This window comes from Plecotus auritus (genome assembly GCF_963455305.1).
Source record: "Plecotus auritus genome assembly, chromosome: 2".
NCBI classification, from domain to species: domain Eukaryota; kingdom Metazoa; phylum Chordata; class Mammalia; order Chiroptera; family Vespertilionidae; genus Plecotus; species Plecotus auritus.
The window spans coordinates 222821740-222929898 of record NC_137771.1 but is presented as its reverse complement, the minus strand read 5'-3'; the positions used below and the strand labels follow the sequence as shown (position 1 = coordinate 222929898).

The 108159-nt window shown below is 51.8% G+C and overlaps 2 protein-coding genes across 8 annotated transcripts; one reads left to right on the top strand and one right to left on the bottom strand.

Annotated features, from left to right (window-relative positions):
* Positions 1-12635: 12635 nt before the first annotated feature.
* Positions 12636-37676, top strand: MX1 (MX dynamin like GTPase 1). 4 transcript variants are annotated; one of them, XM_080657377.1, is made up of 15 exons: positions 12636-12888; positions 14603-14678; positions 15620-15744; positions 19044-19236; positions 20304-20441; positions 21178-21332; positions 21957-22095; positions 22783-22981; positions 24922-25000; positions 26539-26661; positions 27026-27167; positions 28582-28740; positions 32121-32197; positions 33424-33666; positions 37045-37676. In XM_080657377.1, exons 3-15 carry the CDS (start codon positions 15655-15657, stop codon positions 37273-37275), a joined length of 1968 nt encoding a protein of 655 aa, XP_080513503.1. In that variant the 5' UTR covers positions 12636-12888; positions 14603-14678; positions 15620-15654; the 3' UTR covers positions 37276-37676. The 4 variants fall into 4 exon arrangements, with proteins under 4 accessions (XP_080513503.1, XP_080513504.1, XP_080513505.1 ...); XM_080657378.1 differs by having other exon boundaries at positions 12730-12888; positions 15623-15744; XM_080657379.1 differs by lacking the exons at positions 12636-12888; positions 14603-14678 and adding an exon at positions 15188-15369 and having other exon boundaries at positions 15623-15744.
* Positions 37677-41322: 3646 nt separating this feature from the next.
* Positions 41323-75248, bottom strand: TMPRSS2 (transmembrane serine protease 2). Of its 4 annotated transcripts, XM_080656055.1 has the most exons (16): positions 74706-74798; positions 72689-72985; positions 72070-72133; positions 66501-66571; positions 63189-63411; positions 61337-61423; positions 59777-59896; positions 54387-54513; positions 52672-52782; positions 49342-49385; positions 48368-48539; positions 46788-46963; positions 45572-45667; positions 44824-44966; positions 44303-44455; positions 41323-42791 (listed from the first exon to the last, which is right to left on the bottom strand). In XM_080656055.1, exons 4-16 carry the CDS (start codon positions 66513-66515, stop codon positions 42780-42782), a joined length of 1479 nt encoding a protein of 492 aa, XP_080512181.1. In that variant the 5' UTR covers positions 66516-66571; positions 72070-72133; positions 72689-72985; positions 74706-74798; the 3' UTR covers positions 41323-42779. The 4 variants fall into 4 exon arrangements, with proteins under 4 accessions (XP_080512181.1, XP_080512180.1, XP_080512178.1 ...); XM_080656054.1 differs by lacking the exon at positions 72070-72133 and having other exon boundaries at positions 74706-74801; XM_080656052.1 differs by lacking the exons at positions 72070-72133; positions 72689-72985 and having other exon boundaries at positions 74760-75248.
* Positions 75249-108159: the final 32911 nt, after the last annotated feature.

The window sequence follows — 108159 nt, the reverse complement described above, 5'->3', positions numbered from 1 at the left end:
GGGGGCGTGCAGGAGGCAGTCAATCAATGATTCTCTCATCATCTCATCATCCTGTTTTCTCCCTCTCCTTTCCTAAAAAAAAAAAATCTCCACAACATAACACAGTGTTCCCCACTCACATCATGCAGTGTAAGGTGGGTTGACAGAGTCCTGAGGCCCTCAGGCACCAGCCTACCTCCATCTAGTGGCCCCACCATCATGGGGGCCTTGGAGCCTCCACCAGACCCTCTGTCTCAGGCAAGAGAGTAGAGGATTGCAAGGGAGGTTTCCAGCAGCCAGGCCTGGGAGCTGGGTACATTACTTCTACATTCTATGGGCAGAACTGGGGCCTGTGGCCACACCTAACTGCAAGGCAGGCTGGGAAATGTGGTCCAGCTAGCCAGACCAGAGGAAGAGGGAACGGGATTTGCACATTGCCACACTTGTCCCTCTAACACCGATGTGTTTCCTGCTCTTCTTATCCCAGGCTTGCTCGCTTACACACACACCCCGCACCCCGCGCACACACACACACACACATCTGATTCCTCCTCCAATGTTACTGTGGAACTGGGGTTTTGTACCTAACAAGTGTGGAAATAAAGGAAGACCACCCGGATGTGAACAAGCAAAGTTATTTATTCACAGCTGACTAGCAAGGAGTCAGCTCCCGTCACGTGTGCCCTGTGTGACTGGCTAGGGTGCATATTTACCTTTCTCTGGTTGGTCCTAAGTTGAAAGTGGGGACAAAAATGAGAGAAGCTATCAGTTATGAATCAAGCCCGGTACACGTTGGGCCAGTTGTTATGGGGGGTCAGCATTTGGCTTCTGAACTGGTTACTAGAGATAGCAGTCTGACTTCCTACATGTCTGACCCACAGCCGTTGGCTGCCTGGGCTGGTCACTGCAGATAACGGGCTGGTTTCCCCGGCAGGCTGCTGCGGGCTCAGAGTTCTGTTTTTACATATGGTTGGGCCATTGTCCGGGTGTACTATATCTTCAGGCTCTCACAGCTGACCTTACCCCGTGGGACCTTCCTCTCACCTCTGCCCTGGACACCGCAGACCAGCTCCTGCAGGTATATCTGCTTGGATCAATGTCTGGCAGTCTGCGTATGCACATGATCCATGCCCCTCCCCCTCATTAGGCTGCCCTGAGATTCCTCACAGGGCTGGAAGTTGTTATTTTGGGGTGGAGGTTTGGGGGGAAGGTGTGTTTTCTTTAATCAATGGTGTAGCGATACCACCACAGAGTATCCATGAAAAGGTAGCAACAGATGGGATAAACAAGTTTGAATTTCCTATCGTGTCCTGTGGGAAGCCACTGCTTGCCAATACTGTCATGAGCGTGCACCAAGGAAGGCGGGAGGGGCATGGACCTTGAGCGTTAGCAGGGCTGGCACCAAGCACCCATTGTTCGTGTTGAGATAGCGGTGGCTCGAAGCAATCTCCTGACCTGATAGCCTCCAAGTAAATGTTTACTGGACTTGACTGATCTTTACTGACCTTTGAGACTGTCTGTCTGCTACCTGTTTGCCGTGCTTTACTGAGGGCAGGATGTGTATCTAAAACTGAATAAAAAGGGGACTAGGCCCGCATGAAAGTGTGCCTCTTCAGGAAAGAGGTCCCACCTGGCCCCCCAATGCCTTCTAAATTCATATTTCTTGTATAGCATTTTCATTTGTGCATCGGCCCCTCCTTCAGATCTTGAACCTCACGTGGAAGGCCGTGGCAGTGTCCCTATCCCCTGAAACCCTAAAAAGCCCCTTTTGTCATGCATGGTGGCAGGGAGTGCTGGTTACCTATTGTTACATAACAAATTACCCCAACTTTTACCCCCGGAATTTCTTATCTGACAGTGGGGGGTGGGGGGGGGGGCGGTAACTTACAGCCAAGTCCTTTTCCTTGGAACCTGTGAATGTCACCTTACATGGAGAGCCAGTCTTTGCAGATCAGATCAAGTTAAAAATCCTGTCGTGGGGAGATGATCCTGGATCACCCAGATGGGTCGGGTCCTACATGGAAGCACATGTTCTCATAAGAGAGAGGCAGAGGGAACTCTAACTACAGAGGAGAAGTCAACATGAAGATGGAACAGAGAGGGAGATTTGAACACGCTAAGCTGCTGGCTGTGAAGACGAAAAAAGAGGCCACAGCCACGAAATGCAGGACAAGCAGCTCCAGACGCTGGAAAAGGCAAGGAAAGGCACTGTGGGAGAGCGCCAGAGGGGGTGCAGCGCTGTCAACACCAAGTCTTTTTTTTTTTTTAATATATTTTTATTGATTTCAGAGAGGAAGGGAGAGGGAGAGAGAGATAGAAACATCAATTGGTGAGAGAGAATCATTGATCGGCTGCCTCCTGCACGCCCCCTCCTGGAGATCGAGCCTGCAACCCAGGCATGTGCCTCTGACTGGAATCGAACCCCGGACCCTTCAGTCCGCAGGCCGATGCTCTATCCACTGAGCCAAACTGGCGAGGGCAACACCAGGTCTTGAGCCCAGCGAAACCCATCTCGGACTTCTGGCCTCCAGAACCTCAAGAGAATAAATTGCACCTGTTTTAAGCCACCGGGTTTGTGGTCATTTGTTACAGCTAATGCCTCCATGGCCTCCATGCTCACTCATCCGGCTGTTGACAGGCCTCAGGCCGTCACAGCTGGGGGCAGACATCAGATCCTTATCATCAGGCCACGGACTGGGACTGGGACGTGGCCACAACACTGCAGCCCAAATGAAAAGTCTATAGAATTACCGGGATGGCATTTTGTAAATGGATTTTATTTAATTTTTCTTAAAGCTGCCCAAGTGATTGTGATGACTGGCAGGTGCGGCAATGGCTCTTCAATGCAAAGGAAGTGGGCTCCTATGACGGTACATAGCACACAGCAGACCCGGTAGAAATCTTTTTTGGAGCAATGAGTGATGGCTGGCAGGTAACAGGAGAACAGGCCCGCATGAAAGTGTGAAAAGGACTGTGAAGATCGATAAACAGAAACCCCTGTGTATCAGCAGGTGAATGCCAGAGGAGCAGCTGGCCCTCTCTCCTCGCTGCAAAGCCGGGTCTGCCATTAGACCAGATGCAGAGCAGCAGCCTTGCAGGCGCCAGCCTTCTGCATTTGAATTGCAAACGAAACACCTGAGGATCCCCTTAAAATGAGGATTGAGCCTATGGTGGGGGGCGGGGGGCAGATCCTGAAGCCAATACTGCTGGTTTGAGAAGCTCTGGGCTAGGTCGCCAAGACGGAGGAGAAAACCAGACGGGGCAAGTGACAACTGACCCTGGACTGGTGCTCGGGGCAGGACAGAGGGGGCTCTGGGCGGGGCGCGCTGCTCTGCGGGTAGCCAGAGGCCTCCGACGTGGGCGCGTTATTCCGATGCTTAAGGGCAGCCCCGCAGACCCGCATCCCCCTCCCGCACGCACCACTGGCAGAACCCTGTCCAGGCTCCTCCAGAAGTCTGAGCAGCGGCGTTAGCAGACTACTTCCCCCAGCCCCGCCCCCGGGCCCCGCCCCTAACCCCGGGCCCCGCCCCTACCCCTCCCCGGCCCCGCCCCCACCCCTCCCGCCCCGCCCCGCCCCTACCCCTACCCGGCCCCGCCCCCTTCCCGGGCCCCGCCCCTTCCCGGGCACCAACCCCGCTGCGTCATCCTCCCCCGCACCAGGTTTTAGGAATCCAAGGAAGAGAGGGGAAACTGAAACAGAATCTGAGATCCTTAGGAAACGCCAGACGGTGGAGGAGGGGCCGGCAGGAGACTATGAAGGAAACGGAGAGGCTTAGGGAAACTCCCTTCTGCGGGACCAGAGGCAGTCCTCTCATTCATTCATTCATTCATTCTAGAACATTTATTGAATCCCTATGCCAGGAACTACACTGGATTCCAAGTGCCACAGCCTAGTGGCAGAATGGACGTTCGCAGAGTCACAGAGGCCAAGGCTGTGTGGTGTGGCCTTGCTTCCTGGGTTGGGGATGGGGAGGGAGCATGGGGCTCCGTGGAGAAGGGTGGAGAGGGGCTGCGTTCTGCACAGGAGCCAGTGTGCAGGGTGAGGAGCAGACCTGGCCACAGCAAAGCAGGGCAGGGCTGGGCAGAGCTGTCTGGCCAGAGGGGGGCCTAGCGCCGGGACCATGTCACCCCATGTCCCCCAGCAGTGCTGCTTCACACGTGAGCTGTGCTGTTCTGCTTACACTGAATCAAGTGTCCTTCTTCACCACACCCCCAACTGGGAACTTCCTGGTGGCATTGAATTGGCACCAACAATCATTGGCTGACACCTATTCCTGTATTATTACTGAATCACACCCGACACTCCCCCTGGCTCTTGAGGAACTACCATGTAATGGGCATGTCAGAAACAGCGAGGTGCCAAAGGCCTGGGAGGCACAGATTTTAGGAGGCGTTTGCACCTACGGAGAGTGAGTGGCTTCTTAAATGTGGTTTCTCGGGCACCTCACTCACCTGCTCCTGAAGCATCCATCTTATATAAATACTGCTGTTTGAAATTTTAGCCCTGCTATTTGGCTTCTGTAAATTCTTGCTTGCTAAGACTACTCCCACTTCAGAGAGGCCATTAAACCTTCCCCAGACAAGGTTATCAGTGCTGGCACCAGGCCTGGCCTCTGGTTGAGGTCTCAAGGCCCAGCACATACGGGTTCTTTAAGAACTTGCAAAAGGGGCTGGAAACACCCCATATTTGGGAGACAAAGAAGGTAAAAACATATAAATAGGGAAAATTCCTGCATGTCGGGGCCCAGAATTTGAGAGACATTCTCCTCTGGACCCGCCTGTAATAAATGTAACTCCATCTCTCTTGGTATTGCTTTGTTCTTCTTCGGTTTTCTGTAACATTATTGGTTCCCTGAACCGAGGAACAACTGTGCTTGGCCTTTTTGGCCTCCGGTGAATGGGCCGGGTTTGGGGCCGGGGGAGTCAGATAGGCCTCCGGGAGGTGCCGCTCTGCTGATTTAGCAGAATTGAACCTGGGGACTCCGGGCACTCCCGGACCTCAGCCCAGGACCCGGCCGGCATCTGGAGAGAGTGGACGGACACTTCTGGACCTGTCGACAGAATCAGTAAGGTAGGGGCCCCGTCAGTTCAGCCCACTCCAAGTGAGTGGAAGGGGGAGCTTGATCACCTCCCCGGAAGCCATATGGCTTCCTCAGGCAAATTAATCAGGAGTCAGGAATCAGGTGACTATGTAAACTCTGGGTAAATATCTGGTAGAAGTCAAAAACTCGGACTAGCTAGTATATAAATGTGGGACTCTGGAGGTGAATGAAGGAATTATGAGTTCACTTTGCTGTTTGTTTGTGTGGGACTAGCCAATTTGCTACTGAGAAGGGGGACTGGACGCAGTCTTAACTCCTCTGGTAGGTTCTCACCAAGACGTTGGTGGAGAATTCTGTTCTGGGGCATGGGTGCCGGGAGTGCCCCCAAGCCCGTCTGGGAAGTTGGGCATTGTTTCGTTTATCTGCTCAGCTCCAGTTCGGGCTAGTCTACTGAGAGAGTGTGAGTATGGATGTTTGTCTGTCTTGGCATAATTATCTGCTCATTAACTGGTCTGTGTGAAGCAAAAGCCACTTTGTGCATTCTGGCTGTACACAGGAGAGTATTTGTTATCTCTTTCTATTGTTTAATTTGTTTAAAGATAGGGCGGACCTGTTGTGATGGTCTGCAAACGCCTTAAGCAGCGCTGCTGAGTTATTTTTCTCAGAGATGTTTGCTCTCTATCACAGTGGGAGGGAATCAGCCCACTTAGCTAATAAAAATTTCTCTCTAATTTTGTATAAGTAAGGGCTTCAGTTTGCTCTGATTTGTGAAATTGCTGTATTAAATTGAAATTTTAAAGTCCTAGGGTTAATTTAAAGGTATAAATTTGTGACATTTCAAAGAACAAAGAACTTTTATTTATGGCTTTCTTATCTCTTTTGGTGGTTGGAGACTTCCAGGGGCAGGGCTTACAGCTCCGCAGGCGGAGAGATTTACAGGCCCTGTCCCTGCCTGTGACATCATAGTCCAACATTTGTTTGACTTGCTGTTTTCAGTTATCAGGATCCTCATAGAGGACATAACCTGGGTTTCCCTTCCTCTCTCATCCTGACTCTAATAGCATCTGTAACTGGATTAAAGATCTTTTCTTTCAGGAGGCCATCCAGGCTTTCAGTTCGCAAGAAATCTCCCTACACACCCTTATCTTCCTCCTCCCTATCTTTCCAGGCTGACTAAGAGTCATTTTTCTCCACAGCTCGGACCTCAGCCTTCAAAGGGAGGACTACTACAGTGGTAGTCTGTAGTTTTCTCTGAAACTCCCACTGTTTCTATTTCTCCCCTCTGTAAGAATTGTCTTCCTCTGACTCACAATCAGAAAGAGAGACAAGCAACTGGACTGGGGGACGGGATGGGGGAAGGAGGGGTTGTCCACAGTTAATTATGAAGCAGGGAGAGATAGGTTTTTGTTGATTTTACTGGCTGCAGACCGCTCTGCTGGCGTAGGGGTCTGGTCCAGGTGTCTTATCAGAACTTCACTAGATTTAAGGTCGCAAGTTTTCTGCAAGCATAATGAATACATTAAAAAACTAAACTCCCAGGAGCCAAGCGGAGGAGAAACGGAGCTGAAGTCCGCAGCTGCCCTGGTGATTTAAAACTGGTTGCTAGGCAGACTCAGCCCCCAAGAGCCAGGTGAAAGAAGGGGGGCTGGATGCCTGAGCTGCCTGCAGTGGCCCTGGGATCCACAGCAGCGAGAAAAGCGGGGGACAGCAGACAATTACCTGACACTAGAGCTGCCCCGCTGCTGCCCAGTGAGTAATGAGTGTTTTACAACAAGCAATACAAGACTTAGGCCTTTGGCTTGCTGGCTGCAGCAGTTAAACCAGAAGCCAGTGACTGCTGCTAGTCTCCCTGAAGCCCCAGGAATAGAGCAGCAGGCCCGGGAGCTGTGAAAGCAGCAGATAGAGCTAGTGAAAGCTCCCTGTTTGCAAATGTACTGAAAGGGCTCAGTACCTGTTGCTGCTGGAAGAGGAGGGGCTGAGAGCCCCTTCCAGTGCACTCTCTTGGGAGAGGCCTGGTCGCTGCTCTGCCGCAAAGGGGACTGGCGGGAAGACAAGGGGCCAAAAACCCAAGCCACTGCCACAGAAGCGCTTTGCAGTATGCAAAGCTGTTTCTAACTGCAACTCTGGCTGTTTTGGACTGGCAGCTTAAAGTCAAAGAGCAAAGGGAAGGCACTCTCCCTGGACTGGGGAGCTTTCAGGTCTTTGAGATTCTCCAAAAGAGGAGGAGTCTGACTGAAGGATGGCAGAGACCCTGTTGGGTTGGAAGGACCTAAGGCCGCATGTTAAACTTATAAATTACGGCTTTCTAGGCAGATGTCCAAGCCCAGATATGTAGGGGTTAAGCTGCCTGTTTACAGCAAAACAACTTTCTCCCGTGCCAGTATAAAATTTAGGGAAATTAGACAGGCTGTGTTTGTGGCTAGAAAGAAGAACTGGCCACCACGCACAGCCCTGACAGTGACCTGCAGAAAGCTGTATAATAGATTTAGATGATACCTGCGACTTCATGGACATGACGCCAGAAAGACAAGGACAATTTTGCTTTCTGTAGGAAGGTCAAGAATAGACTTTAGTCACCTCCCTAAGATATCTGTATAGCCCTACCATATGTCATATATGGTAGCAGAAGATTTGGCTACCTAAGGTGGCCACAGTGCCACCATGCCCATGTCAGGGGTGGCACAAACCTCAACTTTAGGAAACTGGGGAAGGCCTATTTGGAACAGAGGGAAGTGGTGAGTACCAGTCCTTTGTTACAGGAATTACAGACCCCGTGAGGTCCTGTGACATGTGAGACCCTATAAAGGAATAAAGCTCCCTTAGTCCTTTCTGAGAGGGCATGTCACCCGCCCCCCCCCCCCGCCCCGCCCAGAGACCATATGAAATTTTAAGGACAAGTCAAGTAGGGGAACCCTACTACAAGGACAGCTATAATTGTCTACTTGAATATAGACACATTTTGAATTTCTCCTTGTCATTTGAAGTCAGTTATATTACTCTGAAGAATCCATAGAAAGGAATGACAAGGAAAATCAGAAGATCTTAAAGCAGGTCAGTATATTTTTCTCCTTATATAATTCCTCTGAAATTTGGCAATGCTTAATAAATCATGGCAATACATTTCTCTGCATAAATTCAATAAGACCGGTTTCTAATAGTGGTTTTATTGACCGGAAACTTTGACTGGAGTGTCATGTTTTAAAGAGCCCTGTCTGAACTCTGAAGACTTGAAGCCAATAAGAGTGCCAAGGAAAAGCCTGTTATCCTGCTTCGTAGCCCTGAAAATACCTGGTGCTAGAGCATCAGGCCCATGCCCTACCATCACTGGCGGTTGGTCAGAGTACAAGGGGAGCAATAAGGGCGCCTCTGCGTCCCTGTGGGACCCCCACCACTCTGAGCCGCGATGAGTAGGAGAGCTGAGATGGGCCTTGAAGCCTAGAGCATGGGCCCGGGTAGAGCCACTACAGGTGAGGACTTCACCTAACTCAGCAGATACTACAGGCAGGCCTGACGGTAGCTGGATGGCTTGGCTTCCTGGCCCTACGGGGCACACTAAGATTCAATCATGAAATTCCGGCAACGGTAGTCAGTTACCATTCTTGTTGTGTTTATGCAAACAATCAGGCCAAATTAAATACAATAGGTAAATTGGTCTTGATTTGGCTCTTTTAATAAACAGAGAGGTAATTTTGAGGAGAAAAATTCTATTTCAATAGAGGTCATTAAAACTGAAATGTTTTCTTTCCCTTCCACTGGACCATTTGTTACAGTTTGTCTCTGCCAGGTCACAAGCCCACCTCCTTCTGGGCCCAGGCCTCATCGTCCCTCTGACAGACAGCAAGGATCTCTTGGCTCTGAGAGAAAACTCTGTCCCTCCTCAGCACGAAGCAGCTACAGAAGAAATTCAACGTCCATTTTCCCTGAAAGAATTCAGAGCCAGGATCCTTGAGGTAATATATTAGGCAGTTAGACAGACATGAGCAGAGCAGGGACGATGGGCCAACTAGTGCTACAAGATGTAACTAAGTCTTTCTACCTCTATGTATGTGAGGCAAGGAGCATAGGCAAAGAGGTACTCACCAAAGTCTCAGCCCCTAGAAAAGGCTGGTAGCCTATTTGTCCAAAAAACTTGACCCCTTTGCATTTGGGTGACCTACTTGCCTCTGGGCGGTAGCAGCCACAGCTATGCTTATTGAAAAAGCAAATAAGTTAACCCTAGGGCAGTAACTAATCCTAACTGCCCCACATGAGGTCGAAGTTTTACTCCAGAACACACTAGAGCACTGGATGTCAAACACTCGAGTCACCCAGTTTTAGGCTTTCTGGTAGACAAAAGAAAAATCAGTAACAATTTATACTGATAGCAGGTACGCATTTACAACAAGGTAAGGGTTCTCCACAGAAGCAAGAGGGAACTGGGCCACAGATGAAGCTGCCCAGGAGGCTGCCCTAAAACCAGTGGGGCCTCTACAGATTCTAGTGACTCTTCCAGAACCTGACCTACCCAATCTAGAAAAGCTAAAATCCATAACCAGTCTTTATTCAAGTTCTTACAGGCTTTACAGTCTACCCAGGAAGCAATCCAGAAGCACATCTGAGATGCTCTGCCTGTACCAACTTCTGATCTGGTTCATACCTTCCACCCTGGTGACTCTGTTTGGGTAAAGAAATTTGCCACCCAAGGACTGACTCCTACCTGGAAAGGACCACCTCCACGGCAGTCAAGGTCAACGGAATCCCAACGTGGCTTCATTACACCTGGCTTAAAACAGCCCAGGAAAAATTGAGAGTCCAGGACTCTTCGGACTCTCTAAAGATTACTCCTGGCCCTAATTCTGGGCTCTTATCTTATAAGCAGGCCCACTAACTTTATTAGGCAGAAAATTAAGATTATAGTCCTCAGGGGTAAATATAACTACAATGACTAAGAGTCAATGATTTGACTCATGTACATAAAACCAGTGGGGAATGAAGCATCCATCTTCTATAAATACTGCTGTTTGAAATTTTAGCCCTGCTATTTGGCTTCTGTAAATTCTTGCTTGCTAAGACTACTCCCACTTCAGAGAGGCCATGAAACCTTCCCCAGACAAGGTTATCAGTGCTGGCGCCAGGCCAGGCCTCTGGTTGAGGTCTCAAGGCCCCAGCACATACGGGTTCTTTAAGAACTTGCAAAAGGGGCCGGAAACACCCCATATTTGGGAGACAAAGAAGGTAAAAACATATAAATAGGGAAAATTCCTGCATGTCGGGGCCCAGAATTTGAGAGACATTCTCCTCTGGACCCGCGCGTAATAAATGTAACTCCATCTCTCTAGGTATTGCTTTGTTCTTCTTCGGTTTTCTGTAACACTCCTAGCCCTCACTCTGGGCTGGCTGTGGCTCCTTCTGAACTCATTCCCTGACGGGAGGCATTGGGGAGAGCCTCCTGCAGTTTGAAGACGCAGTGTCGTTCCTCAGAGTGAAGCCCTCAGTCCATGCCTGCCTTGCTCCCCGTAACCTTGCATTTCAGCAGCACTCACCCCTTCAGGAGCCCCAGGGCCTCCTGCTCCAGCCTGCCAGGAAATGCTGTCACTCTCCTTTGTAACTAGGTGTGAAGGGGACCAAGGCCTTGCCACCCTGGTGCTGCCTTTTGGAATATTGCTTGTAAGCTGGTTATTAAAAAACAAAAAGCTCAGAAAGAACCTTTGACCTTCCCCCTTCCTACCTGGTAGATTCAGCTAAAAGGCCACCTCCCGGAAGGGAATCTTAGGACGTTCTGTTCACCTGTGTCTGATGTGAATTAGCTAGACACCCTGTGCCCCGTTGTTTCTGCGTTTCCCACAAGAATCTGTCCTGCTCTCCCTCAACCACCCGTAAACCCCCCATTTTCACTTCTGAAATCTAAGACGCTATTCCACCCCTTTTCTCCTTTTCCCAAAATGTCATATATTACCCAATTTTGCCTGGCTGCCTGGAATTTTCCTGCTTATGTGAATTCAGCATGCCCACGTATTAGAATTCGATTTTTCTCTTGTGAATCCGTCTTAGCCAGATTAAAACATAAAAGGTGGGAGGAAATGTATTGCTTTTTTTCAGCCCCCACAGGTGAGTGGTCCAATAAAGGCTTCTTGTTAATTACTGGGAGAGCAAGTGTTTCCCCAACAAGCCGCCCTGGGTGGCACTGCCCAGACCGAGCAATGACCCCTGCGGAGCAAGGCAGACCTCGGGCTGCACTGTGGGGCATCTCCCAGACTCTCAAGGGTGGCCATATTGCATTTGGTTCCATCCAGGCTTTTCCTGACCCCAAGACTTGGACTTTGTGCCTTTGGGTGAGGTGGGGCAACCCTTCCTAGTCACAGTGATTACAGAAAACCGGAGAAGAACCAAGCAGTACTTAGAGAGATGGAGTTACATTTATTACAGGCGGGTCCAGAGGAAAATGTCTCTCAAATTCTGGGCCCTATAATGGAGGAACTTTCTCTATTTATATGTTTTCACCTTCTTTGTCTCCCAAATATGGAGTGTTTCTGGCCCCCTTTACAAGTTCTTAAAGAGCCTCTATGTGCTGGGGCCTTGAGACCTCAACCAAAGGCTTGGCCTGGTGCCAGCACTGATAACTTCATCTGGGGAAGGTTTAATGGCCTCTCTGAAGTGGGAGTAGTCTTATTTTCCTTATTATTTAAGCAAGCAAGCATCTACAGAAGCCAAATAGCAGGGTTAAAATTTCAAACAGCAGTTTTTATATAAGATGGATGCTTCAATAGGAGTATTTGTGTGTGTGTGTGTGTGTGTGTGTGTCCGGGTTGGGGAGGGGGGGCGGGCTTGTTGTCCAGGACTCTGAGCTGAGCTAAGGAGAATGTAGGTAGAGGATGCTCTTTGCAAAGAGAATGTTGCTCTTCACTCCCAGAGGATGACATGGGGGCAGTCTTGGCTTGACCTCAGTCCCCATTTTCCACCCATATCTGCCCCAGAGAAATCAGACGTGCCAGGGAGGCTTGGAGGTGGACCGGGAGAAGTGGGGGAGGGGGAAGCTGATGCGGGTCTGCAGGGGTAGGGGGAGATGGGGAAGCTGGCATTGGAATAAAAATGGTTAAGAAGCCCTGCTGATGCTGAAGGATCCCTGAGACCCTCCGGCAGGAAGACCCCAATTATTGTCAGTGCCTCTGTTCAGAGACCAGGGTTTAAGGGACCCTCTGGGTTCAAGGCTAGTTCAGCTTTGCAGGACTCAGGGCATATCTATCTAATCTATCTATTATCTATCTATCTATCTATCTATCTATCTATCTATCTATCTATCTATCTGGGACTCAGGCTTTTAGGCAGCAGTTCTCAAACAGCACCCAGAAACATCTGCAGTGCCTGATGCAACTCAGGATGTGCCCTGGCCCGTGCTGCTCATTGGTTGAGCATCCTCCGGTGCACCCAAAGGTCGCCGGTGGCATTCCCGGTCAGAGCACATACCCAAGTTGAGGGTCCCATCCCCAGTCGGGGTGCATGCGTGCGGGAGGCAAACCATCCTTGTTTCTCTCTCCTCCTCCTCCCTTCCCCTCTAAAAAAAAATAAAAAAATCACTACAAACATCCTTAAAACAAACAAAAAACTCTCAGGTTTCTGGGCCCAGCCGGCGTTTACGCACTCGAAGAGCCTGGGAGGCTGCAGCGGAACGCACGGCGCAGGGGAGGCGCCTCGGTTTCGTTTCCGGGCACTCCCGCTCGCCAGCCCTTCCAGAGCCCGGAGTTTCGTTTCTTCGGGAAACCCGGGGTGGGGTGGGGTGGGGTGGGGTGCGGGGGGGGGAGGTGGGGGGGTGAGTGAGCGAGGGGCGGAGCACGGGCTGCATAAAGCGGAAAAGCCGGCAGGACGCACACACATCGCGGCGAGGAGGCAGGTGAGTGTCGCGCTCCGGGGTCCACGGCCCTCCCGCCACCGGGCTCGGAGCGGGGCATCTGGGCGGCGGGGGGGCACCAGCGCTCCTGGGTGTGGGCACTGCGGGGCTGGAAATAACGAGAATAGTCGTCATGGTAATGACGTTGTTGGCTGGGCCCAGAGCACACTTGGTTCTCCCTCAGGCTGCTGGGGCTCCTGGGAGACCCATCTAAAGCAGCCCCGCCAGCCGGCGGCTTTTCTGCAAAAACTTTGCACCACCTAGTTTCTCCTTCTTGTCCTGGCGTGTTTGCGCGGCGCAGTCATGGCTGGCAGCGAGACACTCCCCGCCCGGCCCGCGGGCTCGGTGGCTGAGCGCAGACCTCTGAACCAGGAGGTCACCGGTGAGATCCCGGGCACAGCACACGCCCGGGTTGCAGTGTGCGGCTTGCAGGAGGCAGCCAATCAATGACAGTGATTCTTTCTGGTCATTGATATTTCTACCGGTTTCCCTCTCTCTTCTCTGAAATCAGTAAAATATATGTTGAGAGAGAGACAGACAGACAGACAGACACACACACACACACACACACAGACACACTCCTTGAGGGGAGGGACTGTGCTGCCTTTGATTCATGGATGCAGAAGCCATTGAGCACCTTTCCCGTGCCGGCCCTAGCCGCTGGGAGCCCACGATGCTGAGAAAAAGACACAAAGTCACAGTGTGGGTGAGAAGCAGGACGGCCACGGGGCAGCTGTGTCTGGAGTTCAGGGCTGTCGGTCCTCAGTGGGGAAAACAGCCTCTAGGGAAGGGAAACCAAGGAAGCACCACCACGCCATTGAAAGGGAAATGCGTGGGAGGCCGGAAGTAACTCTGACCCGCCATGGCTGGGGCTCTTTCCCTGACTGGGAATTTTTTTTTCCAATGGTGAGAGAGAATCGCTGATAGGCTGCCTCCTGCGCGCCCCCTATAGGGATTGAGCCTGCAATCCAGGCATGTGCCCTTGACTGGACTCGAACCCGGGACCCTTCAGTCTGCAGGCTGATGCTCTATCCACTGAGCCAAACCAGCTAGGGCGAATTTTTTTTTAATTGTAATACCTTCTGGCATCTGTAACGCTACAAATAAATAGTTGTGGTTCCTGAACGGAACAATTGTCCATAGAGGACCTTAGCACTCAGACAAGACATACATAGCCAGAGAGAATCATGACAAGAAAAAAACCATGAAGGGAATGTATTTATAAATACAATTCCTGAGACCCTCCTGAGCACAGAAGTCTCTCCAAAGGCATGGGGTTAGGGGGTACACCTACAGATTGCAAAAGCCCGTAGTCCTCTAAAATTGATCACCTTTCCCCCACTTTTCCATAAAAGGAATGCATCCCAGTCTCCCTTTTGTGGGTGTGTGTTTTTTAACCTTCCCTTTCAACTGTACCAATATTGAGAAAGACTGCATTGCTCTTGGGAGATCAGACAGAAAGCACAGAGTATCAGAAAACTATTTTTATTCAGGCAGTAAATTTACAGCAAGGTTCTGTGCCTTATCCCTCCGTCTCAGAATTAAAACATTCAGGATTTACAAGAAGGGTTCCGGGAACCATGAAGTGGCCTCAAAGGGGGTCCCTCTGGCCCCTCTGTGTCTGCACCATGGGCAGCGATGGGAAGGGACCTAGATGAGTTCTGTCACCTATTTGCCAGGGTTTTGGTCTAATTTGAATGTTTTCCATGATTTGAAGGCGGTGTAGAACAGCTTTGCATTTCTGTCTAACTTGTCAACTTTACATCGTCAAGAAAAAGGAAGTTACATTGGATGTAAGTAGGTGCTTTATACTTTTTATAACATTTATTTTAAATCAAAGGAGAATATGTTTATTTACTTTTATCCAAAGTTATTGGATGTGTAAAATTTAATGTTTGGAGACTTGTGGTCTCAGAAAATTTTTCAAATGAATTTCAAATATATGTGTGTATATTTCCTATGTGCAGGCAAGTATAAATAAAGTGGTCAATTAAATACTTTCAAAAATAAAATGAATAACATTGAGATACACTTCTGTGGAAGAAATGGAATGAAAATTTGAAATCAAGGATCAGGAATAAATGACTTGGAGTTATATTTTTTTAAACGATAGGTTTGGGTATCAAATTACCATAGATTCCTTCAGCTGCACTAGAATGAGTTCTATTTTTTTTAGAATGAGTTCTACAATAATTTTGTTTTCAAATGTAAACTTAAAAAATACATCATAAATGTCATTTTTGCCACTATCTAAATTTATGGTGAGAAAAAAATTTTAAAATATGTTTTTATTAAATTTTAGAGAGAGGAGTAAAGGAGAGGAAGAGAGAACCATCAATGATGATGAGAATCATTGATTGGCTGCACACGCCCCCTGTTGGGGATTGAGCCAAAACCCTGGTATGTGCCCCGACTGGGAATCAAACCTATGACCTCTGGTGCATAGGTCAACACTCAACCAGTGTGCCACACCAGCCGGGCATGGTGAGAAAAATGTTTGATGTTCAACCTAAAATTATGACAGGAAATATCTAGTTTGAAAACATCTTTCGGGGTCTAGAAGCATATTCTGTAGGCCACCGAGCTGGGAGGCAGCCTCGGTCATCATCGGACATTTGCTTCCTTGGGCTCCTCCTGTCGTTTCTTTTTCAGTCAGTAGAGGGGGGCGCTTGGCTCCATGATTGAATGTACCCAGCTTCTGACTTGTGTTCATCCTGCTCTGCTTGGTTTTAAGCAGAACTGATAAGGGAGAAGACAGTTCATTCTAACATGGAAGCAGCAACTCCTGACTCCACCTCTGCACCCAGTCAGCCCTTACCCAATGGAGATGCTGTTGCGCCGGAGATAAATCTGGAGACAGTAAGTTGCTGCCTGAATATCACTATCCGTGTGGATGGGAGCCGTGTCCATTTCAGAGCTACCCCGTGCGTGGCGATGCCACTGCGGCCGGAGAGGCTCGCTCCCTCACGTCTCTCGGAGCAGAACAAGGGTGTGGATCCTACGGCTTGAGCCCTTCTTGCAACTGAATGTAGCCTTTTTGCCTTAGCTGATGCTGCTCGGGGTGCACTTTTGGCCTGGGCCCTGGGCGCTGGGAACCCTGTGTTACCCGGTGCTATGTCGTGATTCAGTCTCAAACTGCAACCCTCTGAGGTGTTGTCATGACATTCCCTCACAGGGCAGCCACGTGGTGTCTTTTTTCCCAGAATCAAGACACATTTTTGTTGGGAACCAAATTCAGCTTCTGGAATCAGTCGGCCTGCCTTTGATCCCAACACTGACGCTTTCAGCTGCATGATCTTGGGGTTATTCCTCCCCCTGTGTGCCTGGTTTTCCATCTTTAAAGGGCATAAACATAGTATTTACTTCAGGTGGCTGTGGAGAGGAGTGAATGTAGGTAGTTTGGGCACTTAGGAAAACGCTCCTTTTCTTGCTATTACATGTTTTCAAGCCACGGATCAGCTCCTTTCAAGCTGACTCCATTTTCATGATCAATGTTATCAGTATCTTAAACAGTATTAAAAACCATGTTGAAGGACATAGGATAATAAAAAGGTCCACCCATCTTTCCACCCTAATACAGTCCTCGGGTTATGTCAGATTCGATGTACATTGTTTCATGGTTCCGTCGCCATCTCCCATTTTTTCATAAAAAAAAAAAGTTCCGTCATTTCAATGTATGTACATATGTACTTTATGTTTTTTACTATTTATTTACCACAAGTAAAGGTCAGGGATTGTTATCTTTCTTTTAAATTTTTAATTTAAAAAACTTTTAATTTCTTTTTTTTAAAATATATTTTATTGATATTTTACAGAGAGGAAGGGAGAGGGATAGAGAACTAGAAACATCGATGAGAGAGAAACATCGATCAGCTGCCTCCTGCACACCTCCCACTGGGGATGTGCCCGCAACCAAGGTACATGCCCTTGACCGGAATCGAACCCGGGACCCCTCAATCTGCAGGCCGACGCTCTATCCACTGAGCCAAACCGGTTTCGGCAAAAAATTTTTAATTTCTTTTAATTTTTTTTTTTACTGTTTCACTTCATTACTGCTGTGTACGTGCTCCATGTGAGTGACAGGTGCTTATGTAGGTGGGTTCCGACTTATGGTGAAAATCGCGTTACGTTGTGCCATAGGAATAGGAACAGATCTCCAATGTAACCTGAGGACCTACTGTATAACTGTCCCTGGCCTGGCTGTAACTGGTAGTGTATGGGGCAGTAAGAATTCACACAGCTCACACCCACTTGCTTGGAAGTAGCCTGACCGCTTCCAGGCAAGTTGAACAGTGTGTCTTGTGATCTGGCAATTCTACTTCTGGGTGTAGATCTTGGTTCTCAAAGTGTGGTCCCCAAATCAGTGATTTCAGCATTGCCTGGGGTGCTACTATGCAGATGATATTTGAAATGCAAATGATCACACCCCCACACACTCCTTCCCTGGACCTAGAAAACCAAAACTCCAGGAGGGGGCCTTTAACAAGCCCTCCAGATGATTCTACTTCAGGTTTAAGTTTGAAAACCACTATGCAAACTCTTGCCCATCCCCCCTGGGAGCCCTGCTTCTAACAGCATTGTTTATAAATAGCAAAACCCAGAACCAACACAAGTGCCCATGTGTGATTGTGGTATGCTTATGCAGCAGAATTCTACTAGTATATAGCGGTGAAAATGAATGAACTGGGTGTCCAGGCATCCAGATAGCTGAGTCTAAAAAACAGTGGTGAGCCAAAGAATCAATAGAAGAAACGTACAGTGTGATCTCATTTATGTAAAGTTCCAAAACAAGCAACAGTAAGCAATGTATTGTTTAGGGAAAGATGGTTCGGTGGTACAACGATGAAGAAGAGGAAATATATAGTTATCACAAGCCTCGGGGTAGAAGGACCTTCTGAGTGGTGAAGGAGCAATAGGAGGCAGGTGACTGGGGAGGGGTGTACGGAGTGTCTTAGGTACTGAGAATATGTGCTTTCTTAACCCAGGTGGTTGGCACATGTGCATTTGCTAATTATTCATCTTTTTTTTAAAAAATATATTTTATTGCTTTTTTACAGAGAGGAAGAGAGAGGGATAGAGAGTTAGAAACATCGATGAGAGAGAAACATCGATCAGCTGCCTCCTGCACACCTCCCACTGGGGATGTGCCCACAACCAAGGTACATGCCCTTGACTGGAATCAAACCCAAGACCCTTGAGTCCGCAGGCCAACGCTCTATCCACTGAGCCAAACTGGTTTCGGCTTCATTTCTTCTTTTTCTGCCTTCTTTTTAAGTTCATCAAGTATTTTTTATGATTCTATTTTACCTTCTTTGTTGGCTTATTACGTAGAACTGCCTGAGTGTCTCTATTAAACATTATTAACTTAACAAGTCTACAGGAATATTATACTATTTCATGTCTGATATAAGAACCTGATGATAGTATGCTCTCATGTCTCCCCTCCTGGCCTTCATGCTATTTTTGTCCTGAATTTTAGCTTTACGTATATCATAAACCCCACAATACATTGTTATTTTTGTTCAAATAGTCAAATATCTTTTAAATGTATTTAAGTAATTAAAAAAGTATAGTAGTTACCATTTCTAGTGTAGATTCCTTTGTGTAGATGAAGATTCTCATCAGTGCCATTTTCCTTCTGCTGGAAGGAATTTAACATTTCCTGTGGTGCAGGTCTGCTTGTGACAAATTTGTTCCCCTGTGGTATGTCTGAAAGAGTCTATTTCACTTTCATTTTTAAATGGTATATTCAGTATTTTAAAAGTGCGGCTCCACTGTCTTCTCACTTGCATGATTTCTGACGAGAAGTCTGCTGAAATCTCACCTGTGTTCCTCTATATGTAACATGTCATTCTCTGACTGCCTTAACCATTTTCTCAATATCATTGTGTTTGAGCAATTGGACTAGATTGATATAGTTCACAATAGTTTTTTTGTGCTTGAGGTTCATTGAGTTTCTTGGACCTTTGGGTTAATAGTTTTCATCAACTTTGGGAAAATGTTAATCTATCCATTTTTTCACTTTTTTTTTCCTGTTCCTCTCCCACTCACTTTTGGTAACTCGAATAACCTGTATATTAGGCAAGTTGAAGTTATCCATCTTTGATGGAACATGACCTGCAAGTCATGACAAAATTCTCTGATTCTGCTTTTGCTAGACGTTGGAGACTACCCTGTGCAGCCAGTACGAGGAGAAGGTGCGCCCCTGCATCGACCTCATCGACTCCCTGCGGGCCCTGGGCGTGGAGCAGGACCTGGCCCTGCCCGCCATCGCCGTCATCGGGGACCAGAGCTCGGGCAAGAGCTCCGTGCTGGAGGCGCTGTCGGGCGTCGCCCTCCCCAGAGGCAGCGGTAAACTTGCCCTCTCTATCAGTCGGCTGCAGCTGCCGTAACAAGCTACCATAGACTGAGTGGATTAAACAATAGAAATTTGTTTCTCACAGTTCTGGAGGCTAGAAGTTCAAGATCAAGGTGTCGACAGGCTTGGTTTCTCCCAAGGCCTCTCTCGTGCGATTGACCATCTTCTCGTTGAGTCCTCACATGGCCTTTTCTCTGTGTGTACACATGTGTGGTGTCCCTTCCTCTTTAGAAGGATGCCAGTCATTGGTTAGTGACCCACCCTTATGACCTTATTTAACCTTAATCACCTCTTTAAAGGAGGGTCCTATCTTCGAATACAGTCACATTGGAGGTTGGGGTTTCAACATGTAAATTTTGAGGGGGGCACCCTTCAGTCCATAATACCCACTCATTGCACCATTCTGTGTGGTTTATACATAACCTGCACTGAGTGCAAGGTCTTGAGTAAGTGCATATGGGTCTCCAGCCCTGAATTCTGTGCATGTGGGCGTCTCTCCTGAGCCCCTTCCCCAGAGCTGACCCTCCATCTGAGAGGCAAAGATTGGTTCTCCGATCATTGGTGCTGTTTGAGCTACAAGACCAAGGATATCAGCAAGGGCTCATGGACACAGACAGACCTGAAATGGGTCTTGACGTGCTCTGGATGTGGAAGATGGATAGATGGGGTTTGGAAGGAGTTTACAGTAAGGTGGCCTGGTAGGAGCAGGATGCCTTTCTGACAGGAGTAGTGTGTATATTAGGGGATAATGGAGGATGTTTGCATAAGTTTGTTGTTTACCACCTGAGGTGGGGACAAAACATTGGGATGAAGCAAGATACTTAAAATAGTGGCTTTCAAGCATTAGGGAGCCCAAGATCACCTCAGATGTGTATTCTAAGAGCATATTTCTGAGGCTACCACAGATGTCATGCATCAGAGTATCAGAGGGTGAGACCAGAACGTTAGCAGTGTGAACAGTCTCCAAGATTATATGAAACTTTGAGAGCCAGTGATCTAAGGCCACCATATAGGACTTTTAAAAGCCGAGTATGGAACTGATATGCACCTGGCCTCCTAGGTATTGTTACAAGATGTCCCCTGGTGCTGAAACTGAGAAAACTTAGGCATGATGATGAGTGGAAAGGCAAAGTCACCTACCGGGACATGGAGATTGATCTTTCAGCCGCTTCGGAGGTAGAACAGGAAATCAGGAAAGGTACGTACCCCGTATTCATTCATCCTCACCTATTTGGATGTCAGGTCAAACCATGTGAAGTGCGTGGGGTCTGCCTGTCAACGTTCCCACTCTCTCCTTTTGGGGCCCGCCCGGCACCCTTGGGAATCATCCATCCCTCTCTCTCCCTCCTGCTCATCAGGCCCCAGCTCTCTCCTATTTTATCTTCTTTTCCCTCATTAAGATCAGTGCTTTTGAACAGATTCTGACCTCAGTAATGTATTGCTTAGTGTATAAGTTAAGTATCTGAGGATGATGTGAATTTTAAAATGTAAAGCTTGTCTCCAAATATTGAGTCTTTTTTATTCAAGGGCTTCCCTACTCCACAGACCAAAATAAAAGGCCCCTGGGTGGGCCTTTTCCTCCAGGAGCAGAATAGATTTGTTTACAGAATCCTTGTTTAGACTGATTTATGGAAGGTCTCGGTAAATGTAAATCACAGAGACCATTTGACCAATTTGAAACATCCAAAGGGAGAAATCAGACTTAAACTTGATAAAGACAAAGGAGTAACACAGTTAGTTGCTACTAACTGTGATTGAGATGAATAGATAACTTTTCCTTATTGACTTTAATTTCTTCCATGTCACATACTTAAGTTTCAGTCATTTTGGGAAGGCACAAAAGTGACTGGTAGGTGTTGCCTTCAGAGGATTCGCTGTAATGGGTACTTTCATCCTAAGTGCTATTGGGTTTTTCTTTTTTTCTTCTTCTCTAGCCCAGAATGTCATTGCTGGGGAAGGTGTGGGAATCAGTCATGAGCTAATTAGTCTGGAGGTCAGCTCCCCTCACGTGCCAGATCTGACCCTGATAGACCTTCCTGGCATCACCAGGGTGGCTGTGGGCAATCAGCCAGCTGACATCGGACGTCAGGTGAAACTTCAGGCTCCATCTTGGTCTTGGTCTTGCGGGGGAGGGAGGCTGCATTAGAGCAATAGTGAATCCAGGGCTGAGGTTGAGGGGTGGATATTAGGAGGTATGAGTAGGGAATTTAGAGAACATGATGGCTGCAGTTTCCTCCATCAAGTCAGGTAGAGGCTTCTCTGGAGAGAGTGAGGCAAACAGGCAAAATTGGAAATAGGTTTTCTATGTTTTGTGTTCTTTACAGTGATGCATTTTTAGGTAGAGTCACATTTTGTGGCATATCTAAACTGGCATGTATTAGAGAAGGATCTTACATGGGAAGAGAGAGCACTAGAAACAATATAATGATATTTCCCTATCAATGACTCTCACCCTGTGGATTAATGATTTAGGCAAGACTCGAGCAATTCTTGTAGCATCTTGTTTTTTGTGACCATCAGATTTGATGTTTTAGGAGATGGTTAATGAGTGGAAACCTTGGTTTTCCCTGGCCCCAGAGCTCTTTCTGCCACAGAGAACTTAGTTTCTCATAACTCTGGCTCGGGAAGAGCTACTAGGCTTGTGTTGAGGGGAGGATACCCCTGGGACTCTAAGGACCTATCTCGGCTCTCACATCCTCTCATTTTCTTACAGATTACAGCACTCATCAAGAAGTACATCCTGAGGCAGCAGACCATCATATTGGTGGTGGTGCCCAGTAACGTGGACATCGCCACCACAGAGGCGCTGAGCATGGCTCAGGAGGTGGACCCCGAAGGAGACAGGACCATAGGTAAGAAGAGGGACGAACCTACAAGTGGTAGGTGGTCTGATAGTGGGAAAGCATCTCTTGAATCCAAATGGGTGTTTGTTGGCACCCATGCAGGGTGGGGAGGGGGGGCTGCACCCAGCAGATGAGACTGCTGAGGTGTCAGGTTTGGTGCCCACTTGAGTCCCGATGGCATGGGCCACGTGGATTCTTGTTGGCCACGAGTTGGCTCATAACGCTTGTCTGCCTGCTTACAAAAGGCATGGTGAGTTCAGGGAGTGGGGCAAAACCTGAAAGCAATTAGGTCAGTTAACAATGAATTGGAGGGTGGGAAGAAAGGAAGGACATGTGACACATGCCACAACATGGATGAATTTTGAAAATATTTTGCCAGGTGAAATAAGCCAAATAACACATATATTGGGTCCCTAGAGGAGTCAAATTCATAGAAATACAAAGCAGAATGGAGGGTGCCAGGGGCTGGGAGGGGGGAATGGGAAGTTAGTGTTTCATGGGGACAGAGTGTCAGATGGGGAAGATGGAAAGTTCCGTGCATTGCACCTGGGCTCTGCAAGCCCTATTGTCTGCCCTCAAGCAAGGTTGGGAGGAAGCGGGTGGCCAGGAGACTCTCCTCCCCCAGGTGGTGAGCTGACCACTCCTCGCTCCAACGGAGCTGTGAGTATCCCCTAATTGAAAGTCTCCGGTTCACAGGGATCCTGACAAAGCCCGACCTGGTGGACAGAGGCACCGAAGACAAAGTCGTTGACGTGGTGCGAAACCTCATCTACCACCTGAAGAAGGGCTACATGATCGTCAAGTGTCGGGGCCAACAGGACATCCAGTACCAGATGAGTCTGTCCAAGGCTCTGCAGAGAGAGAGGGCCTTCTTCGAGGACCATCCATATTTCAGGTACGCCCGGCTCTGCTTTCCCAAGGTCAAACCCTAACCATGGACCTCTGTCCTCCCCGGGGAAAACTGCCACTTCCAAAAGTGGATATTGGGGTATATGTGTGAGTGTTTGATCCTTGAGAGTGACTGTGGGATTTCCCTGGAAGAAAGATAGAGGAATTCACATGCATGGCAAAATAATAATAATAATAATATAACTTGTAAAAAATCAAATTAAGGAATGAACTTGCTACAATAATTTAAATAGTATGGTGCTGGAACCAGAATAAAAGCATAAATACACCAAATAGGAAAAAAGTAGAAAATCCAGAAATAGACCCAGATACATGTATGATAAATGACAAATGTGGCATTTCAGATCCATGGGCCATGTCATTTTGATGATTCATGAGTGGCACTGAAAAAAATCATTTAATGTTTGGGAGGAAAAGTTAAACTTCGTGCCCTGAACATTCACATTACACCAAAATAAATACCAGTTGAAGCTTATAGATGGAGAGTTTCGAATCCCATGATAGAGATCTTTCTAACTCTTAAGGCGAAAGACAAAATTTTTTAAAAAAGGAAAAGACTGATAAATTGCTCAGATTTAAAAGACTGAGAAGATGCAGAGCTGGCGGGAAAGGAGGAGCCTGCCTCTGTGCCCGTGGCAGGGAGCCTTCCGGCACACCCTCTGCAGGGCGCTTCGGTACCAGGCCAAAAAGATGTCAATGAAAAGGTGCTTATAGGATGTGGAGGCCCTTGTGTGCACACCTGCACATTGTCAATATCATTACAATCAATTCTCCCAGAAGCCCGTGGAGAGGTCTTGTTCAGAATTGACAGGTGTGTAAACAGATATTCACACACCTCTGAGCACAACAGCCCTCGTCACAAAAGCCGAAAGGTGAAACAACTCAAGTATCTATTGATGGATGAATGGATAAACAAATTGTGATCTATTCATACGATGGAATATTAGCCTTAACAAAGAAGGACATTCTGACACCTGCTACAACATGGATGAACCTTGAGAACATTATACTAAGTGAAATGAGCTGGTCATAGAAAGACAGTACTGTATGATTTACGTAAGGTCCCAAGAGTGATCGTAGTCATAGCGACAGTGTGTAGGATGGTGGGATCCAGGGCCTGGAGCAGCGGGACGGGGCGTTAGTGTTCAATGGGGACAGAGTTTCAGTTTGAGAAGATGGAACATTCAGGAGCTGGATGGTGGAGATGGTTGCACAACAGCGTCAATGTGCTTAATACCCCTGAACTGTGTACTTAACAGGGGTTAAAACGGTACATTTGATGAGATGTGTATTTTACGACAGTTACACAAGTTGACAGGAGTGGAAAGAGAACTTAAGTTTGTGTGTAATCTCACTAATAGGTATGTCAACTCAAGCTTTCCTGCCTTTTAACCTAGAAAGCTTTGTGCAATGTCAGAACCCTGTCATAACTCACCCTGGGAACTCAGAGCTGGACTGAGTGAGAAGAGGGCGTGGCTTCCTTCGCCCAAGCAGCCATGGTTTCAGTCCCCGTCTCGGGGAAGCCGTGTCCCCTGGTTCCATGTCCACCCTCACACCTATGTAAATACAGGTCAATATATTTTTATGAAGTCCTCTACCGATTTGCACTATATTTACATGTGTGGTACACACAGAAGTGTGTGTGTGTGATGAAAACATACGTGAAGGTGACTGTATTTTTGTAAAGACACATTTCATACATCAACTGGAAGGGGTCATTCAATACTACTTTTGAATGATCTGAATTTACTAAAATGCAGGCATCCTTCTCTACGATCCAATTCTGAACATTGGCGGGGCGCCTGCCAACAGCAGGGCACTCCCTCCAGTTGGAAGCTACTGGGTTTGCCGTGACTCCCGCAGGCAGCCGCACAAAGCCTTCTGTGGCTACACTAAGATGGGTGTGTGTGTCCTCTTCTCTTGCAGGGATCTCCTGGAGGAGGGAAAGGCCACCATCCCCTGCCTGGCAGAAAGACTGACCCATGAGCTCATTGCACACATCAGTGTAAGCACAGGGAGGGCTGTCTGTTCTCTGGGTAGAATCCTACAAACAGCAAGCTGAACCGTGGCTTGGCGACGCTGAACCATCAGCGAGCACACGGAACTCCTGGGCGTCTGAAGACGCAGGCCCAGGCTCAGCGGGTGTGGAATGTGACCTGAAAGCCCCCGTTTCTAGAGAGGGCCCGGGTCGTGCATGGCGCTTGTCAGAGGACTACACAGTGAGTGGGATGCTGAAAGACTGTCCACTTGGCCAAATTAAAAATCAAGACCTTCTGAGCACTGTTCTGACTCTTCCTTTTTCACTGTCTACCGCTGTCAGCATGTCTTGGCAATTGTAATGATCGTATTTCGTTTCTTATATGTCTCTGCTGCTTTTCCAATCTGTCCGCAGAGTCTGGTGCTCTTCCCCATTTTCGATCCTTTTAAGAGATGCCTTTGCATGTACTTCTGTTGTGCCTTGAACTCGATGGTTCCAGCATCAGAAGCTGGGTGTGCTGAGTTCTGCCGGCCGTCCCCACAGGGACTTGGGCCGGAATTTTGACTGGGAGCCTGCGTTTCTTGGAACTTGGTCTGTGGGGATTTGCAGAAGCCTGGGTTCAATGGGGCTCTTGGGAGAGAGGTAGCGTTTGCTTCTAGCTCGAACCATGTTAGCTTAGCTGGAGGTTTGGGGACCCCTCAGCAAGTGTGAAGTTGGGGAGCAAACCTGTCTGAGGGCTGGCTGTGGGTACAGACTCTCCATGGAGATTTTCTCTTCCCCGCCTCTCGGCACAGAGTCCAGGCGTGGCACGCAGTCCCGTAGGAATGAGCTGGCGGGCAGGCTGTGCCTCCTGCTATGATGAGGGCATCGTGTTGGGGTCCCAGGTTTATGCAGAAAAAAGGTGCTCATCCCTTAGATTCCTGCCTGGCGCAAGCCCCCGGGGATTTCTCCTTCGCCTCAACATCAAGTCAGACAAGTTTACACTTTCTCTCCCACAAATGCCCTTGAGGCCAAATCGAGCCTCACTGCGGCTCCCCTCTGGCATCCGTGGGCGCCCACTGTCAGCTGGCTTTGGCTGCTGGGTGTCTGAACACCTGCCAGCTCACGGATGCGTTTAAAGGCTGCTTGTGACGTGTTAGCCAGTGTCTTTAGACGCTCGCCGTGGAAGGCTGAGCCGGCACGTGCGCGCCTCCATATGATTGTGATGAGAGACGCCAGTGCCTGATCACTTTCCGTCTTGAACAGCAGCATGAAAGTTGCTAAATCTCACATTGTTGCAACTGCACTTTTTCCGAACCCACTAGACAGGTTGCTTTTCCAGGGCCCAGGAGGCATGCCAAGGGGTCGCCTGGCGTTGCCGAGGCTGTTTGCATGGGAGCGGGAGGGCGGGCAGGCCCGGAGGGGGGAAGCAGTGCCCTCTCTCCAGGCAGGAGAGTCCTTCTGGAGGAAGCCAGGAAGTCAGAGGCACTGCTCGGCTGCCCCGCACGTCGCAGAGGGAGGCCCGGGCCCTTCTTTCTATTCCCAGTTCACATTCCTGTATTTCCATGACTTTCTATTTTCCCCAGAAATCTCTGCCCCTGTTAGAAAGTCAAATAAAGGAGAACCAGCAGAGTATCACAGAGCAGTTGCAGAAGTTTGGCATGGACATCCCGGAAGAAGAAACTGAGAAAATGTTCTTTCTGATTGACGTGAGTAGCGCCGTGGCATCGTGCTGGAGAATCACACCCTGAATATATGAAAGGGGCCGCGTGCCTTATGCGCTTCTTTCTCTTCTGTCCACTGAGCACCAGAAAGGGGCCGGGGTTGAGGGACGGGGCAGGGAGGGTGGGGTGTGGAGGGTGAAGGGTCACATTACTCCTTGGTTCTTCATCATGGGACTCACCCGAGACCCTGAAGGCCTTAAGGGAAGAGTCGGGGGCGGGGGGTCTGGTGACCATTCCCCAACGTGGCCCACAGGCAGCAGGAATGCCTTGCCCCCTCAGCACGCAAACGATCTCCAGATCCCACGACGCTGGCATCTGAAATAACTCCATTTGTGTTTCCTCTTCACAGAAAATTAATATGTTTAATCAGGACATCCACACTTTAGTAGAGGGGGAGGAAACTGTGGTGGGCGATGACAGTCGGCTGTTCACCAAAATCCGGATGGAGTTCTACAAGTGGAGCATTGAGATCGAAAAGAATTTCCAGAGAGGTGGGTCCGAGGCACCGCCACACACAGCTTCATTCCCTCTTTAAACGCCCTCCCTGCAAACACAGCCACGTTCTGAGGCATTAGTGGCTAGGGCTTCGACGTGTTCATTTGGGGGAGACAGAATTCAGACTGTAACACCACATGATGGACTATGACTCGGCCATCACGAGGCAGGGAGTGCTGGCACGGCCTACCGCGTGGCTGAAGCTGGAAGGCTCACGCTCGGTGAAAGAAGTGAGACACAAAACACCACGTGTCCTGTGATTCCTTTCACAGGAGATGTCCACAGTAGGCAGATCCACGGAGACCAAAGGTAGATCTGCGGTTTCCAAGGGCTGAGGAAGGAGGGTGGGAGCGACCCCTGATGGGCACCGGGTTCCTGGGGGCGATGGGAATGCTTGAGGGTTAGATAGGAGTGATGGCTGCACAGCTTTGTGAATATACCCCAGATCACCAACTTGTACACTCTGATAGGGTGAATTTTACAATACACGGTTGTATCGCCATTTAAAGAATTTCTATGAGAAAGTTTCTCCTGTCCCAGAAAGGGAACCCAGGCTACTACCCCTGGTTGGTTCTCCCCAGAGAGGAGCCAGTCCTGCCGAATCTCCCCCAGTGGGGTGTTTTCCTTCACAGCTAGTGTGTGGAGAATAAAAAGAATTCCAGCCCGGCCAGTGTGGCTCAGTGGTTGAGCATCAACCTGTGAACCAGGAGGTCATGATTCGATTCCCGGTCAGGGCACATGCCCAGGTTGCGGGCTCGGTCCCCAGTGTGGGCATGGAGGAGGTAGCTGATCCATGATTCTCATCATTGATGTTTCTATCTCCTTCTCCCTTCCTCTCTGAAATCAATAAAAATATATATATTTTTAAAAAAAGAATTCCAAACATATGAAGAAAAAGCCAAGTGATTTTTATATAGTAAACATATCACACTAATACGATCCTATGTGCTGGGTATTGTATGATCCCACTTGATCTGCGCAATCTTCCTACTCATGCGACAGTACATGAATCAGGGATGCCGAGGGAATTCCAGGTGGTGGTCACGGTCAATCCCACTTTAAGGACCTACAAGTCATAACGTTCTCTTAGGATGCAATTGCTTTGGTAAAATTCCAGATGGATGGACAAACTTTCATACTCAAGTACCTTTTAAAGAATACCAGTAGGTCTGCAGTCACTGCTCGCTGGCATTGTGCCCTGGCTCTCTCCTTGCCCTCTCGATGACCAAGAGTGAGTACTCTAAGGGCTGTTTTGTTATTGCAACCCCTGATGGTTTTTTGATTTGTAAATCAGATGTGATTTTTTTTTTCGTGTCACTGTGCTTTCAGAGTCCAGGATGGCGCTGTGTTTAGAAAAGCCTGCGACATTGTTTTTGTGAAATAATTCAGAGCGCTTCCTTCCCATGGTAGGTTATGAAGATATTTTTAGGCAGATCAGGAAATTTGAAAATCAGTATCGCGGCAGAGAGCTGCCAGGGTTCGTGAATTACAAGACGTTTGAGACGATCATAAAGAAGCAGGTGAAGCTGCTGGAGGACCCGGCGGTGGAAATGCTGCACAAGATCACCGGTGAGTCCTCCCTCCCGGGGTTGCCTTCAGGCCGGTGCCAGGCCGCAGGGCTCTCCCCTGGGTGTCCCAGCACCAGCCACCAGCCACCAGTCACCTAGAAATAAAAGGCCAAAGTAGGGCAGCGCAGTTCTTTGAGATCAATAAGAAGAGCTGCTCGGGAAACACTGATCCAGGCAGAAGCCCAAGTGGTGTTCCGCTGAGGAGGCCAAAGCCCGGGGCGGGGTGGGGGTCGATGAGAAAGGGAAGGGGACAGGTGCCTCCATAGAAGGCAGGCATTGCTGTTGGTGCTGATAAGCTGATTCAGTGACGCTAATTCTAAACAGTTTTTAATTTCCAGTCCAGTTGAGATCCTCTCTGCTTTCTTGTTATCCTTGCAGTCAGTTCTTGGGGACACAGTGTTACCCTCGGCCCAGATCAAAGGCAATTTTGCCTGTTCTAACATCCCAACAGTTTGAGGGATAAGATGAGCAAGGCAGTTTCTCCATTTTAAAGTGGCTCTGTTTACCCTATATAATAAAGAGCTAATGTGCTAATTAGACCAGACAACCGAACGTCCTTCCGGACATCCTTCCGGATGACCTTATGGGCGAAGCATGAGCTGCGAGGGCTGAGGCAAGAACGACTTTCCTGAACAACCAGTGGGCGGGGCCAGTGAGCCTGTGCTGCCAGGCCAGCCATTGTGGTCCCAGCTCTGCAGAGGCGGCCGGAGAGAGGGCTGCGCGGTCCCGGTGTCTCCATAGAGGCGGAATGGGGCACGACCATGGCACATGGCACCTCAACCTCCCACGGCCCTCCCTCCAGCTAGCCTGGCCACTCCCCGCCCCCCCCCCCCCCCCGCCACCAGTGGGGGTGGATGGGGCCAGCGCTTAGGAGCAGCAAGCCAGCTTCTGATTGAGCGGCACTCTCTCCACTGCCCCCCTGCTCAGCCAGAAGCCAGGCTCAAGGCTAGCGAGTGCAGCAGCAGTGGTGGAAGCCTCTCCTGCCTCCGCGGCTGGTGGGCCGTAAGGAACAAGGGGTCCTGGACTGTGAAAGCCCGGGACTGTGAGAGGGATGTCTGAGTGCCAGCTTAGGTCCAAGGGGGATCGGGCCTAAGCCGGCAATTGGACATCCCCCAAGGGGTCCCAGACTGCGAGAGGGCACAGGCCGAGCTGAGGGACACCCCTCCCCCCCGCCCCAGTGCACCAGTTCTCTGGACATCAACTGGGTGTTCAGCTGTTCAACTCAGTTCCGATTCTAACTACCCAGAGTTAGGTGGCACAGCTCAAGGGCACCGTGCCACAAGACGCCGGCTTCAGGTGCAGTCACCAGCTGTCTGTACATCCAGTTGCCACAGCTCCCTCCTCAGGCTAGGTAATTTGCTGAACAGCTCGCAGAACTCAGGAACACTCTTACTTACCGTTACTGATGTAGCATAAAGGACTGATTATTACAAAGGAAGCAAATGAAAGTGATACATAAGGCCAGGTCTGGGGGTACCCCAAGAGCAGGTCCCCCAGAGTTGGGAGCACTGCCCTCTTGGCAGGTATTTGTGTCACTAACCTAGAAGCTCTTCGAACCCTGTCACTTAGGAGTTTCTATGGAGATATAATCAATTACCACACACGTAGGCATAAACAGTTATTAACTCAGTCCCCATCCCTCTTCCCTGCCCTTCTCCCCAGATGCTGGGAATTTGGGGGAGGGTGGGCTGAAAGTTCCAGGCTTCCAATCAAGCCTTGGGCTTCCTGGCAACCAGCCTCCATCCTGGGCTACCCAGGGCCACCCAGAGTCCCCTCATTAGGACAGAAGATGCTCCTACCCCCAGAAAGGCCTAAGGAATGGGAGAGCTGTGTGTCAGGAACCAAGGGCAAAGACCAAATGCACGTTTCTTATGACCCAACACCTCCACTCCGCCCACTGCTGTGGCTACCTCACAGTCTCATTAAGGGGTATATTTCTAATTGAATTTTACTTTAGGCTTAATAAAATCTGTTCTTGTGTTGTGTTGACCAGTTGTGCTCTTCTAACTCACTCTGGAAGAAAATATATTGTGTTTAGAGACTTATAGTTATAGAAGTATCTATACTAATAAAAGGGTAATATGCTAATTAGACTGGGTCAACCGGACGTCCGACTTCCTTCCAGACAGTTAGGGGGCGATCAGGCTGGAAGGTAGAGGGGATAGGGGCGATCAGGCCAGCAGGTAGGTGAGCGGTTAGGAGCCAGCAGTCCTGGATTGCGAGAGGGATGTCCGACTGCCAGTTTAGGCCCTATTCCGCAGGGATCAGGCCTAAACCAGCAGTCGGACATCCCCCGAGGGGTTCTGGATTGGAAAGGGTGCAGGCCAAGCTGAGGGGGACCCCCCCTCCCGTGCACGAATTTCGTGCACTGGGCCTCTATACTAATAAAAGGGTAATATGCTAATTAGACTGGTCGTCTTCCGGACATTATTCCAAACGTTCTTCCTGAGGAAGCTGGGAGCTGGGGCGAAGCCAGCCGGGGTTCTCGGTGCCTGTGGGCGGCTGGGGCGAAGCCAGCTGGGGTCCCGAGTGCCAGAGGGAAGCCGGTGCTGGCAGCCGGGGGAAGGGAGGCATACTCTTGCACGAATTTTTGTGCATTTGGGCCTCTAGTGTATATATAAACTTCTGTTTTAGAAAGATGTGGAGTCAGTAAAAGATTTTCATGCATAAAGATACTGTTAGGATAAATTCTGTGAGGAAGTCGAATGGAAATACAGGTTTCAGAAATGAAAATAATGTACATTTTCTGATTAAGTAAGAGCTTATTTGTGTATTTCTTTTAAAATAGATAATGTGGACGTTTAGATCTCATTGATGTATTTAAAAGAATGATGTGAGGTTTGGCTATTAAAAGTTGATATATATATATACATATATATATATCATATATAGATCATATTCTTTGCAACGGTTTAAACTTAGGATGAAAACTTTAAATGTTAAATAAGGATGCTGGGGGACATTAGGTTTAAAATTCTTCTAGGACCCAGCCAGTGTGGCTCAGTGGTTGAGTATCGACCTATGAACCAGGAGGTCATGGGTTTGATTTCCCGTTAGGGCACATGCCCCTGTTTTGGGCTCGGTCCCCAGTAGGATGCATACAGGAGGCAGCCAATCAATGATTCTCTCTCATCATTGATGTTTCTATCTCTCCCTTCCTCTCTGAAATCAATAAAAAATATATTTAAAATTCTTTTAGGGAGCTCTTTAAGCCAAAAAGCACGCCTCCTTCCTTTAGTGAAAAGAAGAGAGGGAGGTGAGGGAGGAGGTAGGGACGGAGGGCACTTTCGTTCTTGTCATTTTATCCTCTTATTTTCTGCAATCTATTAAGATGATGAATGATCCCACCAATACTGGGCTTTTTTGTTTTTCTTTCATCAGATATGGTCCGGCTTGCCTTCACAGATGTTTCCAAGAAAAATTACGAGGAGTTTTTCAACCTTTTCAGAACCTGCAAGGTAAAACCAAACATTGGTTTAAAAAGAAAATAATTAACCCTGATGCTAGAAAATAGGTTTCCTGGATTTAAGACCGTTGCAACTTTACTGTTATATTTGGAGAATCAAATTATGCAGTTTATTAGTGAATCATACTAATTATATGACCAGTGAAGTCTGGTTAAAAGCAATAAAAGAGAGAGAAAGAGAGAGACGGGGGGAGGGGGAGACCTCTGGTGTCTCTTTTTGCAAAGGCACTAATCAATCCCATTCTGAGGACTCCACTCTCCTGACCTAGACCTCGCGAAGGCCCTCCCTCCAAAACCAGCACATTGGAATTAGAATTTCAATATATGAATTTGGGGGAACACAGACATTCAGCCCGATCACGCAGCACAGACGGGAAGGCCGGCCCTGCTGTGCAGGAGCTGGAGGTCTCGGCGGCTGCTTAGCCTGCCTGGCCTGCAGCGCCTTCTCCACAGCACAGGGCCGAGGGCAGCCTCCTCAGAAGGTTGTGGTGGACACAGGAGAAAACCGTGAGGCAGCACCTGGCAGGGTGCGTCCCACTTCCTGGCGCTCCGTGAGGTGGGGGTCCAGGTGCTCTCTGTGTGAGGATGTCCCAGCTTCCAGGTAGCCAGTTTCTCTAAATCCCAGGAGAGAGGATTTGACTGACTTCAATTCATCCCTCTTATCCCGGGGGCTCTCTGATGGGTATCCAGGGGTCCTCAAACTTTTTAAACAGGGGGCCAGTTCACTGTCCCTCAGACCGTTGGAGGGCCGGACTATAGTTTAAAAAAAAAACTATGAACAAATTCCTATGCGCACTGTGGGCCCGGGACGAGTCAGCTGCTAAGCAGGACAGGCAGCGGCACCTGGCGGGCCGGATAAATGTCCTCAGCGGGCCACATGTGGCCCGTGGGCCGTAGTTTGAGGACCCCTGGCACACTTACCACATGGAAAGGCCAGGAAAAGAGAAACAAAAGAGGCTGAGTCCTCAGGCTCTGGGGACGAGGGGTCTGGTCACGTGTGCGGTTCAGGCTTTTCAGGAATTCTGAGCCTCTGTGGAGGGTGGGAACCCCATCTTAGGTAAGCCAAGGTGGGGCGCAGAAGTCTGTCCCGAAGCAGCGTGATGTTTTAATTCCAGTTGGAGAACCTGCCAGCTGGGGGCTTTGTGTATAACCCAGTTTCCTATGACCCAGGGGTTGGTTTCTGGAGGGAAGTCATGTTGTGTTTCTCTTGTGCATTAGTCCAAAATTGAAGACATTAAGTCAGAACAAGAAAAAGAAGCGGAGAAGTCCATCCGACTGCACTTCCAAATGGAGCAGATTGTCTACTGCCAAGACCAAGCGTACCGGGCTTCGCTGCAGAAGATCCGAGAGAAGGAATCGGAAGAGAAGAAGACTAGTTCGCGCGAGCAAAAGTCCTCTCAAGAGGATTCTTTGACTTGCTCCCTCACTGAAATCCTCCAACACCTGATGGCCTACCGCCAGGTGAGTCTGCGCATGTCTCCGAAAGATGCTTTTTGTCTCATTTCCTGACTTACTGTCTCAGTAAGGTACCCACCAGCCAGCTCCATCCTTCAGCCCTTCGTTCGCCTCCATAGAAGCAACTCAGCCTCCGATGACGAGAAGAGGCTGTGACTTAGAGCCACTCACACCCGGTGTTGACTGGCTGTGTGGCCCTGGCCAAGTTCCTTAACCCCTCTGAGCCTCAGCTTTCTTCTCTGTGAAATGGTGCCTCCTCGTAGGTTTCCAGTGACTATTCCGGGGGATGGGTGGGTGTAACTCCCTTAGTGTATCCCATACAGTGACGGCTCCACAAACAGAAGCTGCTCACAGAGACGCGTGCTTTGATTGCTTCTCTATGTGTTTCGCGTGACACGAAGGGGGACCTGATTCATCCTGGGAAGGCTACACACGGCAGCTGAGCCACCTTAGTTAGAATCGCTGGGACATGTAAAAACCTGGACACCTAAAGCACATAATCATCCTCCGCTTTCCCGGGTGTCTCCATCCTTCATCGTTCCTGTGCTTGAGGCCCTGCTTCTCAAACTTGACCTCCCGAGGTCTTGTTGAAATGCAGGGGTGGATCGCAGGTCTGAGCTGGGCCCAGATTCCGCATTCCTAACGCGCCCCCAGCAGCCGGACTCTAACCCCGGGGTGGAACTCCGTGTCCGCAAACACTGGGAGGTGCACACATGTGAGCGGAGCCGGTGAAGGGCAAGACAGAAGGACGCCTGTGCACCTTGGCTTCTCCTGCAGCGAAACTTACCCTCTTGTCTGCTCACCTGCCTCACAGAACCTGTTAGAATAGGCCATGCATGCACACGCACAAAATCCAAAAATGAGAGTGACATGGAGAGTGGGTCTCCCACCCACCCCGCCCGGAGCCATGCCATCCCCTCCCCAGCAGCAGCAGACGTAGACCTCCAGGTCCTCGATGTCCTCCAAGGGACAGTGTACATGTGTGTGCGTGCGCGTGTGTGTGTGTGTGCACAGTGTATGTATACCTTCAAATGGTTTTTACACCGAGGTTAGCAGAGTGTGCTGCTTGGCATCTTGCTTCCTTTACTGCGCCTTGGAGATGGTTCCATTCCCGCTCATGTGGTGCTGCCTTGTTCTTTGTCATGGCAGCAGGTCTCCCGTTTTATGGACGTGTGCTGTTGCAGGCGTAGTGTGCGCTTCCAGTCTTTTGCTAACACAGGGATGTTGCAGTGCTTGGAATTATTCATGCATCGTATATTTGGAGGATAAATGAGATTTCTGGTGTCAGGGTTGTACCAGGGAAACAGAACCAATAGGATAGATGTAGGTAAAGAAATGTGTTTCTAGCCCTGGCTGGTGTTGCTCAGTGGATAGAGCATCGGCCTATGGACCGAAGGGTCCCGGATTCAATGCCAGTCAAGGGCATGTACCTTGGTTGCAGGCTCCTCCCCGGCTCGGGCCCTGGTCAGGACTCCTGCAGGAGGCAACCAATCTACGTGTTTCTCTCACATCGATATTCCTCTCTGTCTTTCCCTCTCTCTTCCATTCTCTCTAAAAATCAATGGAAAAATATCCTCAGGTGAGGATTAACAAAAACAAACTAACAACAAATTAAAAAAAAAAAAAGTGTTTCTAAGACAGCCTTGGGCAAACTACGGCCCGCGGGCCGGATCCGGCTGTTCTATCCGGTTCTCTTGCTCTCCCCTCCACTCCTTTACTTTGAATTTATATTAGTTCACACAAACACTGCATCCATGCTTTTGTTCCGGCCCTCCGGTCCAGTTTAAGAACCCATTGTGGCCCTCGAGTCAAAAAGTTTGCTCACCCCTGTTCTAGGAGCTGGCTGATGGGTTGTGGGGGCTGGCAGGGCAAGTCCAGGGTTCGTAGGAAGGCCATCAGGCGAGGTAAGCTGGAGGTTCTTGGGCAGGAGTCAAAACTGCTGTGTACAGGCAATTTCTTTCTCACAAGGCCTTCAGCTGATTGGACAGGCCCACCCACATGATCAAGGATAACCTCCTTTATTAAAGCCAGCTGATTGTAGATGTTAACCACATCTACAGAACACCTCAGTTCGTGTTTGACTGAATACCTGGGAACTATTGCCTGGCCAAGCTGACACATGAACGTGACCATCAGACCTGCGGCAGGCCTAGCACTTGCTTTAGATTGATCAGTATTACCTGTAGGAAGCTGCTTCGGGGTCCAACATCAGACCTCAGTGCCGGTGGCCCCCAGCATCCCGCCTGCATGCCTCTGGCCAGCCTGTCCCTTTTCTTCTTTCCTCCATCTCTGTCTGGGGACAGGCCGCCTTCCTGGCTCACGCCCCCTCTAGAACACGTAGTGTGTGTACCATCTCCACGTCACTGACCCTCTAGACTAGTGGTTCTCAACCTTTTTAATGCCGCGACCCTTTAATACAGTTCCTCATGTGGTGGTGACCCCCAACCATAAAATTATTTTTGTTGCTACTTTGTAACTGTAATTTTGCTACTGTTATGAATCGTAATGTAAATATCTGTGTTTTCCGATGGTCTTAGGCTCTATAGCAGTGGTTCTCAACCTGTGGGTCACAACCTACAGGTTGAGAACTGCTAGCAGAGTCGCCTAAGACCATCGGAAAACACAGATATTTACATTACGATTCATAACAGTAGCAAAATTACAGTTACGAAGTAGCAACAAAAATAATTTTATGGTTGGGGGTCACCACCACATGAGGAACTGTATTAAAGGGTCGCGGCATTAAGAAGCTTGAGAACCACTGCTCTAGACTCATTCCACGCCTGGCATCTTTCCAACTGTCACCTCCTAGCCATCCCGGGAGGCCGGTGCTGGTATTTTTATAAAGAAGGAACCCGAGAGGTCACAGCCCTTGCTCAGTGTGAGTCTCTCTGAGCTGCCGGAGCGATCGCCTGTCTCGGGAAAGAGAAACTTTGCACTCACAGGCGGATGGGGATGGCGGTGGGGAGCAGGCTTGGAACCACCTGCCTAGAACTCGGCCCTCCTGTGGCTTTTGGTAGCACAGCCTCTGTTCTGCTTCAGATCTTAGTGTTGACTTAAAAGAAACAATATAAAGTCTTCGGGGCCGAGTTGTCAATAATGTGAACGTGTCCCCCGTTTCCCTTTCTGGAGCACATCTGACCGTCTCCCGTCAGAAGAGACCCTTTTATCGTCAGGACTAGCCAGCGGGAGCCCAGCTGGCCCCTGACCCCAGCCGCGCCCTCTGCACCGCAGGGACGTGTGTGGTCCCTCGCTGCCCGTAGCACAGAGGTCTGAGACCTGCTGTTTCCGGTCCCGCCCAGCAGGGTGCTCGTGTGGCAAAAGTCACGAGGGGGGACTTTCCTTCAGGGTCGCCTCAACCCCTCTGTGAACCGTCCCTTGCAGGAGGCCAGCAACCGCCTGTCCAGCCACATCCCTCTGATCGTCCAGTTCTTCATCCTCCAGTCGTACGGGCAGCAGCTGCAGAAGGCCATGCTCCAGCTGCTGCAGGACAAGGAGAAGTACGACTGGCTCCTCAAGGAGCGCAGCGACACCAGCGACAAGCGGAAGTTCCTGAAGGAGCGGCTGGCGCGGCTGACCAAGGCCCGGCGCCGGCTGGCCCAGTTCCCGGGCTAAGGGCTCTGTCCCCGAGCCTCGCCTCCCGGGTCCTCTTGGTTAGTCACCCGTGCTCATCCCCGTAGAGGGAAGGGACCAGGAGGAAGCTGCGGTGAGCGATGTGGTTTCCAGATGTGGTTTCCAGCCTGAGACTTGAGACCTGCCCTCGCGAAGGATGTGGTTTGGGTTGGGCGGCTGGCACCGTCTTCCTGGTTAGGAACATGATCTTCCCATTGGCCCGCTTCTCCGGCTCTCTCCCCGTCTTCCTCAGGGACCCGCGCCCCTGAGCACCGTAGCAGGGCTGGTGCCTGGTTTCTCCCATGACCGTTCACGCACCCGATGCCTTAGGACCCTGAGTCCCCGATGCATGAAGCTGTAGAAGTCATACCTCATCTGCTTGTAATAAACTCTTTTCTAACAGACATGTCGCTGACACTCCTCATTTGGGGGGAGAGCCTGGAAATGACAGGTGGGAACCCGGGGAGCTGGGCCTGGTGTCGGAAGGAGGAAGTTGAGTAAAAGCTCGTGGTCTGGTTATTTATAAGAGGTGGAGGGGAAATGGGGAAGTAAAACAGGGTAGAGCTAGCAGCCTTAGCTGTTTATAATGTGCCATGGTCAAGGGTCCGACTATTAAGTCCCTGGGCATCCGCTTGGAGTTCAAGATAAAGGCCGAGTCGGGAGGTAGCCCAGCAGGCGGAGGCGCTGGCTGGCCGTGGTCGGGAGCAGAGGCGGGACTGCTGACCACGAATCGCCTGGAGCAGCACCGCTCCTGCTGTCTGGTCTCGCCAGGGGTGGGGACGCTCGCAGACGCCCAGCCACGGCAGCTCAGGGCAGGACACTGGGCAACGGGCTGGAGCTGGAGGCAGGCAGGTTCCACAAGGACCGCACCGTGTCCTCTGAAGTGAGCTGAAGCCTCGCAGGCCTAGAGGAGGGAAGGCCAGGGGACAGGCAGAGCGACGAGGTGTGAGCCAGCTGCCAGACAGGAGGACTCGAGCGAAAGCCCTTCGGGGAGACCCACTCCGCACAACCAGCATGAGCGGCAGGAGCACCTTCTACCAACGTGTCCAGAAAGGAGGGGCGTCCGGCCCAGCTGGGCAACCACTGGTCAGGGCCGGAGATGGGCTGGTTATGCTGCCCCCTCCCGTCACTCCAGACACTCCAAGCTCCTCAATGCTTTGGGACAATTTGGGAATTTATGCACAAGAGGGAATGCCAAGACGATGGGCAGGCAGCACCTTTGGGCCTCGCTCAGGGCAAACACCTGCCTGCAGGCTGATGCAGGATAAAGCGCTCCCAGGAGCCAGCGTGACTCATATTTAAAGACGACGCTATACCAGTACGCTATTACAGACTTTTGTAAGAACGAGGGTAAGCGGGCCGGGCAGGGCACACATTCCCAGTCCAGTTCTAGGCACGTGTCCCTTTAGGACAGCAGTTGAGCCAAATATCAACAGTACAACGATTGAAATTTCTTTGGAGAGCCAAATTTTTTAAACTACTTCTAACGCCACTTCTTCAATATAGACTCTCCCAGGCCGTGGTATTTTGTGGAAGAGCCACACTCAAGGGGCCAAAGAGCCGCATGTGGCTCGCGACCCGCAGTTTGCCGACCACTGTGTAGGAGACTAGGCCAGCTTCTCACCTTGGAGCTGGGGAGCGGGTGCCTCCTTGTGGCCGACCTGGGTAACTGCTCCAGTACCAGGTATTCTTGCCACTGAGCAAAGACACCTGGGGACCAGGGGCACAGGTGGCAGCGTTGCCCAGGGTGCTTTGCTGTTGTAATTTCCCTGGTAGTCCCAGAGAGGGCGGAGGAAGAAAGCTGATAGTATGTGCTCCAGAGGGGGAGTCTACCCAGCAGGATGGGGGAGGAGGGGAAATCTGATGAGGACTCACGGTCTCTTTCCTTTTGGCCAAAAAGAGCAGGTGTCCAGGGATCTCAGCAGGGGAGGAGTGCACTGTCCCTCCCCGCTGGAGTCCATGTGGGGGGTCCTTCAGAGAGCAGAAGGGCTCAGGCAAGGGGCTGAGCCGCCCCGGAGGTCCCCCAGGCCTGCCCCACCCCCCTGAGGGACATCCCCAGATTCTGCTGCCCACGCTGTAGCACCGGCCTGAAGGCCCATCAGCCATGCAGAATGTGCTCAAACAGCAATGATGCCCACACGTGGGCCCTCACTCCAAGCACGTCGGGGCTCCGTTCTGTGGGATGGGGCTGAGTTTGGAGCAGAGCAAGCTGAAGGGCTGGAGAGAATGGAACTGACCAAAAGGCTTGAGCTGAGTGGACGCACGGTCTGGCCCGCCACAGGTGCTCAGTGATGCTGTGGGAGGGAGGGCAGCGTGGAAGGCACTGGCGCTTATCCAGAGGACTTCCTGGGTGTGTGGTTGTCCTCTAAGATGCCATGCGGGGCACCTGCCTTCATCACTACCCTTCCCAAGCAAGGCCAAGCCAGAAGCACCCAGCAGGCTGGAAGTCCCCCGGGTCCCTGTGCGTTTGGGAGGAGAGGACCCAATCCGAGCGGCAAGTCCTCCACCAGCAGCAGCAGGAGCAGCAAAGGGGAAGCCGGGGGATGCCTTGGCCTCCGGTGGTCAGATCCCACCTCACTTTTCCTTCCAGGGAAAAGGGTAAGATCAGGCTCCTCGGCCCCAGCAAAGCGACGGCTCAAACACCACTAGTTACGGAGCTGATTCGTTTACAATGAGGTCGCTGGCAGGTGGGTGAATTTCGTAAATGTTTCTGTAGACGTCGCATTAATTCCAGCCTTTCCTTAACACCCTGGGAGCCTGGGAGAGGGCGCTCAGGGCTCGCATCGCCCCCTCTGCATCCAAAGCAGCCGAGGGCTGCGGTGCTGGGATCTGTGTCTGCTGACGAAGTGGGGCTCCCGATGCAGGGCTGGGCCGAAGGGAAAAGGCTCGGAAACTGGGCAGGACCAGCGGACTGCAAAACAGAGAGAGCTGGGATCCGACCAGACCCGAGCGTAAAGCCGGACTGGCCCTGCGACAAGGCAGCGGGAGGGGGATCCATGCAGGGCCCTTACCTGCTGACCCAGCTGCAAGAAGCAACAAAAGGATGGGCACAGATTAAGCACTCTCATTAATGCTCACGTTTTCCTAAGTATTTTGGGTCATTTTATATTAAGCAAATTAACTTCTCTGTTTTTTTTCCCAATGATTTTTTTTTTAAGAGAGAGTGCAAGACTGGAAGGGGGGTGAGGGCATGTGCCGAGGGGTCGGGGAGGCTGGGGGAAGGTCAATGGGAAAAAAAATAAAGGGACATATGTACTACTACTTGTAATACTTGAAACAATTTTAAAAAAAGAATAATAGCACAAATGCAAAAAAGAGAGAGAGAGGGAGTGGAAGAGAGAGGGAGAGAAACATCGATGTGAGAGAGACACATTGAATGGTTGTCTCCCTCATGTGCCCCGACCAGGGCCGGGGGTCGAGCCTGTAACTGAGGTACATGCCCTTGACCGGAATCAGACCTGGGACCGATGCGCTGACCGCTGAGCAAACTGGCTAGGGCTTAACTTCTCTTTGTGAGAGTATGAATACAAGCATATCTGTATGTCCCTGGTCCCAGCACTCCGGCTACATCTTGAAGTGGAGTCAGCCTCATCCCAAGGAAAACCTTTCACAAGGTGAATCCAAAATGAAAACGAACGGAAAAGGTTGGCACTGCCCACGTGGACACTTTGGGGCGTAGACTCAGTCATCAGACCGACCCCTTCTTTGTGAATTGGCCTACCCGCTAAAACCTGGTGTAGCCGGAACCGGTTTGGCTCAGTGGATAGAGCGTCGGCCTGCGGACTGAAGGGTCCCAGGTTCGATTCCGGTCAGAGGCATGTACCTTGGTTGCGGGCACATCCCCAGTAGGAGGTGTGCAGGAGGCAGCTGATCGATGTTTCTAGCTCTCTATCCCTCTCCTCTCTCTTCCTCTCTGTAAAAAATTAATAAAATATAAAAAATAAATAAATAAATAAAACCTGGTGTAACCCCAACTCAGAACTAGCAGCGCTTTTGTGAACGAAGCAGAAAACCCTCAGCCGAGCGGGAATGGGACGCCGAAGACTCAATACGTATTTGGAAAAAGAGTATAATTTATTTGTACAATATTTCACAGTTCAATTTACAGTTAAAAAAAAAAAAAAGATACAAAACAAGACGAACGGGTCACATAAATAAAAGGAAGCGGGAAAGGAGGAACGCGCGCCCACCAAGGCGAGCCGGGTGACCTCCGGCGTGGGGAGCGGGCGCCTCAGTGCCGTGGGCCTGGGAGACCTCGGGGACGCCGCTGCCACGGAGGCCCGTGGAGCGAGCATCCTGAGAAGGCGGTCGCACAACCTTCCACTCCAAGGTCAAGTCCTAGCAGGAGAATCATTCCATTCCTGGAACCCAGCGTCCTGGCTGAGCACTGACCTCCCCCGGCAGTTCCAGCGTGGCCCCTCCTTCCAGGGGACACGCAGGGGCCCGAAGGGGCCACGCATGCAGAGTCCACCTTTCTCTTCTTCGCCGCAAGCACGGTGCTGCTGCTCTTCAGCAAACGCCTTTCCGGAACATGAAACCAGGCGCCGGTCACGGAGAGAGCAGCTCCACCTGGCCGCGGCTCACCCTTGGCAAGGACCACAGTTCCAAAGAAGCCAGTGTGACGACTGCTTGGAGCATCACAGCCGGGACGCCATGAGCACTGAGGTAGCGGTAACACGTGGAAACGGTGCAGGCAGACAGTGTTGCTGAATCACACCTCCCTGATTTCCCCAGGAACCTCAATTTCCAGTGATCAGCAGGCCGAAGGGCGCAGCCTGGCAGCGCGCCTGGCCCTCCATGAGGTGCCCATCACCAAGGGGCCGGGCTCGGGAGTCAGGCTGGTCTCTCCGGGGGGAGTCTCACCCCATGTTTGGTGGCCACGCCGAGCGCACTCAGGAGTGAACCCGTCTTAATGGCTGCATGCTCCAAGGGCTCTGTCTACACTCTCACCCACAAGAAGAAAAAAGGTTTCTAAGCCGCTTCAGGTGACAATCAAGTCACCCCCCCCCCCATGAAGGGCGGGTCCCTGCGTTTCCAGCCACCACCCGGGGCTGCTCAGAAGTCGGTCAGACCTGATGAGTGAGAACTCCTGTGGGGAGACAGGCCCCGGGGCTCCCCAGTGGCCTCCCTAGCAGAGGCCCAGAGCGAAGCACCCTTCCCATCTCTAACCCACAGCTGAGAGGTCACCAGTCCCATGGGCACCCCCTGGATGGGCTCAGAGGAAGATGCGGGTGGGCAGACTCCAGCCCTCTGCCCCGCGTTGGCCCGAGACACCCACACCCAGCCCTGGCGGTCACCCCTTTTGGACAGAAGCTCGGGGAGCAGGGCCCGGGGAGTAGCCACCGTGGCCTGCGCAGAACTGTGGAGACTGCCAAAGACAGACAAGTTCATGGTTTAATCAAAATGAAGGGACCTCTGGATCATCTCTAACATACACCAGGCACAGGGAATGAAGAACCAGCCCCTCTTTGTCTTGTTGACCGGCGTCGAGGACGAGGCCGGACGGATCAGCTGTTTGCCTGTTCAAAAGGGAAACGAAAGGGTGTTATTTCCTTAAGATAAACACAGGTAGAAAACTTTTTTCTCGCTCTAGGTCAGGCGTCCTCAAACTACGGCCCGCGGGCCACATGCGGCCCGCCGAGGACATGTATCCGGCCCGCCGGGTGCCGCTGCCTGTCCTGCTTAGCAGCCGACTCGTCCCGGGCCCGCAGTGCGTATAGGAATTTGTTCATAGTGTTTTTATTTAAACTATAGTCCGGCCCTCCAACGGTCTGAGGGACAGTGAACTGGCCCCCTGTTTAAAAAGTTTGAGGACCCCTGCTCTAGGTTGACAAGGCATGGATACACCAGCTGAGCAAGCCTCAGAGGACAAAGGGATGTGGTTTTCCCACAGCACGAAGGTCAAGGAGTGAGGCTGACCGTGGTGGCGGGCAGCTGGGCTGAGGACCTCGTGTGCCCAGGCCTGGAGGGAGAGGGGAGCAGGGTGTGTGCGGAAGCAAACCGCTTAGCAGGGCCAGGACGCAGGCCTCGGCTGGGAAACCTCGCTCCACACGGCCACTGAAAGACATCAGTGTCCAACCGCCTGGCTCCCTGCCCGTGGCCTCTCCTGCACCCAGCCTTCCACCTGATGCTCCGGGGCTGAGCCCTGGCCATGCCCTGAACACCCGCGCAGTTTGCTGTCTCACAGACGGGGCACACAGTCCACCCCTAGGCTTGGCTCCCCGCCGAGCCCCACCTGCTTCCCTCCACCGGGCAGCCCCCAACAGGACACCCGGGTACCTATTCCAGCACTTGGCCCTCTGCTGGGTGCGGACTGGCCAGCCGCTGTGGCCACTAGAAGGTATGAGGCCTCTGGTTTTATTGGGGGACCATGTCAGACAATGCCCTTGGGTCCTGTCCCCCTCCCCAGACTGGAGACTTGAGAGGACACAACGTGAAAATACTTCTCTCACCGGCAGCCCCGCCCTGGCAGGGGCCCTGGGATGGAGAGGGACCTGGCTCTCACCCGGGATCCGGGCAGCGCCAGGGAAGAGGTCTCCGCTGAGCAGCGTGGTCAGGCCCGGAGTCCCGAGGGCAGGATGGCAGGGAGCCCCTGGGACCTCCCGTCTTCACCACCTCTGTGTGCACCAGGGAGCCCCAGCTGCTCCCCCACCCCGGACTTTGGGACCTGCCCGGGGTGCACTCGATGGCCCAGAAAAGGACAGGGCACCATCCCGACGCCACCGGCTAATTTGTGTCTCTGTGCTCTCTGCCAGCACCAAAGTCTGGGTGGAGCCGGCTGAGCCGGGACTGTGGTCAGCAGAGCACAGCCCTGTGTGAAGTCAGCCCTGCCGCGCTGACCCCGGCTGCTTCATCCACACCCACTGGGCGGCGTGCAAGTGAGGCCCCCAGCAGTGACAGGTGGACACAGGGAAGGGGGGGCGCAGGGCCATGCGGGCGGCCCTCAGCTCCCAGCAGCGGGACCACGGCTCAGAGACACCTGGGCTGTGACACGTGTCCGAGCTCTGAGCCAGGAGGACGGGAAAATCACCTTCATTTGTCGGTAGATCCAGTCTGTAAACATCGTCACATTTCCGTACACGCCTGGCCTGTTCGCCTTGGCGCAGCCGGACCCCCAGCTCGTGTCCCCAATCAGCCACCAGATGCTGCTTTTCAACGTGACCAGAGGGCCGCCACTGTCGCCCTGGGGGACAAGCACGCAACAGAGCGGGCGTCAGGCCACAGCCGCCCACGCCATGACCTTGCACAGAGGGCGGGGGTCTCAGTGGGACTTCCCAGTGGGTGTGTGGGTGTCATATCTCCTCCAATGGGTAAGAGTAATAGGATCCCCAAGAGAGACTGTACCAGCGATGAATTTCAGTCTAGATGAGCTAAGAGTTACTAAGTCGATTGGTGTCTGCATTTTAAAACAGTCCCATACTTATTTCTGTTCCGTGGACACTTAGCGAATATAAGACCCTGTATCCCAGGGACATGGAACCTTCTGTCTGAGCGGGGAGAACGGGGCTCATGGACTCAGTGGGGTAGGCAAGAGCAGGAAGCGGCAAACACCTGGCAGGAGTCGACGCTGCCCCGCAGGTACCCAGCGCAGACCATGGCAGGCGTGACCAGGTTGTTGTAGACGTATCTGCTGTTACACTGCCCGGGCTCGATGAGGGGCACCATCGCGGCGTTCAGCATGTCCGACGTTTTCCCTGAGACAGACCAGGTCATCGCGCCATCCGTGCAGCCCGCGGCTCCCACGGGAGGGGTGGACCCCTCCCGGAGACAGGCCACTGCGGACAGACAGGTGGCCCTGCCCCCGCCCCTCCCTCCTTCCACCTCCCAAGCCATCTCCCGGGGAACCTGGGTCACCCCTGCAGCTGGCGGGTCTGCCCTTCGTGCAGCTCTAGGTTTTGGTTTCAGGGGGAAGACTTCCTGGCCCTGGAGCCAGGGAACCGCCCCTTCCGCCTCTACCCCCTCCCCCATGTTCCAGACTCGCCCTCGCCATCCATCACTCAGCGGCTCGGTTCTGGGGGCTCACCTTGCCCCAGTCATCGCTCCCTCTTCTCCGATGACCCCCCCCCCCCCCCGCCCCACCGCCGGCCAGGAGCTTCTGTCTCCCTCCGTAAACAAACCGGCTTTTCTCCATCCCACACCCTCCTCCGTACACTCGTCTAACGGAGGCACAAAGCCTGCGAGAACGGCCCACAGTCACCCGTCCCTCGGGAGCAGACCCAGGACTGAAACCCGGGTCTCCCGCTTGCAAACCCAGGGCCGCGCTCACGGGATTGCAGACTCGCGTGCCCAGGAGCCTCACCTTTCTCGTAGGTGGCCCCCCACCCGGAAATCCAGCAGGCCTGTCTCGGCTCCAGCATCATGCCTGGGTTGGGCAGACACACCGGTTTCACATTGTCTGTTTTAAGAAGAAAAAGCACCGTGAGCTCGTCTGGTCTGGCGAAGGCGGTGGCCTTCCGCTGGACCTTCCCCGTGTGCACACGGCGGGGCCATCCTGCCCGAGGAAAGTCCGGGTGCCAGCGGGTCCTGGCACCCCGCCTTCTGCCCCTGCCGGAGCCCTCCTTCCCACAGGCAGGACGCTCGCCTCCGGAAGTTGTGTGACTTACAAATGGAATGATTGGCTAACTCTGTTTCAAAACACACACAATTAACTTTTCTTCAAACGAAATCTTCAAGAAACAGAAATGAAAAATACACAATGTCTCCAAGTGACAGACAATAAGACAGACAGACAGACCCGTGGCAGTGGCCAGTGGCCAGGAGGCTGGCGGGACTTCTAGCTCCTGGGGGCCGTGCTGGACCCGCCTCCACCTGCGCTGTTTCCTGACTTGCAGGCAAGCCCCTGGAGGGCAGGGATGTGGTTTTGTATCTTCTTCCCCGGGAAAGGGGAAAGGGGGAAGGGGGAGCGGGGAGGGGGCGCTAGAGGGCTCTGGAACCTTGGATGGACTAGATTGGGGCCCAACTAAGAAGCGCGGGGAATGCATGTTTGTTTTCATATCCTTTTAAGTTGTTACGTTAAAGTATTTTATTTCCAGAATAACGTGGAGCACGAACGCATCTTTACACGTCAGAGAGCAGATGGCCTCACTGGCAGTGACGCTGCCCCAAGGAGCATCTGACAACGTCTGGAGACACCTTTGCCTGCACAACCGAGGCAGCTCCTGGCATCTAGGGGGCAGGGGCAGGGGGTGGGGTGCTGCTGAGGGCCCCACAGTGCACACCCCCCCCCAAAGAACCTGCCGGCCCCCGATGCCCACGGTGCTGGGGTGGAACCCCTTCCACACGCTGCCGTATTGGTCAAATTGCCCCCCTACGTGGAGTAAAGTGTGGTGGTCACTGCTTCCCTCAACACACACGGCACGTTTCCAGGTGACCTGGCTTCCGCCGAGCACGTTCCTATCAGCCACCCGTCCGCATGCCACCCCTGCCTTCCATGGACCACAGCCCAGGTTTTATTTCCAGCCAGCCTCTCCAGCCGTGGTCAGAAGGGCTCACGCGCCCCGTGGAGAGGTGTGTACCGTTAAAGGTCAGCGGTGTCTGCAGCTTCATAAGAGCGATGTCATTGTTCTTGGTCTTGGAATCGTAGTGCGGATGGGAAATCACTTTGCCCACTCGGTATGCGTTTCCGTAGAACATGGCAGATTGCCTCAAAATTCCCGCAAAGGCCATCCAGTACCGGGGGTTGTTCAGAGGCCTGGGGGGCAAAGGTGAATACCACTCAGCATCTCAGAGCCGCAAACGTGAAACACTCATTCGATGAGCAGAACTCAGGTGCTGGAGCCAAGTGTCCCAGGGGGTGACAGGACCCACCAACGCCAGCGAGACGGGCGAGCAGGTGTCGGGCCTCCCCAGTCCCCGCCTCGGCCCGGCCCCACCTGCACACCTTCCTGCCTTCTAGCGCCCGCTCTGCCTCCTGGCTGAGTCCTGTGCCCCGGGGGCTCCGGCAGCAGCCCGCGGACCCTCGCAATTCCGAGAACACTGTTTCTTGGACCTACCTGCCTCTCTGAGGTTTTAAACTTCGTTTCTGGCAGGACCGGGTCTTACCTATCCTGATGTGCTAGGGATTTCCTGACACTCAGTAGGTGCTTTAGGAATGTGCAGTGACGAAGAGGCTCGGGGTCTCTAGCCCTCACCTTTATCTAGGCGTTTCCCGCTAAGAGCATCCGGTGGAGGGAAGGCAGGAACAGCCTGGGTAATAAACACGGCTTCCTTCCACTGCCACCACAGCCCTGGGAGCGGCCCACACACCTGTCATGTGTAGACACCTTGCGTGCACCGCCCGAGGCCACACAGCCAAGCCAGGCCCAGCCTCACGCTAAACTAGAAAATAGCTCTGATGAATGAGTTTTTCTCCAAAACCGACATGTGAGCAAAAAACTCCATGTTTAAGCCCTAGCCGGTGTGGCTCAGTGGATAGAGGGTTGGCCTGCAGACTGAAGGGTCCCAGGTTCAATTCTGGTCAAGAACACATGCCCGGGTTGTGGGCTCGATCCCCAGTAGGAGGCGTGTAGGAGGCAGCTGATCAATGGTTCTCTCTCATCACTGATGTTTCTCTCTCTCGCTCTCCCTCTCCCTTCCTCTCTGAAATCAATACAAATATATTTTATAAAAAACAACTCTATGTTTAAGAAAAAAAAGGGGGGGTGGGGACAGTATCTTCCACAAAAACTAATGCTATAAATTATGCCTTCTCCTTGCCCCTCCCAACCGGCTGTGTGGGGCCACAGGGAACCTTCCGGCAAGGCAGTGTGCGATCCCTAAGTGTGTCTGAGTGTGGCTTCTCCCAGGACGATCGTCCAGAGACCAGAGCTCCCACGAGGGCAGGAAAGGCCAGTGACACCCCAGCCTGACCCTGTGTCCTTGCTCCCAGAATCCTGCCTTCAGTGGACGCCCGATGCACGGTGCTGAGGGATGGGCGTGGCCACAGGCAGCACGTGCAGTGGCTCATCTGACCCTCCCAGGGATGGAGGGGGCGCCATTACAGCCCCAGTTAGACACAAGGAAACTGGAGCTTGAAGAGGTCAAAAGACGTTGTGTAAGGTCACGTGGCCACAGAGCCACCTCCCCACCCGGGAGCCCGCTTCCCCCGTGAACATACTCTTCCACGCAGTGGGCGGCCGTCACAATCCACTCGGGGGTGATAATGGAGCCTCCACAGACGTGGACGCCCTGCACATGCAGGCTGACCTGCCAGGGCCAGTCCCCCAGGGCAGCACTCGATCCGCCCACGATCCGACTCTGGCGGCCCATCTTCGAGTTCACCCCACACTCTGGAAGCGACAAGCACAACAGAGCAGGCCAGTGAGCAGGATCCGGGCCACCCTGCACCCCGATACCCACCCGTGCAGCGTGTGCCTGGACCACACCCGGACCGTGCCCGTCCCCAAGGCCCCGCCAGGCTGGTGGACAACTATTCCCACCTCTCATTCCAGGTTGTTTGGGATCTGACTTATGGAGAACAGGACCTGGTCTCTTCTAGGTTGGAGGGATGAGGGACACTCCAGTCACCCTGAGATCCCCCCACACCCTTCCACTGCCACTGTGATTCCAGACACCCAGCGTGGGTCCTGGGTGACAAAGGCCCTGGATCTCCTGAGCCCTAGAGGGATTGAATGCCCAGGGGCCCAAGATCATAGAACAAAGTGAAGGAGGGATTCCGCCTGTGTGCTGGTCACCTGCCCACCCAGTGCTGGCGGGGTCGGAGGGCGGGGCAGGCACCTTGCTCCCTTGGTACCTAAAGAAGCTTGAGCCCAGGGGGGCTGGGAAGCTACTGCCAGGACCCCTGGGAGCATCTGCTAGTCTCGCCCCTTCGATCAGAGAAGCTGAGCTCCAGGACCGAGAGCCGGTAAAGGAACAGGACGGAGCGTCCCTGAGCGGAGCGCAGGGCAGAGCCTTCCCTGCTGCTAAGAGGTTTGCAAGCAGAAGTAATCCAGACACAGCAGGGGCAGCCACAGGCCTCCCACTCCACCTCGGGGTGGCTCAAGAGGGGCCCCCTTCTCTCTCCACCTTCCCAGACACAGGGGATCTGTGTCCGAAAATACAGGGCCAAAAGGGAAACCAAGGCTCACTTACCTATACAGCGTAAAGAAACCACTGTTTTTGAAGAACAGACATCACTACAAAAGAAGAAAGACAATGGTGGTCACCATCGATGAGCCATTTGACTCTCAAAATACCTAGAATGTTTTCCAACGTTCTCACTCCCCTGCCTCCCCAGACGTAGAGGGGTCCGTGACTGAAGGCTTGAATCACGAAAGTAAATCCATTTAGAGGACAGTGGTGAAGAGCAGACACCGAGAGTGGGTCAAACCCCAGCTGTGTGACCTTGAGCAAGTTACTTGACCTCTGTGCCTCAGTTTCCCCATCTGCAGAATGGGCTAATAACAGCACCAACTCATAGGATGGCTTTGAGGGTAAGCATGCAGCAACATCAGCCATTATGTTTATTCTGGGATTTTAAATCGGTCTCTACTTTTCTAAGGGGGCCATTTGTAAACTTTGGTTTTCTATGACTGCTCACATTCATCACACAGAAAACAATACAAGCAATTATTTGTCTGGGAGCAGAAGAAAAAAAAACAAGCGTTACTGGTTTGGAAGGTAAACATTTGAGGTTACAGACGTAAAAGAGGTAACCGATGCATCCTGGTGTATAGCGAATGTTCCTCCTAAATGCGGAGGAGGAGAGAAGTGGCCTCGACATCCGGGCATTCACAGCCGGCCACGGCCCACGACACACACACAACCACAGAGACCAACACGGGGCCAGCCCACTGCTCCTGGACAGCACACAAGCCCACCGCACAGTCCTGTCTGAGCAGACACCACCAGCCTGGTCCCCTTCAGGAACCCTCTACTGTGAGTGACAGCAGCTTCTATGCCCACCCTGGGGTAGCCTGGCTTCATGCCACCCATCTTCTAGGAAAAACGTGCTGCGATGCCAATCCAAGAATCACCCTCGGCTCCTGCCAGCATCCAATCCAGAGCAAACCCCTGCTTCTTCGAATCTTCCCCAAAATGACCCAACACAAGCCCAAACCCTGTAAGCCGCTTACAACACCTTCCTGCCCACACAACCCACGTTCCAAGGACTACGGCGTGTCCCGGTGGTCCTGGCTGAGGGACACTGGCAACGCCGAGAAGCACATCCCCAGGGAAAGATGTTTTCTAAGAATCGAACCCGGCTGTGCAGCCATCAGCTTCCGGGCTCGCTGCGGCCACTCCGGGCCCCACTAGCGGCTCAGACTAAGACCGACAACGTAAGAAATGCCCAAACCTGTACGGACTTTTTTATGAGTTCATTGGAGCCAAACGGGCGACAATTGCCGGGAAGCAAAATCGCCATGGATTTTGCTTATTTTATACATTACAATCAAAGGAGGAGATATAAGCGGGTTACATGAAATCCATTGGTGATAGATTAGGGAGGCGGGAGAAAGCAAAGCCGGAAAACCTCTGGGATTGGATAAAAAGTGAAATGATAGACACATGCTTCTTCTACAGAGGTGGGTACAGGCTAGTTAACAGTTAGCCATTAACATGATAATAACAGTGAGGGGGTCTGTGGTTTCCACTCCGACTGTGCTTTGAGGGGGGTGGGGAGGGGAAATCACTTTGATATTCCAAAGGTATGTTATCAATTATGTAATTGTAGATGCCAAAAAAGACAACAGACAGGCTCCGTGAAGGCCAAGACTGACCTTCGTTAAAGAATACCGGCCTAGGACGTGACTCCCGCCATGGCTCACTTCTGGTTAGGAAGTTTTCACTCCCGACATCCTATGTGGTCACTTCCAGTCTGAGTTTGCAAGGCCGCCACGCAGACCTCCCCTGAGCTCCTGGGGTTTAGTATGCGGCCCCTCTTTCGTCCACAGTAACGAAGGGCAGCTTCTGAGAGCAAAAGGGAAGTCTTCCCACCCCCGCCACGTAGAGACACCGCGAGCCAGGCCAGGGCCTTCTCTCTCCCCTCCAAGGCCGCGGTCCTCCGGAGCGCCCAAGGCTCACAGAGGTGAGGTGGCAACTTCCGCCCCTGCTCAGCCCCATCAGCCCCACCCTCGGGTCACCCAGGGCACAAGGCAGCACTCAGCGTGTACAAAGGGCCCGGGCAGCTGTGTTTGGCTTCCCTGGCGGGCAGACCGCAACCCCGCTGTTTTGATGGGCACACCTGGCCGGGCACAGCCCGCCTCCTGGGCGCACCCTGTCACATTCCCAGGGACAGCCAGGCCCGAGAGGAAGTCGGCCCCCCAGACACCTCAGCCAGAGGCCACCAGGAATGCAAACCTGCTTCCGGCCTCCCACTCATGGGAAGGAGGGACAGCGTGATTCATCCATCCTTCCCTGCAACAGCACCTGGCCTGCGGGAGGTGGTGGCTGGCTAACACCTGGGAGGAGGGATGGGACCTGGCAGCTGGGGGAGGCTTCTGCACAAAGGACACTGTGTCTCACATTAAAGAGCATTCAGACAATGACCAGCCTGGGGAGACTGTCAACATTTTAAATACACGCAAAGCCAATCGCATAGCTCTGCCCACCCCTCCCCCACCTTCCTAACCAGCTAAGCCAGTGGTCAGCAAACTCATTAGTCAACAGAGCCAAATATCAACAGTACAACGATTGAAATTTCTTTTGAGAACCAAATTTTTTAAACTTAAACTTCTTCTAACGCCACTTCTTCAAAATAGACTCGCCCAGGCCGTGGTATTTTGTGGAAGAGCCACACTCAAGGGGCCAAAGAGCCGCACGTGGCTCGCGAGCCGCGGTTTGCCGACCACTGAGCTAAGCTGTCGATCATGTGACGTGGGATCATGTGACCTGGCGCTTGGGTTCATTACCACCCATAGGGCACACTGTGACCCACCCAGGGCTGCAAGTCAGCCTGGCGGTACAGGAAATGATGGCTGAAGTCGCCCTCCCAGGGCATCCTGTGACCCCAGGCTTGGGGCCGGGGACCAACCACCAGGCTGCCTGAGGCTGCGGGGATTCCTGGAAGCAGGATGTCAGCGCTAAAACCAGCCAAGTGCCAGGCAAGCAGGGTTGGTCACCCTGCAGGGACGGACCCAAGGCGCTCTCTTCGTTTCTAGAGACCTCCCCTGACGCGCACAGGAGGGTCAGCTCTAATACCCAGAGAGTGAAGAAACGAGTGTGGGCTCTCAGCTTTGCAATGTCATCTAAAAGCGCAGAGGTCACAGGGCACAACGCCACGGCACATAAACCTTCCCCGGAAGGAACCCAGAGCTGCTCGGGCAGGTGGTCCTGCCCAGCGCCCATGCCCCCTGCAACGAGAATCAGCCCAACCCCCAATCGCAGCTCAGAAGGGAGACTCGGGCCGGTGTTGCCCCGTGACGTCCCCTGCCATTGTTCTCATTCTAAATGTTTCAAAGGGGAGCGGCAGCCGCCGAATACCTGTGGTAGAGCTTTTTATAGAGATCGGTGTTGCCGGCACTGATGTTCAGCTTCATGAAGCTGGTGGCCCCGCTGTCATCCGCTATTCCTTGGCTAGAATAAAAACTATTCCTGAAAAAGACAGAACATCGCATTCACCATGATGGTTAAGTGCAAGCGATTACAAACCCTGTGCTAACACTCCCCTTGCATGAAATTTAGATGACGAAGAATGCTTCAGCCCGTTGGAAAACAGCATCACAAACTATGCATAAGGGACCGGTATAAGCATTTTTGGACCCGATAACCTGAAGGTCAGGCAAAGTCCCCACCGGTGGTGTTTCTAATCTAGTTCCAGGGGTCCTCAAACTACGGCCCGCAGGCCACATGTGGCCCACCGAGGACATTGATCCGGCCCGCCGGGTGCCACCGCCTGTCCTGTTTAGCAGCTGGCTCGTCCCGGGCCCGCAGTGCGCATAGGAATTTGTTCATAGTTTTTTTTTGTTTTTTTTTAATTTTTTTTTAAAAATATATTTTATTGATATTTCACAGAGAGGAAGGAAGAGGGATAGAGAGCTAGAAACATCGATGAGAGAGAAACATTGATCAGCTGCCTCCTGCACACCTCCCACTGGGGATGTGTCCGCAACCAAGGTACATGCCCCTGACCGGAATCGAACCTGGGACCCTTCAGTCCGCAGGCCGACGCTCTATCCACCGAGCCAAACCGGTTTCGGCCATAGTTTTTTTTTTAAACTATAGTCCGGCCCTCCAACGGTCTGAGGGACAGTGAACTGGCCCCTGTTTAAAAAGTTTGAGAACCCCTGGTAGGCCAAGGAAATGAGAAGGGGGATGCGTACGTACATCCGGCCTAACAAAATTTACGGAAGTTAAAATGCCCCGGTTAGAAATACATTCAGGCCCCGGGCCGTGACGGGGGGCTTCGCTATGCCCTTCAACCTTGCAGTAGGGGTGGCACTGAAGTATTTCATTAGCTAAGCTGCCAATGTTTCTATCAAGTGGTGGTTCATTTTGAAACCTGGCACATAGAGAACCCCCTGGAATTCCATAGAAGCCACCCAGGGACACCCCAAGCAAGGGCCGGTGGTAATCAAATCACACAGCCTTGCCTCGTGGAGGCAGGGGACTGCCCAGCGTTTCCCGGGGGTGCTCTGGGAGCCCTGGCTGGGACTCGCTGGGCGGGGACACCTGCTTCTCCTCTCCCTCCTTCCCTGTGGCCGCGTGCGGGAAGGAATTCTCTCTCGTATATATCTGATGATCAATGCTCCCACATTCAGCGGCCTGCACTGCCTCCTACGTACATGCCGTGAAGGTCGGGCAGGGTCTGCTCCTGCTGACCTTCCCTATCCAGCCCTCCCCATGCACCCCAACCCCAGCCCCCCACCAGGGTGGCCCTCTGTCCGCATCCTGAGCCCTGGTGACCTCAGCTCAGGATGGTCCTGAGTAACCAGCAGTGGGTGGAGGTCAAAGCAGGGCTGGGTGGCCGGAGACAGACAGGGGAGGGAGCAGGGGTGCTGTGGTGGGCTGCAGTGCCACCCGCTGGCTTCCCAGAGCAGCCCTGGGAAGGAGACACGAGCGGGGGTGGGGGTGGGGGGGCGGGTGGTGTTCGTGGGCTGGCACGTCCAGGGAGGGGCGGCGAGAACCACTGGTCTTTCTGCCTGTCTCTGTCACCATGGTGCCCAGCTCCAGCCGCGAGGCCAGGGGCCCGAACTCACCTGTAGCCCATGTCCTGGCACGCTGCCCTCCCGTAGCTCTCGCTCCAGTCGTCTCGGCACACGGGGTGCCAGGACTTCCTCTGGGACGAGTACACCTGCAGGATGAAGTTGGGTCCGTAGAGACGCACTGCAGAGGAGAGAGGACGCCCTGAGTCTCAGACAATCGTCCCAGCTGCGCATGGCCCCACCCTCTCCCGACTCGGAGACTCGAGGAGGAATCGGGATCCGCTGTCTCTCTTCCCTGCTAAGAAGTGCTCTTAACCCAACAGAATTGAAAGCAGGGGCTCAGACAAAACCTATGCACAGACGTTCCCTGGGGGCACTATTCCCAACAGCAGAGGCGGGGCAACCCAAGTGTCCGTCAGCCGATGGAGGCACCATAGAGGGTCCTCGGCCACCAAAGGAAGGAAGCACCCACACACGGTCAGCATGAGCCCTGTCACTGCTGAGTGACAGAAGCCAGACGCCAGGGCCCCCGCACCGTCTGGATCCATGTCTAGGAAACGTCCAGAGGAAATCAGCAAAGCCCGGAGGGAGATAGAGGCCGCTGAGGGCTTGGGGGGTGGAGGAGGGGTAAGGGGTGGGGCTTGCTTCTGAAGTGACAGAAATACCCCACAATCGATGCGGCGATGGATGGCTGTGCATCTCTGAATACGTAAAACCACCGGATTGTATGCTTTAAAGGGCAAAGGTTATGGTCTGTGAGTTAGATCGCAAAACAACTACTTTTGAGAATTGCTCTTTCAATCATCACTTTGAGCAGCACGTGACCATCTCTGGCCCAAACCCTGGGCCCGGGCAGAGCACCCAGGGATGTGCCAGTTCCTGGTGTAAGGCTCTGCCCCTAAATTCATCCATGTTTTACCAAAACCGCAGCTCTTTTGTTTACAGAGACAAAGCTTTATAAATACAGTGTGAGCCACTCCCAGTTCCATTCTTTTCTCTCTCTCCCTAGAAGGGAGCACAATTCAGAATTCTGAGAACAGCCCTAGCCAATTTGGCTTAGTGGATAGAGCATTGGCCTGTGGCCTGAAGGGTCCGGGTTCGATTCTGGCCAAGGGTTGCGGCTTGATCCCCAGTGGGGGGTGTGCAGGAGGCAGCCAATCAGTGATTCTCTCTCATCATTGATGTTTCTATCTCTCTCTTCCTCTCCCTTCCTCTCTAAAATCAATAAAGAAATATATTTGAAAAACAACCAAAAAAAAGAATTCCAAGAACACTTGTGTGGAGAGAAGTCGGGTGGCGATGCCATGTAAAACGGCACTCTGTGGTTTGGGGGTATGTCTGTGAGCCCAAAGTGTAAAATGACGGACTCGCTATTCTCAGGCCTCACTCTCGCCTCCCATCTGTGGCCCCTGACTCGCTGGACACGCTGACTGACATTCCCCCGTGAAACTCCAGCCTTGGTCTGATTATTGCCCAATGTTTCCGTGATGAGTGGTTCCACGTGCCAGGTGGTGGGTGAGTGGACTGCATCCAGACAGTGGAAGATTATTCCGAGCTAAAAAGAAATGCGCTATCAAGCCATGAAGACATGGAGGCAACTCCAATGCGTGTTGCTAAGGGACAGAAGCCGGTCCGGAAAGGCCGCATACTGTGTGATTCCAACTATAGGACATTCTGGAAAAGGCAAAACCACGGAGACAGTGAAAGGACCCGTGGCTGCCTGGCGCTGGGGGCGGGATGAGCAGGTGGGGCCGAGAGGGTGTGTAGGCAGTGAAATTGCTGGGTATGACTCTTCAAAAATGGGGACGCGTCATTATACATCTGTCCAAACCCACTGTCCAAATGTAAATACATTACACATTTGTCCATAATATCGAGAGCAAACCCGACTGTAATCTCAGGACTGTAGTTAAGAATAATGTATGGGTATTGGCTCATCAACTGTAACGCATGTACCACCCTAACGCGGGACATTACAAACGGGGACAGCTGTGAGGGGGAGGGGACCCTGTACTCTCTGTTCCATTTCTGTACACCTAACACTGCTCCAAAAAATAAAGCCTACCAATTTTTAGAAAGTAACCAGAATTAAAACTACTCCCAAAATTAAAGTAAAACGGACACTGACGTGGTTGAAAGTAAGGGAGACAGTCCGCCTTGCTTTGTGGATAATGTGGGGGATTTGTTTTCCCTTCCAACCATCTGCGTTCAAGGGCTAACTCGGAAAAGCGGACGGGGTGCACCCGAGGGCCCACCGAGCCGGTCGCAAGCAGGTGTGTGCTTTTTTGGTATGGTGACATTTGTTTGAGCTTTACTGAGGTAGAACGGACAAATAAAATTGTGTATATTTAAGGTGTACAATCTATAATAATAAAAGCGTAATATGATAATTAGACTGGACAGCCAGATGTCCTTCCCGACAAAGCTGCTGTGGCTGGGGTTGAGGCAGAGGTGATTAGGGGTGATCAGTCAGGCAGGTGAGCAGTTAGGGGCGATCAGGCAGGCAGGCAAGTGGTTAGGGGCAATGAGGCAGGCAGAGGGGTTAGGGGCAATTAGGCAGGCAGGCAGAGGGGTTAGGGGTGATCAGGCAGGCAGGCAGAGGGGTTAGGGGCAATGAGGCAGGCAGGCAGAGGGGTTAGGGGTGATCAGGCAGGCAGGCAGGTGAGCGGTTAGGAGCCAGTGGTCCCGGATTGCAAGAGGGATGTCCGACTGCCGGTTTGGGCCCGATCCCGCAGGGATCCCTGTGGGATCGGGCCCAAACTGGCAGTTAGACAACCCCTGAGGGGTCCCGGATTGTGAGAGAGTGCAGGCCAGGCTGAGGGACAACACCCCCATGCACGAATTTCGTGCACCAGACCTCTAGTTGTATATATTTATGTTTTTCTGATATGCGTATGCATTGTGAAATAATCGCTGCAATCAAGCTGATTAACATCTCCAGCACCTGGACCTGATTTTTCCTGCCCTCCTTTGGTGGTGAGACCACTTCGCCTGCCCTCTTAGCAACTCTCAGGTGTCCAAGCCAGCATGGTGACCGCAGCACCTCGAGTGGCTCTCCCGTTTCTCTCCCGAGAGTTTAATGCTCACAGAAAGCACAGCAATGGACGTAGAAAGTGAACTAACGTGGAAAGAAAGCTCCACTCGTTACTCATTCTCCATGAGCGGCTGGTGGTCTTCATGTCCGGAGCCGTGCGTCTTGAGGAAAATTACCTCCTCTCCAGGGAGGACGGATTCAAAGCGCATCGCATGCCTGTTCTGCTATAGTACGGACCACACACGTCGCGTCCATCTACTTTGTTTCATGTGAATAACTGATAAGAAAATTAGGTCATAGCACAACCACATTGAGGGGGACCTAGCAGATTACACACGCACACCCTCCAACCCAGCAGTCTACTTCTGGGACGGTAGGAAACAGTCCCCGATGTGCGCACGTGCTTGGCGCATGTGTGTGACAACACATGGGGGGCAGACTAACTGTCCCCAGGAGGAGACTGGGACGGAGGGCGCGGCCACACGCAGGGACTCTGGGCAGCAGAGGGGACGGGGAGGAGCCGAGTCCCAATTCCAGGCTGCGTGCTGTGGAGCCGGCTGGATGGCAGCCACAGGGAAATGGCCTTAACATGCAAACAATATGTGTTTGTTTATGCAAAATCTCTCCTGAAGGAGAAGCAAGAAACTCATATTAGTTGCACCTGAAAAACACCATGATTGGCTGGTGAACAGGCATATGTGTGTGTGTACATGAGAGTGTGTCTATGTGGTGTGTCTATGTGAGAGTGTGTGCGTATACATGTATGCTTGTACAGTGGTGTGCATACATGAGAGTGTGTGTGGTGTGTGAGTTGGTGTATGAGTGTGTGTGTGTGTAAGCAGAGTCGGGGGATAAAATCTCTCACTGCATACCCTTTGGTACTTCCTGAATTCTGATCCACTTGAGTATATTAATTCTGCAAGTATTTAAATACATACAACTTATATGTTAAAGGAGAGCGAGGAAGAGACTGTCCAGGTTAACACGAGTCTGTCTCGCACATGCACATGGGAAATATCAAACTCCATTCTACCCGGAATCTCCACCGCCCTCCACTCAGCCTCACAAACACCCCAGTTTACGTAAGAAACTGCTGACAAACATCGGCGCTAACGCAGAGGCAGGCACTCTGTCCCAAGTTTGAAGCGTGCGTGAGCCACTTGCCAGTGCAAATGCTCCCCGACCGGGAGCTCCCGGCAGAGAGGCCTTCGCCTGCGGACACAGGTGACCATGCGGCGGCTGAGGCCAGCCCAGGGCCCAGGCATGTGTGTGTATGTGTACATACATGGTGTGTCTACATGGAAGCGAGGACGAGCAGGAGGGGAAGCTTGCGAGGAGGCCACGGCGCAGGGGGATGACCAGGATGCAGTCTTTCCCGGCAGGCACTGCATGACGCGTGACCAGCTCAGAGGACCGGCCTTTTACTCTGGGTTGGGTACCAGCGACGTTAGCCCAGCTCCGCTAGCCAGCCTCACTGCCCCCTGCCAGCCACAAAAACACCGTGCGCTCAACTTCACATTGTGCGCGGTTGCTCACCTTTACTGCCGTGTGGGACATCTGTGGGATGGGAGTGGGCATGGCCCCTGTCATGGGGACTGGCCCTGTCATGTCCCCCCCACCGCTGTGCGATGCAGAGTGAGGAGCACACCCCCTCTGAGCCTGTCTCCTCATCTGAAAATCGGGGTTAACCCAAGGCTACAGGTAGGGACTCATGATGTAATGGACATGGCCTGCAACCATCATGCCCCGGACATAGTGGACCCCGGACACAGTGGACCCCGGACACTGTGGACCCCAGACACGGTGGACCCCGGACACGGTGGACCTTGGACACGGGGGATCCGGGACACGGTGGACCCCGGACACGGTGGACCCTGGGCAGAGTGGACCCCGGGCAGAGTGGACCCTGGACACGGTGGACCCTGGACACGGTGGACCCGGGACACGGTGGACCCCGGGCAGAGTGGACCCTGGACACGGTGGACCCCGGACACAGTGGACCCCGGACACTGTGGACCCCAGACACGGTGGACCCGGGACACGGTGGACCCGGGACATGGGGGACCCGGGACACGGTGGACCCCGGACACGGTGGACCCCGGACATGGTGGACCCCGGGCAGAGTGGACCCTGGACACGGTGGACCCCGGACACGGTGGACCCTGGGCAGAGTGGACCCCGGACACGGTGGACCCTGGGCAGAGTGGACCCCGGACACGGTGGACCCCGGACATGGTGGGCCCCGGGCAGAGTGGACCCTGGACATGGTGGACCCCGGGCAGAGTGGACCCCGGACACGGTGGACCCCGGACACGGTGGACCCCGGGCAGAGTGGACCCCGGGCAGAGTGGACCCCGGACACGGTGGACCCCGGCGCCCAGTCCCTGGCCACGTGCAGCTTCCCACTCACCGCACTGGTTCTCGTCCTCCCCGCTGGGACAGTGCAGGATCCCGTCGCACCAGAGAGAGGCGCTGACACAGGTCCCCGAGGAGCCACACTCCATCCCCGACACCAGGCACCTGTTCTCCACTTGCAGAGAGATGGGAGGGAGACACCCGTCAGGCTCAGGAACCAAGGAACCTGCCTCTCGCCCACCACGGAGTGTCATCCACCCCACGCAGCAAAGGGGAAGAACCTGTCCCCCTTCTTTTAATAAGGAGGGGATGTGTCCTAGCTGCAACACAGCAAAGAACACAGGCTGCAGCTGAGGCCGGATAGCTCAGTAGGGGAGAGCGTCGTCCCGATAAGCCAAGGATGCAGGTTCGGTCCCCAGTCAGGGCACATGCAGGAATCAAGCAATGAATGCATAAATGAGTGGAACAACAACTTGATATTTCTTTTCCTCTCTCAAATCAATGGATAAAACTTTAAAAAACACAACAAAAATCCTTAAAACAAAAGAAAAGGAAACAGGGCTGCAGGACAGCAAGGCAGAACCCTAGGCACGCTCCTCTCAGGCCAGAGGAATGGCTCCCGGCCTTGGACTTGGGCAGGCTCCACGCCCTCTCTGCCCCACAGGTGACTCCCAGGGCCCTCGGCTGCTGGGAAAGGCCTGGTGGCAGGAGGAGGGCAGGCTGGCCTGCAGCCACCACTGTGTCACAGGGCACCAGGTGGGCCCCAAGGCGGGGAGCCTGTGCGCAGAGTGCCAGGTGGCACCTAGTGCCCCGAACCACTGGGTAAACTTGGAATGTCAACACCACAGAAATGGCACGGGGCTGTGACCACCCTCAGATTAGGAGGAAGCACGCAACCCAGACAAGGAGGCTGCCTGCTTCCAAGAGTGGTTATTGGTGCATCGCCACGGCTAAACGGAAGCAAAGAGAAGCAGCTCGCTAGGTAAGAGGGAAACTTCAGGAAGGGCTGAGGGAGGGAGCCCCGGCCCACAGAGCAGGGCCACGAATGCTTAGCACCCAGCGCCAGCCGAGCACCCAGTGCCAGCCCGAGCACCCAGTGCCAGCCCGAGCACCCAGCACCAGCCCCAGCACTCAGGGCCAGTCCCCAGCACCCAGGGCCAGCCCCCAGCACCCAGGCCCCGCCCCAGCACCTAGGGCCAGCCCCACACCCAGTGCCAGCCCCAGCACCCAGCGCTAGCCCCCAGCACCCAGCGCCAGCCCCAGCACCCAGTGCCAGCCCGAGCACCCAGCACCAGCCCCAGCACTCAGGGCCAGTCCCCAGCACCCAGGGCCAGCCCCCAGCACCCAGGCCCCGCCCCAGCACCTAGGGCCAGCCCCACACCCAGTGCCAGCCCCAGCACCCAGGGCCAGCCCCCAGCACCCAGCGCCAGCCCCAGCACTCAGGGCCAGTCCCAGCACCCAGTGCCAGCCCGAGCACCCAGCGCCAGCCCCAGCACCCAGCACTAGCCCCAGCACCCAGCCCCAGCACCCAGCGCCCAGCCCCAGAGCCAGCCGAGCACCCAGCGCCTGGCCTCAATCGCGCCCTCTCCGGCGTCAGGGGCTGCTCCCCACTTACTGAACTTCCAGAGCAGGAGAGCGGCCGCCACTGCTCCGGCGAGGACGGCCACCAGGGCCACGGTGATGCACAGCACCTTCTTCGTCTCTGAGAAAAAGAAACAAGCGCACCATTCATTGCGGAGGGCTTGAAGTCACACTCTCAGACGTTATCCATTCCTTTATAACATCGCATGTCGAGAAATGATTCCTTAGGCACTTAAAAATGTGACCTTTAAAAGCATATCCTGGGAGGTCATCCTTGTTCCATGTACTAAACATATGCTAGAGCAGCAAGCCATGATGTGAAGCAGGGGTGGGGGATGTCCGCCCACGGGCCGTATAAGACCCACAAAACCATTTGGTCTGGCCCTGCCAAGGCAACCCCCGGGACTCGAAATTCAATAAACCTAGAAGCTTTTCTCACAGGAGGAGGCAGCCGATCAATGATTCTCTCTCCTCACTGATGTTTCTGTCTCTCTCCTTCTCCCTCTCTGGAATCAATAAAATATATTAAAAAAAAAAAAAAAAAAAAAGACTTTGGAAAAGGAAACCAATGCTCTCTAGTCAAAACGAACGGACGTGCCATCGTAGGTCAGGGCGAAAGCCAGAAGTGGTACAGAGGTTCCGAGGACGGGGCCACACCCCCAACCCCACAATTCCTACGGGGAACTTTCGTTGGAAGGAAGGTGGAGGTGGAGGGGAGGGTAACAGACCCTCCGACCCCCTTAGTTTATTCAGGAGGACATCGGGCTGGGGAGGGAGCGGCGTGGGGAGACCCGGTGCACCCAGAGGTACACCCAGAGGTACACATCAGCGCTTCTGGAAGTCAGTCAGGCAAGTGGAGGCCCATCCGACTTGGGCTCAAAGCCACGCCTCTTGCTTTTTGTTTTGTTATCACATTCTGCGAATTCCACAGTCTGCTCTCAAGCTTGTGAACTGTGACCGGCTGAGGATCACCTGGGGAGCCTGGTAACCACCCGAGATCTCCATGCAGATGGGGAGAGGGAGGCCTGACTGTGCAGGCTCCCAGGTGAGGTCAAGGTCACTGGTCCAGAGGCGCCAAGTGCCACCCTGCCACCTTATCACAACTCGGCCGACAGGGATTACGTCTTGGGCAGGCAGAGCGGAGTGAAAGAGGCCGCTCTCTCTGGGGAAATTCCAAATAGCCAGTCCTACCCATTGGCCAAGGATAATCATTTCCCTTGGGTGACTTCCATGTGTGTCGTTTTATCTAAGAAAAACACCGCTTGCCTGGCGAGTTGCGGAATATTAAATTGGGTAGGCTTGACCTCTCGAGTGTGCGGCGGGCACTCTGCCCAGCTCTCGCTAGGAGCATGCGGGCAAGGCAGCCCTGGTCTTACCTTTGGTGGACAAGTGCTTTGGAATCAGTGTCTGCTCGGTCCAGAGTGCTGTTTGCAACTGTACCTGCTGTTGAGTTTAATTATAACTTACTGTCCCTTTACCTTCATCGTCATCCACTTAGTCTATGGTTGATACAGCCCTACTGTGTCTGGTGTCAACTGTTTGCACCACAGGCTTGTTGACCCTCATTCTCCAAAACCTAAACGGTCAGATGTGTACACATTGTGCTTCAATGTGAAATACCACCGATGGCTGTTGCTCAAGCAAACAGAGTCATTGAGTTCAAGAATATCCCTTGTACTCTGAGAGGCCTGGGGCCAGAAGGTGACACCTGGCAGCTGACACCGGGAAGGGCAGGGCGAAGGGTGAGGGGAAAGGCATGTTACACAGCCCAGCCCCACGCCGAGGAGAGATGGCCACAGAGCTGATGGGAGCACAGAGCCCACTAGAGAAGGCCGACCCCAAACGTGGGTTCCTGTATGGGAAATACATGCAAAACAGGTTCCTACTTGAGGTGCACAGTGTCCTCGATGGGGACTTGGGCTGCGTGCGGACGGCGGGTGTCGAGGTGTGCGTCAGAACCCTGGGGGCGTACTGGGGCACCGTGGGCGGGTAGTAGGGAGCTGGATACACCGCGTAGGCACTGGGGTCCACAGAGGGCCGTGGCGGGTACAGGTTTTCGGGCTGGTACCCATGGTTTTCGTAGTAAGGTCCAACACCTGGTGGTAATCCCTAAACAATAAAAAAGAAGATGTATAATATGCAACCCTAATGACCCTAATTATGCCAAAAGTCAAACTTACCTAGGATAAAGGCTAACCAAGTTTTCAATTAATATTCATTTCTTTATTGAGGTACTAGAGGCCTGGTGCATGAAATTCGTGCACGGGGGGCGGGGAGGGGTCTCTCAGCCTGGCCTGCACCCTCTCCAATCTGGGACCCCTCGAGGGATGTCCGACTGCCAGTTTAGGACCCATCCCGCAGGGGCCTAAACTGACAGTCGGACATCCCCCTCGCAATCCGGGACTGCTGGCTCCTAACCACTCACCTGCCTGCCTGCCTGATCACCCCTAACTGGTCCCCTGCCAGCCTGGCTGCCGCCTAACTGGTCCCCTGCCAACCTAATCACCCCCTAACTGCTCACCTGCCAGCCTGGTCACCTCCTAACTGTTCCCTTGCTGGCCTGGTCACCTCCTAACTGCTCCCCTGCTGGCCTGGTTGCCCCCTAACTCTCCCCTGCCGACCTGATCGCCCCCTAACTGCACCCCTGCTGGCCTGATCACCCCCTAACTGCACCCCTGCTGGCCTGGATGCCCCCTAACTGCTCCCCTGCCGGCCTGATTGCCTCGGCCCCCGCCACTATGGCTTTGTCCGGAAGGAAGTCGGATGTCTGGAAGATGTCCAGTCAACCCGGTCTAATTAGCATATTACCCTTTTATTAGTATAGTTAATTGACATGTAATATTATATTAGTTTCAGGTGTACAACATAATTTGATATTTGTACAAATTGTGAAATGTTTACCAAAGTCTAGTTAACTTCCATCACCATACATGGTTAAAAAACTTTTTCTTATGAGAACTTTTAAGATGTATTTTTTTAAGAGCTTTCAAATACGCAGTACAGTATCGTTCACTTCAGTCAACGTGCTACCCATTGCCTGGGGCTTATTTATCTTCTAGCTGGAAGTTCGCACTTTTTTGACCTCCTTCCCCCATTCCACACATTCCCTTTTTAAGAAAACGTGTGGACGTTTGGGAATGAGTCAATACCTTGAGAATGGGGTATAAAGTTATCCACTAGCAATACCAGATTTATAAATATACCCATTTTACAGAGAGACACGTGAGTGACAGAGGTTACCAAATTTACCTGTGCATGTTACTTGCAAATTCCTTTTGTAGCTCCTCTTCTCTTACAAAAGCATATCACGTGTACTCGCCATCTCTTATTAAAGGGCATGTACCTGCTTTACAATTGGGGGCTGCTTAGCAGTTCTGCCTAAAACAATAACTTCCTTATGCAGCACGTGCATTTTGTGGAGAGTGTGTGGAATTTCTGGGTCCCAAAGTGGACGGTACGGCCCCAGCCATTGAATTTTATTCTCCGCTGCGGCCTTGGGCTGGTTTGTGTTCTTAGAAAGCCCTTCTTCTCTTCCTACTTAAAAATTGCCTCTCCAGGCCCAGCCAGGCATGGTTCAGCAGTTGAGTATCAACCCAAGCACCAAGAGGTCACTGGTTTGATTCCTGGTCAGGGCACATGCCCAAGTTGCAGGCCTGATCCCCAGTAGGGGGCATGCAGGAGGCAGCTGATCAATGATTCTCTCTCATCATGGATGTTTCTATCTTTCTTTCCCTCTTCCTTCCTCTCTGAAGTCAATAAAAATATATATTTTTTAAATTGCCTCTCCAGGCCTACCCTTCAAGGCACCCCACCCCCCCAAGCAGGCCACTCTAGATCCTCTCAGCCTTCCACCTGTCAGCACTTCAGTCACCCACTGGCTGGGAGGTCCCCAGGCAACCTTTCTTCCCCCTGGTTAATTTCTCCCCTCCTGTCTTGTTGATTGCGATCTCAGAGAGGACAGGTACTCTGAGCAGAGGCAACTCAATGCTTGGAATTTTAAACGGAGCCTTCAGGGAAGCGTGATTATGAAGAAGTGAGCCAAATGCAGGCTCCCGGAGTCCACCTTCACTTAATAACTCACCGATGCTCTCCTTCTAAGGTCTAAAGAGTACGAGTCTAAATGCAGCCGCAGACAGAAAGAGAAAACGAGATGTAATCTCCCGCCTAAATGGGCACAGAGCTAAAACAAGCGGCACGTGTGTTCGGCCCTATCGGAAGCATCTGAGAACATGCCGTCCACCCGGAAAGGCTGCAGCAAGCACGGGCGTTTGTCCTGCAGGTTCCCGTGCCGCGGGCTTGAAGTTTAAAATGGACCAGGAATATATAACCCGTAACAAATGAGGGCGCGGGAGCAAGGGCTATTCTCCAGATACAGGACCTAGAAAACTGTTAGTAACTACAACTCTTCATAAAGAGTTATTCCAGGAACAAGATGAACCTGGGCGATATGATGGTGAGTGAGGAAAGTGCATCTGTCTCCAGTGGGGGGTTCCAGGGAGAGAGAGCCGGCCTGGTGCCCCAGTCAGTGAGGACCTGTCCCAGTGTATCAGGGGCAAGACTACATTGCCGAAACCGGTTTGGCTCAGTGGATAGAGCGTCGGCCTGCGGACTGAAGGGTCCCGGGTTCGATTCCGGTCAAGGGCATGTACCTTGGTTGCGGGCACATCCTCAGTAGGGGGTGTGCAGGAGGCAGCTGATCGATGTTTCTCTCTCATCGATGTTTCTAACTCTCTATCCCTCTCCCTTCCTCTCTGTAAAAAATCAATAAAATATATTAAAAAAAAAAAAAAAGACTACATGACAGTCTGCTGGCCCATGTACCCTACACACTTTCTTCCTGGGACTTACCCCTCTTAGCACCATCCTGCCCCCATCTGTACCCACACCACCCCGGCCCTGCCCCACCCCCACCCTTAGGGCAGGAAGAGCAGAGGCCAAGGTGAGAACCCACCTCTCCCACACCCCCCCCCCCCAACAGCTTCGGGACTCTCCTCTGAGCAGCTGCTCTGTGGCCACACCCTGCCTCCTGCTCACCTGTAATGTACAGAAGGCCTCGACCAACCTCCACGGAGCACACACAGTCCCAACAAACAGCTCCTAACGTGCTGACCACCCTCCCCCACCCCCACCCCCCGGGAACTACCAGGAGGAATGAGAGAACAAGGAAAAGCGCAGGCGCGTGGCAGTCCACCACTCACTGAGTTTAAAGCCATCCCGACTTGGCCAGCAGCATCAGGTAACGGGAGGTATCTGGAACGTTCAAGAGGACCTAGAAGGAAGGATGACAAGACTGTGATCTTTCCATACCAGTTCGTGTCCAGAAGATCAGCTGAGAAAGAACTAGAAAACTGTCCAAGTGAGAGCTACCTCTCTCCAGAACAGACCGCCGAGTCCTCCCCGCGGCTGCCCACGGAGGAGTCCAGGGCTGCGGCTCTCACCAGCCGGGAGGCCACGCCCGCTCGAGGTTACCTCCACCCAAAGGAGAATCCAGGGACCAGAAACACACACGGTGACTCGGCCTCAAGGTCAGCAGAAGCACCTGGCGTCAACTCCCGGCAGGGCCACTTCCTGGAAGTATCCCTGGGCCCAAACGAACCCTCTCTAAACCTCAGGCGGAGTGCACATCGTCACCACACTCCCTCGTTCAGTTGAGGATTCAATGAGCGGGTGCAGGCAGTGCCGGGCACCGAGTGACAGCGGGCACCCGTCTGTCAGACGCGACCCGGCTCGCACCTGCAGAGAGCGCACCCAGCGGCACGAGGAAGCAGCCCCACACCTGCAGGTGGCCTAGGACTTAGTACAGCCGTGGGCAAACTACGGCCCGCGGGCCGGATCTGGCTGTTCTATCCGGTTCTCTTGCTCTCCCCTCCGCTCCTTTACTTTGAATTTATATTAGTTCACACAAACACTCCATCCATGCTTTTGTTCCGGCCCTCCGGTCCAGTTTAAGAACCCATTGTGGCCCTCGAGTCAAAAAGTTTGCCCACCCCTGACTTAGTACCAAGTAGAGGCCACACCTGGCTTTTTAACTAAGCCATATGGAATCTTCCATTTTTCAGTAAACACACACGTAAAAAAAAAAATCTGTGAAACACATCCACACCCACCCACGCCTCCACTGACCAGCCTAAACGCAGGAAAGAAATTCAGAAGTCATCTTCGGGATGGTTCCTAATGAAGAGGAAGCTTTGGGTCATTTGCTTGCTGTCTGCGAAGCGCTCACAGTAATATCTAGAAAGACCGTCAACACAGAAAGCTCGGTGGGAAAGGCCCATCTGTCCTCCCTCTCCCTCTTGTGGCAAATGAGGGCTTTTTCCCTGCTTCCTGGCAAGGACCAAAGAATGCTTCGAGGAATGGCCTTTGCCATCGTGCGTACACAAGACTGTGTTCCCAGCGAGAAAGCTCTGGGCTTCAAGGCTGGGACCAGGTCCGGAGCGTTTCCGTCGGTACCGTGCGTGGCACACAGTAGGTGCTCAAACAGCAGCAGGCAGCACGGCATGTGGTGAAGCCCAGGACCTCTGACTCCAGCTATGACCTGGGACAGGTCAGTTAACGTTTCTGTGCCTCCGTTTCCTCATTTGCAAAAGGAGGTACAGTAACACCCACTCCAGGGTCGTCGGGGAATGAGATGAGTTGATGCTAGTGACACTCTCAGTGCCTGGCACATAGTAAGTGCCACATACATTTCTGTTTTAAATAAAAGCGATTGTAAGGCTGGTAAATGTTGAGCAGCCAGTTGGGCAGGGCCGGGGCTAAGCTTGGCATGTGCAGGTTTGCCTCTGGTGAGCTACGGGCAGGAAATCCACCAGCTCAGAAAACGCAGCGAGGCGGGAGGCAGCAGAGACTGCTCCAGCACACCGCCGCCCTGCTGTCTCCTGAGCGGAATTACCGTCTGATTCATGAATCTAACGACAACAACACGCTATGAATAAAGAAGGAGGATGGCTTTTTAATCTTGGGAAACCTCGTTGATGACGTCCCCCCAAATGCACCAGATCATTTATTTACTCTTTATGTCAGGATAAAAGATAAGAACCAGTTCATGTTGATAGCGCTGAGGCTTTTTTACGATTAAAAAGAAGTCAACAGCTTTCCAGGTAAGAGAAAAGAGAACTGATCTATATACGGGGGGAGGGATCCCCATTTAGGGTACATATAACATTTACCGGTAAGCCTTTAAATGGCGAGATGATCACCTATTCATATACCTTCCCTGCCTCTGCCCCGTGAGGCAACAACCTTCTAAAACTTGACATCCGCTCAGTGAACTCAACTCCCCTCTAGTCTAAGCTGGAATAAACTCATCACCTTCCTGAGATTCATTTGAACAGAGTCTGGCTGAGCAGCGTTCTCACCCCTCCGGTCGCTCTGCTTCCTGCTGTGACTGCCGGGGGTGGGGGGCTGGGGGGAGCCTCTGAGCCAGCTCACCAGTTACAGGTGTGGATGAAGTTTCAGGAAATGAACATTCGATCCACTGGCGGCTTTCCCAGTTGAGGAGCCTTCTGAAAGGAGCGAGGCATCGATGCTCAAAATCCAGGCTTCCTATTCATTCCAGATCCCTAACAGCGAGACGAGGAAGCCGGAGAGGAAGGCGCAGGGAGCCACGGCCATGAATGGTCCACTGAAAGCCCAGGGACCCAGAGCTAATGGCAGCGTGTCCCGTCTCATCCAGCCATCTATGGCCCACAGGACCTCAGAACCAAAAGCACCCAGCGTGCCCGGATCAGCTCCCCGTCTTTGGAGTAGAAGACGAGAGTCGCAATGCCTAGGATTTCCCCTGGCCCAGAAGAAGGGACATGGAAATTTCCCCAATGGAACGAACGGGGTCTGAAAGGAAACCCGGAGATCACCTTGGGTCCCGCTCCTCTTCACACGGCGTGTCCGCGCGCGCCCATGCAGGACAGCGAATCTCTGTTTTCTGAACGGAGCCAGGTAACCTAGAGACGGCACTGTGCCACAAACGTTCTCTCATGCCCTTTAAAGGCCACCGAAGACTGTTCTCCCTTCTGAACACCAGCCACAACGAAGCACTTTTCCTTTAAGTAGCAAAAAAGCAAATACGCCTCGAAGCTCCTAACCCCGCCTTGTCCACTACACACAACAGAACCTGGTCGTTTCGGTCCACTGTGGGCCTTCCTTTCAGGGAGCTGAGTCACGCCTGAGTCACCTTCGGTCCTGCGGTAAAATTCTAGCTGCACCCCATAACATAATAAGGCTGGCCCCAAACAAGAATCGTGTCTTCTCGGGGTGTCTCTCCTCTGGACATCTCGGCCTACGTTAGCTAGAGGCCAATTTGAAAAACCACCGAACTAATGCACATGAGCTCAGTCTCAGAGATGCATCCGGGGGGTCAGGGGTGTTCCCTACAATGAAGGATCCACTGACTTCACCTCACACTCCCATTCAGGCATGTGCTGTGGTGCAGCCCCCCCCCACACACACACCGGGCGCCTTCCAGGGATCACCGGTGTGATGCACCGATGGGGCCCAGCTTCCTGGACCTCAGAATCTGTGTCCCTTCATCAAATGCCAAAAAAAGCAACCGCAGTAGACATTCCCTATGTAATGAACAAATGGCCCCCTTATGCCTCAACCACTGCACAAAATCACATTGTACAAAAGGATGCTCTCAGGCCTGTTGGGGACAGCACACACTGTTAAAGGTAACAGAGTAGATTTAAATAGCTGTTCAACACAAACAGTACAAGGCAATCTGACAAATGGCATATACAGTGATGAGAGAGAGAGAGAGAGAGGGAGAGAGAGAGAGAGAGAGAGAGAGATAATACCTCAGGAGAGGCACTGCCTGCAGCATCCACGTTTCTTTTTCAATGAATGCCTCATTGTCCTGAACAAACTTTTTAGGGCAGGAATTGGGTGTGGTCCTTTATTAATATTTTTCAAATCTAGCTTGTATCATACCAAGAAATGGTTCCGATATATTTTGAGTTCCCAAGGCCAAATGAGTAAGAGGCAACGTAAGAGTGAGAGAGCTGGAGAGCCTGCACCTGGACAAACCCCACAGGTCCAGGTGTGCGGAGCCACGCCTAACAGGACAGACGGGTCCAGGTCTCTCCAGGAGGGAGTGGCGAAGGCCACTGGCTAAGCGTTCAGGAACTGGCCCCCGTCGGCCTGTGAAATGGGGATAATTCATGAGCAGGGTTGCGGCCAGGATGAAGTGTGTAAGTTCCCAGCACCAGGCTCAGCCGTGATGAGCACTCTGTGATAACAGGATTTCCCTGCCGGTATCGAAGGGGCTGTTACGTGGAAAGGGACTCCATTTGTGTAAATCCAAAGGACAAAACCAGGACCAAAAATAGTCAGAAATATCAGAAAGCCAGGTTTCACGCAACCCAGGGAAACCATGTTCAAATGTCAACTGGGTCATCTTGGAAAGAGCAGAGTTCTCACACTTAAACCTGTTGGATCCAATACTGGAAGATCATTACTCAAGAATATTCTAGAACAGAACCGGGCTTTAGCTGGGAGGCCAGACATGATGATCGTTTATGCTGTGTGGTCAGAAGCTCGAAGAAGGAACACTAAACTCGTCCCTAGAAAACCCAGCTCCAGGGCTGGAATGAGGTCAGGTGCGGCGTCCTGCCAGGAAGGCCCCTTGGAAGGCAATGACCTTAAAGGGAACCTGACACTGGGGCTCAAGCCACACACAGACCAACAATAATAAAGACCGGGCTTTGTTTCATCTTCCAATTCGGCTCCCGCTTGGAAATATTTATCTCACAAACGTCCACTGGCCCGCCATCGCCATGCCCTCTCCTCTCGGCCCTTCTCAAGTACTCACTCTCCCGGCTCTTCTGTCCTGGCGTGAACTTCCAGACATCAGCAGCCACCACCGCGAGCTCGGAGAGCCCTCCAAACATTTTTCTTTCTGATCACATTTCTGCACTACACCCCCTCGTGCACACCTCCCCGCCCCCCACCCCCCCATTGATGCCTGATGGTCGTCTGTACACACAGACAAAAGGCCTGGAGATGGACACCTGAAGCGAGTCCTTTCCTCCTCCTCCCTGGCTCACCTCTAAGAAGAGCGAAGCCTGTCTTTGAGCCACTTCCCTTCTTCACACGCCAGTTTACAATCCAAGGGACTGCCCACACGGTCCCCAGAAAACACTGTCTGCCTTTCTCCCGAGGTGCTTCTACGGCTGCCTGTGACATTTCCCCCGTGTTCCAGTTCCTCTTCTAACCACTGTCCAGGGGCGGGACAAACCAGGTCCCAGGCTGCCTGAGCTCAGATTCCTCCTCTAGACGGTCTCCCAAAACTGCTTGTGTGATCAGCCGGGCCGCTGCTAGTCTCGGGGATGGTACATGTAGTTGGATGTCACCTCCCTTATACCAGGGCCCGTTGCCCTGGGGACTTGCAAGCCAGAGCTCCCCAAGATGGCCTGTGATGCTCCCCTACCCCGAGCCGAAGGGGCTCACCAAGCCCAGCCTGGGGCAGATCTCAGCTCTTAGGTCCTGACACCTTTGCACCCCAATCCCCGAGGCCACCTGATGTTCTGGGGCAGACCCAGCCTCAGGGCAGGTACCCTGGAGAGTAAGGAGGGGCCAGGAAGAGCAGCAATGCCCAGCGAGTGTGGGAAGGTGGGACCCCTCTGGGGATCCAGAGCAGTGGGAGAGAACAGAGGTGGGGAAGCCCTGAGGGCCTTGAATGCCCCTCCAGACCCTCCTCTCCCCTTCTCCCCAGCAGGCACGGCTTCCAATCCTTAAGTAACCCAAACCGACCAGTCGGTAAATTGACCTGCTCACCTTCCCTTTCTGCTTCCAGGCCCAAGGCTTAGACTTGAGAGGCAATTCCCAAACCTCGAATTTTCTGGAGGGTTTAGAAAAATAGATTAGCTGCTCCCAGAGTCTAATGCAGAAACTGAACCAAGGCAATGACCCCAAACTGTTACAAAGCTCCCCCGGGACTCCCGTCACCAGCCCGGGGCCTGGTCAACGCTTCCTGATGGACCGCCTCCCGCCCCTCCAGGCTGGACCCAGAGGAGCAAACAGTCAGTGCGCTCGGAAGAGGACGATTATCACTGGCAGGCTGTCCTGTGCGTGTGACCAGGCTGCACCATCTACAGGACATTTCACCAGCGTCTTGTCCCTCGATGCCTCATCACCCAAGGAGGCCAGCCCCACTGAGGAGTCCCTCTCCGATCACTCTGGAAGGTCAGCACACAGCCCAGGGGGGACATTAGCCTGGCCCTTCCACACGAGGCCCCCAGGCCTGTCCTCAGCTCCCCTTCCTCCTCTCTCCTCTGGCTTTCACACATTCAAACCCCCTGGAGGAAGGCAAGGGAAGTGACACGTGTCAGCCCAGAGCCAGAGAGCCTGCCCTCATCCCCAGTTCTCCCCACGGGCCTTGGACGAGTTACCTCACCTCCCTGCCTCAGCTTCCTTCCACTTGCTGTAAAGAGGTAAGGAAGGACGTCTCGCCAGAAGGAAGTGCCACATCCACGTTTGATTTGCTGTTCCTCTAAGACCAGTGTGGCCAAATTTGCTCCTACAGTTCCGGTGACTGGCCCAGGGCGGGGCAGCCAGGGTGTGGGTGCCAAGCTCCAAGGCACTCACAAGCCTGTTGCTAGAAGGTTGACCTTGGGGGCATCCATGAGAAGGAAGTCACTGGGGACCAAACCAATGGCCAGCCTAAAACAAAGGCCCGTGCTGTCACCAGTTGCTATTTTTGAAAGACAGAAACAGAGGTGTGAATGACCAATCAGGAGGGGTCCCAGCCCAAAGGACCCACCTCCTGCCCGGAGTATTTGCTCGCTCAGCTGGAGCCCTGGCCTCATCTGCCCAGCAGGGTCTGCTGGGGTGCAGGATGGAGGCAGGCCCCGCCTCTGGTAAAGTTGGGGGAGCAGCGAGCAACCCTCTTGAGGGGAATCCCGGTCACTTGACCCACCAGAGCCCTCCAACTCACTCAGCAGCAGGACCCTGGGACCCTGGCTCCCTCAGTGCCTGCGCCCCCAGGTCCCTTGGCCTTGGTCAGCTCAGCCCCACTCCCTGACCCCACCCTTCATCGCCCTTTTCTCACTCCCGGAGAGCCTTCCCACCTCCCAGGCAAAGTCAACAACCCTCCCTCACTTGGGGTTTTCTAAACACCTAGAACTCGCCCTGCTGCCTTTGTAACTTTCCATTCTCTGAGTGACTCTCCACAGATGGGCGCCAGGAGCACAAGGATCCATGCGCCTGTGCCCCCCCTTATTTTAGCGCTGGGACTACCCAGCGTGTTTGAATTGAGGGGTACACAGCCTTGAGGGTGGGCCCTGCAGAACCCGGCTGACCAGGTCGACCTCGGACGCTGTGCCATCATTTCCCTCCCAAAGGAGCCACTAGAATTCCCCCGTAGCCTGATGCCTGTGCACCCCGAAAAGACATTCGGGGCCACCGCGCTGTGCCCTGGGGCAGGGCGGCCCTGGGCGACATTGGCATGAGACCACCGGCCTGGGCCTGAGCCAGGGCCGGCGGCCACCTGCAAGCAGACGGCTGCGATGTGGACGCACAGACTCTGAGGCCGTAAAGCAATTCTCCCGCAGGACCCGGGGCCGCGGGCAAGGCGCCCACTGCCCGGCTGGTGCGCTTGGCTGCCCGGCCACTGTCCCGGGTCCGGCAGGCGGTGGACCGAAGCGCCCGGGTGCCGGATTCTCCTGCGGGGAGCGCGCGCCCAAGGTCCAGGACAGCTCCGCCCGACCGGTTCCTGCGGGGGCCCGGGGAGCCGGCTCTCGTCGCTGCTACCGGGGCGCCGCGGTAGGGCTGGGGCGGCGGGCAGTCCCTCCCCCGTCCGTGCCTCGCGCGGGGACCCTCCGGCAGCCTTTCCGCACCGTCCCCGCCGCGCCGGCCGTATCGCTCCGGGCATCTGAGCGAGTTTCCAGTTTCTCCCGACCCCGGGAGGGAAGCGAGAAGCAGAAGGAGTTCAGGTAACACTCCGGGGCTGCAGAGATTTTCCCGAAACAAAGAAACGGGCCGTCGTCACACCCGCTTCTTCCTCGTTCCCCAAGGAAAAAGGCGCACCCTGGTCCCCAGCTCAGGCCCAGAGGACAGGTGGAGCGGGGCCGGTTCCGACCGAGGGGACCCACCCGAGGGACCCCGAGGCACCCTCTTCCCCGACCAACTGTCCAGGGACCCACAGACAGTCTGCTCCAGCCCCCCAGCCGCGTGATGCCGGGGGTCTCCAAGCGGCGCGCCCCGGAGTGCCCGGCACGTGGCACCCTCCCAGCCCCCGCGGAGAGCGCGTTGCCCCGCTCAACCCCGCGCGTCCCGCACCGGCCACGCTCGCCCTGCGCACACCTGGCTCCACCTGCCGCCACCTCCACCGCGCACGGGGTCGCCCTCGTCGCCCAGGTTCTCCCTCCTGCTCCCGGGATCCCGCGCCACGCACCCCGCACAGGGACGCTCACCTGCCGCACCCTGGGCCCGGCGCCCCCGCCCCTCGCCCTTCCTCCCGCTCTCGCCTCCCACGGAGCTCGTGTCCTCCTCGATCCCGCGCGGGAATCTCCGATCCTCCCGGGCTCTCGCTTTAATCCTGGGAGGCGGCGTCCGAGTGCCCAGGGCAACACCCCCAAGTGCAGGTCCCAGTCATCCGGGCTGGGGGCGGGGCGGGGCGGCCGGAGCGGCGGCTCCCGCGGGCAGATCCGGGAGGGGGCGGGGAAGTGGCGGGGAGGCGTGCCCCGAGGGAAGGACCGGGACGCGCTCCAGACCCGGCCCGGGGCGGGACCCAGAGGGAACTTGGGGACGCGCCCCGAGCCCCGTCTCCCTCCGGCACGTTAGGGCTGGGGAGGAGAGCGTCTCCCTCCCCGAGTCCGTTGGACCTCGTCTGTCCCGGGCACCTCCAGCCCGAGGACTCGATTTTAATTAAGGAGCGGGATTCCCGGGAACGCCGATCGGGACCCCAAGTAATCCCGGGAGCTGCTGCTTCGCGAGCTGCTGAGGACGGCTGGCCCGAGCCCTGCCCCAGCCCTGCCCCGAGCCCTGCCTGACCTGTACCCTCGGCGAGGCCCCTGGGACCGCTGACCCGGGCACGAGCGCCCGAGGACGCCCAGGACCCTCCCTGGCCCTCCTGAGCCGCCCGTCTCTCCCTCAGGCCCCAAGTCCCTCCCCCGTCCTCGGGACGTCCCAGCAGGGGCGCCAGGAGTCCCCGCCCACCCAAGGCAGGGGACAGGGGATGAGGAAAGGGAGTGAGATAAACTTTGGTCCAGAAGGCAGGCTTCCACCCCCACCACTCCCTCCTTAAGTGGCTCTTTTCAATGCTGTTTGCAATACACCGTGTGGATTGCTTAGGATGAGGGGGGAGGCCCAGAAAACCCGTCACCTGCCGCCTTGGCTCCCCCTGGGCAGGTGTCCCGGGAGCTGGTCTTCCCTGGTAATCCTCCCACCCTCTCCTGTGGCCCTCTCCCTTAGATCCACCCCAGGGGACTGTGCTGCCTACGCCCCAGTCCTGCCCTCTCTCCTACTTCCCTGTGTCCAGGTTGTTCTAAGCAGACCCTCCGAGACCATCTTTAGCAAATAGGTCAGGGCTGTTCTCTTCTGGTGGCAATTCACTAATTTGTTGTGAATGGTGTGCCTGGAGCCCACGAGGAATGACACCATTGTTCCCCAAACCCCAAAGGCCACTGCACATCAGAGAGTTGTGAGTCTCTACGTTCAGCCCTCCTGGGGTGCTTTTTCTCAACATTCATTCCCTCCTCTTTGGGCAACATTCTGGAATTTTTGTTGGGGTATGCGCACCTCCACCACCTTGGGGAGCCAACCCCACCCAGTGCAGGGGGTGGGCATACAGTCAGCTGGCTTAGAGCTGAATCCTGTTCTCTGCCAGATCCCTGCCTCAGAGATTAACACACCCCACTCTGGCCAGTGAGATGTGGAAGAGAGGGCTCCTGGGGCTTGGGGGAGAAGGGGAATATTCCCACTCTTCTCGGGGAGTTTCCAGAACCCCTCTTCCTTGTGCTGGGTGGAAGAAGCAGCAAGTAGTCTCTGAATTGTTGGTTGCCATCTTTCCATCGTGCGGAGCTGGTTCCAGGATAAAGATAGCTTCTCCGTCAAAAACACCGCATAGAGCTGGCAGGCGTGGCTCAGTGGTTGAGCGTTGACCTATGAACCAGAAGGTCACAGTTTGATCCCCAATGTGGGGCATGCAGGAGGCAGACAATGATTCCCTCTCATCATTGATGTTTCTATCTCTCTATCCCTCTCCTTCCACTCTGGAATCAATAAAAATATATTTTAAAAAAGAAAAAAGCATAGAGATGACCAGAAACCCAATTCTTCCTGGCATCATGGAATCACTGAGCCAAACCAGGTCTGCAGTTAAGCCCCCTTTATGTCTTCTTTCATGAACAGAAATGGAATAGAAATAGAATTGTTTGCCAAGGGGAATAGCTGTGATACAACGAAAACAAAATAATATGATTATATATTAAAAACAAGCAACAGAGTTCTGTTCATAGCTGTATGGCAGCCTAGATATCCTGAAATAAGGCTCACACTGCAAATCAGCAAAAATAGCTGGGTAGAATATATAGTTAATATCCTTTAAAATTAAAGCCGAATTTGCAAGAAAACTTAGGAAATCCTCCAACACAAAAGTTAAATTGGAAATGCAGAAGGAATCCTAGTGGCAAGGCATCTGAAATCATCTTACCACCTCAAACAAGGTGGCAAGGCCTCTGCAAACTGGGAAGTTGGCTAGGATAGCACCACATCAAGTCAACATCTCTCAGAGAAAGGATAATTTAAAAAAAAAAAATTTATATTGCTCAGCAGGCATGGCTCGGTGGTTGAGCATCCACCTATGAACCAGGAGGTCACGGTTTGATTCCCGGTCAGGGCACTTGCCCGAGTTGCAGGCTCAATCCTCAGTGTGGGCCTTGCAGGAGGCAGCCAATCAATGATTCTCTCTCATCATTGATGTTTCTATCTCTCTCTCTCCCCCCACTCTCCCTTCCTCTCTGAAATTAGTTTAAAAATCTATATATATAAAAGCCTAATATGCAAAGTGTCCCCTCAGGAGTTGGATCGCTCGCTATGATGTGCACTGACCACCAGGGGGTGGCATGGAATGAAGGAACACCCCGGCTGGCAGCCAGCAGCTGCTAGGGACCCTACCTGTGCATGAATTTCATGCACTGGACCTCTAGCAAAAAAAATGAATAAAAAAGAAAATAAATTTTATATCTACCTCACTGGAGGGTGATGATCAATAAACTTGTCTATATCTTAGTCTTAGCTCTCAGTAGAGAAAGAATAATAGTCTCCTGAGACTTTATAATTACAAGCAAGCCCTCACATGAGAATTTAGATTTTAGACCCAAATTTCCACTAGCTTTGTGGTCAGAAAAATGTCAAGCCACCAATTTAAAGTGGTCCTAGGTTGATAATACCCCAGGCACATGGCAGAAGCAAACTCATATCCTCTCTAGGGGAATGCTGCTTGTGATGGTTAATTTCATGTGCCAACTCAACTGCACTAAGGAACACCCAGTTAGCTGGTAAAATGTTATTTCTGGGTGTGTCTGTGAGGTTGTTTCCGGGAGGGGTTAACCTTTGAATCGGTGGGCTGAGTAAAGAAAATCTGTCCTCCCCAATGTGGTGGGCGTCACCCAATCCTTTGAGAAGCCGCATAGAACAAAAAGGCAGAGGAAGGGTGAATTTGTTCTCTCTGCCTGAGCTGGGACGAATGCTTCGTCATCAGCATTCCTGGTTCTCAGACCTTTGGATTCACCCTGAATTATACCACCGGCTTTCCTGGTCCTCCAGCTCCCAGATAGCAGATCATGGGACTTCTTGGCCTCAATAATCATGTGAGCCAATTCCTATAATAAACACACACACACACACACACACACACACACACACACACAACACACGCACCCCATATCAGTTGTGTTTCCTTTGGAGAACCCTGACTAATACACTGCTTAACCCAGGAAAAATTCCCACATAGTCACAATTATAATAAGATTTTATTAAAAACAGTTCAAATAAGACCTAAAAGTAGACAGAAACAACAAGCAATATAATCAGACCATAGATACTGCCATTATTAGACACAAATGAGAAAATAAGCATGTTTATGATTTTAAAAAATAAGAAAGAGAATCCAAAAATGAATAAGAAGCAAAGATTGTTTAAAATTACCTGGCAGAAATAAGGAGAAAATACTAAAGAGAACTTCTAGAAATTTTTTAAAAAAATGTAAATTTTCATTAGCTGAAGAGGGAATCAGTGACATGGAATATAGATCTGAAGAAATTCACATAGAGATACTAAGTTATTTTTTAATTATATAAAAAAGAAGCTAAGTGGTATGTAAAACAGAGTATGACAATCTAAAATATGTCTAATTAGATCTCCAAATGTAATAATAGAGAGAAAAAGGTACTATAATATTTGAAGTAATAATGATTGAGAATTTTCCAAAACTGATGAAAGTCATGAATCTTCAGATTATTAAAGCAAAACAAATCCCAAGCAGAAAAAAGGAGGAATCCATAGTTAAATTGTAATATAGTAATATAGTGAAATTGTGGAACCCCCAAATAAAAACAAGATCTAAAAAGCATCCTGAAATAAAATGTTCCCAAATGGAAGGCAGACTATAATAGAGTAAAATATTTAAAGTGTTGGGAAAAAGTGATTGTCAACCTAGAATTTCATATCCTGTAAAAGTATCCTTCAAGAAAGAGGGGAAAGACATTTCCAGACAAATCAAGATAGTCTCAGAAGGAAATGCAAAAAGAAATGGTAAGCCAAATATTGACAACATAAAATAATACTACTGGAAATGTTTAATTTGTAAAAGTAGGAAGTAACAACAGCAACAAAAGTAGAACTAAAGTATTGGATAATAATAGCATGAAAACCCAATATTATCCCTAGTGGAAAGAACAAAATTAAAGTATTTCAATTATTGTATTATTCTGGAGGAGAATAAACATACTGAATAACTTTAGACTTTGTTGACTATGTTTGTTAAAAAGAGAATTACAAAAGCATAAAAATGGAGTACATATTGATTGTGTCTAAATAATGTCACAATGTCTGCAACTTAATTTCAAATGGTTCATTTAAAGTAGAAACAATCAAAAAAATAAAATAAAACAAAATGGAAACAATCAGATAATGGGGAAAAGTCAATAAAACCAAGTGAAATAAAGCAAAGAAGAAGGATGAGGCAGGAAAAGGAGTAAAGTTGAACCCAGAAAAAAAACATGACAAGCCAAAACCGGTTTGGCTCAGTGGATAGAGCGTCAGCCTGCGGACTGAAAGGTCCCAGGTTTGATTCCGGTCAAGGGCATGTAACTTGGTTGCGGGCACATCCCCAGTAGGAGGTGTGCAAGAGGCAGCTGATCGATGTTTCTCTCTCATCGATGTTTCTGACTATCTATCCCTCTTCCTTCCTCCCTGTAAAAAAATCAATAAAATATATTTAAAAAAAAAACATGACAAATATAAATATAGAAATATATACAAATACACCAGTAACCATAATGCATCTAAGTGCCCCAAAAGATTTTGTTTATATGAATAGACTTTTTTAAAGATATAAATTATCAGATTATTTCATTTTTAAGACAATTGTGTGTTATTTATGAAACATGTAGAATGGGCATATACAAAAGAAAGCTGGCTTGACTATATTAATAATGGACAAGATAAACTTTAGAATAAAAAGTTGTATTAAGAATAAGGAGAGTCACTTAATAATGATAAGGAAAAAAAAGATAAGTAGATCACTTGGAAAATATAACAGTTGTGAACTTATGTATACCTAACAACATAGTCTCCAAAAATGTATAAAGAAAATATTTCTAAAACTACAAGATCTTCACAAATTCACCATCTTCTCTCTTAGTCAACAGAGGTTCAAGCGAACCAACCAACTAACCAAAAACAAACAAAAACAGTAAAAATATAGAAGGTTTGAACAACACAATGAAGCAGCTTTATTAATGGGCATATGTAGAAACCTATTCCAAATAATTGGCCTGGTGGTTTTCCAGGTTAATTCTTAGAGACAGTTATAACAAACATACTATTCCAATCTTTCAAAAATTCTTCAAAGAAATAGAAATATAGAAAATACTGTCCAACTTATCAGTGCCTATGCCTGGGAAAATAGTTCAAGGAAAATTACAATCCAATCTTATTCATGAATATAAATATAAACATCCCAAACAAATAGTAGGAAAATTAATCTAATAATGTCTAAAAAGATTATGACCAAGTTGGGTTTATCCTAGGAATGTAATATTGTTTTAACATTAGAAAAGCAGCGTTCGGTATAGTTCAACACAGTAACACATTAAAATAAAAAATCATGATGCCTTTTAACATATTTAGAATGAGCATTCAACAAACTTCAACATGCATTCATGAGAACTTGGCAAAAAAGTCCTTTGCAAAGACGAAGTAAAAAGAAACTTTCTTACGTGATATATAAAAATCTCCCCAAATACCCTTAATGATAAAATAAAAAAGATTACTTCTAGCACCACTCTGCTCATCATCATACTGAATATTTTGGCCTAGGTAGTCAACGAGGGAAAAGAAATTACACTGAAAGAAGAGACGATTCTGTCAGTATTTGAAGATATGATTGTATACCTACAAAACCTCAAAGAACTAAGAGACAATCATAAGAATGAAGAAAGTTTAGCTACCTATATTTGATAAATATAGAGGGAATACACACAAATAACTGCATTCTTCTGTACCACCCACTAAGCATCGGAAATGCACATTTTAAAAATTGTTTTATTTATTTTTATTTTTTAAATTTCATTTTTATAGTTGAAACTTATTACAGATGTCCCCACTCCTCCTCACTCCCTTTCCCTCCCACTAATGTCTGTGCCCATGGGCTATGCATATATGCATGTAAGTTCTTCGGTTGATCTCTCCCCCACCCCTTTCCCTTCCCTCAGAGGATCCTCAGTCTGTTGCTTGCTTCCATGTCTCTGGATCTATTTTGTTAGTCAGTTTGGAAATGCACATTTTAAATGTACCACCTCCTGTGATAATGGCAGTGAGATTTTGTAGGAGAATGCCATTCTTGAAGAGGCATGTCACAATGTCTGCAACTTAATTTCAAATGGTTCATCAAGGAAAAGCCACATATGGAAAAATGTTAAGAATTGTTGGGTGTAGGAGGACAATGTATTCATTGTACTAATCTTTCATATTTTCTGTGTCTTTGAAAGTGTGGTCATACAAAGCTGAGAAAAACTACAAAGGTATACCACTTAAATGGCGACAAAAAATTAGTTACCTTGAATAGATCTACCAACATATGTAAAAACTGTTATGGAGAAAATGATAAGACTTTACTGAAAGGTAGTAAAGACTGAATAAATGGAGGGATAGCAATTCATATATAGAAGATACAATGTCATAGAAGCTACCATGTTATATCAATTATCTCTTTAAATTGACAGAATGGATTTAATACAATTGCAACCAACATTTTAATACATGTCGTTAGGTCTTATCAAATAATTGAATCAACACCGCCTCCCGGGAACTGACCTTTAGATCACTTCACAACGGACATTCCCTTTTGCTTAGACCACATTCCGCTTGCTAAGACCATTATCTTTCCCCTCAGGACCCGCCCAGAGAATTCTCCACCCAGAAAAAGCCCACCTAGGGTCCTTAAAAACATCTGACGCCCTCTCTCTGGGGGCTGGCACCATTTGGGGGCTCAGCCCATCTGGTTTTCCAGATAACCTAATGAACTCATAATTCTTTACCCCTTTTGGCCTCGTGCGTTCTCCCTTCAGCGACCCTAACACATGGGTATTGGAGTTCATTGATGAGTTTAGTCTAAAATAAATATGCAAGAGCATGAGAGAATAAAGGACCAAGAATCACCAAGACACAGCTGGAGAAGAGCAAAGACACGGCAGGGTTGTTCCCAAATAAACTGTCCCGTTCAGAGGACCGACTGTCAGAGATGGAGTCTGTTAACGTCACTGTCGGAAGCTGTACGATGGCATTGGCGTAGCGAAAAGAAGAAACAGTGAGTGGGAAAGAAAGGCGAGCACAGAAACAGCATACGAGGAGACATGAAGGCTCCAGGTGGGCATGCAGGTCAGGGCAGAAGTCTAATGGGAAAACCCATTATCCACATGGAAAAAGATGGCGTTAGCATCCTACATCACATCATCCATGTGACTCAGCACGGGTGGATTAAAGACCACACGTGAAAGTAAAGTGTTAGGACTTTCAGAAGATGCAGTGGCTTTGTGCTGTGACAGCTTCGCCAGAGTGTGTTTCTGGGGAGGTTGGACCCTGAGAGATCTTGGAGATTTCGGGGGGGCAGAAATGAAGCAGGGCCAGTTTCTGCTCCCACACCTTGGTGCTGGTCTGCAGACTCACCTCCTTGCACGAGGCAGTGGCCAGGCCTGCAAACACTCCCCTTTCCCCCAGATCCTCCAGTTTGTCCAGCTCCTGGACTGGGCATGTGTTTAGCTCTGCAATGAGGAGCCTGATCCTGACTTCTGCAGGAAACCCTCCTCGGGGTCAGGGCTACAGTCTGGCCTTGTGGGCTTCAGCTCATGCCTATGGGTCCCCGCTTGTCCTGGTCTCCCCCACTTTACATCTGCTGTGGATTAAATAATGACCCCTCCCCCCAATGCATACCCCTAATGTAACTCGATTTGGTGATAGGGCTGTTAGGTAACTAAGGTTAAATAAGGCCCTAGAGTGGATTGGTGGAGTGATAGGATTGATGTGCACACCACGAGGAAAGGCCATGTGAGGATGCAGCAAGAAGGCTGCCTTCTGCCAGCCAGGAAGGGAGCCCCCACCAGGCACCGAACAGGCTGGCACCCTGACCTCGGACTTGCAACCTCCAGAACCGAGAGAAAATAAATGTGTGCTGTTTAAGCCCCCACCCTGTGGTATTTTGTCATGGCAGCCCAAGCAGGCTCAGACAACATCTCTCCCTGCCCCATGGTCTTCAAGCTACAGCCCCAGAGGCAAAGACCAGGGTCAGGCAGAGACTGGTTAGGCAGCAATCCTCTAACCAACCCCTTCTACAAACACCCAGACACACGTCATTGTAGTATGTGGAGCACAGATCAAAACCCGTGGGGTCTCTGATGCGGAGGAACCTGAGGACACTGGGCTGAGAGAAATCAGCCAGACCCCAAAGGACAAACTCTGTGTGGTTCCACTTACAGGAGGCTCCTGGAGCAAAAAGTGGAAGAGCGGGTGCCCAGGGCTGGGGAGGGGAAGGGAGAGTTAGTGTTGAATGGGGGCAGAGCTTGTTTGGGAAGATGGAAAGTTCTGGAGAGAGATATGGGTGATGGCTGCACAACAATGTGAATATACTTAACTAGAGGCCCGATGCATGAAATTCGTGTGAGAGTAGGCCTTCCTTCCCCTGGCTGCTGGCACCGGTTTCCCTCTGGCACCCAGGACCCAGACTTCCCTTGCAGCCCCAGCTTCGTCCATAAGGTTGTCCGGAAGGACATCCAGTCTAACTAGCATATTATGCTTTTATTATTATAGACTAGAGGCCCGGTGCATGAAATTTGTGCATGGGAGGGGTCCCTCAGCCCGACCTGCACCCTCTCCAATCTGGGACCCCCAATTGGACATACCTCTCACAATCTGGGACCTCTGGCTCCTAACTGCTCACCTGCCTGCCTGCCCTAACCACTCTGCCTGCCTGCCTGATCCCCCTAACTGCCCTCCCCTGCTGGCCTGGTTGCCCCTAACTGCCCTCCCCTGCTGGCCTGGTTGCCCCTAACTGCCCTCCCCTGCTGGCCCGGTTGCCCCTAACTGCCTCTGCCTCAGCCCGCGCCACTGTGGTTTTGTCCGGAAGGACATCCAAATGGTTGTCCGGAAGATGTCTGGTCTAATTAGCATATTACCCTTTTATTAGTTATAGATAACACTGAACTGTACAACTGAAAAATGGTTACCATAGTACATTTTATGTAATGTGTATTTCATCACAAAAACACCCAAATGCTAAATTGGCAAAATAATAAAGTTACTCAATACCATGTATGGCCAAAATGTAGTCGGGTGGAGGGCAGGCGAGGAGAAAGGAGGAGGGTCTAACGTGGGACAGCCACTCTGAAAAGTCTTCAGTATTCTGCAGCAATGTTGAAGATACGCAGACTTCCACCCAGAAACCCCACTCCTAAGTGTGTGCCCTAAGGTCCGAGCCAAGTGCCCAGGAACTTCCACGGGGATCTTCACGGAAACACTATTTCCATTGCAAAAACATGAAGACAACCCGAATACTGACAGGGAACTGCTGTCAGTAACTGCTAACAGGACACGGAATAAACACACCGGGGTGTAGTCATAGACGGAATACTACACACCAATGAAAATGAGAAAGCCACAGCCCTACCCATTACCATGGACGAAGCTCTTACACACGGAGCTAAAGAGCAATTTGCAGAACACACACAGATGATTGCATTCATATAGAGTTCTAAACATTCAACATTGAATACTGTTTTTTAGAGGCATGGACCTATGTGGTAAAACTTGTAAAAGAGAAAGAAATGGATAAACACACAATTCAGTATAGTGTCTTCCACTAGCGGGAATACCTGGGGGTGCAAGGAGGGGAATACAGGCTGGGGTTCAGACATAGCGGTACTGGTGACAATTTGTTTCTTACCCTGGACAGTGACTCCATAGCTGATCACTTATTTTTCTTTATACCTTTTTGCATGAAATATATTCTGTTGTATGTATGGGATATTGTGTAATTTTACCAGTGCTGTATGTATAATCATTAACTAAGTGGTTTTAAAACGTCTGTGTCGGAAAGCGAGTCCCTTGAGGGCAATAAGGGAACCATTCACCACCCGGTGACGATCTTTGGCCCCGTGCTGCTTAAGCCGGAGGTGATAATTCTGTGCTTTAGGTTTTGTACTTTAACCAGTTCCAAGTCCCCCGGGTGCCCATGGTCAGAGGAGCAGAAGAGAATTAACTAGTCCCTGGAATACAGGATATGGGATGCAGAGAAGGTGTGCCAAAATGTTGTAAGAGGAGGCTCAGCGCTCTCAGATGCCACCTGAAGCCACCTCGCAGGGAGCCCAGGCCCTTTGGCGTGTCCCCAAGAGACGGACAAGGCCCCCCGCCCACTCGCGGCGGTGAGAGAACGCACCTCCCCGGCCTCTTTCCGCCATCACCAAGCTTTTGGCAAGTCCTTGGAGGCGTGCAGATGCCAGTGGCTCAAACCAGGAACAGGTTCTCAGCATTAGTTGTTTGTCATGGTTGAAGCAAGTCATGAGGCCTGGCCCCAAGGTGCAGCATGTCCTGGGTCTCAGGCCTATAAAAGGAACAATTACCTTTTATTAAACATTTACTGTGCCAGTCACCACACTCCAGTCTGCCCCATGTCGTTGTGAGATAGGTACATTGATTTCTCCGCTTCATAGCTGAGGTCGCTGGGGCTCCGCTTGGGGTCAGCGCCTGACCTGCCTGGTCACACAGGGGGAGCGGGGCGGAGGGTGGGGGGAAGGGAGGGGACCTGAGGCCAGAGCTGGAGTCCCAGTATCTGACCTTGGTCCTCCCTCCCCGCTGCTCTCCCCTCCACGGCGACACCCCACGTCTAAGGACCCGGGACAGATGCTGGCTGATGGCACTGAGACCAGCGGCCCCCTTAAGCCTGGCGCTGGGGGCTAAGTTATAACTTGGTCTCCACCACACCCAATTCCTAATGATGGAGGGAAAAATGGGTAATTGCAATTTAAGAATTCCCCTTGGGAAGAGGAGGAGAAGCAGCATGTGGTGGTGAGCTGCCCTTCTGCACACCCGGTCCAGCAGGAAGGACAGGCCGGGCGTCCTGCTGTCCTGGAGATCACGGTGGCCCCCAGCTCTGCCCTCGGGGACTTCCTTCAGTGCGAGTGCAATCCTGGCTGGCCCTGGCGCGGATCCAGGACTGCCTCGGGGTGGAGGGTCACAGCTTTGCCCTGCCGAACCGGACCGCTTCTCCAGCCTCAGGTCTGTGGCGGGCTTCTGGTCAGACAAGCTCCTCGGAGCTAGACTCAGGCTGGGTCCAGTGGGCCCCCACAGCCGGTGTCCTGTTACAGAGAGCCAAGGGTTCTGGGTAGAGGTCCCACTGTCCCAGCCAGGCCAGGCGGACACAGCACGCTCTTGGCCTTTTACATGATTTTGTGACTTCTTGCCTGATGGCCTTTCTCCTTTAGAGATGGTGCATTCCTGAGCTAACAGGCTCGTTCAGGTGAGGGGATGAGCAACACAACGTGGCACCTGGTCGGTGGGCTCAGTGGTTAGAGCGCTGGCCCACGCACCGAGCACTGAAGGGTCGCAGGTTTGATTCCTGGCCAAGGACACGTACCTGGGTTGCAGGTTTAATCTCAGCCCAGTGGGTGTGGGCACGTGCGGGAGGCAACCAACCCAATCAATGTTTATCTCTCACATCCATGTTTCTCTCTCCTCCTCCTCTTCCTTCCTCCCCCTTCCCGCCGCCTTTCCACTCTCTCTGAAAATCAATGGAAAAAATACCCTCGGGTGAGGATTAACCACAACAACAACACAGAGTTCAGGATCTTGGATTACTGGTATTTCCGGGTGGCCCTTAGCTGTGTTCTCACCCAATCACCCAGCATCGGCACCCGCCCTGATTCCTGATCCACCCCCTGGGCTCCTACCCCCACCCTACAAAACACACTGCCCTGAAGAGAGCCACCTCACCTCTCACCTGGGACCGCTGCCCCCTGCGGGTGGTCTGCACCCAATGCCCCCAGATTGGAGCCACCCCTCCCCCATGCTGGCAGAGGTCTCTGCAGGCACTGCACCCCAGCTCCATGCCTTCCTTGGCCCAACTCTGCTCCTTCACTCTCCAGAGGGCTGACCCCAGTGACTCCTCAAGAAACTCCCGACGCCCAGGAATCCCAACACAGCACACAAGGTATCCAACCTCTTGGTGCCTCAGTTTCCTCCTTTGAGGCAACTTAGTTAGGTGGAGATGAGAGATGGCACATAAGGTTTAGAAGAGCATCTGGTACCTAGTACATGCCCAGTTCCTACCACTGCTGCTGCGGCTCCTCCCAGTAGTACCTGCCACTGCTGCTCCTCCTAATAGTGCTGCTGCCACTGCTGCTCCAGCTGCTGTTACTACAGCTACTGCTGCTCCAGCTGCTGTTACTACAGCTACTGCCACAGCTGCTGTTACTACAGCTACTGCCACAGCTGCTGCTACTACAGCTACTGCTGCTCCAGCTGCTGTTACTACAGCTACTGCTCCAGCTGCTGTTACTACAGCTACTGCTCCAGCTGCTGTTACTACAGCTACTGCTCCAGCTGCTGTTACTACAGCTACTGCCACAGCTGCTGTTACTACAGCTACTGCCACAGCTGCTGCTACTACAGCTACTGCTGCTCCAGCTGCTGTTACTACAGCTACTGCTCCAGCTGCTGTTACTACAGCTACTGCTCCAGCTGCTGTTACTACAGCTACTGCTCCAGCTGCTGTTACTACAGCTACTACTGCTCCAGCTGCTGTTACTACAGCTATTGCTGCTCCAGCTGCTGTTACTACAGCTACTGCTGCTCCAGCTGCTGTTACTACAGCTACTGCTGCTCCAGCTGCTGTTACTACAGCTACTGCTGCTCCAGCTGCTGTTACTACAGCAACTGCTGCTCCAGCTGCTGTTACTACAGCTACTGCTGCTCCAGCTGCTGTTGCTCCAGCTACTGCTGCTCCAGCTGCTGTTACTACAGCTACTGCTGCTCCAGCTGCTGTTACTACAGCTACTGCTGCTCCAGCTGCTGTTACTACAGCAACTGCCACAGCTGCTGTTACTACAGCTACTGCTGCTCCAGCTGCTGTTACTACAGCTACTGCTGCTCCAGCTGCTGTTACTACAGCAACTGCTGCTCCAGCTGCTGTTACTACAGCTACTGCTGCTCCAGCTGCTGTTGCTCCAGCTACTGCTGCTCCAGCTGCTGTTACTACAGCTACTGCTGCTCCAGCTGCTGTTACTACAGCTACTGCTGCTCCAGCTGCTGTTACTACAGCAACTGCCACAGCTGCTGTTACTACAGCTACTGCTGCTCCAGCTGCTGTTACTACAGCTACTGCTGCTCCAGCTGCTGTTACTACAGCTACTGCTGCTCCAGCTGCTGTTACTACAGCAACTGCTGCTCCAGCTGCTGTTACTACAGCTACTGCTGCTCCAGCTGCTGTTGCTCCAGCTACTGCTGCTCCAGCTGCTGTTACTACAGCTACTACTGCTCCAGCTGCTGTTACTACAGCTACTGCTGCTCCAGCTGCTGTTACTACAGCAACTGCCACAGCTGCTGTTACTACAGCTACTGCTGCTCCAGCTGCTGTTACTACAGCTACTACTGCTCCAGCTGCTGTTACTACAGCTACTGCTGCTCCAGCTGCTGTTGCTCCAGCTACTGCTGCTCCAGCTGCTGTTACTACAGCTACTGCTCCAGCTGCTGTTACTACAGCTACTGCTCCAGCTGCTGTTACTACAGCTACTGCTCCAGCTGCTGTTACTACAGCTACTGCTGCTCCAGCTGCTGTTACTACAGCTACTGCTGCTCCAGCTGCTGTTACTACAGCTACTGCTGCTCCAGCTGCTGTTACTACAGCTACTGCTGCTCCAGCTGCTGTTACTACAGCAACTGCTGCTCCAGCTGCTGTTACTACAGCTACTGCTGCTCCAGCTGCTGTTGCTCCAGCTACTGCTGCTCCAGCTGCTGTTACTACAGCTACTGCTGCTCCAGCTGCTGTTACTACAGCTACTGCTGCTCCAGCTGCTGTTACTACAGCAACTGCCACAGCTGCTGTTACTACAGCTACTGCTGCTCCAGCTGCTGTTACTACAGCTACTGCTGCTCCAGCTGCTGTTACTACAGCTACTGCTGCTCCAGCTGCTGTTACTACAGCAACTGCTGCTCCAGCTGCTGTTACTACAGCTACTGCTGCTCCAGCTGCTGTTGCTCCAGCTACTGCTGCTCCAGCTGCTGTTACTACAGCTACTACTGCTCCAGCTGCTGTTACTACAGCTACTGCTGCTCCAGCTGCTGTTACTACAGCAACTGCCACAGCTGCTGTTACTACAGCTACTGCTGCTCCAGCTGCTGTTACTACAGCTACTACTGCTCCAGCTGCTGTTACTACAGCTACTGCTGCTCCAGCTGCTGTTGCTCCAGCTACTGCTGCTCCAGCTGCTGTTACTACAGCTACTGCTCCAGCTGCTGTTACTACAGCTACTACTGCTCCAGCTGCTGTTACTACAGCTACTGCTGCTCCAGCTGCTGTTACTACAGCTACTGCTCCAGCTGCTGTTACTACAGCTACTGCTGCTCCAGCTGCTGTTACTACAGCTACTGCCACAGCTGCTGCTGCTGCTAGTCACACCACCTTCTTCTAAAACATGACCTGCTATAGCTTTTAGCAAAGCCCCACATCATCACAGTGATGTCGTCTAGACTCTCAGGGAGGCTGCCATGGCTCTAAGAACCATCAATTAAAGGTGTTCACTTCATGCGCATGTGAGTGAATCCATTTCTAGAATTACCCCCCACGGATGAACCGTGAGACTCAGCCTGGTGAGTGTCAAGCTCTGTGTCTTGTCAAACCACACTGTCACCCGGGACCGTCAAAGCCTGTGTTACCACCAGAGCCCCAGTGCCTGCCCGCCTCAGGAGCCCAATGGATTATGTTCTTCTGCCTTATTGAGTGAAATAGGGGTGTGTGTGTGTGTGTGTGTGTGTGTGTGTGTGTGTGTGTGTGTGTGTGGTTGTTGTTGTTGTTTTAGAGTGAAACAGTTTTTTTCATCATGTCAAGGTTAGTATTTTTATGACATTGTTGAAGGCCAACATTTTAGACAATGAATGGCAGCATAACTGCAGACTTCCAGGTAAAGTGCAAATGCTAGGCCTGCCTGGTACCTGCTGTGCCCTTTATAGTATTTTAATAGATGCAGCCCTGGCTCCAACAATACCTGTTTATTGTTAAGCAAACTTCATTAAAGGTCAGCTTCTGTACCTTCTATTTCCCGGCCACGTCCTGGGCTTTCTGAAAAGCACCGCGAATGACAGGGAAGATAACTCAGGGCTGATGAGGCATAACGGTGAGACCGCTGTCAGGAGTCCTTTCCTTGTGGGCGACACGATTCCCAGGCTGGCAGCCTTGGCAAGGAACGGCGGAGAGGGAGGCAGCGAGTGGCTGCGGTGTGGACAGAGGGAGCTGCTTCCTCCTCCTCCCCATCAACACCCCGCCCCCCTGTAAGCTGTTGGGCAGGGCAGGCGCCAGGGAGGAGATGGTAGGGTGGGGACCAGGTGGGGAGGGCACCACAGGTCTGAGCACTGTCCTTGTCCTCCTCTGCCCAGGCCGCTTTGCAGAGGGGGTGCAAGGTTTCACTGAGGAGCCTGGGCTGATGCTGGAAGAGTCTGTGGGTGGGTCAGAGCTTGGAGCCTCACAGAGCCCACCCAGAGTCTCACAGAGCCCACCCAGAGCCTGATGTGACGTCAGCGTGGGGCTCCTGAGGGCTGAGGGGGAGGTAGATAGCTCACACCTCTGGGGTGTGCCTCCCCGCCCTGCCCACCCCCCAGGCACACAGTAGGAGGGAAATGTTTGTGAGTGTGTGTATGTTTGTGGGGGAGAAGGGGTGGGCCACGGTGGGGAGATGCTCAGAGGGGTGCTCACGGAACCCAGGGACTAGTTTTAAGCTTGATTTGCACAGCCAATCATCTTCTACCCTTTTTTTATATATAATTTTATTAAAATGTGTTTCAACAAGCAGTGTGGCTTTTGTTGCTCGTTTCAGAATGCACGTTACCTAGGGCTCACAAGTGAAATCAAATACAGTACCAAATGCAATCCTTTCCAGAAAGTTTCTTCATGAAATGGGTTGCACTGGGCCCCGGATGTAAGCCCTGGGTGTTCACCCTTCTGCCCCCCAACACAGACAAGTCCTTTTAGGGGTGCCAATGATCTGAGTCATTGTTTTCTTCGAAAAGAGATTTTAAAAATATGATTTTGTTTATAACAAGTTCTTAAAAATCTAAAATTTACTTTTTTTTGCACAAGTTTTTCCCATAATAAAACATGTTTATTTTTATGCTTGCACATGTTTTCTTTATTCTGGCGAAAATACGCAGAAATAACTTAAAAAAAAGAAAAGATTTATCCAGCCAGGATCCTCCCAGGTCCTGCTGCTGAAGTGCTCGCCACCTGCCAGTCCCCTCCCACACCAGCCGCTGCTGCTCTGGCTGGGCCGGGAAGTCCACCCAGGGAGCTGTACTGTTTTCTTTTCTGTTTTTTGTTTTTTTGTGGTTTTTTCCTGGTTATGCAAGGTTCCTAAAGCCCGGAATCTCTCTCTGCCAGAGAAACACGCGCCCAGCCAGGGAGAGGCGGTGTCAGATGGGAGTGAGGTCCAGCTCTTTGGGACGGTGCCAAGAGCTTCAGGGCTGAACAGAACCTTCTGGGTGGCTGGCAGCCTGAGGGACAGCTGGCCCTCCTTCCCTTTCTTGGGGCACAAGGACGTGTCACCTGGTGACTCTACTTGGTTAGCATCACCTACGTCCACACGAGAAAAGAACCGTACCGATCAATAAGCAGCCAGTTCATTTGGATTTGAATGCCTCTCGTTCAGTTGATTTTGAATATATGTCATACTAAGCACCATTTGAATATACATACATAGACATGTTTGTGTGTGTGTGTGTATATACACGTATTTGTATGTGCATATATACACAGGGTGGGGCAAAAGTAGGGCCACAGTTGTTTGTATGGAAAATCAGACAATAATTCACACATCATAGGATAAGAATAAACTATTTCAGGTATTCGCAACTGCGAACTTCCTTTGCCCCAACCTGTGCATGTAGGGTGTGTGTATTTTCCAAATATCCAAATACACAGATACTCCTTTCTCTCACTGGGTTTCAGAAACCATGGCTGCTTTAGTGAATCTGTGCTTTTAAAAAAAATGAGAACTGGCCCTAGCCGGTTTTGCTCAATGGATAGAGCGTTGGCCTGCAGACCAAAGGGTCCTGGGTTCGATTCCGGTCAAGGGCACGTACCTTGGTTGCAGGCTTCTCCCCAGCCCGGGCCCTAGTCAGGGAGTGTGCAGGAGGCAACCAATCGATATGTTTCTTCTCACATCGATGTTTCTCTCTGTCGTTCCCTCTCTCTTCCAGTCTCCCTAAAAATCAATGGAAAAATATCCTCGGGGGAGGATTAACAAAAACAAAAACAAACAAACTGAGAACTAAACCCACCCATACCCAACCCGCCCCCTCAAACAGCTCACTGTCTTCAGTTAGCATGACTTTCCCATTGCAGGAGGCTCAGGCAAATGACTTGATCATTCATTACTGCAACCCCCACAGGCCCACACCCTACAAGTCTTTTTTAAAAAAATCTTTATTGTTGAAAGCATTACATATGTCCTCTTTGTTTCTCCCATTGAATCCTTATTGCCTGCCCCCATCCCTCACCCCAGATTTCCACCACCCTATAACCTATGCCCATGGGTTATACATATATGTGTACAGGCTCTTTGGTTGATCTCTTCCCACCACCCACCCCTGCCTTCCCTCTGAGTCTTTTTTTTAAATATATTTTTATCAATTTCAGAGAAGAGGGGCGTGCAGGAGGCAACCAATCAATGATTCTCTCTCATCATTAATGTTTCTATCTCTCCCTCCCCTTCCTCTCTGAAGTCAATTATATATATATATATATATATATATATATATATATATATATATATATATGAAGGTTAAAAAAATACAAATAAACACGAGGCATATGAGCAAGAGAAAATAGCCCAATTGCACTGTTATCATTGTCATTAGCTAGTTATTAACACTAATGATAGGAAGGGAGCAAAGGGGAGGCCAGACGTTAGAGGCCTGGTCTTCTGGCAACTTCACCAGGAAGCTACAGCTCATGCTCCCCAGGGGACCACCTGTCCAGTCCCTGCGGATCCCTGGGGGAGGGATGGAACAAAGGGGTAGATGGGCAGACGCACAGCGGAGAAGGGGCTTGTCTGCCGGCTAGCCTGGGGAACAATTGATGGCTGGGAGGGCGGAGCCACTGCTAGTGTGGGAAATCCTGGAAAGGTAACATTCCCAAGCAAAGAGTCCCCCCTCTCTGGCTTGCTCTTGCTCTGCCCGCTCCATAGCCCGCACTCACCCTGTGCTCACCTGTTCCCTCTCCCTAGCCACGTGGCTTTAAGCAGCCGCAGCCCTGGCTATGCGGACCCCACAGGCAATGGGCTGCAGCTGGGAGCACACGCTGAGCCAGCCAGACGCTGGGCTGGTCTCTGCTCTCACAGGGAGCAGACGCTGTGGGCAGGGCCTTCATTCAGGCCCCGCTGGACTTCTTCCATGGCGAGACAGACAGAGATGGGACCTTGGAGGGGGACCCCTTAAATTTTACATCGTCAATAAAGCTTTCCATGAAACCCCATCCTCCCGGGGGAGGGGGGCTCAGGAAACTCTTTTCCTCGCAGCTCCCCAAGAACTCCACTTTCACCAATAACAGAATCACATACATGTGTACGGGAGCCCCGCATACAGGAGAGAGTCAGAGACCCCACATGCAGGAGAGGTTCAGAGACAGAGAGGGACCATGGGTCCCATAGATAGGTAGAAAGTCATTCCTGTTGATCCATTTATCATGGGCCAGGCTCCTAATTTAAGTTCCTATAGTATAGAGCAGGCGTCCTCAAACTACGGCCCGCGGGCCACATGCGGCCCGCCGAGGACATTTATCCGGCCCGCCGGGTGCCGCTGCCTGTCCTGCTTAGCAGCCGACTCGTCCCGGGCCCGCAGTGCGCATAGGAATTTGTTCATAGTTTTTTTTTAAACTATAGTCCGGCCCTCCCACGGTCTGAGGGACAGTGAACTGGCCCCCTGTTTACAAAGTTTGAGGACCCCTGGAGAGAGTTAAGGGAGGAGCAAAAGCTGCTCTTGAGCCCACAGGGTCTTGGTTGCTTTTAGCTCAGAATAACCCACAGACCACAGAGGCACCACTTGAGGTGACTCATTCTGAACCCCGACACAGTAACCCGCAGGCAGTGCCCTGGGAGGGCCTGGGGAGGACCCCAGCAGGGGCTGTGGGTGCTGGGGGGTGTGGGGGAGTGAGAGCACCAGGATAAAGGGCCTGCGGTCAGAGGCTTTGGGTTCCCCGCTAACTACTTTGAAATCTCGCAGGCATCTGCCTGACTTCTCTGAGAATCAGGAACCACAGTACGTTTCTGAATCCCGGCAGGTTAAATTAGCCAGTGAATGGGGAGAGGCTTGTCGATGTGAAGAGCTAGGCAAATGCCAGGCAGCCTCTGCCCCAGTGAGTGGAGAACTTAGACCGAATCGACGCAGGGCCGGGCTGGCTGGAGAGACATCCGCGCCAGGGGTCCTGGGTGGTGTGCAGCCTGTGCTGCAGGATGTGGGGCGCACTTTCACGCTGGTCGTCACAAGGGATGTGAACTGGACCATGACATCTGATGCCAGAAAGTGTTTCGGGAAAGAGATGATTTATTCTAGTGAACCCGCTAAACAAGCTCATGCTGAGGTTACTTGTACAGGCACCGTCCTGTCCGGGCACTGTCCCACCCAGGCACCGTCCTGTCCGGGCACTGTCCCACCCAGGCATCGTCCTGTCCGGGCACTGTCCCACCCAGGCATCGTCCTGTCCAGTCACCATCCTGTCCAGGTCCGGCACCATCCTGTCCAGGTCCGGCACTGACCTGTCTTGGCACCGACTGTACAACGGGAGAAACTAACCCTAAGGCAGCACTTCCTGTAGATGGTTTGTAGAATTGAATCACGGTTTTGCATTTTAATTGTCCTTTGACTTAAATGTATGGCTAGAGGCCGAAAGTAAAAGCATCAGTGGATTTCAAGAATGTGTCAAGCAACTGTTAGGTTGATCTAGAACAGGGGTGGGCAAACTTTTTGACTCGAGGGCCACAATGGGTTCTTAAACTGGACCGGAAGCCCGGAACAGAAGCATGCATGGAGTGTTTGTGTGAACTAATATAAATTCAAAGTAAACATCATTACATAAAAGGGTACAGTCTTTTTTTTTTATTTCAATAGTTTTATTCATTTCAAACATTTTAACAAGAAGAATGTAAACACTAATTATTATAATTTGAAACTTCAAACAATGGAGGAATCATAGCACAATAACATACCTTATATTGAAGATGGCAAAGGCAAAATAAAATTGCCTAACAAAGGAAAGGTACAAAAGCCTTTCAAATTAAACTTAAACATAATAAAATCATTTAAAACTAAAACAAATAGAAAAGAACAAAATGTGTAAACAGTAAATTAAACATTTTCTTTAGTGCAACTTCCAAATTATGCCCGGGACGTAGATGTAGATGGCCATGTAGACTGGGTTGAAAGGTTTTTGGTCTTTAAAACATCCACTTCAGTGGGAACAGTGTTGTTGGTCTCCTTTTTAGCTAATGCTCTGATACTGTGCTCTCCAGGGGCGTGTCTCCCTACATCACCACGATAACGTGTCTCCGCATTCCCAGGGTGATGTCGGGGGACGCGTCCGCGGGCATTACAAGGAGCCTCTGGAAGATGGAGAGGTTGTTCCTTCTACTGAATGGGGGATATAAATCCGCCCACTCAGAAGAAGGAGCTGCGGCCGTGTTTCCCGACGTTGCCATGTTAACACTGCTGCTGGTGAAGGAGCGGAGGGGAGAGCAAGAGAACCCTCCGCTCTTTCGGCTCCGCGGGCCGGATAGAACAGCCGAACGGGCCGGATCTGGCCTGCGGGCCGTAGTTTGCCCACAGCTGACAAAGTCCTTCTTGGTTGCCATGGGCCAGCCAGGTATGATGTGTCTTACTAAGAAACACAGAGAATTCTAAAAACACTGAAACTCACATTTTGAAATTGGGAGAGTTCACATCAAATCCAGCTTTCCAGCTTTTCAGTAAAACTCGGGAGATGGGCCTGACCGTGCTCCCACCATCCAGATGGGGCAGAAGCTGCCTCTGCGGGCCCCGCAGTGACGGAGGACACCCACTTCTACTCAGGGTACCCCACTGTGTGGCCACGTGCAGGGTAAACTTACATCCCCTCGGGGAAAGGCAATCAGCCAGCTGCACAAGAGGAAGTTGAAACCATTAGTCTCCACTTAGAAAAGGGCTCAGCGAGGATGGCAGCCCTCCCCCCGCCCCAGCCCTCTCTCTCCTTCTCCTCGCCCTTCCAGCAAATTCTCTCCTCCCTTCGTTCCACAGCCTTTTAGAGTTCACCCTCTGGAACAGTGGTTCTCAGCCTTCCTAACGCCGTGACCCTTTGATACAGTTCCTCATGTTGTGGTGACCCCCAACCATAAAATTATTTTCGTTGCTACTTCATAACCGTAATTTTGCTACTGTTATGAATCGTAATGTAAATATCTGTGTTTTCCGACGGTCTTAGGCGACCCCTGTGAAAGGGTCGTTCGACCCCCAAAGGGGTCGTGACCCACAGGTTGAGAACCACTGCTCTAGAAGATTCTTCTAGGGCAGTGGTCGGCAAACTGCCGCTCGCGAGCCACATGCGGCTCGCAAGCTGCTGTTTGCCGCTCTGTTGACTAATGAGTTTGCCAACCACTGCCCTAGCCAGCTTGGCTCAGTGAATGGAGCATCAGCCTCAGGACTGAGGGTCCCAGGTTCGATTCCAGTCAAGGGTATGTACCTCGTTGTAGGCTCAGTCCCAGGCCTTGGTCGGGGCTTGTGCGGGAGGCAACCGATCCATGTGTCTCTCTCACATCGATGTTTCTCTCTCTGTCTCTCCCCCTCCCTTCCACTCTCTCTAAAAATCAAAGGAAAAATATCCTCGGATGAGGATTAACCAAAAAAACTTAAATAAATAAAAGCATCTGTGGCCTTACATGGAATGACAAGGAGGTGACCCAAGGCCTTGAACACGATGAAACCATTGCTTTTTGACAGTAAAAGGGTGCAAGTGGATTCACAATGGGTCGGAGCATAGGGATTCAGCGCCACATCTGAAAGGAAGGGACCAGAAGTGGTTCTTTGTGGTTTTGTGAGTTCAAAAACCCTAGAAGAATCTTCTAGAGGGTGGGCTCTAAAAGGCTGTGGGACGAAGGGAGGAGAGAATTTGCTGAGAGGGCGAGGAGAAGGGGAGACAGGGCTGGGGGGTGAGGTGGGCTGCAGGACTTTACCTTAATCTGATGGGAAGTATGAAAACAGCTACAGCAAACAAAACAGAAGAATGTGCCTCTCAGCCGAGGGCTGGTCAGCCAGGGAAGATGAGGAAAAAGCGTCACAGAGGCCCATCAGCGGGTCATGGCACGTTCTCAAACTTCGTTCTAATAAGACTCACCGCAGCCCTAGCTGGTGTGGTTCTGGATAGAGTGTTGGCCTGCGGACTGAAGGGTCCTGGGTTCAATTCTAGTCAAGGGGTTGCGGGCACATCCCCAGTTGGGGGTGTGCAGGAGGCAGCTGATCGATGTTTCTCTCTCATCGATGTTTCTAACTCTCTATCCCTCTCCCTTTCTCTCTATAAAAAAATCAATAAAATATATTAAAAAAAAAAAAAGACTCACCTCCAAAAGCTGATTGAAAATGCAAATTTCTGGGCCCTCTTTAGAGAGCTGCCTCCGTGGGTAGTTCCCAGGTCCAAGGTCCGGTCATCTGTCCCTGCCCAGTGTTCTCTGGGCGTGTGGATCGAGGCTGCCCCGACGGGTTCTCCCTCTGGTGGGGTCTCACCTGCAGGGACAGGGCAGCTCTGCATGCAGCTTCCCAGGTGCCATCCTGGCTGGGCGGGCAGCGCCTGGCTCATGGGCTCCGAACTTGCTGCCTTGCTGGCTGTCTTTCACTAACTTAAATGTTAAAACCATCAGGAAAGAAGTGACATATTTACTCATGGCCATTCATTTGCAGTGTGGCTTTTACTGTGATGCTGTGACAGCGGGTTTGCAATTTGAGTCATGAAGCATTCCTTTGACAGAGCTCCCCGTTTGGTTCCTAATCTGCTGTCCCTGAAATGCTCAGCATGGAGATAAAAGTGGGGGGGGGGTGGACTTAGGTTCCATCCCAGGACAAGCAGTCAGAGGGTCCACATCCCCAACTGATAGCTGGTTTTGTATTTTCCAGGGTGAAAGCCAGCTGGACTCGCCTTTTAATTGTCGAGTATGAGCACTGAGGGGGGAATCCCAGAGGCTCCCTGGGCTGGGTGGCATGTCCGGGGAAGTGGTGGCAAGCTTAAGGGGGCTGGGGACCTGGCGGGGTGATGGGCAGAGGAGGGCACCTGGGGAAGGATGGGAGCAGAACCCATCGTGGCGCCTCCCAGCACAGGAGCAGGAGGGGGAGTTGGCTAGGAAAGTGCAGGGCAGGAGGAGAGGCAGGGAGCATAGCAAAAGGCCAGGGTGACTTCCAGTCATTAGCGTAAACCAGGGAGACGGTTTTGCTGGAGCTACAGTCTCCATGAGGACGTGCCCCTTGGACACCCCTAATCCCATAAGGAACTCACAGGAGACAAGTGGGTGCCCCATAAAGAGGGCTGACCGACCAGAGTGTGCAGTTCGAGCTAGTCAAATACTGATTTTTCAAGTCAGCTGATTGTTTTTTTAATATATATATTTTTATTTTTATTTATTTCAGAGAGGAAGGGAGAAGGAGAGAGTCAGAAACATCAATGATGAGAGAGAATCATTGATTGGCTGCCTCCTGCACGCCCCGACTGGAGATCGAGCCCGCAACTGGGGCATGTGCCGGAATCGAACCCCGGACCCTTGAGTCCGTAAGCCTATGTTCTATCCACTGAGCCACACTGGCTAGGGCCAGATGGCTGGTTTTAAATCCTGGCACTGTAACTTAAATTTTCTAAGCCTCATCCATAATAGGGGACAAAGCGTGCCCCCCATAGGCTATTGGAAAGGTGAAAGGATACGGGCTTGTCAAGGCAGCAGCCCCGGGCTCACTGGATTCTGAACGAGGGCAGCCTGCTACCGTCACCCTGGGAGGCACCTGCTGATGGTCAGCGTTGTTGAACCGAGAACAGCCGAGGACAGCCGGATGCAGAACCAAAGGGTACCCCCCGAGGGGAGCGAGCCTGAGGAGTCGGAGCCCCGAGGCCAGGTCTGGGGAAGGAACCTGTGCTCCCGTTCTCAGAACCGGGCATTTCTCTCCGGCTTATAAACTCCGAACGCACACGCTCCCCTGCGGCGTGGGTGACACTGGTGACGCAGAGCTGGAGCCGGACCCCTCCCCAGGGTAGCTTCACTTCTCCGTGGGTGTGCACTGCCGTCCCTCCCCCTGAACTCCAACAGGAGGTGGGGACAAGAGACCACGTGCCTGCTTGGGTTTCCCCAATCCTAGACTGACGTCATTTCCTGTGGGAAGATGTTAACCAAGCTCCCTTTCATCAGGGACGCGTTTGGGAGGACAGAGAGATTAGGGTGCTGTGTTGGATCTTGTTCATTGGCAGCAAGTGGCACCAGGGCAACAGAAAAAAATACTTTAGAAGGAGAGTTTAGAGGCAATATTTTTATTTTGGGGGCTCTTTTTTTATAATATATTTTTATTGATTTCAGAGAGGAAGGGAGAAGGAGAGAGAGAAACATCAATAATGAGAGAGAATCCTTGATCAGCTGCCTCCTGCATGCCCTCACTGGGCATCCAGCCCACAACCTGGGCATGTGCCCTTGACAGGAATTGAACTGTGATCTCCTAGTTCAGTGGTCGGCAAACTGCGGCTCGCGAGCCACATGCGGCTCACGAGCCGCGGCTTGCCGCTCTGTTGACTAATGAGTTTGCCGACCACTGTCCTAGTTCATAGGTGGCTGCTCAACCACACGCCAGTGAGCTGGGGGCAATATTTGTAGAAAATACAATTTTGATGCCAATTATGTAATTACTAGATGCCTGGTGCATTTGGGCGGAGCTGGGGGGGGGTGTCCCTCAGCCCGGCCTGCACCCTCTCTCAGTCCAGGAGCCCTTGAGGGATGTCCAACTGGCGCAGAGGCGAGAGAGGCTCCCGCCACCACCGCTGTGCTCGCCAGCCGTGAGCCTGGCTTCTGGCTGAGTGGCGCTCCCCCTGTGGGAGCGCACTGACCACCAGGGGGCAGCTCCTGCATTGAGCATCTGCGCCCTGGTAGTCAGTGCGTGTCCTAGCGACCAGTCATTCCGCTGTTTGGTCAATTTGCATATTAGCCTTTTATTGTATAGGATAATAAATATTCAAATTTAAAGTTTTTATTATTTGTGATGGAATTACAATTCAATAGGTGCTACTGACTGTGTCCCTCCTCCCTCCAAATTTTAATGTTGAAATCCTAACCCAGAGGTGGTGGTTTTGGAGGGGAGCCTTTGGGAGGTGACTGGTTATGTGGGTGGAGCCCTGGAGAACGGGATTTGTGTCCTTATAAAGGGAGTTGCTCGTCCTTCCTGCCTTGTGAGATTGCAGTGGGAAGATGGCGTCTAGGAACCAGGACGTGGGGCCTCACCAGACACCGGGTCTGCTGGTGCCTCGATCTTGGACTTCCAGCCTCCAGGGGGCTGAGAAACATTTGTTGCTTGAGCACCCAGTCTGTGTTATTTTCGTTACAGCAGCTTGAATGGACTAACAACTTTGGCTTAGTTTTTTTTTTTTTTAATATATTTTTATTGATTTCAGAGAGGAAGGGAGAGGGATAGAAACATTAATGAGAATCATCCATCAGTTGCCTCCTGTACATCCCCTGCTGGGGATCCAGCCCACAACCCAAGCATGTGTTTTTGACCAGAATCAAACCCAGGACCCTTCAGTCTGCAGGCTGATGCTCTATCCATTGAGCTAAACTAGCTAGGGTGTTGGTTTAATTTTTTTTTTAAGTTCAAAGAGGCTCTATCCACCATGTGTTTGGTATTTTAACCTCACTTCCTGAATGTGGTCTCCGTAGACCCCGGGAATGGTGCTGGAGGGGGTGTCATTAGTCCTTTCACAGACGAGGCAGGGTTTGAGTGTATTGCTCAGAGTCGCATGGTGGTCAGGGTTGGGCCAGGACTCGGGAGAGGGGAGGGTGTGGAGGCCATGTCCACTGCGTGCCCTTCAGTGTAGTTGTGGGTGGACTGGGCACCCATGTGGCCAGGGGGCTTCGGTCCAGGTGAGGGAGACATGCAGGAGGTCCAGACTGCTCCTCCGCCCCTGCACCCCCCCGAGTTATCTGGAAATGGTGGCAGCAAAGTCATGCCCAGGCATAAGCCTCAGAAGCTGCCCTTTGCTTCGTGCGACCCAGCAGGGAAGGAATTGGGTTCTTGCATTTCCTGGTTTATGTCCAGGCCGTGGAGAGAGCACCGGCCCGGCCGTTAGAAGAAACCCACAGTCACCTGCCCTATTGATACGGGGTTTTTGAACTGGAACATGCAGTGTTCCCATGGGCTGGAAGGCTTCCCAGGATTCTTTGTCCATGGGAGTCGAAGAATGAAACCACAGACGGAGATGATATAGCAAAGGTGGAATTTATTGAAGAACAAGTACAGACTCCCATGTGGGGAGGGGAAAAGAGTCCCAACACAGACTCCCACGTAAGGAGGGGAAAGAGTCCCACCAAGTTCCTTGCCCCCACCTTCGTTTATAAAGGCTGCAGTTTTTGTGCCACGATATCCCCTCTGATTGGCCACTATTCCCCTTTGATTTGGTCACTATAGCAACTCCTGAGGTCAAAGGTCAAACCTTACATGGGACATATTAGGCCCTCCTTCTTTATTTTGTTAACTAGAGGCCTGGCACATGAAAATTTGTGCACTCGGGTGGGGCTCCTTCAGCCCAGCCCGAGCCCTCTCGAAGTCTGGGAGCCCTTGGGGGATGTCCGACTGATGGCTTAGGCCCACTCTCAGCCGCAGTCAGACATCCTTAGTGCCGCTGCAGAGGCAGGAGAGGCTCCCGTCACCGCAGCTGCACTCGCCATCCATCAGCCTGGCTTGTGGCTGAGCGGTGCTCCCTCGTGGGAGTGCACTGACCACCAGGGGGGCAGCTCTGGCCCCGCTCCCCCGATCAAGCCTCCACCTCTGGTCACCATCACCCCCCAATCGCCATCCCCTCCCTCTGCCTGCTGGCACCCACCTTGGCTGGCCTGGGGCCACCCGTTCACCTGTCCCACACCCCGCCGACCGGTAGTTCCCCGTTCGGTCGGTTTGCATATTAGGCTTTTATTATATAGGTTATAGACCTTTGGCTACTCCCAGTCCCCTTGTCTTATGGAAATGTAGCTGTTGCCTCTCCCAACTCCCTTGTCTTATGGAAATGTACCCTTTTGCAACTCTGTAGCCCTGTGTTTTATCCATGGACCCCCTTAATTTAAAAAATTCCCTAAACCTGTCTATTTCACCCCTAAAAATTCCTATATCACTATCGCAGAGCTGGTGATAGTGGGAGACGGGGCGGAGCTGGGGGAGCTGGCACAACTCAGGGCTCAGTGAGGGAAAGAGACAGAAACTCAAAGTGACCCGACCCTTCCTCGCAGGGACCTGAGGGTGACGTCCACAGTGGGTGCTGGGTCCAGGGGCCCACGCCGCCCCAGGGTGGTTTGTGTACTTGTCGAATGATTGCTCCCCTTTTCTTTGCTTTTCTCACTGCTCCATGGGGACACAGTCCTCCCCCTACCCCACCTGGCAGCCACAGTCACCCAGAGCCCACGGCCTGGTTTTTCCTGTTGGACCAGAAACGCAGGCAGAGGCACCTTAACCCCTGGGCTTCGTGCACAAATTTCAGGATGCGGCCCTCACTCGGCACATCTGCATGCAGCCAGCGACCGGAAGTTCCCAGGAAATCTGGGCTGGGGTTCCAGGCCCCCACTCTCCAGCTGGGTGTCCTCCTGCCAACGATGTGGCCCTAGCCTTGGCCGGTATCCATTTCTGTGCAGGGACCTGGCGATCTGTCCTTCACCGAGGATCCCAGGAGGCAACGGATCAGAAGGGGCTTTGAAATGGGAAGAAAGCGCTGAACGGCGCAAGGAGCCAGACCTTCAGGGACAGGGAACTGGGCGCAGCCCCCCCCCCCCTGCCCCCCCAGCATCCTTGGATTGGCTCAGTCAAGCTCTGCCCTGTGTCAGCAGTGGCAAAGCAAGCGGGCTGTTTACACAAGACCTGCTCCCAACGTTGCGGGGAAAGGTTACGGTCCGTGGGGGGCGTGGGGGGCGTGGGGAGCGGGGTCCGGTGTAGCATCCAGGGCCTTGTAGTCTCTTAGGCCATTGGGTGTGGGGTCCACAAGGACAGCTGGACCTGCGGCTGCATGGCATGGTACAGTGCCTCTTTTTTTTTTTTTTTTTAATATTTTATTGATTTTTTACAGAGAGGAAGGGAGAGGAATAGAGAGTTAGAAACATCAATGAGAGAGAAACATCGATCAGCTGCCTCCTGCAACACCTCCCACTGGGGATGTGCCCGCAACCAAGGTACATGCCCTTGACCGGAATCGAACCTGGGACCTTTCAGTCCACAGGCCGATGCTCTATCCACTGAGCCAAACGGGTTAGGGCATAGTGCCTCGTTTTAAAGTCACTGTGAATTGTTTTTTCTTTTCTTCTTTTTAAAAAGACTCCCCCTACAGCCTGTGCCCCACTAGGACCCACTTCTGATGCAGATGCCAGGCTTAGGGCTGCCTGCTGCTCACTAACTTGGCCTGAGGGTTTGGGGTAATCGTTCGCGTCTTTCAGACATTCTTTTCACCCACCCTCCACCCTCCTCCCCGTTGGCAACCCTCAGCTTGTTCTCTGTATCTGTGAGTCTGTTTCTGTTTTGTTTTTGTTCAGATTCCACATGTAAGTGAAATCATGTGGTATTTGTCTTTCTCTGCCTGACTTATTTCGCTCAGTATAATACCATCTAGATCCATCTATGTTGTTGCAAATGTTAAGATTGTACTCTTCTTTGTTGCTGAGTAACATTTCATTGAATATCTCTCTCACATTTGCTTTACCCATTCGTCTATCGATGGGTACCTACGTTGCTTCCATATCTTGTCTATCAGTTGTAATGCCGCAGTAAACATAGGGACACATTTATCTTTTCTAATTAGTGCTTTGTTTTCTTTAAATAAATCCCCAGAATTGGAATTGCTGGGCCATGTGGTAGTTCTATTTTTAATTATTTTTGAGGAACCCCCACACTGTTTTCCATAGTGGCTGTACCAATTTACGTTCCCACCAACAGTGCATGAGGGTTCCCTTTTCTCCACGTCCTCACCTACACGTATTGTTTGTTAATTTACTGATGGTAACCTTTCTGACAATTGTGAGGTGATAGTTTATTGTGGTTTGAATGGCACTTCTCTGACGATTAAAGATGTTGAGCATCTTTTCATAATGTCTACCAGCCATTTGTATGTCCTCTTTGGAGAAGTGTCTATGCAGGTTCTTAGCCCATTTTTCAGCTGGATTGTTTGCTTTTTAAATGTTAACTTGTATGACTTCCTTATATAGTCTGAATATTAACCCCTTATTAGATGTCTAATGAGTGGGTATCTTCTCCCATTCAGTAGGTTGTCTTTTTGTTTGAAATTGGCTTCTCTCTTCCTTGCACCTTTCAAAGCACCCTCATATACGTACACAAAATATTTTATGCACAGAGCCACACTAAAGCAAAAGTAATGTTACGGACTAGAAAGCGAATGAGAAAACGCATACAAGGGGCACAAGCTACTGGCTTATTGGTGTCCAGGGCTGGGCACTGGCAGTGCCATCAGAACGTCACCTCCTAAGCGGAAAGAGGCAGCAATGGCCCTGTGTGTGTGGCAGGAGCCGGCTCACCATAGGAACAAGAGCAGGGGCGTGGCTTCCCACCCAGGAACGTAAAGCTGGATTGCTGTCCATAGAGACTGTGTGCTTGACCTTGGAAGGGAGTGGAGTTAACCAGAAGCCTGCCAGCCATACTACAGGAGGGAAGAAAGAGGCACCCTCAACAAACAAAACAATAGGAGATGGCAAAATAATGACTCAAAGCGAAGGGTAAAAATGAATGCCTTCAACACATTCCCTTTCCTCCCTCCTGAGGAAATCTAAATAACAGAGTAGTCCTCAAAGGGCTTCCACTTACTGGGTGTGATCGGAGAAGAGACAGAGGAAAGGAAAATAACAGAAGCAAACACACAACAGGAAATCACAGAGCAACTCAAGCAGCTATGAGTCAAGAAGTAGATTTTAAAAATGGCGGGAAATAAAAAAACAACACCCTGTAAATATTGAAATAAACAACTTAAAAAAGAGGATAAACACTAAAGTGGATACCGTTAAAGAGGACATTAGAGAAACAGAAGATTGTACCAAGGAATTAATGCTAATAGGACAGAGAAAAGACAAATAAATAAAAAATATGAGTGTTAAATAATAAGGAGAATAAAATGAGACAGTCCAACATACATCTAACAGGAGTTCCAGGATTAGAGACTATCAGAAAAGGTGGAAGAAATAGCCAAATTATAACAGTTGACGATTTTTCAAAATTGAAGAAAGTCATAATTTTCCAAATAGAAAGATAACACTGTGGAGCAAGCAGGATACCTAAAAATAAACCCACAGGCAGACTCCCTGCAGTAAAAATGCAGGACGTCAAGGACAAGGAGAAAGTCTAAAGGCTTCCAGAGAGAAAAGAAAAGGTAACCAACATAAGCAATCACTAGCCATCTCAACACCCAGATGGAAGGTGGTGAGTGGAAACTTTCAAAAGGCAGAGGAAAATGGCTTCCAACCTAGAATTCTATAAGCAACCACACTATTATTAAGACTGAATGCATGCTCCGCTGGTGTGGCTCAGGGGTTGAGCATTGACCCATGTACCAAGAGGTTGCTGGTTTGATTCCCGCTCAAGGCACATATGCCCAGGTTGCAGGCTCAGTCCCCAGAGGGAATATAGATGTTTCTCTATCATCGACATTTCTCTCTCTCTCTTCCTTCATTTTTCTCTAAAAGTCAATAAAAACATATACGTATATATACTAGAGGCCCAGTACATGAATTTGTGCATGGGTAGGGTCCAGCCGGCCCGCCCCAATGGGGGCCGATCAGGCCGGGCCGGCGGGGAGGGGCAAAGGGCCATAGGAGATTGGCTGGCCGCCCCCCCCTCCCCCCCGCCGATTGGGCCCGTTGGCCAGCCGCAGTGCACATCATAATGACCGGTTATTCTGGTCATTCTGGCGTTCCAGTCATTTGGCTTTTATATATGCAGATATTTTAAAGAGTGAATGCACAATAAGCACTTTGGACTTAGAAAGACCAAGGAGCGTAATGCAGACCTTGATGAAAGAACCACAGGATCAGTGGCTCTCAGCCTTGGATGCTCATTAAACCAGAGCCACGTGCTAGTTCTCAGTCTTCCTAGGTCAGGCCACTGTCCAGCCAGGGCTGAAATCACTGGTTTGCCTAATAACTTCAGGCAGATGGAAAACAAATCTAGGAGATTTCAGTCACCTACATCAGTTCCTGTAATTAACTATTGTTTGGGAGAGGGGAAAAGAACAATGCTTTCAACCGTTTCATTGGTTCAGGTGAGGTAGTTATGGGACAATCTGAATTTCTCTTGGTTCATTCATGTGTCAAGTACTTTACACCTGTTTTGAGGAGGAAGGTCAGTTCAGTCGTGTGCATCTGTGATCCCTGGGTCACAGCCCAGCTGCACACGGGAACTTCTGGGGAGAGTTTTAAATGGCTTATCCTTGGGGCTCCCTTCCGGAGGTTCCACTTTAATCCTTAAGGGGTCAGGCCTCCCTGACAGGAGCTTGCAAGTCCCCCGAGGGGCAGCCAAGTTTGAGAACCCCCAGGAGAGGCCAAGGACCCCGCAGAAGCAGAGAAGGCTGAGGCGCTGAGTCTGAGGAACGGTCCGGGAAGCCTCTTAGAGGTCATGGATTGCTGAGTCTTTTAAAAGGTATGGACACGGCTCATTCACAATGACGTTAGACAAGGAATCCACGCGCTATCCAAATTAATGCTTTCTGAACCCCTGGGAAGTAGCTAGAGAATGTGCGGATCATTGAAGAACCGCTTACTTATACTTCTCCTGGGCCTTCTTCTGCTCTTCACATCTGGAACCACTGTCCCTGAGGGTGAGCAGGGTGCAGAGCTCCGACCTCAGCGGCGCTGTCAGCTGGGGGACTTGGAATGAATCAGCTTATTATTCGGTGGGGTGACTTCCTTGAGATACCGAGGTGGGGTGACTTCCTTGAGATTCCTGTTTGATACCGAGTTCTCGGGAAGGCCGAAGTGGCTGTGAAAGATAAGGCGAGTGCCTGGAGCTTACGTGGAAGCCTCGTGACCTTTGTCCCAGTATTTCATTTTAGTTCATCTCAACATTTACACGGAGCAGCATAAACGAATCCCGGAAGAGGAGGGAGCATTTCTGCCCGGAAACCCAGTCTCCACCTCAAATAACCGTTCTTGGAACAGGCGTTGGCACGCACGTCACTGCCCGAGGAATCAGGCGACGCCGCCGCGCGGGTCCAGAAGGCAAGCTCCTAGGATGGGGTTGGTTTAGGGGCACGCAAACCGAGGCGGCCATTAGCACAGCTGTCTACACCAAGGGCATGTCGGGGGCCGCGGTGAGACCTTAGCATTAAAATCAAAGCTGGCTGCCCTGGCCGGTTTGGCTCAGTGGATAGAGCGTCGGCCTGTGGACTGAAGGGTCCCAGGTTCGATTCCGGCCAAGGGCACATGCCCGGGTTGTGGGCTCGATCCCCAATAGGGGGCGTGCAGGAGGCAGCCGATCAATGATTCTCTCTCATCATTGATGTTTCTCTCTCTCTATCCCCCCCTCTCTCTCTGAAATCAATAAAGAAATATATTTTTAAAAATAAATAAATAAAATCAAAGCTGGCCAACTTTTGAAGGATCCAGGTATTTCCTTTTATAAATCAGACATTGCTGCCCAGCCTCCCCGTGTTTT

Excerpts from the sequence above, each read along its gene's own strand:
- TMPRSS2 (XM_080656052.1), bottom strand. Across the intron at positions 61,424-63,188 it reads GAGGACACTGTGCACCTCAA|AGACGAAGAAGGTGCTGTGC; the intron begins GTAGGAACCTGT and ends TCTTTTTCTCAG. Across the intron at positions 44,456-44,823 it reads GCAGCGTCGACTCCTGCCAG|GGCGACAGTGGCGGCCCTCT; the intron begins GTGTTTGCCGCT and ends CTTGTCCCCCAG.
- MX1 (XM_080657377.1), top strand. The coding sequence starts at position 15,655 with ATGGAAGCAGCAACTCCTGACTCCACCTCTGCACCCAGTCAGCCCTTA. Across the intron at positions 19,237-20,303 it reads CGCCCTCCCCAGAGGCAGCG|GTATTGTTACAAGATGTCCC; the intron begins GTAAACTTGCCC and ends CTGGCCTCCTAG. Across the intron at positions 25,001-26,538 it reads AGCTCATTGCACACATCAGT|AAATCTCTGCCCCTGTTAGA; the intron begins GTAAGCACAGGG and ends TATTTTCCCCAG.